The following is a 121,896-nucleotide window of genomic DNA, read 5'->3' as shown; positions in this document are numbered from 1 at the left end:
TTTCTTTACATTGAAGGCTATACATTTAACAAAACATGATTTGATTTATTGGGTCCATGAAAATAAATACATATGGAGCATCAAAAATATTAAGTTGAAATTATCTGAGGAGTCTACACTTACAAGGTAAGGACTTTACTCTCTGATTATTTAACAAATCATGGTTCTGTGTCAAAGATTAGCAGTTGAATGAAGTCAACAGGACACAGAATAATAATAGCAGTGGGGAAAAAGACTTTCGAAACATAACATTTTGAGAAAATCTAGTTTCAAATAATGACCCCACAAGAGTTAAGGAAATAAATGAAGTCAAAAAGAAGAGATAGCAATAGTTTAATTTTATTCACATATAGTTGCCATTAAAAGGTTAATTCATAAAAACATTTTCGCTATTCTAACATCCTTTGCCTCTCATCATCTCTTACAAATAAATCCCCACCGCAGAGCTGAAATATTAGAAGCTATACTGCAAACAGAGCACATTAAGTATTTTTTAAACCTTTAAAATATGGCTTATGAACAATTGCACATAGCAGGTTACCTATTAATATGTTACATATTAACAGATCTATGGTACCATTGTGGACAATCAGATTTCCTTGATATTAAAGAGGGAGTTGACATTTTTGTCAAGAAGACATTTTAAACTGTTAGGGGAGTTTCTATAGTGTGGAATTTCACTTCTTTGTAAAGTGGTATCTTAAGTCTATCAATCATTTTTAAATCAAACCAGAAACTAGATCCAGGTCTGAGAAAGCACTAATTTTTTTGTATGCATCATATAACTTTGTGCTATGAATGTCTATGCAGATACTCAATTAAAAAAAGAAAAACAGATTCTTGTTCTGGATATACATCAAAACCTAAATTACCTTTGTATAGTAGCATTTATATAAAAAATTTGACAAGAACATGTTAAATGTTGCAAAACTCAACTGGATTATACATCCTAGCTTACACAGAATTTACTTCTGAGCTCACTAGACTCAAGTTCTGAACATCAGGATTGTCTGTTTCATTCATCAGTGTATATCCAGCAATTGACACAGTCCATGGCACAGAGTGGGTGTTCAATAAATATGTCAATGATTGAACAAAAATTTTTAGCAAAAATTTTTTCTGAAAAAAGAACTTTGAAAAATGGCATAAGAATACCAATTGTCTCATGATGCAGCAATAGGTGCTTTTTGTGAAAATACTAGGATTACTTATATCAAGAATTAGATAAAATAGTTTCCTCCCAAAATAAAGGAACTCTCATAGTGGGAGAAAAAAAAGAAAAGCCATAACAGTTTATCCTCCAAAGCTAATGTGTGAAACTTGGAATATTAGCTAGGTGAAAACTACTATGATGTTAAAAATAAGACAATTCCAAAACTAATGTGTTTTGCATATTTATTAAAGAATCTATTTCCTTTCTGACAGTACTTCTACCACTAGGTGAAAATATTTCTTAAAAGTCTGACCAAAATCCTGGTAGAATATATCTAATCAGTTCATTCTTTTAGTCTTTGAATCCAAGTTAGTTTTAAATATGGAAGAAATCTATTAGACTCAAATCATTTTTAAAAAAATTGCCTATGACCTAAAATAGCTATTGGTAAGAGCATCATGATTTTGTCCAGATATATGTATTTCACCCAGCACTGTCAAAATTAACCTGAAAGTCAATTAAATGAAAACATCTATAAATAATTTCAAAAATGATTGAGCTTTTTAAATCAAAACAGAGGTGTAACAATATCACTGTGTTCTGAAATTAGAAACTTCTTAGCACATATAAAAACCTTTACCTACTTCAATTAGGTCAATGTCAGGATTTATCAAAATTCTCCATCATCATCAAAATGTTTTACAAATCTTGATTTTTAGGTACTATAAAAAAATATACACTAATCAAATGATATGTGTATGGTCAGACCAATTCCACAGAGTTAGGAGAAAAGGAAAAGAAAAAAAACTTGTACAGTTAAATTTCAAATCCTAAACATTTAATCCTTTATTTGAGCCTACCTCTCTCAATTTAAAAAGATATCAGCACTTTTGGATACCACTGGTAAGCAATATAGAAATTTCACCAGTATCAATTCTAATCAGTGTAGTCCATCCACTTTCTTACACAGTGAACATCTTTTCCATCAGAATCCAACCAAAGAATAATGCAAATCTCACTTGATTAGTCACCTTTGAGCCTAGGCAGACTAGTCTCAATAATAACCAAAAAATGCAGCTTTATGACAGGCAGTCTTTCTGCAGTCCAAGTAATTTTCTGGTAATCAGAATGTGTCATCTGAGGAAATCCTTCACTGGTCTAGAAGCACAGTCCGAAGCTCATCTTCTTTATTGATCATCATTGAAGCAATTGCTCCATCATTAAACTCAAAAGAAGTTCCTCCATCCACAACCATACAGGCATCCCAACAACGAGAACGAACACAAACCCTAGACAGAAAGAAATGTCTGCTTAAACGTGAACAGTTTTCTTAACCCTAAATAATAGTTTCTTTAAAACATTTATTTTTTATCTAAACTGGCAGATCATTTGGCCTTGATTTTAAAAATCAAGGTGCTCTTTGGTATAAGAGTGTTAGTAACTATGTAAATATGTGGGTACATTATCAAATCTCAAAATTTAAGTGTTCAGGATAGCCCCACTCACCCCAACATTTATGAGTGAACAAGTTCATACTTGATGGAACTCACAGGCTTTTTCCATGTGACTGAAAACTGTTGCATTATTACCATTGCAAGTATGTTAAGTATGGAGGAAGAATGTAATTATTTTCATGTAAAATTTTTACCTAAGTATAACACACAGCAGAAGCACAAAGTATTAGGGTACAGCTCGATGAATACACTTGTGTAACCATCACCCAAATCAGGAATGTTACCCAGCCTCCAGGAAGCTCTCTCATTGCCATCTCCCAGTCACCACTTCTGGCCCCTCTTTCCCAGCATATCCACTACCCTAATTTCAATCCCCAGAGTAGTAATAGCGTCATCTGTTCTTGAACTTTATATAAATGGAAGAATACAATATGATGCCTGTGTCTGGCTTCTTTTGCTCAATAGTAAGTTTGTGAAATTCATCCATGTTATTACATGTAATAGTAGTGTGTTCATTTTCATTGCTGTATGAAAACACTTCCACTGTATGAAAATACCAAAACTTACTTATCTATCGCCTCACGCATATTTGAGTTTTTACCTATTGGGAGTAGTGTTGCTATGAATATTCTTTCTTTTGGGGGTGGGGGACGGGTTTGTTTTTGTTTTTGTTTTGAGGAAGATTAGCCCTGAGTTAACATCTGCTACGAATCCTCCTGTTTGTGCTGAGGAAGACTGGCCCTGAGCTAACATCCATGCCCATCTTCTTCTACTTTATATGTGGGACATCTGCCACAGCATGGCTTGCTGAGCGGTGCCATCTCGACACCCGGGATCCAAACCGGTGAACCCCAGGCTGCCAAAGCAGAACATGAGCACTTCACCACTGTGCCACTGGGCCGGCCCCTGAATATTCTTGAGCATGTCTTTTGATGTACACGTTTCTGTTAGATATATACCTAGGAGTGGAATTATTGGGTCACTACGTATTCAGCTTTGGTAGATAAATGCCAAACAATTTTCCAAACTATTCCTAACAGTAGTGTATGAAAGTTCCAGGTGTTTCACCTTACCAACAACTGGTGTTTAGCCATTCTGGTGGGTGTGTATAGTATCATACTATGTAGTTTTAATTTGCATTTCCCAGATGAATAATAAGGTAAAGAACATTTCTTACATGTTTATCAGCCATTTGGACATCCTCTTTTGTGAAATGCCTGTCCATGACTTTGGCTATTTTTCTACAGGGTTGCCTATTGTTTTCTTACTGATTTGTACGAATTTTTATTGTCTGTATATTCTGGATATGAGTCCATTGCTAGATATAGGTACTGCAAATATCTCACTCTGTGGCTTGCCTTTTTATTTTCCTAATGGTGTCTTCAATAACAGAAGTTCTTAATTCTAATGTATTCAATTTATCAATCTTTCGTTGTTAAAGTGCTTGTTATGACATGTTTGAAATACTTTCCAACTGCCAAAGTCATGAAGCTATTCTATTTATATGAGCAAAAATTTAAATGAGTCTTTGTAGTCTCACCCAAAATGAGTACAGATGTGTTGATTAATCAAAATTAACTCTCAAATGAGTAAAGTGATTTTTAAGTAAGATGAGTTTCCTTTTTAGTGTCTTTCCTAGTGAAAAATCAATTGTGTATTCTCAAAAAGGAAAATATGCAAACTATAAGCAGGAATTTTGTTAAACTGTTCTTTGCTTGCCATGAGATAGATGACATTTTTTCAAAATTATAGTAGGTTTCCTTGTTAATTTGGAAAATTGGACAACTTTTACAAAATAAGAAATTACATTCAGTTATTTATATCCTTTTCTGCTCAAAAAAGAAAAAAAACTGAAGCAAATTCAATAGATGTGGGTGAGGGTTCAGTTTTAGGGAAAAGAAATGAATCCTACTCTAAAGGTTTACTGCTATACAACTTAGGTTTTATATGAATGTTTGTCCTGCTTTTATTTCACAGCCTATGGAAAAAAAAAGTGCTTTCTAGTCAATTTCTCTTAAAATGATAATTTAGTCTTACTGTGTCCTAATACATCAAAAAAACAAACAAATCCACATCACCCAATTAAATAACTATGCCCCTTCTATTCACTTAAATTTTAGTTTCTCTAAATTGCACATTAAGTTTGAAAGAAAATATCATTTTAGCCAGTTTAGCATGATACCTCATTAGTTCCATAGATTCTACTTTTCCCACTAGATAAAGTTTGAATAAGTGAATTTAATGAAATTGAATACTTTTAAAACCAAGTGTGCTTTTAATTACAAGGGATGAAAACATAGTCACCAGTCTGACGGTGGAAGCTTACTTTGAGGTAAAACAACGCTGACGACTGCTTGAGAAAATTCTGTTTGCTATTGGTTCTCGAATACTGAAAAGTATTTTTGGTTCTTCTGGACTGTAGAGCAGTGATTCATTATATTCGTTTGTTACTATGAAGAAAAAAAAAGTATTAGCACATTCAATAAAAGATGGTCACTTGAGAAGTACAAAATGAAAAAGAACGCTATCCTCAACTTAAAGGAATGCTGTTTGAAAGGTCTGTTTGGTAGCAAGTTTCTTGGAACTCAGAACAAATTCATTAAAAAACCAAAAAAACTTTATAAATGAGGATTAGGTTCCAATATTAGCCCACAGAAACCTACATCATCCACAATGTAGCAGAAATGAGTACACTTGGGAAAAAGAAAAAAAACCCACAAAGCTGGTAGTTAAACAAAAATAGAGGAACTAGTTTATGGCACTCAAAAATGGAAGTTGAGCTGCTATATTCTCCTGCCAAGTCCTTTCCCAAAATACCATATCAAACAGTTCATAAGTTAATAGTCTTGATATAAAATGCAATCTCTAACAATGACAGGCAATATGCTTTTTCCAATGAAAATGCCATTACTCAAGATATTTTTAGAAATCTTTGGGACCTGCTTTCTCTCTAACCAAGAGGCCCATGAGAGTTGGCATGCAAAGCACAACTGGTTAAAGACAACTGTACAAGGAAATCAAGCTTGAAAGAACAAACAGTTGAAAGCCACATTAAAAGACATTACAAGACTGTCAGATGATCCTACCTTATTTACCAAAATTTCATATGAATTATTTGGTTCTTTCAAAAAAATCTAATCCACTCTCAAAAAGAAAAATGTGCCTCTCTGGAAACTCACACACAAAACGTGCTAGCTCTAAAGGAAGTATTTCCAGAAGTGTCTGTAGCAGTGACGGCACCGCTGGCATTCACCACCGCTTCTGAGGACAGTCAAATCTTCAAAGGAGTAACGTTCACTCAGTAAAGTGAAGTGGTATGTTTATTAAGGGAAAAATCAATCACTGTATTTTATATATACTCAAATTAATTTGCATACCTGATAAATTTCAGTTGGTTTATATACGTTATGTTTTAAGTTAAATTATATAATGAAGAATCAATTATGATAAATGCCTACTTCTCCTTTCTTTGGTACAGATTTAATGCTAATGCTAGCTCATAAGCCGTGATTAAAATAATCTTTTAGGTCTCACATTGAGAGGAGGAGAACAGAGTCCATTTTAGAGAGCTGAAGGGGATTTTGAAGATTGAGTCCTGTTTTCAAACTATTTTAAAGGCCTATCTCCCCTACAAAGGAATTCTGATGTGGAAATCCAAAATATACAGATAAATGAACTGAAACTGTTAAAATACTTTATTATGTATTGCTAAATCATTTCAAAGGCAACCAATACAAATAAGGTTTTTGTGTTTATGGATTACAGTTGTGTCCATATCCACTTTATGTCTGTATTTTGTTTTGGTTGAATATGTTGAAAAATCCTTACATAGGTAGTAGATGCAACTATAAACAAGTTTGGATTTTTTGTTGTTTTTTAAAAATAATTCACCTGAAATCTTAGGATACTCTTAATTAAACAGAGACACCAAGAAAAGCTTTAGTCTGAGGTCTGTTCAAAAATGATCCTGATAGATGAGTGGACTTTAGTGTGTTAAAATTTCACATGCAAATCAAATGAATGTGTTTTTCAGTTTAAGAATTTAAATATTTTTAAAAAATAAAATTTAAAGAATAAATGTGAAGAATCCCTATGCAGCAGCGATCTACTTCCACACCCTCATTTTACAGCTGAGGAAAGCAGAGGAGTGGAGAGTCACAGTCTTGCTCACAGTAGTGACTGGTTGGTCTGGGATTGGAACTCGGGTCTTCAAATTCCCTGATCAGTATCCTTTCTCCAACAGTGCTAGTTCTCTTAAAGGAACCCTAAAGTAACTGGGCAGGAGTAGGTAGGAGAAGGGTAAAGCGAACATTTTAGTGAATGTGAAGATAAGCATTCACAGCTCAGTGAATTCCTTCTCATTCAGAGGATATTAATGACACACCGAGTTTAAGTATGCTTTTCCAGATGTGTATTTTTCTATCCCCCAACACATGTTTGCAGTTATACTGTTTTGACATAGAGGTTATATTTCATGGTTGACAAATCATAATATAAAATTGTCCAGCTTTAAAATTTTTATTGTTTAAATATATTTAAAGGGATATATTATTAAGAGCATGTTTGGGTCAAAAAAGTACTGTGATTTGCTAATTAGATAAGTACACTTCACAATAACATCCTCAAAATCAATATAGAACTTAAGTGAAACTGTTAGTAGTTATGACCATTTGTCACTGACCTTTCTCTACCAATTCTCTGCTCAATGGAAGACTTAAATTTCCTTGTCGTTTTGCTATTGAAAAAGGAAAGGGGGGAATATCTTGATTAAATAAAATATTTCGTGTCATATTACAGCTAACATATAATAAAATATATATATTATATAGCATATTATAAAATATAACAGCTATTTTGGTACTCACCAATATTTAAAACATCCTCCACAGCCTGAGTTGCAACCCTGTTAATATTGAATGACCTACAAACAAACACCACATAAATTCTTTGTTTTAATTCTAAAAACATACTAAAAATGAAAAGGGAATAATCTACTTAATATACAAAGAGCTCTTACAAATTATGAGGGAAAAAACAACCAAAAGACAATAGCCACCTCACCTAGTTTTAAAAAGTAGGCAAAGTACGTGGATAAACAGTTCACAGGCTTATCTGAAACAATGCTCAATCTTCCTCATACTTAAGGAAATACAAATTAAAACAAGATTTTTCTCAGATTTACGAGCATTAAAAACTGCTAAATAATGTATTGGCATGGGACTAGGAAAAGAAGTATTCTCATACACTGATGGAATTATAGAAGTTGCAGTTGGAGGATAATTCTGCACTATTAAAATTTGAAATGAACATTATTCTTCAATCCAGTAATTTATCCTAAAATATACTTGCACAAGTAATACACAAAGACACGTACAAGGATATTTACTGAAGCATTGTTTGTAATAGCAAAACAACTTAAATATATATCCCTAGGAAACTGGTTAAATACATTTTATTATAGCTACACAGCAAAGCACTCCGCAGACATTAAAAAGAGTAAAAGAGAACGACATATGCTGATATAGAAAGATAACTAATAAGTTAAAAAACCAAAGATATTATATAGTATATATATTACTTCCCTGTTTTATTTACATTTTAAAAAAACCCAATTATATATATATATATGGTGGTTGTGTCTGGAGATTAGTACTAGAGATATAAAATGAAAGAGATCAGCTTTCATTGTGTACCCTTTTGTACTATTTAACATACTTTTTAACACGTGTAAATATTTCTTTAAATCATAAAACAGTATCCTTAAAGGTGAGAAATATTTTACCAGTATGATGCCTCACTGAATCACTTAAAAACAAATGTTAACACAATATGAATACCTTTTAAAAGTAGCTCTGTCCTGGGGTCTATGAAGATGATTAAGGAAAGGTTTAAAACAAAAATCCTCCCAGGTAATTCAGAATTCCTCTACTGCCTGTAACTCTCCTCCCACAGCCTCAGTGGGTAATGCCAATGAATAGGAATAACATGAGGCACACAACTCTAAACCTCAATCAGTGGCTCTTAACTTTTTTTGAGGAGGAGGAGTAAGAGATGCTCCATATACCCTTCTAACCCTATAGCCTTCACATTTTGAGAAATGTGAAAACATTTTGGACATTCTTTTAAGAAAAATGCAGACACACAAATTTTTACATTAAAAATTTGGGGTCATTCACAGACCAAATCCCTATGCTGAAAAAATCTAAGATCTCGCCCTTACCTATTCTATTTTTCAGCATTATTTGCCTCCGATTTCACATTCCACAGCAAGCTCATGCTTTCCTATGTACCTTTGCTCATACTTACTATGTGGTATAAAGATTGTTTACTGAGGTTCACAATACCTATCCTCCTTAGTAGTACTGTCACACACTCCAAAACAAGGCGCTTAGGGCACTACATGGCTCATGGCAAGAACTCAACACTGAATGAAAATGTCAAATTGCAAGGGATATGTATAAGTTATATTCTAATTCCTCTGACTATCCACATTATGAGAAGATACCATTTTGAAATTCTATTTTAAGTCTAAAAGTCACATGAAAATGAGCTGTGTTTATTAGGGTTTCACTGAATTAAACATATAAAGGGTGAAAGATTTTAGTGACTAATATCACCTTATTGTAGTTAAGGTTCAATTTAAGAGGACGAAAGTCTTCTAAGACGCTCTAATATTCCTAGCACTGTGACATATTAGGGATACCACAAACCAACCCAAACTAAGTCCTCTGAATTGGGATTAAATTAAGACTAATTTCCTGTGATTGTAACCTGGATCTCAACCAATTCACTCTAACTTTAGGAGTGGTTTACATTCTACATCAAAGACAAACTATAAGCAGGTGTTAGCTAGCACCTGATGACATTTTTCTTAGGTCTACAAACCTTCACCATTCTAAGAATTCCCATTTGAAATCAGACATAACTTCTACTAAAGACAACGAAATTGAAAGATAAATTGAGTCTCATATCCTCATCAGCTAGTAAAACTTACTCTCTCACTTAAGAACACCTCCTCACCCTTCATTAAGTCTGCTAGGACAGAATGTATGGAGAAGGAGGATTGGGAATAGTTTTAAGAACTAATGGAAACATATATGATCCCTCTCTGTTGTACTTCTCCCAGTGTACATAGTAAATAATATTTCACGCTGGCAGGAGGACTGAGATAATAAAGCAATGATTCAGAAACACTTACTATGCAACTTAACCCCTACATCCTATGTCCTCTGGAAGAATTTTTGGAAATGCAAAGATGGGATACCTATTCCCTGAGCCCATTTTTTTTTTCCTGGGCACACAGGCTATATTTTCTTTCCCCTCTTGGCATACAGCCATGTGACCGAATTCCAGCTAAAGGAATGAGAGTGGGCATCATGGACAACACTTTTAAGCCTGTCTCAAACCTCCCACAGCTGACCCTCCATGCTTTCCCTCCTTCTGTGGCTTGATGTAAATGAGCGCAGTAACTTTCGCAGTTACGTTTAAAAGGTGGGAGGGCCACACGATGGTCGGAGACTGGCTCCCTGAATCACCGCTCAGCGGAGAGCCACCTGCCAATTAGGAACATCCACTTGGACTCCACAGGAACAAGAAATAAACTTCTATTGTGTTAAACCACTGAGATTGTAGGTTTATCTGTTAAAACAATTAGCTTACTCTAAGTTATAAACTTCCACATTTCATATTCAAACCAAGGAATATGAAAGGTCACATAGGAAAACAATCTCCGTATCAAAAATTAAAATAAGAAGAGTAAAAGAAATAGGCTACCCTATTTTTTTCTTTCCAGTAACTCTTCAGAGGTCTACCATTTACAGTTAAGTCCAGAATTTAGATTGTGCATTCACCATTTATTAGCCACATGGCTTTGGGCAAGTCAGTTAACTTCTGAGGCTTTTTATACTCTATTAATGAAAATAAAATCACCTACTTCTAGAGTATTTTTGAGAATTTAAAGAATATACTTAGCTTGGGACAGAGAAAATGCTCAGAAATGGTAGTGTGATAAAATAAAAATTGTCAACATATAGAAACACACAGCTTTTCCTCAGCTCCTAGAATTCTCTTCTCTCCCCTCATTTTCTGAAGAAGAAAAGGACAAGAGATGAATGGGGAATGCAATCATAGCAAACGAATTATCAGTAATGAGAAGGAAGAGGGTAGAACATGTTAGAAGCAAGCAAGCTGCACAGGCTGAGTAGAGAAGAAAAGAGTGAGTAACCAAGGTGGCAGGGACAGGATGCCGTCAGTGAGACAGAGTGCTACACCAGAGCACAGGAGACAGTAGGAGACTTTAATAAGCAACACAGAAAAGCGTGAAATTCTAATCTAAGCCATCCTTATCCACACGCAACATTAACTCAGGACTCAACTGTAAGGTGTGGGGGGGGGGGGCGGGGGGGTGTGGATATTTTTAAAAGCATAGTGCCTCTTATTCTTAATGTTCTTCTCACTACTAAAAGCTTGAAAACTGAAACTATCAAAATTACACAGACACACACACACACACACACACATACCCCACCAAGGCACAAGTCAAAGCCCACTGCCTTTCACATAAGAAACGTTTCATTAAGATTAGCAAGTTTACCTTGACAATTCTTCAATACAACCTAGCGACTCTTCTTTCAACCGTGTGACCTCTATAGATAACTCCCCCTCTCCATTTAAAAGCAGGCAGTGAAAAAGGCATTGGTTTTGAAGTCAAGCACACCTGTGCTTGTATCCAAGTTCTGACACTTACTGGTCATGTCACCTAAGCCTAATTATTTATCCTTGCTAAGCTTCAGCTTCTTCCTTTATAAAACAGGGATACCACTTTCGTGTAGGATTTCTTTAAATCAATGTATAAGAAGTACCTAGCATAGTATATTCAAAGTAACAGAGGCTAAAAAAGTAAAGCTGAAAAAACAGGAAATAAAACTCCATTTTAAACTACCAAATTTAAAGTCACAGCTTGATAAGCACTGTTTTAGCTGTATTTGTGAGCATATAGTCATTTACTCAAAAAATACTTGAGTGAATATGTATTAGGTACAGTGCTCTGCACACAAAAAATTAAGCAGGAAAAAAACCCCACTAGTCACCATCCCACATGCCTCAAGTTGTTCAAACTAGCTGGGTATTAGCTTATTAGCTAACTAATAATGTGTAAGTGCTATAATAGCGCTATGAGGAAAAAGAACTCAGGAAGGACAAAAAAAGAGATTAATTAATTATGCTTATAAAAGGAACTAGGTCCTAGTAAAGATTTCCTACAGAGAATGACATTTGACAACTGGATTTTTCAGCAGTGGATGGACAGTGGAGGCATTTAATGCAGGATGAAATTGCACTGAGCAAAAACAAAAAGGCCAGAGAGAACATGGCTTGTGCTGAGAATCGCAAGTAGCCCAGAGTCTCCAGTGTGCTGACGGGTGAGTGTAGGGCAGCAGTAGGCAGACAAGGTACCAGAGGTCACATTTAAAGGGCCTATATGACAGACTGAGTAATGTGAACATAGCCAGGAGTCAACGAAAGTTTTAAAGCACGGAAGGGATCTAGTCAGATTTTATCTCCGTCTTTGAAATATTACTCTGTTGGTAGTATGGATGACAGCCTGAGGAACAAAGGGTGAGGCACCAAGAATACTCACTAAAAGGAGGGGGCCTAGACCAAAGATATAGCAGTAGAAACTGAAAAACAAAAGCCAAGGACTTTCGAAGTGCAACTGATAGGATTTAGGGACCGGTATGTGTAGAGGGGAGAAGAGGGAGACTCAAAGGTAAGAGCAAGGTTTTGAGGAGCAATGTTTTTGCTCTAGAGCATGAGGTCAAGGTAAACAGCAATACTATAAGCAATACAAGGAACACAGGAGGAAAACTGAAGACAATAAATTCAGTTTTGAATGTGTTAAATTTGAGGTGCTATTAACATTCTATTTAGTAGGTAATTTTAGAATGTGAGTTTGTCATCAGGAGAGAAGACTGCTACAGATAGGCGTGGTAGGCACCTGCATGTGTGTACTCAACAGCAGAAGAGACTACCTAAAGGGAGGTTACAGAGTAAGCAAGACACAGGATGCCCCCCTTAGCTGTTTAGGCCTTTAATGCACAAACTTCCAGCATATTTTTTTGTGTTGTACTTTGTTTTCATTTCTTTACTATTATTTAAAATATTCCTTTAAAATAAATACATATAGGCCCCCAAACATTTCTCATTTTCTTTTTTCTCTACAAAACTAGGGCACTAGGCTAAATAATGACCGAGTCCAGGTTGCAGCAGTAATCTAAGACATCAAGGCACGACTCCTAGACCCAATTGATGAGTGGAGCAGAAACTGATCCAAACAATATAGAACCACCCTGCTACCTCTTGCATATTAGAGAGCTTGGAAACACCAATACGAGATATTAAGTAACTTAAAGAATTTCACATCACTTAAAGAATTTCACAAAAGTTGCTAAGCCCCATCCCGAGTTACTCACCAAGCCTTTGATCCTGTTCCAGTACACAAATTGAGCCCTGAGCTCTTCTGTTTTTCCCATGGACCATCATCAACTGAAATCTCATAGTAGGAAGCCCTATGAATTGAGAATATAAAACTGGATTTGCTGCTTATGGCTCACAGTAAATAAGACAGCCTTTTTCAGAACTGATGAAATCTAAATAGGCCAGCTTAACTTAGACATACCTGACTTAGCAGACACACACATCATGAGGCTAACTCCAATACTGATTATGTGAAAAAGTTAAAAACAAATTCTGCGTGTCTACATCCTTCTTTAATCTACATGCTCCTTTCTATCAATACTTTAACATTTCAAACAAGGGCACTGCTGCTCCTGCTTTAATGGAATCTAACATATACAGAGCCTTAATTCAGAACTCAAAAACAAAATACCTTTTTTTTTTTCTGAGGAAGATTAGCCCTGAGCTAACATCTGCCACCAATCCTCCTCTTTGTGCTGAGGAAGACTGGCCCTGAGCTCACATCCATGCCCATCTTCCTCCACTTTACATGTGGGACGCCTGCCACTGCATGGCTTGCCAAGCGGTGCCATGTCTGTACCTGGGATCCAAACTGGCAGACCCCAGGCCGCCAAAGCAGAACATGCGCACTTAACCGCTGTGCCACCAGGCCAGCCCCCAAAATACCATTCTTAGGCAAGGTTCACTCTTGGTGGCTAGTCCTTGATATCTCTAAGTCTGTATCTAATCCTTCAAGTTACCAATAATTTCTGCTAAATTCTTGTTTCTTAAGTTACAAGCTAATGTGCCTTTTGAATTGATAGTAAGTTAACAGAGATTATTAATAAAGTTCTAAAGAGAAGTCTCATACGATACTGGATTAGTGGACAAAACTAGGGCTAGAACTGTAATTTCTTAAGAGATAAATATTTCTCTGAGTACTTCATAAATATGAAATCAAGTGGTTTTCTGATACCAGCAAAAATAGCATTATTCTTTAACTGCATGAATGTATAAATGATTTGCAACTATTCAAAGAACTTTTGAAACATGTAAAAGCCTATTTTGTAAGCTCTATCTTGAAATAATGGTATCTGATCAACACTGGGTTACTTCACTCCAGCAAATAAAAAAGTTAAACTCAATAAAATATAGCTTTTCAAAATAATGACAATTATTAGACACATTTGCAAAAACTAACACTCTACAGATAATTTATCTCTTATTCTAAATCTTTCAGTGCCAACCTCCTAATCTGTGAAGGTTTTACATGATACAACTCCTTTCCACTTTTTCTTTGAAATCAACATCCTTCATAAAAATAAAAGACAGCAGGCCTAATATTCACATTTAATCCATTTTATAGCTTTGTTATGTCTTCCTAGAAAATTAGGAATTTTAGGTATATTAGGAGCCTGTTACATACAGACAAGCCACCAGCCAAATCCATAGAAATGGCTGCTATTATGCCAGAATCACACGGAAACAAGAGATTAGAGGTAAATGGGGATAGAAGAGCAGAGGTGGACAGGAAGAAAAGTATAGTCAGGTGAGAGATGTTGAGCCCAAAACAATGAGCAAATTTAGTGTCATTCTCACATGCAGGTTTATCAAGATTAGTCAACTCATAGAACTTCTGTTTCAGGGAAATTATTTTTTTTAAGGCAGCAATAAAACTCACAGTCCCTTTAGAGTGGGTATACTTCTTCTTAAATTGTCCACTGCTACAGCCCAAGAATAAGACATTCTAGGTTAGAACAAATAGGAGAAAAGAGAAAAAAAAATTGGGCTTTTAAAATGTTCTTAAATCTAAGAACATTATAAATGAGGCAGGAATAATATTGCTGCACTTCATATTTTCCAAGCAAAGCACTAAAGTTTTCAGGGCATAGTGAAGCCTCAATATAGGATGTAGAATCAGAAATACTGAGTTTATAATTACAGTTCTGATGCTATCTAATTATATGAACTTGGGCAAGTTATTTGAACTCTCCAAATCTCAATTTTTTCACTGATAAATATAACTACATTTTTTACAAGGTTGCTATGAGCACTAAAAATAATAACATACACAATACACACAGTGCCTGACACAAAGCAGGCGCCCAATAAATGTTCATTTCCTTTCTGCCTAAGGGTCTATGTCATGGAATCTTTACAGATAAGTGTTAATACCTCAAATAGTTAAACCTTTTTCAATAGTGTCAGAAGCCTACCCATTGCTGTCCTTATCTTAGTATAGATATAAGGTGAGGCATCAAAGAACACAAAAAAGCAGCAGCAGCAGACATTATTTAGGAGATAAACCAACCGAATCACTACTGCCACAAAAAATAAAAGCATTCAACCTAAATTCTCCAATGGGACTTCACTGAATTCCCAAGTCTATCAATTGATCCTAGTTTTTCTCCTTTTATAAGTTATTTTTTAGTAAGTACAAATTATAAAGCAACACTAGTAGAAGCCCTCAGAAGTTACAACCTTTAAAATACACTAACAGAATAAGTTCTCTTCTGTCTTATGTCTTTAGCAATGACTAGATTATATCACTAATTAAATTTTCTCCCTTCTCTATCACATAAATGTATCCATTATTTCCATATTGCTTCAAACTTGATATGCAGCAAAAGAAGAAATGCTTCATATATAGCATGTCTTACTATATGAAATAAAGTTTTATTCTTTACTATATTTTTAAGTTCTTTAAAGAATATATTTTTACCTGATTTCTTTGAAGAATAATTTTACTTTTAATACATTTTTAAATTATGTATTTTACCACTGTCCAAAAAATTAAAATACCACTACCTTTATCTTACTCATCTTTATACCCCCTCCTAACATATTACATATAGTAGGTGTACAATATACTTTTATTGAATAAATTTAAAATTACATTAATCAAAATAATTACAACTCAAAAAGACTGTTCAAATCATTCGACTGAATCAGGCTTTGTCTTTTTCAGTACTACCTAAGTCATTGGCTAAAACCTTTTTTAATTAAGACAAACTTTTCTCAACATAATTTCTTATCAAAGGATACGACTCAGAATAAACTGAATTTCACCAAAATATGGAACTCTGAGTAAGCAACGGAATCAACTACATGACCTTCAAAGGATCACATGGTTCTGGTAGGAGCAAAGTGGGACACAGATTCACCTCTCATCTTCCACCTCTAATTTACTTACATCCACAAAATGAGAAGTAAGGCAAGTGTTAAAGTACTGCCAAGAGTTAAATTAACTTTACATTACGGCAGTCATTTTATAACCGGTAATTAACGTCACGCAAAAAAAAGTTTTGCAAAAAAATTCTGCTGACAAGTTAAGCCTAAGTTATACTTAACACTCAAAAAACAGACTTCATCAGTAATAAAACACAGACTATATTTTTATACTCCTAATGAAGAACTTTATTAACTTTAATTTTTGGTAATAATGGTGACAAACTTTAAACTGTCAACACACTTGCCTTCTGATGTTGCAATAAAAAGGATCCAATATCACCTATGTAGTATTCCTGACAAAAATGTTTAGTCTGAATCTTACCATGCAGAGAAAGAAAAATCATCCAAATCTAAAATAAGGAATATTCTGCAAACCAATTGCCTTAGGCCATTCAGAAATATTAATATCATGAATGACAAAACAGGGGCAGGGCTAAGGAACTGTTTTTAACTAATTCTAAAGGGCCATGTTGGTCAAAGGCAATGTGTGATCCTTAACTGGATCCTAGATTAAAATAAGCAAACAAATAAATCAGCTTTAAAGGACCTTATTAAGACAATCAGTATGGAAATTTTAATATGGACTGACTATAAAGGTTTTATATCACTTGCGAATGTATGCCTAGTATATCATTCTTATAAATATTTATAAACCACCCATATGATAGATTAAAGGCTCTGGGAAATACAGGAGTAAAGAAATCTGAATATGTTTGTTTAACCTAGGGTTTCACAAACTTTTCTGGCCATCGAATCTTCTTTCCTCTTAACATATATTAACATGTATGAAGGTTGTGGAAATATTTTATTATACAATTCATTTCTATCACTTATATAGTATTAATTATTTACAAATCTTAGGTTGTAGAAATTGAATAAATATGTAAAAAAATACTAAAATATTAAATTCCAAACTCAAGATTACAGGCTTAAAAGTACCTGGATGATAGACTCTCCCCAATGAAGACTTCGTTTAGTGCTCTCACTGGCAAAAGCTGTGGTCCTGACGCCTCGGACCCTGTAGGTAATGAAAAAAAAATCCAAGATAGCTCCTTCAATTTTAAAAATGTATGATATAAATTTTATAAAACATTAAAATTTTCAGATTTTTGTCTTAATAGAATCATATACTTTAAGATTATTAACATATAAATCAAATAGCTCTTAAAGTGTTTGTAATATAAACCTCAAAGTCACCTAACATTATACTGCAATGACACCCCCATCTCTCCAAAATAAAGCTTAATTCTTCGTGAAACAATTTTTCAAGTGTGATGAAATATATTTCTCCATCTCATAAGATTCTTGTCGTCACACTTAACTTAGTTTTACTCTGGAAGCTTCAGAGGTGGAAATTATCAAGTCCTTCCAAAGGAGAGCCATTTTTGATTTAAGTGGCAAATTACATGCATAGCTCATACTGGAAACCAAATCAGTTATGTTAGAGATCAGATTTTTTTTTTTAAATAAAATCTCCAGAGTGTTTTTAGCAATGGCAGCATTGGAGGAATACTGCCACATCTCCTTTCATGATTCCTAAAAAATGTCATCTTTTCTTTTTTTACTCTATAAGGTTGTATGCACAGCTTAAGTAATCTTCCTTGAAAATTACTTAAACGTCACTCCATCACACAAAATCCTCCGAAGGCTTCTCACTACTTTCTGGATCAAACTTGCGATTGTCACCTTCAAATGGTTTCTTTTACATATTTTTATCTTTTAGCAGTCTCTAATTGGAAATGCCAACCCCATCTTCTCAAAGTCACTAAGAGCAGATTCACTGCAACCAAGTATCTCCCACTGGACAAGCACCAGGGGACAAGTTCCCTTTTTTGTTTCCTCCACACTTTCTCCTAAGTCAAGGCTTAAAAGTTCACCCCAATTGTGGTGGCTAGCCTCCAAGACGGCCCCCAGTGATTCCTGACTCCTGGTATTCACATTCTTGTGTAACTCTCCCTATCACATCATACCAGGATTAGTCTATGTGTCCAACATACGGCAGAAATGATGTTATGTCACTTCTGAGATTTGGGTAAGAAAGACACCCTGGCTTCCACCTTGGTCATGCTCTCTCTCAGATCACTTGGTCTGGGGGAAGATAGTTCATGAGCAGTCCAATGGAGAGGCCAACCTAGTGAAGAACTGAAGCCTCCTGCTAACAGCCACGTGATGAGCTGGGAAGCGGATCTTCCAGTCCCAGTCATGTCTTCAGATACTGCTGTCCAGCCGGCAGCTTGATTGTCACCTCCTGAGAAACCCTAAATCAGAACTAACAGGCCAAACTGCTCCTGGATTCCTGACCTTCACAATTTCTGTGAAATCATAAATATTTATGTTTTAACATACTAAATTTTGAGGTAATATGTTATACAGTGTCTAATACACATTAAACACTTAATACACTAATAAAACTTTCCACCATTGTCACCAACCACTGACTTGCTAGCCTGATTATTATATTCTCCGTTTATATGTTTATTGAACACTAATTACACAATCTCATTTCTTTTGGAGTATAACTGCCTAAAGAGGACCCAACTGTTCTTTCAAATATAACAAGTTGTTATTACAATGCCAAGGACCCTCTGAAAACTTTAACGTGATCAGCTCAATCTCATAATACAATACAAAGAATTTGACACAAAAAGCTATGTAAAAAAGATTTGATGTGTTTAATCAAATTAGATTGCACTTAGACTATAAAACCTGCTAACTTTTGAAAGTGTCTTAATTTGATACTAGATATATTCACATTCTCATACCTGACAGTTTTACAAATGGAAAAACCTAAAAGTTATTGTTTAAATGTTTTTCTTTACATAAGGTAATTACTAATGGAATTGTTTTACATCTCCCCACAGATTTTCAGCAAATGTTCAACTAACAGTATGTACGTGCTAAATATTACTAACTAATAAATCTGAATTCTCACCATCAAACTGTATCCATATGTTTTTCTTTCATATGGTCTTGACTGTCTACCTTTATTTCCATTTTTCCTCATCCTAATTTTCCTCTCCATATTGCACTTTTATTATGTATACTTGCTGAATTTCACCTGAAATCCTTTGTCAAAGGAGGAAAAGAATCAATAAAATTGCTTCCAAGTCTCATTAATCATCTTAATTCTGCTTATATTTTCTTTCATGCTAATTGACTACCAAACATTACCTAATCATGAAATTGTTCATTTATAACTTGCCTCAAATAGGACATGAAAAGATGGACTCGATACCAATTGACAATTTTTCTATCCAAGAAAATTGATTACAAAATTATAATTTATATTCTTAAATATAAAATTGTTATACTAGTCACAGGGACTGCTACTACACTGTGCAATTCTCTCACACTGTCATTTTGTGGGACAATGTTTCCAGGTCTACTTGCATTGGGTATACCTATGAGACTAGTAATAGCCAATAGGATATGAGCAAAAGTAGTGAGAAAGTCTGGCTCTTAAAGCTCCCCTTAATATCCTTCACATTCCCACTGTCTTACTTTCCCCACAAGCTAGAGAATCCAACAGAAGATTCAGAGCCTTAGAAGATGGTGAGAGCCACTGTTTGGAAGTTGCTTGAACACCCCTTGGACAGTGAGATGAGCTAGAAACAAATCCTCGTTACATTAAGCCACTGGAATTCTGGGATTATCAAATCAATTCACTTATCAAAATTAATACAACCAGCCATGCAAACAAGAAAGTTACAAGTTCATGTGAGTAAAGTTTTTAAAAGTAATAAATGAACCACCTCTACTTTCCCTCGAAGGTATATACGTAATAAAAATGAATTCTTCTTCATTAACTTGTACACAAATACAATCTAGTTGAGGACAGCTTACACTACATAAGATAGCAAATTCTGGGGGGCCGGTCCGGTGGCACAGCAGTTAAGTGCACAAGTTCTGCTTCGGTGGCCCGGGGTTTGCCAGTTGGGATCCTGCGTGCGGACATGGCATGCTTGGCAAGCCATGCTGTGGTAGGCGTCCCACATATAAAGTAGAGGAAGGCAGGGAGGGATGTTAGCTCAGGGCCAGTCTTCCTCAGCAAAAAGAGGAGGATTGGCAGCAGATGTTAGCTCAGGGCTAATCTTCCTCAAAAAAAAATTATAATAAGATAGAAAATTTTATTTGCTTGAAGATATATCTTCCCTTTTTTAAGGTGAAAGTAAAAAAGAAAACTAGGATTTTTTTTTTTCTTTGTAATCTTTTGTTCTAAATTAGAAAGCTAAATCAGGGATGAAACACAGTGGTATATTTATAATCGCAAATCTACTCCTATATTCAAAAATCCCAAATGGCAGGTTCCTAAGAAATGTTTCCTGCCAACTTGAAGAGAATTTAAATAGAATATATGAGATGTATCTTGAAATTTTCCTAAATTTTTCCTCAGAAAATAAAGCTATCAAAAAAACCCTTCTAATAAAAGAGAGCTCTAAGATAGTGCCTAGACATGGTAAATATAACTGTTAATAATAATAATTTAACAATTATAAGTATAGCAATTTCCAGTGTTACTACTGAGAAATCTGAAATTACTCTGATTCCAGATTCTTTGTATATATAAGTTTATATATATATATAGTCTTTAAATATAAAATAACGTGCTCTAACCACAATCACCACCACCACTTCCTCTCTGGAAGTTTGTAGGAGCTTTATTTTATCCCTAGCATTCTGACATACCTTGGTGTGGAAGCTTTTACCATTAATTCTGCTAAGTATTTTGTGGGTCCTTTCAATTCAAAGACTAGCGCCTAAGTTTTGAGAAATTTTCTTGTATTATTTTTATTTTGAACATTTTCTCTGTTCTTTTTTTAGAACTATCATTAATCAGATATGAACATCCTGGATGTCACTAAGTTTATATGTAATTTTGATTCTATATATGATATATTAACTTAGTTTATAAACTAAAAACACTGAATCTGAGATAGGAATCTGAGCAATGAATCTCTGAATACCAATCTACATCTTCCCTTTAAGACTGCTGGTAAAAAGAGCCAAATCATGAACATCTTTTAGTGGTAGCAACAAGTTCTTTTGGTGAGGAATAAGGTAAAATTTTTAGCTAAGATTTTAAAATCTTACTTAATAGTTATTGCAGTCTTTCAAAAAAATAATAGGAATTCATTGCATGTAATTACTTAAAAGATTTCTAAAATCAAATGATTTTTTTCAGAGGGAGAAGGAGCATCTTTAAAATATGACATGAACACACAGTTAAGGAACATCCTAACCTATAAAGCTATAAATCAGCATGAAAAACTCTTAGAAAATGAATATAAATAAACATCTGGTACCATGACAGGACAGAGACAGCAAGCAGATAGGTAAAGAGAGCTTTTCCTGATAAGTTTAATCAAGAAATGAAACATAGGAGAAAAAAATATATTTTTATGCAGTCCATAGATATTTAGGATATCTCTTGGGATCTTCTTGCGTCATGAAAGTCTTACAGTTACTGGAAAAAGTGAGAAAATATGGCTAACTTATAATGCACAAATTAGCTCAAAACTGAGAGTTCACCTTAATTCTTACAACAAAAAAGCTGCATATTACCTTTTGCTAATATTCTTGTAGCAGCTTATACAAATATTTGAAACACAAATCTTAAAGCTGGGATGCAAAATTTCCCAACAAAAAGGTTTTAATCAATAACTACAACTATAGTATATTTAAATGTGACTAGATAAATGTATAATTATGAAGAAATCTTCCACAGGTTAGCTCATTTTATTTCTCCTGCTCTCTTTTTCTTTTTTGACATTTCCAAGATTAAGGCCAAGAATCTTTCCTTAAATATCAACTATCCTCTTGGATTTTATAATCCTTCCCTAATCCACTTGTCCTTAAACCCATTCTAGAAAACATTTCTCCTAGAAATATACTGTATTCCTTACTTCAGAATCTAATCATAATAAATTTTACACCTCAAGTAGTTCACTGTACTTTCTTAAGTGTTCTTAGTGGCACTAAAATCCCCAAATAATTATAAGTTCACTTCTAGAAATTAGAGATCAAAGGAACTGTAAGTAAAATATTGCCCTAACACTTCTAATTCCCAATCCACCTACTTTCATCATGAACTCTTTCAATGTTGAAGGCTCTACTATGCTGATGTAAACTGAGCTGCTGTTCATGAAGGTCCACAGGAACAGGGTTTATGCCAGTGCCTTCAAGGTATAACCTGATTCGCTGCCTCCATAACCACCTTAGGAGAGTAAAGGAAGAACAAGTTGTGTTAAGACAGAATAAATTAAACTAAGAGTCAGACATTATAATTTCACCAAATTCAAAATTTCATGTTAAAAAACTATTTACTCCATGAACAAATTATACCTGAAACCCAGATTCCTGCTCAAAGGCAGATTTAGATGTGAATTTTCTCGTTTCAATTATAATGTAAATATCTAATGTATTTGTACAAAATCTCCCAAACACGTGAATTAAAGTCAAATCCTTTATCAAGTAGCCATTAAATCCAAGATACTGAGCTAGATATAGTTGTGTTTTGCTCATCCAAAAGTATTAACACATGCAGGGGCCAGCCTGGTGGTGTAGCAGTTAAGTTCTGCATGCTCTGCTTTGGCAGCCTGGGGTTCGCTGGTTAGGAGCCCTGGCGTGGACCTACACACCACTTATCAAGCCATACTATGGCAGGCATCCTACATATAGAGTGGAGAAAGATGGGCATGGATGTTGGCTCAGGGCCAATCTTCCTCAGCAAAAGGAGGAGGATTGGTGGCAGATGTTAGCTCAGGGCTAATCTTCCTCAAAAAACAAAAAAAGTATAACATATGCAAAAAAGAAAGCATTCCAAAATTAAAATAATATTGTGATAAGGTAGTTGGATTAGATAAAAATCTCTCCCCCAAATTTTGTGATGATTTTTTTTACAATGAAAGGAGAAAGAGTAATAACAAATATTATAACATTTAAGATTATACCTAAAAATTTAAATGACATTTTTGGTAAAAGTAAAAGAAAAAGAACCAGGTTTACTTAATTTCAAGACCAAAAATTGATGTATCAAAAGCCAATGGGACAGATTCTGCTAGGTAAGTATACAAAAATTTACTCCCACTTGATGGTTATAAATTATTCATTTCTAGAGGTGCCAAACTTCTGAAATTACTAGAAAATAAAATCATTATTAATAAAACAACTCTAGAAATCAAGAAGAATTAATACAATTTCACAAATACCCAGGGACAAAGCTCTAAATCCAATCTAAGCCAGGAGATAAAAAGAAGTCCAACTCGCTTTCTCCAATGTAATGAGCCAACTCCATCTCTGCTCCTCCTCCACCCGCCCTCTTTCAGGACAGTTTGACCACTGAATAAATTAAGTGAAAGGAATATGAAAACACATTCCCACTACTTATGAAACACTTAATATGTCAGACAGAGATTCTAAGCATCTCTGGGAGAGAATCTGGGGAGGGAGTAAATCCAACCCTCAGTCATTCTAGATGAGAGAAGATGAGGATAAAAAATATAAAATCTCTGAGAATTTGAACACTCAGTTTTAGCCAACAGTTTTAACTATCTTTCCACCAAACTGCTAAGAACATGTAACAAGGTTAAGAAAGTAGAGACATGGCCTCTATCTAACAGCACTTTTAACGACACACATTTATTAAGGTGTTTATATAATAGTAAGAAATTCCTACCTGAACTCGCCACGGTAGAACTTCTGTAAGGCTTCTGGGAAGGAATGTGTATATCGAACAGGAAGACATAAATGACCCTCAGACCTTTATTTTAAAAGGGTTTTGGGGTAGCATTAAGAGAAAAAGAAAAAAAAAAAAACAATTCAAAAGGTATCACTAAACTACAAAAATCAGATACGAAATTTTAAAAATTTTTACTCTATTCTTTTACCACAAAATTGTCTATATTTTCAACAACAAGAACAAAAAAAGGCCAAATAGAAATAGTTTACATCCAGCTTTAATGCCATAACACACAATACTACTTAAGTTTCCACATTCCAGTGAAACTAAAAATAACAGCAAATCTGCCACTGATTGATTATTCTGTAAAATTATCTAACGGTATAGTGGTGTTTGTATCTTACCTTTAAAGTATTTAACTATTAACTTTGGGCAAGTTGCGTTAGCATCAGCTTCCTCATCTCTAAAAGGGTGGTAAAACCACCAATCTCAAAAGGTTATTCTGAGGAATCAAACTGCCTATGTGAAAGTGTTTTGAACCATAAATCCCTTTTAAATGTCATTTAAGAAATTCCGAGTCACTAAAAGAGAACTCAGAAAGCTTAATCCAGCATAATCCTTCATTACTCAAAAAATATGAAGATGAACTCCTTCAAGGAGTTAACAGCTTGATGTGGAAGACAAAAATTAAAACAAACAACTGCAAACTACAAAGTGGTAAGATTGCCTATAGGTTGCTATAGATAGATGAGAGAATATGGCACCTAATGTGAGGAAAGGTGTCTAGAAAGCTCAAGCATCATCATTTCCATGATGCTTCAACCTTGAAGGAAAGTTTAAGAGTAGGCTTGACAAAACAAATTCTTGATAATAAATGTAAATTAACTTATAAGTGTGAAGAGCAGAGAAAAAAGTACTACAAAGTTGTAACTAGTCAGTAATGTCTTTATCTGAGAGGGTCAACACTGAGGTTAAGAAACTTAGGCAGGACCTAAGTTTTTTAATTTTTATATTCAGTGCAAGACTTTCCATTGTGCTAAGTATATAAAAGGTATCAACAATCATTTGATAAAATAATACCTACTGAGATCAACTGCAGTTCTGAAACACCCCAGAGGAAGATTCTCTCATGAAGTTATAGTGAGATATCACCTAGGGCTGCAAGCACATTCACATGGCTGTTGGCAAGAGGCCTCAATTCCTCTTCAGGTGAGCCTCTCCACAGGGCTGCTTGAGTGTCCTCACATCACAGTGGCTGACTTAGCCCAGAATGAGCCATCCACGGTACCAATACAGAAGCTGCAATACCATTTACGACCTAGCCTTGGAAACCACACACTGTCATACCATATTCCATTGGTCAAATAGGCCAGCCCTGATTGAACACAGAAGGGGATAGGGAACCACATAAAGGTGTAAATACTAGAAGACTACCTTGGAGACTGGCTACCACATGGCCTCTGTCCCATTTTAATTATTAAGCATTCAAATGTCACAATTATTTACCAGGCTCAGCAGAGTGAGTGCAGAATACAGAAGGGACAGAGAGAAATTATATATTTAATTTACATGAGTCCATGTGAGTGAGCTGTCTTGGAAGTGGATCCTCCAGCCTAAGTTAAGCCTTCAGATGCCTGCAGCCCCAGCTGACATCTGACCACAACCTCATGAGATCCCAAGTCTAAACTACCCAGCCAAGATGCTCTCGAATTCCTGACCCACAGAAACCATGAGAGATGACAAATGATTACTATTGTGTTAAGACCTCTAAGTTCTGGGCTTATTTGTTATGCTGTACTTGATAACTAATACAGAGGAGAATAAACAAGTTAAACATTAACTTCTGACATTTAGGATCTTAAGGACCACAATGCTTAAGAAAAAGAAGTCAGGCAACCTGAATTACAGAAAAGCTACGAGCCTTGATACATTTCTGCCTGGAAGCAAAAAGAGAGGAAAAAAGGACTTCCAAAACCTATTATTCTAGATAGAAATTAGAAAAGCAATACCATCTGCTTACCAGTTTCAAAATCCCCACTAGCTTCTGAGTATCAAGCCAGCTTTTTAAAGGAAAATATATTTCAGCTAACTGTATAAAATGTGATCACTAAAGTTAAGAACCTCTAAAGATATAAAAATATGCCATTAAGAAGTTCTAAAATACACATGCATCAACACTGAAGGCAATCAAAAAACAATTACTGAACCAATCATCTCAACTACTTATGCTCAGGGAACATTTACTGTTAGGTCGGGGTCCTAGCCCTGCTTTCTAAGATCATTTAATTAATCATTCATTTTTAAAATGTTTATTACCTACTGACTATGTATAAAACTATGCTAGTGACAGAGAAATTAAAACGCAAAGTCCTATACACAAGGAATTTACAGTCTAAGGGAAGGGACAAACAATCAAGCAGAAAATAATATGCAGAAGTAAGTGCTCTCTGTATAGGGAATTATAGTCAGATGCCTGGAGAGGCACCAGTCTTGAATAAGCAACAACTGTACAATTTAGTAAGTAGTATAAGGGCACTCTACGCAAAAGCACATACAAAGGCATGAAAAGAACATGGCCTTCTGGAGAACTCTTTCACTCATTCTTTCAAATCCTGCTATCTTAAATATCAACAAAGCTCCTCACCAGAGCAAAAGCCACCACACATGAGCCTCTATCGCATCAGCAGATGCTCATACAGCTACATTCTGCACTTAGGACCAGCCTTTTAGAAGGATCCTAGGCTGTCCCTAGGGGGCCTTCAATAATGTTTTTTTTAGCTGAAGAATGTATACTGCCTATAGGTAAATGAGGACAGGTGAAATGAAAAATAGGCAACAGATTATGAAATATCATATACATTATGCTAAGGAATTTGCCATGTATCTTGAAGGAATACACAGGGAAACCCTAAAAGATTTGAACAAGTTTTTAGGCTAAAAGGAATCATGTATGAAGAGAGAGATGGAAAAAAGAAGATGGGCAACAGAACAAGATTTTTTTTTAAAGCAAGAGAAAAGTTGAAGAAGTTCTAATCCAGTGACTTTCACTTATTCTGTGAGATAAGAGAAGGGTTTGTTGAAGGAAGAAGGATAAGGAAAGTAAGGAGCATACAGAAGCTGAACAGCCACTCTGGATGCGGCTACCACAAGGAATGGGGCCATACAGAAATAGAGATGACTGCAGCCATACAGAAAGTACTTTGAGCACCTCTCAGGGTCCAGTTCTAAGTGCTAGAAACTACCAAGTGGAAGTAAATTCAGGCCATCAAAGCCCAAAGTGAGCCACCAAGCCCAAGTTTCTAAGATTTTTTTCCCAGATGGCCTCAGCAGTGCTGATGTAGGAATAGAAAGGATGGCAGATTGATCTAGGACTGAGGAGAAAGATAATGGTACAAAATAATTAAGACATTTGTCAAGAAAGTGAATGAAGTGAGGAAGAATCAAGCGAGGAAAACAGAGAAGAATCAATACACTGAAAGTCAAAGATTTAGTAGGACCAAGGTGAGTAAGACTGCTGTTAAGGTAGGAGGTTGCAGTCAAAGTGGAATTAAGATTTGAGAGATGGGGAAAGTCTAGAAGATCATAAAGTCCAGGGATGGTCCTGGCTGTGGGTGGCTGGAACAGAATGTGGATAAATGTCAGTCAAGCTGAGGGGAAAAAAAGTGAAAATCGGTTTGGTTTATTCATTAAGTCAATGAAGTTACCCAGAAAATCAGTGGAGGCATAACCAAGAACGTAGATGAGAGCTATAAGGAAGAGTAGGAGATAGAATGTTATTAACTCACCCCTCTTCAGCAATACCAAAAGTCCCCAATACTCCTTGGGGAGACCTGGATCAAGGACTCAGGTCTATTCTGCCATAGATACTACTCCCAAACTACCTGGCAAGTCAATTGTGAGGACTTGTCTGTCCCATATCATAATTTTCTACCACCAATGCCAGCTAAATGCCTGAGCTAAAAACAAGAGCTATATCCTTGAAAGCAACTACATAGAAGAGAACTCTGCTAAAGGTACCTGCCAAACTTTCATCACTAAAATGTTTTTGGAACATGGTTCTAACATTCATGATAGCCAGAAGCAATGATGTTTCCACTTAAACCATGCACCACAGTAAATTCCCTGTAGCAACAGAGCCCAGTAATGTGACTGCTGTAGAGACAATAAAGAAGAGCTTCCAAATATTAAGATTTATCATAAATAGTCACTATGAAAAGGAAAGCATAAATGTTTTTATATCTAACACACACACACAAAAAAAGCCAAACAAACAAAAAATATGTTTTTCTTTACCGTTCTGGATCAGTGTTTACTCCAATAACTGGTTTAAGTCTGTCCAAGACTTTACTTGCTGCCAGAAGCATCGTGCCATCACCTAAAGGATATAAGACATAACTAGATTCGTTATAAAACTAGTTTATAACATCCTTTTGAACACTAGGACTTTGGGGGCTGTCTTGTGCACTGTAGGATGTTTAGCAGTATCCCTGGCCTCCTCCAGCTGGGAAGCACTGCTCTTATTCTACCACTTCTATTAACCAATCCTCTTTCCTTCTCTCACAACCACAGTCCAAATTCATAATTTTTTTTTAAAGATTGGCACCTGAGCTAACATCTGTTGCCAATCTTCTTTTTTCTTCTTCTTCTTCTTCTCCCCAAAGCCCCCCAAGTACATAGTTGTATATTCTAGTTGAGTGCCGCTGGTTGTGCTTTGAAGGACGCTGCCTCAGCGTGGCCTGATGAGCAGTGCCAAGTCTGCACCCAGGATCCCAACCAACAAAACCCCAGGCTGCCGAAGCAGAGCACATGAACTTACCGACTCGGCCACGGGGCTTGCCCCACCTAAATTATTTTAATGAGAATATAGCCAAGAAAATGTCCAACTTCAGATTTTTCTCTCCAACAAATGCTGTCAATTTAAAGCTTTACAAAGAATATTCACTAACTTAATAATAAAGCTTAGGAAAAAAATAAGTGTAAGTATATTGGGGCCAAAGGGAAAAAGAATTTATCTAATCTCAGTAAACTCTTAATGTAACTTCAACTTTTTTTTTAAGACTGGTATAACTAAACCAAAATACAGTTACAACTAATCCTTCGAATCATATTTGAAGTTAAATGCACACCTTAAATATATACACCAAAATATACACATGGAACCTCACAGTAACATAATTCACTAAAAGTGAAACCTTATATAAGGTAGATTTTTTTAAACTTGATCCTAAAAACCCCAAAATTTGTCTTATGGTGTAGGACTCTGAAGACTTTATTACAGCTAGACCACAGAGTATTTGGAAGTGAGTATTAAAGAGTATTTCTGTATTCCAACATCTTCACCTCTGTAAAACTATTACCTCCTGCAGCTATGACAGCATCTGCCCATCGAACAGTTTCTTCATCATATTCTCTCCTCTTTACTAATCGAACCTCAATTCCTTCATTCCTAAGACAAAAAAGTAAAGGTTATATAAAATTTCCACAAATAACATAAAGGAGTATGGATTCTGAAAGGCAGATTATTACAATGGAGATGTACAATAAATACATTTGTTTTATAAATAAACAAATTTGTGTTCAGCTTCACAAGGTTAGCTTCATTTTCATTTAATTACAAAAGCCAATAGACTATGACAAGCCAGGAAGCATATGAGTAACTTGAAAGTTAATGACTATCCCAAATCCCTATGTGCTTTAAAAATCTTTTATAGCCCGATACAGACCAATACTGATTGATAAGAATTTCATTTTATTTTCTGTACTCCTTATGATGCTAAAATACAGCAACACAAAAATGGCCCAGAAGACTAACACCTTGAAAGATAATTTTTTTCATTATAAAACTGAATAGCTGTTATTTTAAATCCAACGAATATTTACTGAGTGCCAGACACCAAAACAGTGACTAAAATACTTTCTAATTTGCATCTTCTCACAGTGATTCTCTTGTATACAAGTAAACTTATTCACTGACTGCATTTAGTCCCAATTAATTGAAGTTTCTACATTGATAATTTTTAGGCATTCAAAGATTACAATGAACACCCACATAATCCAGTATTCTGTTTAAGAAATAAAACATTACACATACAGATGAAGCTTGCTGTGTACAGAATTAACTCTTTGTAGAAAAGGCACTTTTCGGGCAGATCAAATAATAACTGAAAATCTGTGAAATTTTCAGAGCACAATAAAAATTTCTGTAGAAACACTGTAATAACAGGTTCATTAACCACGATATAATTTTCTGAAAACGATTTTTAAATGGCAATCTTTACTAAAAAATCTAAGGATTAGCTGCTAGTCAAAATAAAAATTCTAAGTCCTAAATACAAAAGCCCATGCAGGGCCTGATCCTACAGACTTACCGTAAACTATCTAGAATATGCTGTACATTTTTGGTGTGAATATGATGTCGTTCAAGTAGTCCACTGTAGCTAGAGCCTTTCAATGCAAGCTATATAAAATAAAACAAATTTGGTCTTATTATATGATTCATATTACATATTTCCTTAAAAAGCCCTGTATAAAAATAGAATGCATTTTTTAAGGTACATTTTAATGACTACCTGTGAAACCTACAAGTTTACATTAAACTAGAAAGTCTCATTTCAGAAAATCATAATTTGGTTTTAATACCAAACACACTATTAACCTTCCTGAATCACACAGTCAAGGGGATCTTAAAATCTGCATGTTTTACAGCTTGAGCATTTTATTTTTTAAACGGATTTTTAACATATCGCATATGGCTTGAAGAACAAGATAAACTAATATTTTAGAAGGTAGATGACCTCTGTTGCACTTGGATTTGCAGCTCTCGTGTTCAGATTTATGAACTCTACTTGGAATTTACCCTAGACAATCCAAACAAAAGGTTGGGTAGCTCCCTGAGAATAGATAACTTCAAGAATTGTCTTTCTTAGTCAACTGGAGTAATATTTTATAATGTCACTATCTTGCCATTAATATTCTCCTCTTAAAGCATATTTCTAAATAATCTATAAAGTAAAATGTTGAGAGAGAAGTTTAGAAATATCCTCAATGAACATCCATTTAATCATCAAGTAGGACATTTGTCCACTCGAGTGAATGCTAGAATTAAAAAGCATGTGATTTTCTTTCCTTCTCCAAATTTCCTTATACCTTGCCTCTTTACCATACAAAATCAATTTTTCAAGTACCCGTCCAAAACACAACCTTAAACATATTCTTTTATTTTAAATCATAGCTTACTAAATTATAAAGTAAAACCAATTTTTTAGATAGCATTTGTAATATGCATTTTGCTTTTTAAAAGTTTATAGAGGTAACATGGAAAACGCACATATAAAGAAAATTAAAATTACATATAATTTTATTACTTATAACAAAATAGTGTTAATATTTTGACACTTACCTTCCCAGTCTTTTGTTTATGAATATTGGGTTAAGAGTTTTAAAATAGTTTTGTGCTTATTCTATAATCTAAAGGGAAATGTATGGTCTCAAAAGAGGAACCGAGGACACATTTGGCTATTTGAAAATTAATACATAAACATTACCTCACAAAAAGATACATACTAGATTAGACAGCCTGTACAACAGTTTAACACATAGACATAAGCCTCATTATATTTAAATAGAGCAAACGAATGTCAAGAATTTTTTTTAAAAGGAAAGCAATGACTAAGGTAATAATTAGATAATCCTTCATTTACTTTAATCAACAAATCAACATAAACCAGTTTTGGAAAACTATTCTTAGAATTTCTGAATATGGATGAACATAGCATTAACATTCAGATTATTACTATCATTACCCAACTATGGATTAACTAAAACTGCACTAACCACTCTCAATGAATATGGATCATAAGGCTCCTCTTCTCTACTCTCTCCCTGGCAATCTCTAGTTTCAAGGCTTTAAAAGACATCTATATGTTGATGCTGATGACTCCAGTCTCTCTAACTCTGGCCCATCTTGAGGACTCCAAATGAATGTACCCAATGGTATATTTGACATCTTTCTCTGGATATCTAACAGGCATCTCAAACTAACATGCTCATTATCAAGCCCCTGATTTTCTAGCAGATTAGTTACCAGGGTATATTATGTTGTTACAATAATTACCTCTCATGAGCCCATTTCAAGAGTGAATTCGTTATACAGCTAGAAATTAAGCTCTAAAAAATTAAAAGTATTCACTCAAATATTTGAATGCCTACTACTGTGTTCATTTAAACATTAGTTGAGCTCAGTCAAATTATTAAATGGGGAACTGAAAACTGCTACGGACAATGAGAACTAATTCAAGTGTACAGTAAGTCTATTAAACCAGTTTCATCAAAGGTACTGTTTCTAACTTGCTATAAGAAAAACTTAAGGGTGGCTAGCCCTCAGACTTCAATTCCCTGTCCAGATTTTTATCTTATGTTCCAATTTTTGGTTTGGACAATATAGAACACGCACCCAGGAATAAAGGACATAAATCTATTGCACATGTACTGTAAATTCTAGTCTGGTGATTCAGAAGCTTTTGTACTTACTTCCTAGCTCTCAGCAAACTCCAGAAAATTAAGATTACTCTGCAGTTGCGTATTAGGAAATTCTGGTTTGAGATGGTAAAGGGGGTTTGAATTTGTGGGGAAAATAATTTCGGAAAACAAAAAACTTCAAGTTTTCCATGAGTTTAATAAGTTTTGCTAGCAACACTAAAATTCCAAATCTAAATACAAAGTTCATTTAGCATCAGAATACTTAACATTGGAACAGAAATGTAACTTCACAAATTCTTGTTCCTACTCAAATTTCTTCTTGTGAACCAATTCTCTAACAACTCACACTCAAGACATTTATTTAGAGAATACAAGTTTTTTGTTTGTTTGTTTTAAGATTTTATTTTTTTCCTTTTTCTCCCCAAAGCCCCCTGGTACATAGCTGTATATTCTTTGTTGTGGGTCCTTCTAGTCGTGGCATGTGGGATGCCGCCTCAGCGTGGTTTGATGAGCAGTGCCATGTCCGCACCCAGGATTCGAACCAATGAAACAACTGGGCCGCCTGCAGCGGAGCACGCGAACCTAACCACTCGGCCACAGGGCCAGCCCCAGAGAACACAAGTTTTTATATTATTTTCTTTAAAGATCTAGGTGGTTGGACTAGTAAGCTTCATTAACATGGACTGGCTAAATCAGGCACATAAGAGAGAAGGCATTTTTAAAAATAACAATAAAAAGCATCAATTAGGATATCTTAAATCACTGTTCAACTGGATCTTATATTTTCTCTAAGTTTTCTCATATTCAAAGGCTGGTAAGAATTCTACCTACCCCTCTGAAAATAACAAGACTTCAAAGATTTAAAAACATACTTTAATCAGACAAAAACAAGAATACATGAATTCTTTGTAAAATGTCTTACAATTAAGAGGTTAGAAAAATTACTGAAATTTAGAACATTCTTAATTCTGCAATGCTACATGATATTAGCAACAAAGTTAACATTTTCTTTCTTTCCCTTTTTTCCAAAAACTTCTGTTAATTATTATCTGCATTAAAAAAAAAAAATTTAAGGTTATTCACAAGGATACTTGGAAAAAGCAGTGTGACTCTAAAAGATCTATAGACAGACACATTTCGGCACGTATAAGCAGGAGTTTCTCCTACAAAATCTCCAAAAGCCAACATCACTTCTCCCCACATAGCTCTAACATTAAAACATAACAGAGGGCCAGCCTAGTGGTTAAGTCCAGCATGCTCTGCTTCTGCAGCCCAGGTTCAGTTCCTGGGGTCAGACCTACACTGCTGTTAGCAGCCATGCTGTGCTGGTGGCCCACATACTAAAAAACAGAGGAAGACTGGCATGGATGTCAGCTCAGGGCAAATCTTCATCAGCGGAAAAAAAAAAAAAAAAAAAAACCCCAGAGCACGAAAGGAGAAAAGGAGGACTCTGACTGGACACAAATTTAACCACCTTAGGGTCAGATGTAATATTTATGCTATTTTCTAAATGATCCAAACACTTTTATTAAAAAGGGTCACAGACATTTTTACTTGACCAAAATCGAATGTATTACAGATACAAATTCTTAACACTTGTTTTATTAGTCAGTTGAGTGTTACTATTTTGTACTCCATGTAATTTCTATGAAAGATCAGTAGGGAAGGAAATAGGACAATGACAGTCTGGTATGTAAACTCACTAGGCATAATTTAAGCACTCAAAAGCATACACACTTAACTAAACACTACACTAAGTGTGACTCAAAATTGCCTTTCAAGGATTAGCGGCACCTAATCAACAGCTAGAAAGTCAACTACTCAGCATGATCAGGCCTAGTGCACTGAAGCCTAAATATTTCTTTACATATATTTGGTATTTATTTGGGTTATTTCTATTCCACTTATCCTTTCTCCCAGGCTCTCACCTTTACTTTCCCCATTGTTCTCTTCCTACTTGAGCATTCCTCTTTTTAATTTTGGTTACCTACTCCCTTATGTTGGTATTGCTCAAATTTCCACCTGTGGCTTGATTATCTGCTCCCATTTCATTTTCCTTGAGTTATCACTCTACTCCAGGGACCTGATCTACCAAGTATACACCAGTAACTAGGAAATCTATCCTGTTACCTCAAGCTTTTCTCTTGGCTACAGGCTCAGATTTTCAAACGCCTACCTTTATATGCACCCGCAAGTAGATCAACTACCTCTCCCCAAACCATCTGATTATATATTCTTCCTTCAAAGTTGCTCTTCTGAGTCCCATATATCAGTTAGTAATAATTTCATTTACCTAAGCAAGAGATTAAACCCAGGTGTCACCTTTAATTCCCCCCCACACTCAATCTCCACAGTCAGTGTGAAGTCCAATAATTATACCTGTAAACTATTTCTCCAATCTGTCCTTTATGTTCGCACTGCCACTGCTTGAGTTCCGGACAATGTCAACTCTTATCTGGTTTCACCCAATAGCTTGCCTCTGGAATTTCTAAACTAGTTCCTTCTTTAATAATCTTTATTTCCCATTCCCCCAATCTAACCACCACCACCAGAAGCCTGCTTTTATACTAGTCCCAGAATGCCGAAGTCTTAGAAAAACTGACCCTGATCACTCCACTCCTAAAGGGAAAGAGAGTAGGGCTGAGCAAGGGTTGTATTCTGCTGCTGAAAGATTGAAAACCACTACCACACAAAAACCAACTCCTTCTCATAACATTTAACACCTTCATAAGATCCAGCCTACCGATTTAGCCTCAATATACTTACTCTTGAGCAATGATTTTCAAACTGCCCTTACAATGGTTGCCACTTCAACCTAATGATCACAACCAGCATTACCCTTAAAGAGAAAATGAACTATACTACAAGTAAAAAGGCCAAATTGTTTCACGTTATCTTTTATTTCAAAAATGAGTATATGTACCAAGTCATGATATAAAATTTTTCTGACTGTGGATTACAGTAAAAAGCATTTGAGTTCTGGGGCCAGCCCAGTGGCCGAGTAAAGTTCGCAAGCTCCGCTTCAGTGGCCCAGGGTTTCGCAAGTTCAATTCTAGGTGCAGACATGGCACTGCTCATCAGCTCATGTTGAGGCAGTGTCCCATGCAGCACAACCAGGGGCACTCACAACTAGAATATACAACCATGTACTGGGGGGACTTTGGGGAGAAGAAGGGAAAAAAAAAATAAGATTGGCAACAGATGTTAGTGCAGGTGCCAATCTTAAAAAAACAAAAAAAAAATCTGAGTTCTTTTTGTTGGCAAAACAATGAACTTTCCCACCATCTCGCTAGTATTGTTCTCTTCCCTTCAAATATAAATTCTTCCTTATTCTTCAATAATTCAAATACCCTAAAATTAAAAGATACCATTTCACTAACATTTTTGCCAATGTGATGAGAAAGTCTGCCAAATGCTGATGAGAAGTGGGGAATCAGGGAGTTGTTCAATTCTTATGGGAAAATTATTTGTACTTCTAATTGCAGCATTTTTTTAAATAGTGGGAAAACTGGAAATGACCTAACCATCTAAACAATAGAATACCATATAGCAATTAAAGTGAATTAACAGATATCAACATAGGTAAGTTTCAAAACCAACAGCGAATAAGAAAAGCAAATTTCTAAATACGCACATATTCTAAAGAATATGACTATATGATGTTAACTTTTAAAGATACAAAACCATAATATATTTTTAATGGACACAGTCATATTAATAAATATATAACATATGCATGTGAAAGATATACATATAACAACTTCAGACTAGTGGTTACCTCTAGGGAGGTAGGGAGGGGAAAAGTTGGAAGCATGGGACTTTAGTTATAACTAACAATTCCTTTCAAAATATCTGAAGCAATTATGGCAAAATAAATATCTGTTAAATCTAGAGAGGTGGATACACAGGTGTCTAGTTACTTTTTGAAACTTTTCTATATGGTAGAAATATTTTGTAACTGAAAATCTAAACTTTAAAAATATCACTAAAAAGTATGACCTAAAAGTTGAAAAAATATTCAAAGGTCTTCTTTTTCCCCTTTCATCCCCGCCCTTCCCCAAATTATTCTCTCCCTTCTCTGTATTCCCATGGACCATTTATAAATAGTTGTAATATGATTTAACATATTTTCTCCATACATTTGGAAACTCTTGTTTATTCACCTTTGATTCTCCAGAACCTAACAGGATGTCCAGCACTTATCAGGTGCTCAATGAATGGGTTGGTGAAAAAATATTTAAAAGTGACACTTTGAACAAATTAAGTCAATCAACAAACTTCCTGAATGTTGGCAACAGTAACACTATAAGCACATATTTTTAAAGCAGATAATAATTTTTATAATTATTTTCTCTACTACAAAAATACTTAATAGAAAGTAAAAAATTCAAAACTATAACTGCACAAGAACTGCACAAGAAATTAGCTCAAAAACGAAAAACACACAAAATACCACCGAAGCAAAGTTAAATTCAACAACTCTTCACTTACTTCAGGGGTCTATCTTAGTAAAAGAACCTACTCTGAAGTGATCAAGTCAGTGCCATTTTAGGTACATAATTTAATAAATATAACAGTGACATTCACATAATAATCATTATTGTGGCTGTAAACTTATAATTATTCTGCTTTAAATTAAATTACATAAATTATAGATTAATTTGATCTTCCTAAAAATTATGTACAAAAGGAAAAGCAGACATTATTATACCTATTTCAAAACCAAAGAGGCTAAGAGAGGGAGGGAGGGAGGGAGGGAGGTTGGGTTACTCACTCAAGTTTACAAAGACAACAGACTGTGGTGCCAGGATCAAAACTCAGATCTCCTACTCTTAATCCAGGACTTGTCCACTTACATTTTACTCCTGCATGAGAACTGTAAATACTCATCAGGCCACTAAGCCTTGATTATAATGATTAAGTTACACAGGTCAAGAACTATTCCGTTCCTTATCATGTCCTAATTCTACCAACTTTCAGTTAGGAAGAAGAGAGGCAACTGGTTGAACTCTCCTTGAAAGCAAATGTTTTACAGAGGTTGGTCTACTGATTCTTGCACAATCCACATCCAGCGGTTTATTGTAATATATATATGTAATAAATATTCCTAAGGCATGAAATAAATGACACACTCGCTGATATTTGAAATACACATTTCTGTTACATATTACAAAGGTCAATGATAGTGAAACAAACTCAACTTATACTAGCTGAGAAAATATTAATGTGCATTGATAAACACTTTTTTTTACACAGAGCTTAATTCATATAATTAAGAATATAGGAAAAGTAATCACAGTAAAAAACTGTTATTTACAATATCATGTCTGTCCACATACTTGTTTTTTTTAAAACCTCTCCCAGGTAATCCTGATACACAGTGAAGGCTGAAAATCAGGACTTTAAAGCACGTTGGTCAATGATGATTCTGTTAATGGTGGAATTTCAGCTACAGTGATATTCAATCCTTTTTTACATCTTTATGAGTCTTGTATTTAACTGTAAATAAAGCCTCTATTTTCCAAGTTGTGTTCCACAAAATTTAAAATGTTTTCTACCCCCAAAAAAGAAAAAGTCCATGGTCATATAAAAACCATCTTTTGTTTAGCCTCATGTTTCTCAAATATATTCACCCATGAAACCTCTTTCTGGGAATTCACACTGGTAACCTCCACCTTAAGCTTTCACCAGCTAACATCTTCTGGAAGAGTGACAGTTGGAAATAAAGCCCTGGACTGGAAGCCTCAGACAAAAAAACTAAAAATGATTTTTAAAAACATGAGAAAGATATCATCTTTTTTAGTGGGGATGGAGTGGCCAAGAAGATGATGACTAAGATGCAGTCCTTGCCATCAAATCTAGAGACGAAAATAATCCCAGATTATACTCTAAAGTGAAAAATTCAAAAACTTTAAGTATTATGAAGCTAAAGTGAAGAACACCTAACACAACCCTGGCAGCCAGAGAGAGGCACAGCAAGGTTATCAAGGATGGCTTCCTGTGAGAGTAATGTCTGAGCTTGACCTCAAAGGAAGAACAGGAATTGGCTAGAAGATAGAGGAGCATTCAAAGCAAAGGGGGCTGCAAAAGGAAAGACACTGACGGATGCAAAGCAAACCACCCTGAAAGACCACTTTTCCCCTACCAGGTTGGCAAAGACCCCAAAATGTGATAAAGTGCTTATGGAAAAACAATCACCTTCATACATTGCTGGGGATGGTATACATTGGGCCAGCCTCTAAGGGAAGCATTTGGCAACACCTATTAAAATTTCAAATGCACACACCTTTTTACTCAGCAATTCCACTTTTAGGTATTTATCTTAGAGCTTGATTTGTACATGTATAAATTAACATTCATTATTCATTACAGAATGTACTTTAAAAATTAAGGCATATGCACACAATGGAATATACATACCTTTAAAAAAAAAAAAGAACAAGGTGCACGATAGCTTAAATAGTATGTTACCATTGGATAAAAAGGGATGGACAAAGGACTATTTCACTGTGTTAATTTGTATGTATACATTATTTCTGGAAGGAAACACAAGAAATTGATAACACTGGTTACTTCCAGGAACAAAAACTGAGTGCCCAGTGACAAGAGAAAGACTTTGTTGTATACCCATCTGTATCTTTTACATTTTGAACCATTTTATTGCACTACTGATCCATAAATAGACAAAATAAAATCAGCACAACTTCTAATGCAAATTAAAGCAGGCTGAAATGAACAGAAAATGAAGTTCAAGGCAAGAATTGATCAGAAATAAAGCTCAAGAAGTAGACAGGAGCCAATTCATGAAGGGCCTTCTTTGGCGTATTAAGGATCATGACAGTTAGCCTATGGCAGTGTTTCTCAAAGTGTGATCTGAGGACCACTTGCAAACCTGGAGCTTGTTAAAAATGCAGAACTCTGGACAAAGAGCCAGCAACCTTAAGGATGTGGTTCAGAAAGGGAGAGTCTGGGAATTCTCCACCAACTGAATCAGAATCTGGGGGGCTAAGGTTCAGGCATTTGCATTTTGAATTTCCCAGGTGACTCTACAGGTTATGGGGATGCTTTTGAGGAATTTCAAGCAAAGGAATAAAGTGGCCAGCTGTTCACTTTAGATAGACCACTCTGGTGCCTGTGTCTATAAGATGTGAGAGGAGTGACATTCCGTTAGAAAACTCTGGCCGTACTCCAGATCATGTTCTTTAACTTGATAAAGACTCATATTGCATACACTACACTCATTGCACACCATGTGGCAATGCAATGCCCAAGAACTACAACCTAAGCTACACCACTGTTTTCAGAAACAGAGTCAGGGAAACAAAATCCAAGGTGCTACATTTCCCAAATCTGCTAAGACGACAATAACTAGGAATAATTTAATCCAACAATAGAGGAACTGAAATGAAATTATTCTATCCCATTATGAAAATAATTTTTTAAAAAAACTAAAAATGGGAACCAATAAAGGGAGCTGTCTCTGGGGTTGTAAGACTTGGCATGCGGGGAGAGAGGAATGGAAACTGCTCATTTCTTATCTGGTATATAATACAATATTCTTAAATAAAACCTTCTTTTTGGCCAATAGGCATTTTCACGATGACAAAATCCTTTCCAATCAGGTTCAATTCGTGCAAAGGTCTAATTTGTAAGTGTCAAAGACCCTGTTAAGAAAAGTTCCACATCTGCCAACAGCAACAGCTCTTATGATGCAAGTAAACTGTAATAATAGTTTAATTAGCCCTTGCAAGGGCAAGAGCTGGCAGAGTTGGTAGAGCTGGCAGAGAGGTAAAATCCTTGACTAGAATCCTCTAGTCACAAGAAAAGTCACCCATTACTTAGGGGAAGGGAAAAGCAGGATTTAAAAATAAAGCAATGTAACCAATATGAGAGAGTAACTGAAAGTCAAACTTTGACCCAGTCTGAAGGAAGTAAACCTATTTTGTACAGGCTTTATCACCTAGGTATTTCCTCTAATTGTTTAAGTTTCTACAGAGTTAGAAAACCATGAGGCTTCAAGGTATAAAATTATACCAGCACTCCATCCCTCATCTTCCATTTGCATTTTAACAAGTAACCTAATGGAGATCTATTTTGCAACAAAACCTCCACCACCACCACAAAAGGGAACCCTCTGATACAAAACTTCCGGTTACCACACATTATAGACATAGTAGCCATGGTGCCAGAAGACTCAAGTATGCACATAGCCACTTTCTTCTATACCTAATGCACATGATTCATATACCTTAGTACCGTCTATTGAGCAAAATAGCAAATAATATTAATCATCTCACCATTCCTATTACAGAACCCCATTTTAGAACAACTTCACACAGCCTAGTATTCTTTGGCTTGTTCCTGATTTTTGGTCTGGGCTCCACCTAACGCTATTCCATTCTGAATACTGGCTTTAACATAAATGATAAAACTCAAATCAGTAAGGAACTAACCCACAAAGTTTAACTGAAATGAGAACTATTTCAAAACTGTGTTCTATAGTCCAGAAGTTTTACTTCAAAGTTTTCTTATCCCAAACAGCACTACCTGGTGACAGACAAATATTTACCTATTAGAGATTTCCCTTCAGATATGCAGAGTGGGTGCGTTAGGTAGTTTGATTTTTAGACTTATTGATTTGCCTACATTTAAAAAGTTCTGACTAATAGCAATCTAGTTCAGAGGTCCAAGAATTAATCTGATTCAGAGGTCACCCATTTTCTTGAGACCTTGAAAAAGTTATCCAGAGATTCAAAATGCCAGTGCTGGAAAGGGCCTTGGAGGCGACTAGTCCAACTCTAGTTTTCACACGCTGAACTAGGTGAAATCACTCTGAAAACTGACAGTACTACACAAAAAGCATCATTTCACCCATAAAGCCCAGAGAGGTCAAAAAGACTCATAGAAACTTAACCACACAGAACTGAGGCTAGAACTCCAAGCTCCCAACCCCCAACCCCACACGCTGAACATGTCACTCACGTGTTCTACTTTAAATTGTTGTGGGAGGCTTCCAAAATATTGTATGAAGTGCATATTTATGGGCATATAGTATTTGACAATTTGTAAAAAGCAGATTTTGCAAAATTAGGAGTACAACACAAAGAGACACATCTCCTTCCCAAAATAGAAACACTTTTTTCTAACATTACTATTCCGTGTCACCCCAATTTCACTCCCTAACACAAACTCAACTACCCCAACCTCCTGCTCAAACTGTTGATTTACTCTTTAAATGATGCAAATGTTTTCTATAAACTGCCACCTTCAAACACTCAGGGAAAAGAGAAAAACAAATCTGCAGCCAGCACTTCCATCAGATACATCATTAAAGAATCAAGAAATTTAACGCTGAAAATAGATTTAGTACTTAAAAGATGATTTACAATTTCATTTTGATACCTCTACAAAATATTACAAAAAAATTTTGCTGAAGATTACAAACAAGAAGTTTAGGACAGGCTGTCTACTCTTGCACAGAATTCTACAAGATGATGGTTATAGGCAACTAATTCCAAAGCCTTTTGGTGCAGTGTCAACAATTAGAGATTTCCAACAGAGACTTTTCTGGACATACTGTGCATGCTAGCATCTCCACTCTGCTTATCCTAAAGTTGACGGGTGGGGGCATGGAATCAAAAGTTTCTAAAGGAGAGTGAAGGGAGAGAATATTCAGGGTTTTTTTTTTCTTGGATGGATTCATATATTTTGCAAAGATATTAATCAATATGTATTCCAAATATAACCTACCCTAGAGGTCTACATTATAGACGTAGGCTCTTTATTCCATAATTAGCAGGTTTACCTGCCCTTTGTCTTGACCTTTCTACTTAATAACATACACTATTCAAAGTCAGATTTTCTCCCTCGCTTTTCCTGACACCAAAGACACGTGGGCTTTTAAAACAAACTGCTAGGACCTCGTCTGACGACCACGTCCCAGCTCGGAGAAGGCTCACTCACTCAGACCGGCTTTGCGGAGCGCCCCAGGCCCCGCAGTCCAGCAGAGCAAGAGGGGGTGTGTCCGCGGTCCCCGGGCCCTCTTTGTCGCGGCCCGCAGCGGCGCCCCGGGGCCCCCTTTCTCTGCACGGCCTGGGGAGCTATTCCAGACCGTCCAGACGTCAGCCAGCCGCCCACCTTTCCTGGGGCTGCTGTCGCCATTCCCGACAAGGGGGTGGGGGTGCCGAGGGCACAAATGAACCCCCAAACTCCTCTCGCTGTGAAAGCCCCGCTTCCCCATCCAATGCTCCCTCCAGACGCCCCCGCCCAGGGAATCTCTGCCCTAACAGTGACCCCTCTCTCTGCCACACACACACACACAGAGGCAAGGGGGGCCCTACGAGCGAAGCCAGAGGGAGTGGGGACAGCGAGCAGGGCAGGCAGGGCATCTGGGGTGCCCTGGGAAGAAAGGTCGTCCCGAGAGGTCTCGCCCGAGAGGGCGCGGCCGCTCCCCAAAGCCGCGGCCGAGCCCAGACCCAACGGCGGGGCCGCCGGGACCCACCAGCTGCTTCAGGTCCTCCTCCGAGAGCTCCGCGTAACGGTACCGCTGCTGCTCGAACTCGTACCGGGTGGTTTTGGCCACTACCACCACCCGGGACGGGCGGAAGCCGCCTTCGGGGCGGCTGCCACAGCCCGCCAGCTCGCGCGGCTGACCCTGCCCCAGGTGCCGCCGGCCGCCGCCGTCACCGCCGAGCTGCGGCCGCGCGGCGGGGCCTCCTGCGCCCGGCCCCCTCAGCGCCGCCGCCCGGCCGCCCGCCACGCGACGACAGCTGCCCAGCAGAAAGCCCCGGTAGCAAGTCATCATCGGCGTGGCCGGGGCTGCAGGCCCAGGCTCCCGCCTCCGCTCCCCGCCGCCAGGAGTGCGCGTTGCCCGCGCCGCCCCGGCCTCTAAGTCGGCACCGGGCGGGCAGAGGTTAAGTGCACAGTGGCGCGTGGCCCGCGCTGCGAGGGGGACGTGCCCAGACGTTGACGGGGGCGGAGAAAGCCGGGCGATTGGAAGGCGGGAGATCCCACGCGGGGGAAAGGTGGGCGGGGAAGAGCTGGAGGCCTCAGAGTACCGGGTTTTGTTTGTTTGCGTTCCCGTTTCCATTCACGCCTGCGCAGTGGCCACTTCGCCGCCCGCCGGCCGACCTCTCCCTCCGCCTCCTTCCCCGAGGTCGCTCTAAGACCACCCCCGTCAACGCTCTCAGCCAATCAGAGCCCGCTGAGGTTTTGGAGCCAGAGGAGCTGCGGCGATTGGCTGCGGCCAAGCGAAGGGCTGGAATTCTATTTGGCGTTCGAGCTGCCTTTGGAATCCAGCTGGAACCGGTCTGAGGCGGCGCGGGAAGCGGCTGGGGTTTTGAGCGCCTGGCGGGAAGGCGGGTGCCGGGCATCTTGTTTGGGTTCCGGCCTTTTTCATTGTTGCGCGTAAGACTAGACCGCGTAAGTGTAGACCGTTTCGTTGTTTCAGTTAAGAGTAGGCCCCTTTGTTCGTTCATTCAACCAACTCGTGTTCAATGGCTGGTATTTCCAACGCTGGGCTAGGGGCTGAGGAGACTTACCAGGACCAACTGCATAATTTGAGAGGCCTCGTGCAAAATGAAAATATGAAGCCCCTTGTTCCGAAGTTAGGAAGAATTGCAAGACGGGCAGAGAGCAGAGACCCAAGCGCCGGGCCCATCTAAGAGCTGCACAGGTCGCAGCCCCTGCAGACCACCAAAAAACTCTTTAAGTGTAGAGGAAGAAAGAGGGGTAGACCTCGAGGAAATTACAGGATTATGGATAGAGGAGCCTGGCCAAGTGGAGCGTTTCTAGATGAGGAGATAAGGTTGAAAAGTTGAACAGGAAAGGAATGAAGGATTAAGAATGTTAATTTGGACTTTATCCAATAGGCAGTAGTTTTTTGAAGGCTTTTTACTAGAAAGAAGTGAGTCCTCAAAGCAATGTTTGATGACTGTTGATCTGGCTTGGAACGTTGGACAGATTGGGAGGCAAGAGGAGGAAGGGAGGATTGGGTGCAGTTGGAATAGTTACACATAGACCTGGGCTAGGGTAGTTGTAATGGAAATAGAAGAAAATGCTCCTGTTAGAAGGGGAGAGTCAGATGGCAGTGCACCTCCTAGTGTTTCTCTCTCCTGCTCCTTAGATCCACTTGCTTTGGCACCCTCTTTGCTGCTTTGTAGTCCTAGCACTATCAGTAACGAGCTTTTGAACTTTGGGCAGATTACTTCATCTTTCTGAGCCTCAGATTCCTCCTCTATAAAATGAGGGAGTTGAACTAGGGTGATGCCAAGGTTCTGTCAAGCCCAAGTTGATTCTGAATATGTGAATCGGCTAGGCACCACCACCGACGTTTATTCATTGGTTCATTGAATGTTATTTGAGTCCCTGCTATGTGCCAGGTAGTGTATTAGATTGGGAAATACACAATGGAGTCTGATAGATGTCTATTTTAAGTAGGTCACTGACCCCTTCTGGCCAGGAGCTTTGCCTCACAGCAGCTGCTAATATTGACTTGTAGTGGAAACTTAAGCACATTTCTTAACTTCTGTGGGACATGAGTTACTCATTTATAACTTGAACATCCTCAAAGTCCTTTCTACTCTTACTATTTCAACACTTCATAATTCATTAGATTTTAGGAAGGAAGAAAAGGGAGAAGTCACCATTGACACCAAGGTTTAAAGCTTGGGTAAACAGGAGAATGTCAGTTGATCCATTTGTTAGGAAAAAATGAATCTAGAAAGCCTGTTTTAGATCAAAATCTATGAGCTTTGTCATGCATGTGTTGTCTACCCATTTCAAAGATAAGAACTCAAAGTTTTGGATCTCCCCCATTTCCAGCTACAAACTCACCTACAGTGACATCTTCTCAGTTAAGAGAGCCCTTTGTCCATTGTTATTTTTGAATCCTATCTCCTTCCCAGTCCTCAAAAATGTTACTCCAAGTTATCCCCTTTAATATACTTTAGTTCTCCCTCTCTCCTGGACTTTCTTCTTCAATATTTAAATATGCTTATGTCTATGATATCTTAAACTTTAAAAAAAAAAAAAAAAAAAACTTTTAGGTGCTGGCCCCGGTGGCGCAGCGTTTAAGTGTGCTCGTTCTGCTTCCGCAGCCCAGGGTTTGCCGGTTCGGATCCTAGGTGAGGACATGGCACTGCGTGGCAAGCCATGCTGTGGCAGGCGTCCCACATATAAAGTAGAGGAAGATGGGCACAGATGTTAGCTCAGGGCCAGTCTTCATCAGCAAAAAGAGGAGGATTGGCAACAGCTAGCTCAGGGCTAATCTTCCTCAAAAAAAAAAAAAATACACAAACTTTTAAGCCCTAGCTCTTTACATATTGCCTACCTTCCCTTTATAGCTAAGATTCTTGGAAGAGTAGTCTGGTCATCATTGCCACATCCCTGCCTCCTGTTCATTCCTTAACCTATGGTAATCTAGTTTCTCCCCACCACTTGACTAATTAGTGCTCTTGCCAAGTTGACCAAAGATTCAATTGTAAACTCAGAAGACATTTTTCAGCCCTTAAAATGACTTGATCTTTCTGCAGCATTTGAAATGATTGTCATTTTCTCTTGAAATTTTTTACTCTGGCTCCTGATACACCAGTACCTAATGGAGTTTCTCCCATCTCTCTGTCCCCTTTCTGGGTTCTTCCCAAGCTCATCTTCAGGATTTATCCTTCCCTTCTCTTCCCTTCCCTTCCCCATCCTTTCTTTCCCTTCTCTCTCTCCACACTTCTTCATGAGTTCATCTAATATTGTGTAATGAAAAGAGCTTGGGTTTTGGATTTTAAAAAGACGTTGGTTCAAATCCCAGCTTAAACATTTAATACCTTTTTCAACCTTGGACTAGTTCCTTAACCTTTCTGAGCCTGCTTCTTCATTTATAAAATATAATAGCACCTTTGTAACATTGTAATAGCTGTGTGCCCATTACAAAGTATACAGTTGGCAAATATTAGCCTCTTTCCTCTTCCATGACTTCAACTACTACCACTATCTCTAGCCCAGACTGTCTCCTGAGCTTCAGATCCTTATTTCTAACTTCCTATTGGATAATACCTCTTGAGTCTTATACATACAACACATGTTAACGGAGACCAAATTATATTTGATTGGCCGCTATGGGCCAGGCACCCTGCTGCGTGCTAGAGATAAAATGATAAATAAAAAGGCAGTCTCCCTTTGGAGGAACATAAAGTCTGTGCAGTGGTAGAGTTATACACGGGATGCTATAGGAATTTGGAGGAACAGGTCTTAACTCAGCCTAAGAGGAATTAGGGAAAGTTTTCTGGAAATGTCATAAGTTAAGCCTTACAGAATGAGTAGGTATTAACCAGAATCAGCAAGAGTGAGAAAGGAATTCCACAGAGGAAACAGCCTGAACAAAGGCATGGAGCAATGAAATAGCAGTTCTGAATTCCTAGAGAATTTAGAGGGAGGCAGGCAACATTGGGAGGTGAGGCTAGACAGGTAGACAGGAGGAAAGACATGAAAAGTGATAGATCCATGCTTAGGAACTTGGCTTTTATCCTGTATTTGCTAGGAAGCCACTAAAAGGAGAAAATGGCTTGATTAGCTTCTCAAAGATTATGAATAGGAATTTCTTATCGGAAACACAAGTAATGAATAAATGAAAGATACTCGACCTTATTAGGAATCAGAAAAGCACAAATTAAGGTAATAGAGAAATGGTCTTTTGTATCCACCAGATTGGCAGAAAGTGTGAAGTTTTGGTAATCCTCTAATTTTTTGAGAACTATTATATCATCAAGTCTTTATTAGGCATTTGCTAGTTATTTCAATAACTCCTCCAATGCCATAGTTTCCAGACATCATCTTAGAAACTACGGGTGTGTTTATGTATTCCAGTTTGTCAGCTCCAGTACTGTGGGTATTATCTGGCTGTTGCAAAACAGACCAAAGGAAAGTACTGGCATTCATGGATTAAATATCAGTTTCAACTACCCTCAAGCAGCTAAAATAATCGGTAACGTTACTGAGTTTCAAACTTGAACCCCATCTATGGCAAGGCTGGTGTACTTTTCTAGTGAATGAGACTACCCAACCACCTGGTAGCCACATCTCAAGAAAGCTTAATTGTCAATATTTTATGGGAAAAATTACATATCATTGTGATATTCACAATTTGAAGATTTACAAAAGTTAAGATGTAGCTTTCCCATCCCCTAGAACTCCTTCCAGCTCACTTCATGTACATTCTGACTCCGTGAAAGATATACACTCCTCCTTTTTTTTGTGACATCCACATACTCCAAGACCTGTATAGGATATTAATCCCTGGGGACTAAATGTTCCTGTCTTTGGCAGTAATGGATATAAAATAATATTTTAAGAGAGAACATTTTGATGGTCCATAATTAAGCTGAATAACTTGGTAAAGTCCTGTTGAAAGAGGAGAATGTTTAGATTATCTTAATATAAGATATGTAATTAGCTATAATATTAAACATATATCTATTTGGGCAATAGTTATCTAAGTAAATTTTAATAAAAGCAGCTTCTGTGGAAATCTAAGAGGATGTGTGCTTTGAAATCACCTACCTAATAACTTGTGAAAATGAATATCATTGTGTGATTGATCTCTTCACATTAACGGGGGACAGAGGATATAGAAAAGCCAAAAAGGAGACAGCCAGGGGAAGATATAGGAAAAAGAGAAACTATAAAATATTTTTATTATCCTCCCAAAATATTACCAAATATTTGCATAAAGATTATAAGAAGGAATAGTAGAGTGGACAGGAAATGGGTTGAAAGTTGTAAGCTAAATATCATGTTTCTGCTGTTAGTAGCCATGTCATAATCTGGAAATTTTCACTCTTTCTCTCTCTGCCTTCCTGATATTCTATTTTGGTTCTGTTGCACTGGCATTTCTATATAGATCAGAAATTGAGGTGGTCTAATTTTTTTGCTTGGCATATGCAAAGAAGTACAAGGGAAATCACAGAAGGAAAGAATGAATTCAAATTATATTAAAATGTTTGAGGCATTGAAAAAATATTGCTTCATCTCCACCCTAAGGTAGGGGCAAGAATGAACAGGTCAGGAAGATAAAGATCTCTATTCTCTGCTTTACTTTAACAATTTAGGGCAATCACAATGTTCCCGTATCAGCTAAGTTCTGATAAGAAGAGAGAACCAATTCTTTATCATCTTCTCCAGATATCTCCCTGTTTATGCTGTGCTTCTAATGAAAATTTTTCACTGAGTGTGTTCTGCATCAGAGTCACTCTTTTGGATTAAAAAAAAAACCCAACTTTAAACTTCTGTTTTTCCATTCTTTTTATTCTTCCATTCATACTAAAGCTTTTCTTTTCTCTGTTTTTTTTCCTTCTCTCTATCTTTCCCCTCTTCCTCTCTCACATTAACTTTTATTCTATTTCCTGAGTCATTGCTTAGTTGAGAAATAAAAGATTTTATTTACTATGTTTCTTCCAGAGTCAGTGGAAGAATGACTGGGCTTCTCATAGGGGCTAACATTTAATAAGTTATAGTTGCTGCGTTATAGGGAAAGAGCAAAACTTTGAATAATTAACATACTAACTAAATTATAGTCTAAAAGAGTTAATTCAGTTTTCATAAGCTAAAGTAAACTTGCAAGCATTAGCTCAGGTTTGACAATAAATACATATATATAATTACTTTTAATACTAAAAATAAAGTGATGTAAGTTTAAAAAAATATGTATTCACATATATACATCCAAATGAATATTGTGGGCCTGGCCCTGTGGCTGAGTGGTTAAGTTCACGCACCCTGCTTTCGCAGCCCAGGGTTTCACAAGTTCAGATCCTGGGCTTGGACCTACCACTGCTAGTCAAACTGTGCTGAGGTGGCGTCCTACGCAGCAGAACCAGAAGGACCTGCAACTAGAATACACAACTGTGTACTGGGAGGCTTTGAGGAGAAGAAGGAAAAAAACCAAATGAATATTGTTCTTCGAAGTAAAATTTTGTGAAGTTGTAGTATTATTCCAAATATGTCGTCATTGTTCAAAACATTTTCAGAAATCATTTTGGAATTGTGAATCATCTCCTTGTTATGGACTGAATGTCTGTTCTCCCCGAATTCATACATTGAAGCCCTAGCCCCCCATGTGATGATATGGAACTTTAGGGGGTAATTAGGGTTAGATGAGATTATGAGAGTAGGGCCCTGGTCTACTGGGATTAATGCCCTCATAAAAAGAGACATCAGAGAACTTGTTCTCTCCTCTCCCTGTGCTCCCACAAAGAAGCTGTCATGTGAGCATAACAGTGAGATGCTGGCCCCCTACCAGCCAAGAGAAGAAGCCTCAGAATGAAACCTACTTTGCCAGCACCCTGATTTTGGTCTTCCCAGCCTCCAGGACTTCGAGAAATAAATGTCTGTTGTTGAAGCCACCCAGTCTGTGGTATTTTGTTATGGCAGCCTGAGCGGACTAAGATACCTCTAATAGGGGAATTGTTTAGGGGGTCACAATCAAAAGTCATTTTGAAGCCATGGAGTGATAAAACTGGATTGAAAAATGAAATATGGCTATAAGTACTGAGACTAATTTTCCTATATAACTCATGAAGTATCTCTGAAACAAATCTCAAAAGAGGGGCATCAAAACTCTTGCATGATTGTTGAAATTACTGTAGTCTACCATAATAACAGCATTTAAGAGAAAAGTTCACTAGGCAATATATGATATATCTGTTTTTAAAAAAGTCTCTATACAGCCACACCAACTAGAATATTAATCACAATTTAATTACATAAAGCAAAGAACAACTAAAGTTAACATGTCACTTTTTCTATACTTACTGTTTTGATACATAGGTAATATATTTTATTCATTCCTTCACCAACTATTGGATGCTGACTGTGCATCAGCATATACAAGGTACAATAGATACGAGTCCAAGAACAAATATTCTCTTTAAAGGAATTCATACCATGAATATATAATCTTACAGTATTAGAAAATCCAAAGGCTAAATGAAAATATACATTTCCCAGAAGGAAAGCATGATTTAATGAAATGTTATCATGTAGTTATAGTGTTTTTCAAAGAAATGACTCTGGAAATGTTGTAAAATATTTGTTTTATGGCCAATGCTTGACTGAAAAAATAAATATTTAGTTAGATATTTATCAAATCCAGCAATTTATAATTCTGTTGTATCCATCAATGTGATGCATAGTCCAAATTAGTTATCAAATCCTATTCTAAATTAACTTCTTCAAAAATGATAAATTTTGAACTTCCAAAGTCTATGTATTTCTTAAATTCTGTCATTTTCCCCACAATAATCAAAATGTAAAATCTCAGAATTATGAGACTACATAAGAGAAAAATTTTAATTGCAACAAATTATATTTCTTGAACTTTTCTATAAAAACTCTTCAAGGAATGAACAGGATCTTCCCATTTAGTTAGGATGGTTTAGTTTTCTCAGTAAGGTGATCTTTCTGTAGATGTCATGTTTATAACAGATAGCACTCATGAACAGGCAACCGACTGTCTGTGGGTCCATCTAGAAGAATCTGTGATATAAATTTAAAATAATTATTATATAATATATTCATATTAGATTTAATATTGAGGACAACTGAACATAAATACTCATGAATATGATTACTGGTGAGGAAATGAAATATATAGACTCTATATTTTTATAAGTGACATTTGGAAATGTTGCTAATTTTAAACATGACATTTTCAGAATAATTAAACCCTTAACTCATGGGCAACGAAGTTTAAAATATTAGACTTTTTATTGCTTCCATAACATTTATGCATTTGTATGCAACACCTCTTGGAGAAGGTACTAAGAGAAAAAGGGATAAAATAGCAAGGAAAGGAGGTTCATATGATTGACATTTACTTTGCATTATTTCCCTTGTTTCTCATTTTGTATGAAGATAGTTGCAAATCACTCCTTTCCAAAAATGGAATATAATAGAATATAGATTCTACTCATAAACATGTATCATTTGTTGATGAAAGAATTTTGCCATTTAATCCTTATTGCAAGTTAACATTTTTAATGGATACCAACTCATTTTCTAATAGACCCCATTTTATTGGTTACAAAATAAACAGTATAATAACAAAAGATAATTTTATTTATACATTTTATACATTTCCAAAAATAATAAACCATTTGTTTAATAGTAACAAGAAAAATCATATTCATTTAGTTCTCTGGCTCAGCGAGTCAAGCAGTCTATGATCCTGATCTGCATGGTGTGTGCATTTTTCCTCTTGATTACATTTTTAGTATTAAGCAAAGGAAGATATTTCTTCAAGTTCCGCACACATTCTTTGACAGATTCTTAAATTATGTATGTTTAAAATAGCCTTAAGATTTAAAATGATTAAAAGTTGGAAAATGGCTTGCTAACATACTATCTTTGTAAGCATATTGCTCAGTCCTCTGTAGAGCAGAATTTAAGGCTAAATGAAACTATTACTGAAAATACTTGGATGACTTTATTAGCTTTAATAGCTACATCTGTATAACAAACCTGGGCTTATTATTTCCTTGACAATGGTTTTCTTTAAAAATAATGATGAACTTTAATTTAAATGCCCTCATCAGGACAACCACTAAAACCTAAAAATCTGTTTACTACTGGTCCCACTTCAACCTTACTCAATTCATGGATCCTGACACAATAAAATAGTGCTTTCTGCCCCAGGCAAAGAAAGTTCTTGAAAATAAAGTAGTCAAATTCCAAAAAGGGAAGCTAGATTTTCCTGGTAGCTTCATTACAAGTATTAATACTTTTTCCTATTATAGCCAATAACAGGAGAATGAGAATAAGTGAAGAGAAATATAAATAAATTATTAGTTTCGGGGTTGCAATGTAATACTTTAAATTGTAAATATGTTTTTTTATGCAATTTATATGCAAATGATATGCAGGCATTACAATGAGGCTGACTCTTGGTAAAATCCTAATGAAGGCCACATGTAAAAGACAGTGATTTTCACACTCCCTCCTCAGATCCAAACAGATAGGGCTCTAATCCCTACACACTTGAAAACAGATCAGTTCCACTTTTTTAAAATCTATTTCATATATTAGGATTGTGCATAAGATTTCTTTCTCAAACCTCTGAACTTACAAAAGAAAAGTTATTTACCTGATCTATTTTTAGTGACCTGGATGAAATCATCCTCATCCTCATCACAGCTATCGAAGTTTAATTGTTGGAGGGCTGTTTCTGACTGGCTTTCAGGTTGATTTATATCTTTCTGCTTATCAAAGCTTCGAAGTGCAACAAGACGATGATGTATGGCTGCATACAGATATCCTGTATCTTTGGCACTGGCCTGCATGAGGAAAATTAGGTTGTTAAGAATATAACTAACTTAATAACAGCCACATTTTACAGATTCGTAATCTTTCACTATTAATAAGGAAGGAATTATATGTTATAAATCCAGAATGTAAATAGCCCTAAAAACTAAAGGGTAAAGAGCCAATTCCTCTTGAACCAAATTGAATCCTCAAGAGGATAATTTTATAAGAGGTCCTAATTTGTGCATTTGAAACTGAGAAAATGAAATTTTCTGATCAAATGAAATGTGATTTAAAATTTCTATGTGAATTTAAGACTATCCTTCCTCCAACATTTTACACTGTAGAAAATTGTAGGGCTAGAGGGAGAAAGAGACTTCCATTTCCTTTACATCACTTTACTTAGACATCCCCTGCAAGCTGCATAGCCCTGTGGAAAAGCAGAGCTCATTTGAGCAGTCATGGTATTGTACCATAAACACATCAGAAGTCCCTGCTTTCAATACTTTTCTATTTTTATTGTTGCTATAAAAACTGATGGTAACAATTACATTGGTATAACATTTACTGTTATTATATTCTTTTTTTAAATTTAGTCCTTACAATAAAACCATGGGTTAATTATTTATTGCATTTATGTTAGTAAAAGCACGTGGTACAGGTATTCAATATACACTTGTTTCCCTCTTCCCTTTCCACATGAGGAAATTATGGCTCAGAAAGGTACGACCTGTCTGAGTTTACACAGGAAGTTGGCAAATTGCCTGGAACCTGAATCCCAGGGTCTGTCATCAAAGTCAATGCTCTTTAAGGTAACATGGCAGTAGTTTACATTTTTCTATCTTTTCACAATTTCAAAGAAAATCTGGAAAATTTTTTCTTTTTGCTGATCCTCCAAAGAGCTATCAAATGTTTCAAAGCCAAGAACCAAGAGTTGAACCAACTGCAGGCCAACTTTTTGGGGGAAGGGTCTTAAATTATATTTTTTCATTTGCATGTTCTCAAGTTGCCTTAATTACTTTTGGGGGAAAAAAAACTAAGTTAAATAAAATATTTTTGTTTCTCACATTGTATTAGATATTACACAGAAGGTGTTGAGTAAATATTTGTTGTATATTATGTGCAAAGGTATAATTTTTCTTTAGTAAGTTAATAACAAATTTTGAAAGAATATTTGTAATTGAAATATAAATATTGTTCTGCTACCTTGACTTTCTTACCTTAAATTTTAAGCATACCATTCATTAGTCAATATATTTCCTTTTGACAAATTCACTCAGATGTTTTCATTCAAGAAATTCAGAACAACATCGCAGCATTATTTACAATAGCCAAGACGTGGAACCAGCCTACATGCCCAGAAACTGATGATTGGATAAAGAAGATGTGGTATATATACACAATGGAATACTACTCAGCCATAAAAAAAGACGAAATTGGCCCATTCACAACAACGTGGATGGACCTCGAGGGCATTATGTTAAGCGAAATAAGTCAGTCAGAGAAAGACGAACTCTATATGACTCCACTCATAGGTGGAAATTAGTATATTGAGAAGGAGATCTGATCGGTGGTTACCAGGGAAAAGGGGGGGTGGGGGGAGGGTACGGAGGGGGAAGTGGTGTACCCACAATATGACTAACAAAAATGTACAACTGAAATCTCAAAAGGTTGTAATCTATCATAACATTAATAAAAAAAAAAAAAAAAAACTCAAAAAAAAAACCAAAAAAAAAAAAAGAAATTCAGAACAAGAAGTTAAAAATAAAATCACAATGATATATTTTCTGGAAAACAAACTCACAATGCTTAAGAAAACTGTAATTCCCAGAAAGCATCATAAGAAAATACCAGTGAGAATGAAAATCAGTTCAGTCTATCTGGAGAGAAATTTGTCAAGACAAGTCAAAACGTTTTTCCAAGAAAATTAACATGTATGTACACAGGGAATTCCTTTCAGCTTCCTTACAAAATTTATAATAGTGAAACACAGGAAATTATCTAGGAATTTAACAAAGTGAGATTAATGGAATAAATTATGGTACTCAGAATAGAATATTTTCACCTATTAAAAGATTTTTTGAAGAATGAACTACTATCTAGTAACACAAGAACACTCATTTTCATTGATAAGTGAAAAGAAGGTTAGATATGTGTATTTCACAATCAAATATTGGCTATCTAGTCTTCTCAACCACTTTATAAAGCATATTATTTTCTTTTACTCGGCTTTGGCAGATGAGTAAAATTAGACTGGGGAAGGTTAAAATAACTTACCTGAAGGTCATACAGTGTATACAGTATGGTACATGTGTATAAACGTATACACACACACGTATATATACTAAAATATAGTAGGAGACCAAAATGTTAATAGTGACATTTGGGAGTGGAATTTGGGTGATTTTTTTTTTTTCTTACAGATTGGCACTTGAGCTAACAACTGTTGCTAATCTTTTTTTTTTCTTTTTCTCCCCAAATCCCCCCAGTACATAGCTGTATATTTTAGTGGTGAGTCCTTCTAGTTGTGGCATGGGGGACACTGCCTCAGCATGGCCTGATGAGCGGTGCCATGTCTGCGCCCAGGATCAGAACTGGCGAAACATTGGGCCGCCATAGCGGGAGCGAGAAAACTTAACCACTCGGCCACCGGCCGGCCCCTGAGTGTTGTTTATTGCATTTCATTTGCTAATCTCTAAAAAATACCCTATAATTTAAAAAGTCAGCATGGGTCAGATATTTTGCAGCAGAATCTTGTCACAGTTACAGTCTCAGTCTCAGGCAGGCTGCCTTACCCACTCAAAGCCAGGGGGATCTGGCCTGGCAGAGTATCAAGTATTATCTCCCTAAACGGTAAACAGGATTTGGGCATCATTTTACTCTAACATCGTAACACTCAACATTACTTACACCTAACAGTGCATTTACTGGTAGTTAATAAAACCTTTGGTTTTTTATCAGTGGACCCTTGCCAACTTTTCTTTCCATTACTGTATAAAAGCCAATTTACTTGTATTGTCACCTTCTGCCTGAGTCACGTGAGTATTCAGTCTCCTCCAGTCTTCTGAGTCTCAGCTCATAGGGGAAACCCAGCCTTTTTTCTGATCTGATTCCTGCCAGCTCACTCTCTTGTGCCTGGATCTTGAATTTGAGGTCAAGCATTCCTGCCGCCGGGAAACAGCTAAAGCTGTGCTCCCATCCTGTTACCTTGGAGACTGACTCATGTCCAGAATTGGAATTTGCCACTGGACTGGTTCTTTTAACTTGCTGGCCCTGTGTTTTTCCATTTCTCACTGGTTCCTTTGCAGTGATCTCAAGGCCTTCTTAATTTCAGCATGCAGTACAAGCACCGGGCTGTGGATTCTGCTGGCCTTCCAGAAACCAATCTTGACAACTCAGTAACTTGGTAACTCAGTAAGATTGTTGACATAATTTCAATAGTAAAGAAAAATGTAGAGATTTGACAGCATATATCAATACAAATGTCTTCGGACAGGTACCAATAATTACTATAGATTTTGGTGTTAATCTCTAAATTTCATATAAAATTTAGGTCTTATATTATACTGTAAACAACCATAATGAATAGCTGATTTTTTGCCAATGGTGTAGGTTATTATAATAAATTTTTTTTAAAAAACCAAATTAGTAATTGCAGAGATCTATAAATACATTAGGGTAATCCTCTATCACTGAAATTGTCACTTACCTGAATTAAAAACACTTTGATGCTACAGTCTTCTAAATCAGTAGCAGTTATTCGTAAATTTTTGTGGTTTGCTCTTTGAATCTCCATTTGAGCCCAGAGTTTGCTATTGAGGATCAGCCTCAGGCTGCCTTGATTGCGCATAACTAAAATAGGAAGATGAATATATCAGACTACAGAACAGTGGGTTCTTAGCCTTCCAGGGGAATTTACCATTTGTGAAAGCAAAGTAAATCTTGTAGTTGTTTTTCAGACTGTATTTTCACTATAAATTGTAATTTGACTAGGTTATAATTTGGCTTTCAAATTGGGCTTTATTATTTTAGAGGACTTTTTTTAACTTATATACTGGAATTACATATTTTTACTATATTATTAAAGAATGGTTGAAATTTTAGAACTCTTTTGAGGACCCAGTGGTCTGAAGAATATTTATCCAAGAATTGTTTACAATGGAGAAAACCGAAACAAAAACTTTAAGCATTCAAAAAATTGAGTTAAATAAATGATGGTTCAGCTATTCAAGATATTACAAACCCATTAAGATTACTGAAGAAAGATAATTATTGATGTAGAAAGGTGATCATGGTATACTATTAAACAAAACCAAGTTAAAAAGGAATATAACACCATGAATCACAAATTTTTCAATATATGGGTACATTTATATATACAGAGAATGAAGTCCAGAAGAATATATGCTGTTATCAGAGGCCCTCACAGGAAGATAGGCCTATGAGTGATTTTAATTTTTTTCTTTTTGTTGGTCCATATTTTCTGTCTTCTATAATGAGCATGTATTACCTGTATAATACAAAGAAAAGTTGTTTTGTACTTTATTTTGGCAGGCAGTGGAAGGAATGGAGTTAAACCAGAGCAGAAAACAACTAGCACCTGCCTTGGGAATAATACTTTATTGGGTTATTTAGATACCTGTTGCCAGTTACATTACTGTTCCTATTCGCTTAGTCTGAATTCTATTCCTTACCCGTTTCTTGAGTTTGATTGCTGAAACTCAACAAATATCCATATACCTGGATCCAACTTCTGTCTGGGGCCTCCTCCACGGCTTTAACCACCCAACATTGACCAGCAAACCCATCCACCCTGCCCAGATCTCCGCCTGCACCCACTTTCAGTTTGGACCTCTGAACAATACCCAGTGTGCCTTTCTAGATGCCAACAACCTCCTGAGTCTTTCAGTTTGACTGATTCCAGACTCTGACCATCTCTCTGCCTGCAGGATTCAGTAACCATGTACCTTCATTTCCTCAGAAACTGACCCTTCATCTCAACCCACACAGCATGTTTAGAATGCCAAAGATAAATTATAGGGCAAATATTCTCTTTTAGAAAAACTATTTTCACTTCAAACATAATTTCATCAAACTCCTACAAATAACGAGATTACTATTTAGGTGTGTGCTGGGCTCTGTCATAGGTGCTTGACATGGATTATCTCACTGAATTCTCACAATCACTCAATGTCATGGACTATTGTTATCTCCATTTTAAACTGATGCAACTAGGGCAGAAAGAGGTTAAGTAACCATCTGAGGTCACCAGTCAGTCAGTGGTAGAGCCAGAACTGGAACCCGTGTAGTCTGACATCAGAGCCTATTCTAAATGGAAGCTCCTACAGTACATTAGAAACAATATTGTTTTCAACACTCTGATTTATTGGCATATTTTATAACACATCTCTGGAAAATGATATGTACCTATATTGGAAATTTTACCCTGAGAAATAGTGTCTTGCTTTACAAAATGATTCCTTACTTAGTCTTGACTGGAATGTTCCACGGTCACTGCTTGCTGTGTCATTCAATCTCAAAGCTCCTCTGCCCCTTTCAATCCAGGACTGTGCTGTTTTGTTGAGAATAAAAAGCTTGCAGTTGATCTAAAGGATAATATTTTAAAACGTCAAATACATAGAAAATTTTTTTTCAAAGTAAATTCTTGACTCTTCTATAGCACTTTTATTTGATTGATCTTTTATCAGAATAGCCTATGTTAATGATTTATACACCAGATTTTAACATTTAATCTTCAAAACATACGATTTTTGAATAGTTCAAACATCAAAAAACAAAAAGCTGTACAAGTGAAAAGTCTGCCCCCAACCCTAGCTCCCCATCTGCCAATTTTCACCCCTGCAACAAGTAATCACCATTACTAATATTTTGTTTATCCTTCCAGAGATATTTGCGTGTATACACATGCCGATATATATATATGTTCCCCTATTTTTTACTATAAATGGTAGACTGCCATACATGCTTTCTGCATCTTGCTTTTTCACTTAACAATCTATCTAATATACCAACTTTCAAATTACACTTAATGTTATTTGAGCTATATAATTTATTCAAAAGTGAAGGAAATCATGGAACAAAAAATTTCAAAGAACACAGCATCAGAACTAGGATGTGATACCACAGAATACCCTATAATTTAATGCTTCCCAATGGTTCTCAAATATTACTATGTACAAGAATCACCTTGACAACTTGTTAAAAATATAGCATGCTAGGGTCTCACCCTTAGTGATTACTTCCGTAAATATGGGATTAATCCGATCAGAGTTAATGCTCTGAGTCACACCTGTGTAGTAAATGTATCAGTAGATCATGGGGGAGGAGAGGAGGAATGGAGGGAGTTTGGGGCATAAGCACACAGAGAGAGGCAAGGGGAAATCCACGCCTTGTTGAAATGATTCAGTTGTAGTTGTTACATTGTATATGCCCAGGCTGATAGCTATACCACTCAACATTCAAATCCTATGTATGATACTGTGCACTACATTTGCGAAATTCTTGATTTATATGAAATTCCAAAGTTATTTAAAAGAACTTTTAAAGGAAGATAAAATCTTTTTATTATCTTGAACTGAAATCAATAAATCTTATCAGCATTTTAAAACTTTCAGTGTAAATAGAATTTTAAATCAGATGATAATAGCACCACTTATAAAGGCAGGTATGAAAAGCATAAAACATAGACCTGAAGTTATTTTAAGACAAGGTTCTTGGCTAGCTTCTTGCTAAGGGACTAATGTGATTCGGTGTAAACCCAATAGCCTGTTTTCCTGCAAATTATACATACAAATGCGAGAATTCAACAAAATATTGGTTTAATCTTTGGAAGCCTCTAACATTTTTATTTAAGCAACTCAGTCTTCACGAAAACTATAATTCTGCCTTTATTTTTAAAGACATCCCTGCTGATGGTAATTATTCCATGTATGTAAGTGGTGCCAGAAAGAGCAATACATGATATACAGACCTTTAACACATTATGTTCTGATTCCTCCCCAGTAATAACATCAATTTTCTCCAGCAAGCATTTAGGTGATGGTTTAGAAGAGAAAGCAGCAGCTGATTCAATTAGGGATATACCTTTAATAGAGTCTGTTCCTAAGAGAAAATAGGAGGGGAAAAAAAACACATAAAAGGCCCCAATTTCTCTACTGCGAAGTTCTTTGTTACCCCTGATACCATACATATTTCCTTAGCATTTTATAATAATGAGTGTTTCCAAAAACTCAAACTGCTTGAGTTCAGGTAAATGTCTTTAATGATTCCCCATACCATTAAACATTTTAGAAAGCTTATATTTCATGTAACTATATTTATATGCTTGAATCTTTACCAAAAAATTATAAAACACTGTATTTTATAAATATTAAACAAATGACATGGAAAAACAGGAAATAAACTAGTTGAATTAAATGTCTTACAAATGAAATAATTCTTACTTGACATTGGAGAGTTGATAGGAAATTTTAGAGTGGATTTGAATGTTTTTTCCTTGGTGTATGAATCATTCTCAAGTTGAGCCTGGGTGAGCTTTTGAGTACCCTAGGTGGGGGAAAAAAGGTATTACTTAATTTTATGCCTAGATATTTGCAGTAAGCCAAAAGATACTTTTGTTCTTCTGTCTCAACACAGCAAACAAACCCAACTGCTTTGGTTTTGTTTGGGGCTCCCTATGTGCTGAATAAAGAACTCCTCCCTATTGTTAGATGACTTTTGTTCTAAGCTTCAGGAAGCGTAATCTAGTTACCACGAGCCTACTTCAGGTGGGATCTAGTTCCAGAGACAATGGGAGAAGGTTTAGAGGCCCATAAAGGAGGTAGCAGCTGTTGCACCAGACTGACCTGACACCTAGGAGGTGCAACTATTGTCACTGTTTCAAGGTATTTCAGTATTCCTAGCAATTGACCTTTTCTATCCACTTCATTACAAAAATTAAAAAGAGAACCCATTCGCTGTTTCAGAGAACATCTTTATAGAAAGAATACTAAATATTCCTCTAAGACATTTTTTTTGTCATCACTTTTAAGGCTGCATACCTGAGGCTTTGCACATATGTTGGAATCAAGGCCTGTGTAAAAAAAGACTGAGCAATTGCCTGGCCCTTTATGATACTGTATAGTCCCTCGCAGAACGGGGAGAACTGAAATGATACTTGAGAATTTAGGTTTATATCTTTTCCCTTATAATCAAGATTCTTTCACATTATTTAACTGGACATCAAGATATCCTGTTAAAATTGATAGAGATGGGTGTAATTATTTCCATTTTAAGAAAATAGAAACTAAGGCACAGAAAGTTTAGTGACTCACTCTAAAAGCACATGGTCAGCCAACAACTCGGGAGAGCATCCTGGCCCCCAAAATCGCTAGGCCACAAGATTACAGGATTAACTAGAGGACAAATACAAATTATCTCCAAAGACCCTGTTATCCCAGGATGTCACCAATTTAAAGACAGAGGGAGCTCAGTTTCCTTTGTAAACCAAATTAAAGTGCCCAGAGGAAATGTGCATAAGTACCTCCTCAAACCAAATCTGTAATCCTGAAGATAGTCATTTGTATATGTATCTCTCTGTCACCCTTTACTAGATTATAAATACCTGTAGAGCACAGTGTCTCCTTTAACTTTGCATAACCACTTGCCCAGGTGGTTTTCAATCGTGGCTGTAGGTTCAAATCACCTGACACCTGGCCTCACCACAGAGCTTCTGATCTAAGTGGTTTGGGGAGATGCCCAGACATAAGAAATCCTTTAAAGGCTCACCAGATGATTGTAATATGCAGACAAACTTGAGACCAACGCCAGTGCTTTATATATCATAACACAATACATGTTTGTTAAATTTAGTCGAATGTTAAAGTTAATACTAAGGTTTGGAAAGTATTTAATTTGTGCCTGTGACATCTTACAGAGGCTGTGACTGATCTAGTGCCAAATTTAGGAATAAATGACATGGAATAAATGTGCCTAAATATATTGCCTGGACCTTCACTCTGGAAGTTGGTCCGTTCTGGCTCAGATCCAAAGGTGTGGGTCAAGAGCTCTAGGATTGCTGGAGTTGACCTTCATCTGGGGAGAGACAAAAGGGTGCCCTCTAAGCTAAAAAGCTATGATACTGCTCTTCAAATTAGGGTTTAGCCTGAGGCAGGTGTAGAATAAGCTAGGTTTTAAAAGTGATTTGTGAAAGCCCTAAAAATCTTGGAATAAACAGGCCTCAAGAGTTGGTCCTTTTCTTATTCTGAGCCCTTACACAGGTTTTAAAATCTGTACAGTTTCTTTGGGATTCTTCATGTAACTAATAGGCCCAAGAGAAGCTAGCCACCTTGCCCCATCTCAGGCAAGATTCTGGTCTGGGTGAAAGTTGGAAGGGGTATGAACATGTGATGGACCAGATGAAACCATAGGAACACTTGCTCCACAGCTTTCACCTTGCTGTATAATTCACTGCTGTAGATTCTGCTCTGTTTTAGAAACATGTCCTATGGAGGGCAGAGCAGCAACTGCCTCATGCAGGATGATACTCAATATGAAATAAGGATGATAGTAAGAATAGTTAGTGGGCTCCACTTGGCAAGTATATTCCCCTAGGCAAATGAAATACTATGATTTTCCTCTTAAAGCTATTTAAAAAAGAAAAAAAAGAGTTATAATAATGCTTTCAATGTAAAAGCTTGAAGATAGGGTTGTAGTTAATAAGAAAATATTGGCAAATGATTTTAAATGTATCTTGTTAAGACAAATCCTATTGAAAAACTATATTAAAATATCATTACCAGTTGAGCTTATCTAACTGTTGCAGATAATTCTGAGACTTCCTTGGGTAAGTTTGGTTTAACACAAGTCAAAGAATTATTTAATATTTCTCATCAGCAATAATGTTATAATTATATAATTCCCTTCCTCTGTGGGTTGGATCATTCTAACAACTAGAACTTGCTTCCCAGGAGAATCTTTCCAGTTAAAGAAAGAAAATGTGGCTTTGACCCCAGGAGTTAAAAAGTGTTTTCCACTTTAACATTGTTTTAATTAATTTGCCTTCAGAAATTTGAAGTGACAGCTCTCTATATAATAATGGAAACATTTGCCAAAATCTTACCAAAACTCTTTCTACCATGTTTTCTCCAAAAACGAAATCAGAACTGTAGCTTTTAAAAGAATACTTATCTTCATTTGGTTGACATCTAAGGAAAAGAAATAAGCATTTACTATTTTAAATATATGGATAAAGTCATTTTAAACCATAGCACGTGAAATTATCAGATGATTTAACAGATTTATGTAAAGCATAAAAACATCTACTGCTAACTTTTGTTTACGTGGAGTTAATGAGACATGAAGGAAAATGGAGATGGGTACTTCCAGGCATTATGTTCAAAATATTTGACAGCTGTTGCAGCACTGGCTGAGACCAGTCCAAAAAGGTCTCCCGACCATCACTGTACTGGCTGAGTGATCAACCGGGGGGCTGCCCAGCTCTTACCATTTTACTTTTCCAGAACAGCCTCTCCATCTCTAATCTCCGCTCTCTTCTTCCCTGCGTGGCCAATGCTTTTAGCTATCAGAGGTCTGCTGGGCAAAGCCAAGCCAATCTATCTTGTCAGTTATACTTGAGTGTGCATTGGTTTACTTTGTTTTTTTTCCTCCTCAAAACTTTTCTTTTTAATGTTAAAAGTGTTTTGCATGATGAGAAACTGGAAGACATTCAACCCTCTCTGTGTAGGCAAATGTGCCCCAGGGTCCCCACTGCATCCCCAGTGTGCACAGAAGGTAAGTGCTGCGGTACCTGCATGGGGCCTAATCATATGAGTCCAGTTACATCCCGGGCTAGTTTTAATCTTCTCTCAGATCAAACATGCCTTCATCACTGGTGAGACTAGTAAACATTAATTTTCATTTTGCATATTTATACTGCTTTCTTTGTTGTCTATCCAACCTATGCCAGTAAATAATGAATAATGCTGAAAATAATTTTTAAAAGGGCAAAAAAGGATGCCAGAGAAAGCAGAAGAAAGGCTAATCTGTAGCCACATAATTAATGCCTAACTAAATAAAAGTTTAGCCATACCTTTTTGAAACATTCTAACCCAAGTCAACGAGAAAATGAAGACAATACAATAATAGTATGAGAATATTTAAACATTGGAGATATTTTGAAAAGCATTTTAAATGTGTTCTTTATAAAAATCTCCTTTCAAACAGAAATCTTGGCAATTTATCTCTACAATGTCGGAAAATTTTTTTCCATAAATGGTTATAATGATAGAAGAAGGCAAGAATGAAAGGACGGCACCTTTGTTTCCACATCATTAACGTACCCTACTGATGTAGCACCTAGAACATTCTGGTTAGGAGACAGCTGGACTGAAATTCTGGCACTTGGTAAATTTTCACTTAGCAAATAGGAGTTCCCTTCAGAAATCTGAAAGAAAAGAAATCCATCAAAAAAGTTCATTTAAATTGCTTACTATTGGAGCACCACAGGAGGAAACAATATTATAGTCAAATGTACTGAAAATTTACTATGTTCAAGAACTGTCCTAAGCATTTCATTTACATTATCTCATTTACTCCTCACAACAACTCTATACACTTTATGCACATTTTACAGATAAGTAAACTGACCTAACAGTTTAAATAATTTGGCTAGGCTTGGAACCAGGAAGAGCGCTGACATCTGAGCCTGGGTCTGTCTGACACCACACTATATACTTAGTCATAATATTCAGAAATCCCACCTCCTTTTGTTACTTTTACCTTTTTAGCCAAATTGAGTCAATTCTCATTTCTACGTGGTAAATCTATCTTTCAGGCCTAGTTAATCCCTGGAAACAGCCTAAGAGCTTCACCATCATGGCCACCCAATGTGAGAGGAAACGCCATTAATCTCTTCATCTAGAAACCTTTGACTGGTAACTTAATCAATTAATCACTCTGTCTGATGTGTATAGATATATGCACATTACCTGCATTAATGTATACATGAAGGAGTGAGCAATTTTAGAACTGGAAGGAACCCTATAAATTATCTGATGCAGTGTATCCAGTGTTTTGTGGACACCTCCCTTCCCCAACTAGGGATTTGCAAAGATGTTGCAGGCAGTTCTTGTCTTTAAAGGTAGATAGGGTCTGTTTCCACTTTAATTTTATATCAATCAATAAAAATAATTCTGAGTATTTTTCCCTTTATAATAGAATTGGCGAGCTGAGAAACATGTATCAAGAGAGTATGTGTCATTGGTTAGTAAAGATCAAAGTACATGGTCATGACTCAGTCACTCTGATTTCTCTCTCAGCCAAAATGGGAGTTTTTATTCTTACATTGCTTAAAATAGTTTCTATTAGGCATATACTGTTTAAATTATACACAATAAGTGAGCATTAATTAATGACAGGATGAGTAAAAATTGCTCTGATTTTGATATACAAGTTAATAAGGAACATAAAAATAATGGTCCTATAAAATTCACCTACAGATAATTTTCACTAATCTATAAATTACGTTTATTTTGTCAGAATTCTTACACAGCATCTTATATATAGCTTGTCTTTAGATCTTCAAAGGTCATTATTAAACAGAAAATTCAGTGATGGGCATATCCAATTAGGCTTTTCACTAATTAGGAATAAGTTCCATTCATACCCTTAATAAGTTATTCAAGAAGAAATGCTAGCAAACAATAGCTTGAAAATTTCTCTTATGCTTTATCATTTAGGAGGAAAGGGCAAGAAATATATTAATAGATTTTATTTTTAAAGTATGCAATGAAAGATTTCAAAATATTATGCTGAAGAAGAAATATTCATCTACTGTTGATATCAACATGTAATAAAAATTTTAATCTATAATATATGCTGTTCCAAAATCAAATACAATAACATTTTAGAAATTAGCCAACACATCTTACTTTTTCTTACATAATTTAAAACAAATTAAATAACATGTATCACTTCTTAAATAGATAAAAGTAAGAACTTATGTAATATGGTGATGATTATATTATGTTTAAATGAAAAATTTTAATAAAATACTGATTTTAAATTGAGAACGTTTTACTTAAAAATCACATCATATGCCATGCATAAACAATGAAATGATTTTTAAAATTGACAATGGGTCTCATGAAATCATATCTTAGAAAGAAAAAGATCTGGAAATATAAAAACGTTGGTAAATGCTGACCCAGTTCAACTTTCGTCCTTCACCGATGAAAAGAGAAGGTTGGCTGCTTTGTCCAAGAATGCAAACGTAGTTAGATAGTGGCAGAGGGAGACTTAGTACCAATCTGATTTTTTTCATTGAACTGATGAAACTACTGGGTTTTTGTGTTTTTTTTTTTTTTTTGAGGAAGATTAGCCCTGAGCTAACATCCATGCCCATCTTCCTCTACTTTATATGTGGGACACCTGCCACAGCATGGCCTGACAAACGGTGCATAGGTCCGCACCGGGATCCGAACCCATCAACCCCGGGCCCCGAAGTGGAATGTGCAAACCTAATCACTGCGCCACCAGGCCAGCCCCAACGACTGGTATTTTTAACACTTCCGTGTGTTGCTATCTTTGTTTGTATGGGAAAACAAAACAAAACTAGGTGACCAACCCACAATAGTTCAGCTGGAAACAAATGACTGATGGAATTAACTCTCAAATTCCAACCTACCGATCTTGTGTCCCATTCCTTTCAAGTGCCTGCTTCTGCAAGACACAGCTAGAACTATAGCAACAGAATATCTCCAACCCATATCTGCATGGCTGGAACCAAATGAATAGCCCCCTGAAAAGGCCCACGAGTGATTCAGTCACTACAACAGTTGGAAGAGAGAATTCTTATCTGTCTCCAGAAGCTTCCCAAGCTCTCCCAGTCACACTGGGTAGGTAGTTCCCTGGTCCTTTTCTCTTTGAAGATGGGTCCCTGGTGTGACCTAAGCTTCCAAAGCCACACCAGGCTGTCAACCAATTGGGGATGCAGAAAATCCCTGTCCCTTTTGACTTCTGACTCCTGGACTTTGTCACCTCATTGCTCCCAGGTTCTCACATGGGATCAAAGCACTGAAACAAGACCCGGAGGGTTCCCACTCCTCTGGACTCAGCTTTACACCTCCGTAAGACTTGTTCCTGGGAACAACCCTCCAATTAAGGGGACAAGTTTAAGAATGTTACCGAGGGCTTTTTGCCGTCTAGTCCCAGTGCTTCTTTAGCCGGGCAGCTGCTTCAGCAACAGAACAAAGCTCAGGCAGCCCCTAACTCTTGAGGGGGGTCCACAGCAATCTACTGAAAGAAGGTTTGGGGATTGAGGTCGGTCCTACCAGAGGAGGTTTTCTTACCTTATTTTTTGCTTTTTCTTTAGTCTTGCAGGATTCCAAGGCATTGTATCCAAATGTTTTTCTCACTTTTTCACACCTGTGAGCTTGAGGTGGCTGCAAGATAGCAGGTCTTAGAATATTTTCAGAATGTTTCGCGGGACCTTAAAAGAACGAAATTAAAGGGTCAATATATCTTTAGCGAAATACTACTTCCTCTCTATTTTTGACTAATTTAATGCTTATTTTCTAAAGTCATCATTCAATGAGGGGTTAATGTTAACTAATCAAAGTCAAAATAGCCAATGAATGTGTACTACTTACTTCCAGCCAGGCTTTTACCTAATTTGTACCCATGTTGACCATGGAACTTGGCTTACCAAATGTATTTCTTCATGTTTTGTCACTCAGCCCTACCTCCCCTACTCCCAAAGCACGCATTCAAGCAGATTAAAATATAGATGATAAAACGCCACATTTCTGAGGTTCTCGTAATAGAGAGAAGCTACATACCTTGTTCTGAACTGTTCATATCAACATCCCTTTGCACAAGAGTTGATGTCATAAACACATTGTTTTTCTTCACTGTAAGAAAAAAATATTAGAAAAACTTGAATCTATAAGGGTGTGTCAGTTTCTACGCGATTCGGGTTTTCACGGTCCTGTACTGAATTTACCAGTAGATGTCGCTGTTGGCACTAAGAGTAGTAGGCTGCGCATAGGAGAGCGCGGGCTGTGCTAAAGATGTGAGGGCAAGATGAGCTTTGCTACATAGTTCTGTTTACTCTCAGAAATATTAGTGCAAATCAGATCACTAACGGAATAGGCAGTCTTCTCTAGAATGATGAAATAGAGTACTGAGAGAAATTCTACAGATTATAAAATGTGAATTGATAATGAACCCGCTGTGTGTGTAAATATATGTTTCTTATAGAATGTCATAAAACTGTTAGCAACTTTTCTGCCCCTCTCCCCACTCTAATGATACCTGAAGAGAGAAGTAAAGATGACCATTATGCTGGGTTATTTTTCTGTGAGGTGTGTTGGTGGGGTAAGACTGTGGTGGTGGTTCCAAGTATGGAATTACTATGCATTTCAAAGAGATAACCTCTTGCTTGCCAATTGCAGAAACAGCAACCTTGGAGCATTCGATTAATGGAGATGAGAAAAGAATAAGAACTGCTTCTTCAAAGTATTATAACATATTGTAAATGTCGGGGTAGAATTGCTTCTCTAATTCAAAGTTCAATTAAATGTTTTATGATCGTTATTATTGACAACCAACAATGAAAGGGCCATCTCAAAATTGTACTATTTTTCTCCGTTCTAACACCACCAACATTTTGCACAACATAAAATGGAATGGTGCTTACTGATATCAACGTTCCTTTATTCATTCTCTCTTTTTGTGTGTATCTGATTTATAAAAAAATGAATTGAAGCAGTTATCCAGATAACTTAAAGCTATCGCTTTGCTTTTTGCACAAATTCAATAAAACAAATCCTCTAGGATCAGGACCTCTGTTCCTCATCTGTAATTTGCCAGTCAGGTTAAGATGGGGCCCAGTGAGGTAGAAAATATCTCTGCTGCATCTAAAAGATATCTGACATATTGTTGCTCAGTCATGCTTGGAATTGTTAATAAGACTAAAAATTTATTGATTTGAAAACTCTGTGGTTCCCAGGGAGAGAGGGATCAGTTAAAAGGAAGTGAATAGTTTGTATTTTTTATCTCTTAGTGGTAAGCTTAATTTAGAAAAGGCAGTTGGTTGTTCAGTAGAAACAAAAACACACAAGAAGTCAAATCATAATTTTAATGTGGCAAATGTTCCAATCATTTCAAATATTTTATGATAAAATAGTTTTACTTAGCAAAGCATTACAAATTTCAAATAAAAAGGAGTAATGTGGTAATTAGTGAAAAGTTCAAAAGAAATCATGTTCTAAATTTGAGAATATAAATCTAAAGTATAAACTTTAGAATAAGAATCGAAAGCATAGTTATATATTTTGAGTACTGTACATATTAAAAACTGCATAAATGGACCATAATAAGTAAAATAAAGCAAATTATTTTACAGGACTGCCTTATAAAACATATTGCTATCATAAACATGAAATCTGAAAAAACATCAAGTTCAAACTTTCTACCAAAATAAACAGATATACTGTCTGGATTTGTGGAATTGGAATTCATAAGGAATTCTTCTATGCATACGTTGCTAAGGCCTCTACTTTATTTGCCACTAAGTGTCAGCATTTTATAGTAGCTGAGAAAGAAAGCTCATCATTAATGAGAATGGATTCTGAAAAGTCAGAGCATTGGGCTTGAGGTTCTGTAAGCTCTTTATTACCTGGTCCAGAAGGGGGGAAGGCCGGGAGGTCGGTGAAGGATGATGATCTCATTCGCTTCTGGGACAAGGTTGATGCTAAAAGCAGATTGCAAACTGAAGTGAATAAGGAAGTGCTCTTTTGTGTTTCTTTTCATTTGGATTTTTGCTGTTTCAGAAAAATCTCTTTCTCACTAACTTAAAAAAGGTTTTGTATTTTTATCAGCAGAAAAAAGTGTGCCTCTGCTGAGAATTATAAATTAATTTCCATTCAATTCAATAAATATTTGAGTGCTCACCAGGTGTAAGACACTCTATCAGGCATGAAGATGACCTCAAGGAACTCACAGTGGAGGAGACAGACATTTACACAAATAGCTGTATTACAAGGCAGAAGGCAATACGATCCAGTATACAAGGAATCACCTTTTATAGTACTTGAGTGTAGAAGAGAGGCAAACTAGGTTACTGATTTACTTGGAATACAGTATATGATGGAGTTCTTAAAATAAAGTGTCTTTTGAAAAGGCAGATATCTATCTAAGTAGATATTTACTTAGGAGAATGTGTCAATTTCCCCTAATTACAAAACTAATATCCACTTAATGCAGAAAATTTGGAAACAGCAAAATACAAAGAGGGAGGGGAAAAAACCCAAATCGCTAGCAATCCCATTACCTAAGATAACCATTGCTAACATTGGGCTATGTCCTTTCCAGTGCTGATAAATCAAATTCTTAAGTAGTGACTCGTACCATCCATTTTATAGATTGTGTTTTCATATAAGAATATATGATAAGTACTGTCCAATAAGTAGACTTTCTTATCTATTTCAAAAGTTTCCTAGTAATTTCATATGCAGAGTGAACATAACAGTGAACAGCCAACAGACAAGGCTTTACCCACCTCCTTGGGACTGAGAATCTGCAGTCTGCAAAGTAAAAGATGAAGACCGTACGCGCTTTCTTGAAAAACCATTACATTCTGCAAGACATTCAATGTGAAGGGTAAAATTGCTTGCAATAACAAATTATCCTCAACCAATGATATGGGAGGATAAATACAATTTCCTTTTGTCTATATAGACCATTATTTGATAACATGTTAACTTCTGAAGCATAATTTTAAATATTGGGGTTGATAGCTTGGTGATTATAAACCGATAGGCATATCATTCTAATATGAAACAATTAAAAACAAGTGGCTTCTGCAAGAAATTGCATAAGAATTCTGAGATTTTGTAGAAAATGTTTTTGGTAGTTGAGACACAGGCAGTGGAGAATTGTGGGATTCTAGAGTTGCTAACATCAGCATTCTCAGGGTCCTGCATGTCACCTTTCAAAACAAAAGCCAGTCTACTTTCGTGTTTAAACACAAGAAAAACCATTAAGTTGTATATAGACTGTCCCACATGTCAAAATGCTTGTGCCTGCTAATTTTCTTTGTATAAAGATTGATTTTGAAATACAGGATACAAATCATTATTACCATGTTCTGCTGCTTCATACAGGGTGTCCTCTGCAGGTCTCTGGAAGGAAACAAAGCTGCCAATGAGAGCTGAGTGTTTGCTGGTTTTACGTCAGATTTCCACCCTGTCACTTTATAAGAGAATTCTCAGAAGCCAGGTCTATTTATCTAGGCCAGGACAAAGTGGCTCACCAGGCGTGTATTCAAGAAAAAGCAAAGTCTTAGCAGAGAGATTTTATAGTTCAGTGACTGCAGAATCCCTTGTGGGAGCGTGTTGAAAATGAAGATTTTGAAACACCAACTCTCAGGATTCTGAAGCACTTGGCTGGGGCGTTGGGGGAGCGGGGGGTGGAATCTGCTTTTTCAACAAGGGCTTGGGGTGGAGTTTTTCTTTAGTTTTGTGGGTAGTAGGGTAAATTATCTGCATAAGCAAGAACGAGAATAACGAGACAATACTAATTAAGCTGAAGTGAAAATGCTACTAATCTCATGGTTTGTCTTTCAAAGCAGGTGATTTTAGTAGGATGCTGAAAAAGCAGATAGGGTCCTTAAGATCCCTTTTAAATCAAATATCACCGTTTAGAACTTATTTTATACCCAGTTAGGCTAGGTCAGTGGTGGAGACTCATAAGGAGCATCAGCCCTCCTAATCTCTTTCAGTCCTTCCCCTTTCCAAATCACTCCCAAAAAATGTAATTTTGGTAAAAATGGCATGTTATCCATAGTTTCAAGACAAGGCCTCTGGCTTCCCATTTCAGCCAAATTGCTGTTGGTGAATCCCTACCCTATAAATATTCTATGTGCACTGCTCTGCTGCGTGAAGAACAGGGGGATGAACTTATGCAGCAGTGATAGCATTTAGCATAGCTAGCTTCTTGAAATATAAATTTCTCGGTCAAAGTAAAAAATCAAACAAAGTAGCTTGATCTTACCTTAAAAATTTTTTCTCTCTTTTCAAAAACAAATATTGGTTGAGCAATGACAGATTTTTCTGTAAAAGAAAAAGAGCAGGCAAGAAATGAGGTCTCATTTCTTATTTTGACATTTTGACATTTGACCATATTTTGACATTTCTAACACCAACTAAAAATATTGGAAGATTTTTGTTTTGTTTTGTCTTTTTCCCTGTCTTTGGGTGAAATCCAAACTGTTTTACATGGATACTATAAATTGCATAATTACAAATGATTTTAACGGTTAATTACAGAAATAAATACTTGGGGAAAGTGATAGTAAATATTTCCATAAATAGAGAGATCATCTCATTAAAAGAATATGTTTTAAGTGTTTAAGGAAAACAAAATATAATTCCCTGCCCTTGGAGTCTCATCAGGACGTACTGATTAACATCTTTACTTCTAGAGCAACAAGTTTCAAAGGGTGAAAAATCTCATCTGAGAATATTACTTCTACTTGGCTTGGATCTCAAGGTATAAATGCCATAGACATACTGCATTCCGTCCTTAAAATGATCCAGAAATAATTCATATTTCCTTGCCTAGAGTAGTCATATCCTAAGCCATGTTTTCACTATTTAGACTAAGAATCAGTCTTAGTGTTATAGAGTAGCTAAAATTTATCTTCAATCCTACCAATGTTATTGATCTTTTATATTTTCTGTCTTAGGTAAGAGAATAGAGAGAAACTCATTCACTCTAGGTAATATAAATGAATAATAACAGCTTTAAATATTAGCACTCCAGAATTCATAGGGAAAATTCTTAAGAGAATCTTCTTGTGTTCAAATAGAAGTTCCACCACTAATTGGCTATATACTTTGGGAAACTTATTATACCTGTACCTTAGTTTCCTCATCTGAAAAAAAAAAAAGCATAACAGTACTTACCTCACAGAGTTTATGTGAAGATTAAATGGATTTTTAAATATAATTACTTAGATTTTAACAAAACAAAAGCCTTAGTAAAGGATATTAAATATGTGCCATGCCATCAGTCCCGATTCCAAAACTCAACACTGACATTGCTAACCTGTGACCATACTTTCTCAAGGAGCCCAAATATGACCTCAGAACTTTTTTCATTATAGGTTTCCAGTAGCCATTACCAATATTTTGTCCTGACATACATGCTCAGATAATTTGCCCTCCCTAGGCTGAATAAATAAAACCCTGGCTTAGGAACTTCAAGGAACTACCAGAGAATTACATCTTTTATTTTCCAGAAGGGGTTTACTAGTTCCCTACAACCTTATCCCATAAGAGAGTGTCATGAACTCTGCCAGACCACCCTTTGCCAAGGTCCTGGGGCCATGGAAACTTGGGTACCTTCTTTCAGTCCAGTGAGATCAACTGGTTCACTTTTTGATGCAAGTGCTTACTGCACTGTCTGCCCTTGGAGCCAAGTGAGCCCCAGCAGAAAATGCTCAATAACATATTGGCATGCCCATCTATATTAAACTATGGCTCAATTCTTTGATCTTTCTCAAACAAGCTCCTTTTCCAGCAATTACATTAGACTTAAGAAATGAGATCTCTAGTGACTTTGAAAGGAAATAGTTTTTGTGAATGTGCAGGGAGATACGTATGAATCAGAATAATAAATGGGCCTCTTCTAAACTAGATTTGGAATAATCATCCTTAAAATAGCATGACTTGGCCTAATCCTAGACAAAAAAACATGTTAACTTTCCCTTTATCAAAATACACAGCTAAAAATGGGCAAAAGTGATCTTTAATGGCAGCATTAACGAGGAATCACAAAGAATTACTTGCAGCTTGAAGGCATATGGTAACGTAGGAAGGCCATTTTTATTCATTAATTCAACAAATATTTATTGAGCATCTTTTTTGTGCCAGCCACTGTGCTAGGATCTAGGTATACATTGTCTGAGTGAAGGCATATTAGCCTCAGTGCAACCACCTTCTTTCCATGACACTGCCCAGCACATTAGTTAGAAAACAGATAATCTCCATACTTTCTCTTCCATCCAGAGTCTCTCCTTCTCTCCCAAGAAGTTCTCTTGGCTCCAAAGACAAAGCAAAAATTAAGCATTTATCAAGCCATTGAGTTCATAGCAGTTTTCTTACCTGACCCAGTAGGAAAATTTGAAAATAAAAGCCAGCTCCTTAAAATTAAATGTTTTAAAATTTATTCTTCTTTCTAATATATTCATTAATCAATCCACTTGTTCAACAAACATGTATTGAGGGGTGACTACATCTGAGGCACTTTGCAAGATAAGGGAGAGGACTAGTGGTACAAGATGAGGCTGAAGATGAGGTTGGAGCTTTGTGAAGCCTTGTAGGTTGTGCCAAGGAGTTTTGTTTTTATTTTGAGAAATTTGGGGAGCCAATAAGAGATTTTAAGGAGTGGAGTGATTCACTCTGATATGCATTTTGTTTTTTAAGATCACTCGGCATGCTGTGTGGAAAACGGATTAGAAGGGGAGGGGACTGAGAGAGAGGAAATAAGGAACCTAATTAAGAGGCTAGTCTAAATTCTAGAAGAGAGCTGACTAGGCTGCTCTTTATTTGTTTGTTAATCTTGCATCCATGGTTTTTTTTGAGGCAAATGAAATAATGAAAAGTTTAACATACAGTCTTCTGTTAAAAAGAATGAAGAGGGAATGGGTAAGAGAAATTTAAAAACCTAAAGATAAATTTTGATGTTTTACCTGTTTTAAGGTTCACGTAGCATTTAATGGATCCCTATATTCATTGTTGTTTTCTGAAATACTTCATTAAAAAAAGACATTCGTTCATCCCACAAATGTTACTAAGTATCTGTTATATACGAGGAAGGGCACATCTATATAATGTACATGTATATCTATATATCTGTACATATACCTATATGTGCACTATCTATATAACTCTATCCATGTAATATCTATATAATTCTATAATTATAATTCTATCTGTATAATATCTACATAATTCAATCTTGGTTCACCTGTAATTCTGCTCCACAATGGAGTTATGCTGTCGGCCAAGGGCTTTTATCCAACATCTTGTCTAATTTAAGCCTTTTCATCACTTTGTGAGTTAAATATTGTTTCTACCATATTTACAGATGAGGAAACTAAGGCTCTGTTAAGTGACTTGCTCAAAGTCATGCCACTAATAAGTGGCAAAGCCTTTAATTAAACCCAGGATCCCTCCTACAAAACCATCGATCTTAACTCCCACGTGTCATACTGACATATGTCATATATAACTCTACTGGAACAATGTCATGTTCTAAAGGTATAATATACCATCCAGCACCATGTCAAGGAAAAAGCAGTATAAAATAATGACACTTATATTTTTGCAACTTTGTCAAAGTTGATTGACCATACACATGTTCTCTACTTCCTCCTGAAATCAGAAATCACAATAAGATCATAATAAATGGTTGAGCGTTTTTAGGGGTAGGTGGGGTGAGGTGGAGGGAGGGAAGCCGCCACAAAGACAATGAAAACTGAAGAGAAATAATAGTGACAAAATTTTGGAAACTAGAAAGTGGAAGGATGAGTGGTAACTCACTTAGCAGACCAGGAATCTGGACCTTAAGCCAGTAGTGGGGATGCTCAAAAGCAACCTGGTTTACTCCCCACAGAGCCACCAAAAGTCCAGGAATTGGTATCACTAAGTACTTCTGGAAGCAGAGATGAAGTATGGCTGAGAATAGGAAGAAATTTATCTATTAAGCAGCAAAGCAATGTGTCCCTCTCCTACCCTGACAGAAGACTGGAGGGTTATTCCCTGGAAAAGATAGAACATCAGGCACAGTTTATCGTGAAGGTTCTGTAATGAAAAGAGTGGTGAGTAGGTGAAAGCTTACATACTATCTTAGTTTCCTATTGTTATTATAGCAAATGACCACAAGTTTAGTGGTTTAAAACAACACAAATTTGGTATCTTACAATTCTGGGGTCAGAAGTCTACAGGGGGTTGTCAGGGCTGTGTTCCTTCTGGAGGCTCATGGAACAATCCATTTTCTTGCCTTTGCAGCTTCTAGAGGCTGCCCTCATTCTTGTGCTTGTGGCCTCACCTCACTCCAACCTCTGCTTCTGCTGCCACATCTCCTTCTCTGATTCTGACACTCCTGCTTCCCTCTTTGTCTTATAATGACCTTTGTGGTGGCATTGGGCCCACTGAGTAATCCAGGATAATCTCCCTGTCTCAAGATCCTTAATTTACTCACATCTGCAAGGTTTCTTTTGCCACATAAGTGTGCGTATTCACAGGTTCTGGGCATTAGGATATAGACAACTTTAGGGAGCCATTATTCTGCCTACCATGCATACAAAATGTTGAGGCCTTTAGCGCTCTCTTTCTACTCAGTACGTAGAATGCTGGCAGCCAGATTTATTTCCTCCAAGAAGGAAATTAGAAGATTTTTTTTCTGGAGAGTCTGACTAACCCAAAAGAAAGGATCTAAAGACATAGGAATTCCCCAATGAATGGTCAAGTCAAATGATGAGTCCCCAGTTCAGGTACACAGAGGTGCCAATCAGCTTTTTAGTGAGTGCCCCTTTCTTAAATACAAGCAGGCAGTCAAGGATCACCAGACAAAAAATACAGTGATCAAATGAACAAGTGGGAGAAAAGAACATTGGGTGAAAAAGACGAAACAGAGAGTTTTTAAAAATATATTTATACATATATAATTAATGTCCTCATAAAGATGAAACATGCATGAAGCAAAGAAAGATATTAAGAACAGCAAAGAACAAGAATAAGCTTTTAGAAATTAGACTTCAAAATATGATAGTAGAATCAAAAGAATCAATGTTGATCAAAAAATCAATAGAAGATTTAGAAAATCTTCTTATTCAATCTTCTATTGAATAAGTTTAGTAAGTAGCCAAGACAGCAGAGCAAAAGAACAGAAATTGAAAATATGAGAAAAATATAAGAAAACCCAGAAGATTAGTTCAAGAATCACTTGAACACCTGACTAATAGGAGCTCCAGAAAAAGAGAACTTAGAAAACAGAGAGGATGAAATTATCAACAAATAGACTATTAAAATTTCCCCAAATTGAAGGACATAAGTTTCCAGATTGAAAGAGTCTATCCAATGTTCAGGATTGTACCTGAAAATAGACTCACACCAGTGCACATCATGAAATCTTAGAATACTGCAGACAAAGAAAAGTTCCTAAAAGCAACAAGAAGAGAGCAAAAGAGTTCACGTACAACAGGTCAGGTATCAGAATGGATTTAGGTTTCTCAAAAACAACACCAGAAACTAGAATCAAAGGAGCAATGCTTTTAACACTCTGAGTAGAAATGATTTCCAGTCTAGAATTATTTATTAATATAAACCATTGACTAAGTGTGAAGATATGATAAAAGCCTTTCCAAACTGCAAGATCTCAAAATGCATATCCCACATGCACCCATTCTTAGGATGCTTCTGGAGGAGAGGCTCTACCAAAAGAGCTAGTAAACTAAGGATCCAAGACACAGAGGAGCCAACTCAAGAGACGTGAAAACAGTCTCAAGGATGATGGTGAGGGGATAGCCCAGAATGACAGCAGTATGCCAATCACAGACAGCAACCAGTCCACCAGGGGGTAAGTCTCTGTGGAGACTCCAGGAAAGATGTCTCCACAAAGATGTGACTAAAAGCATTTGCATATCTCAAGAGGTTGAATATTCTGAAAGGATATTTAGATGATTAGAGGAGAGCTTGGAGATTGGTAATAAATACATAGAGAACTAAGAAAACAAAACAAAGACCCCATGACACAATTATTAAATCCAAGGAAAACAAAAAGTTGGGCAAGAAAGGAAAAGGAAGCTTAAATCTTATTTGGATCAATTGTGATAGTTTCACACAATGATGTCAATACTAAATTTTGATCTAATCAAATTTATGATACAACAATTTTGGGATGACGGGGGAATAGAAAGTGTGCATGTATGTAGCAGTAGTAATTATAGAGTTGGGAGAAATCTGTGCAATGGATATAAATTCTTCCATAGTGGCAAATCAGTAATGCCTAAACATAAATAGAAAGAAATAGCACTAAATGCCTGATATTTGAAGATATGGAGGTTAATTCCAAAAGAAAGCTAGGAGAGTTAGATGCTGTTGCCTCTGGGGACCAAGGAAAGGGAGAGCAAAGGACAGGGCAAGGAGGAAACTGCTGTTTTTTCCACAAAAGTCTTGTAGAACAAGTTGATCCCTTAAACCACATGAATATGTATAACTTTGAAAAAATAAAAACTAAATTTAAAAATAATTCCTTTTCTACCATAGTGTCAGATGCCCATAATTAAAGGACAGATCTCATGCTCCTTGCCAAGAATAGACTTCTTATTGAGTTATACTGCGTAGCAATCATCCAATATCTTATTTCTTGGTCCTGAGTGTTCTTTACGTAGAAATATATGGAAACAAAAGCATAAGCAAGATGGATTCACTGAGTTCAGAATGCAATGGAAACTCCCCTGAATAACTGAAGATCTGCTCTTCATAATGCCATCGAAACTTCTGAGAGGCATTTATGTTCTTGTCCTTCATCTTTATTCAAAACACTCCTCTGAGTCTCCAGACAAGAATTCAGTTAGAAGATTATGAATATACATAAGAGCTTTGTTCTTTAGGATTCTTAAGTGCTATAATGGTCAGTATTATCAGTAGACATAAACTTTTTTTCCCCTATTCTATGTACCATAATTTTTCCCAAAAAATTTTGGGTGGATTGTCCAGACCCTTTATTTCCATGTGTTTAACTGGCACTCAGTGTCTTGACAAAGCAATCTGTTTCATCTAGGAAAGTAACTGGAGGCTTTTCTTGATGAATTATCTCAGAGGAGGAGGTTTGAAAGGATCTACTGAGCTGAAAGCAGAGGAGGAGGAAGAGACTGAGGATGGAGTACCTTGGACTCAGAGTCCCAGTGAGAATGGAGGCAGCCAGCTTCTAGGGGCTCCAAGTTTCTGCTACACAGCTTCTCCCACGTAGTCCTGCAGGCCACTTTCTTGCTGTTTTGGTGGTTTAGGGAAAGTGAAAACCAAGCTCTCCACACTGGATAGAACCAGGCTACTCTAGCCAGGGCTGAAAAGGTTGTGGAAACAGTGTCGGCAGGAAAGAGGGTGACAACAACCCCCCTGCAGAGGGGCAGCCGCTGCCAAATGGGTCACCTCTAATTGCTACCAGGACTAGAATTATCCACTTGAATTGCAGCCCTAGCAGGCCCTGCATTTTCCTCTTCCCTTCTTCCTGGACCAACCCATGTGTCTCTGCCACATCCTCTTCTCTAATTTCTTCTCCTCTGTACTATCTCACTCCAGGCTCCAACATTGTCCTTTAAGCCTGTCCTCCTCTCCCTCTTTCTCTTGTGTTCTGCTCTCTGACTGGTCGAAGCAAGGATTTTGGAGCAGTGAGGTCAAATGGTCCTAGAGATGTGTTTTTAAAAAAATTACTCCAGGCCTCAGCTTTATCACCTCTCTCTGTATATTTTAAAAGGGTTGTTATGAGGATTGAAGCAACGTATGCTTGTGAGAGCACCTAGTACAGCTTCCTCTTCAAACCTTTTTGGAACAAAGCAGAACATCTATCTATCTATGTATCTATCTATCCTTCATATATACATGCATTTATATATATATATATATATATACACACACACACATATATACATACACAAATGTATAGCAATATGTCGTAGTACAGGTTGCACAGCAGACTCTCAATAAAAGTGAGATTCCCTCCCCTCCTCCTCTCCAGTCCTATTAACATAGGATTTACAGTCGCCCCCCCCACCCCCACTCTCGTGGGCTCTGGAGGAAATACCTCATTGTTCCTCAAAGGTTTTTCTTTTTCCTTTCACTCATTATCTTATTCTTACCCCTAGTTTTCTTCTCACTTCTCCTTGTCGAGCTCCTATCTTCCTTATTCATTTTCTTTTGTACTATCAGGAAGTTTCTGAATTCAGGCCGTGGCCCATAAATAGTTTGAGAGATCCTTGCTCCTCAAAGTGTGGTCCAGACAGACCAGTAGCATTACCTGGGAGTTTGGTAGAAATGCAGACTCGCACGGCCCACCTCAGACCCACTGAATCAGAGTCTGCATTTTGCATGATCGCCAGGTGATTTGTGTACACATTTGAGAAGCAGTCCTCGACAGCACCTCCAGGTTTCTGTCAGCTGAGACCAAACTCGGGAAGATGGCATGGAGACTCCTAGAGTTAATAACCAAGCCTCCAGATGTTCTAAGTGACCTGACAATTAATGAGAAAATAATTACTACTCAAACCACATCCTGTGATTGTTATGGTTCAATGTAAGATGAAGTCAAGGGCTATTCTGAAGACTTAGAAAGAAATGTCTGTGGTAAGGCTATTGAAATGTCAATATTGATATTGAAATCAGTCATTCAGATACTCTGCTTGAAGCAATTAAGGATTTCCTCTCTGATGCAAGAGTTTGTTTTCTGTTTTAATAATATGTTTGAAATACGACTTTTTTTCTTGAAAAAAATTTCGTATAAAATGTTTCTGCTTGAGATTGCTAAATGTTAATTAAAATGTCCATTTCTTCAAAGCAAAAACTACATCAAAAAACATTTGTCATAGTACTAAGATTCTTCAACAAGAATTTGAAGCATCTGAAGTTTCAACTGTAAAAAGTGATATCTTCTGTAGAAAAAAATAGACAAATCATAGCAGGTGACCTTAATCTCTGTATTGAGCCCCAGGAAGAGGAGACACAGTGGGTCTGAATCACAATCTTGATTTTTTCAAAAAGAACAAACAAAAATTCAAAACTATATTAAGTATTCTAAAACAGTTTTAAGAAAGAGAAAATTGTAGCCCTGGAAGAAAAAGGAATCCGTGCCAATTCACAAGGGAACCATGAGTGTGAGACATTCTGTACTTATTTCTAGCCATATCGGGGGGACTCTGTAAAAATACAGAGGGAATGAAATAAACAACACATTTCCCACCAAATATAAGAAAGTATGTCTTTACAGAAGAGAGTGGTAGGGTCACAGAGTGACATTATTAACTGTGATGGGACACTCTTGATTCTATTTCATGAGACACTTTGTACTGACTTGAAGGTAAAATAACCAGGACCTCAGAGAGAAACACAGGCAGTTTATGCAGGAAGTTTCTGGGATGACTCATGAAGCACTGACTCATCTTGAGATACAAGATGAATGGACCCTGCTGGAGCAATTCCAGCCCTGGTCATCCCTGCTGAAGTTATGACCAAACGTGTGTACTATAAATACAAGCCTGTTGGAATAAATACAGTATATGAAGTAAAAGGGGAAAACACTCACCCTTTTCAATCCAAAGTTTTTTGAACTGCTTTAAGTTTTTGTTGGAAATGAACTTATAAACTGCCAACTCTAAGAAATCTAGCATTTCTAGTTTTGATTCATTATGAAAAGTACACACTAGAGACAAAAAGAATCAACATTAGAATACAACAATGAAAGTTATTTCTCTTCTCATCAATACCATGCTGATAAAGAAATCACTCATTTTCAGAGTGGGAATCATTTCAGGATAGGAAATTGGAAAAGAAGATGAGAAAACTATCTCAATCCACTGAATACAACCGTCGTCACCCAGAGCTTTATCTAATCCATCCTATTTTCTGAACTCATCTGCTTCTGATGCTGATAATCTTCAAGGGATCCACTCATTTTAAGTTCCAAAGACTCTAGACTCTTTCCTGCACTGGTCTGTACATGGTCTAGATCTGGACACCAACCAATTTTGAAAAACCAAGTTATGAAGATAATACAGCTCTCTGATGTGAGCAAGAAGATTCAGAGGTTGTCTCAAACAAAGACCTTGCTACACTTCTGGAAGTAGAACAAAGTCCTGAAAATTCTGTGTTGAATGCATGCTCAACCCAACCTCGACTCCAAACTGTGTCACTTAATTGATTATCCAGTCATATGTGGTAGTGGGCTATAGCCAGTGACTTAATTTCCTTTGTATTTTAGAATCTGGAGATTTACAGCAGCAATAATCCTGTTGAAGAAAAGTTCTTCTCATTTCTTAAAGTCATTTACTTCACTAATGTCTTTAGAAATAGAGATGTCCACAGATGTGGAAAAAAAAGAGAATTTTAGTTAAATCGTTTGGTATAGAACATCTGGCAAAATCACTCCATCAATCAAAATGCAGGGATGATGGAAGAAACTGGCTCTATATTTTTGAGAACGTTCTGTAATTGATCCCAAAAGATATGGTCATCATGTGCAGTGTACTTTATATTTGGGGATGATCAGTGACTTTTTCAGTAGACATCACAGCATACTCCATTGAATTTTACTATTGTTCCAGTGTCAAAACATTTCTCTTTGAATTATTTCTTTTTCTTTCTTCTTAAAGACAATAGCTACCATATGACATGCTTATGCGTGTCGTGGTTAGTCTTTACCCTTTTGCCCTTTGAAATGTTTAAATTAATGTGACCTTAAGAAGTAGTATGAAAAGTTAGACTTGGTGATTTCCCATGATTCTTCCTTTATTCACTGACATAACATAAAGACTTATATTTGCATCACACTTTACTTATTATAAAACATTCTTAAATATATTAGTCTTTGGCGACTGAAGGAATGATTGCAAGAAGACAGAATGCATGGTTTTAAAAATCTAAGCTTTCCAAGAGCTTAAAGACATGGATTGAAACTCCATCGCCTCAATTTACTCACTGAGTGAGCTAGGGCAGGTCATTTGATCCCCCTGAGCCTAAATGTCCTCATCTGTAAAATAGGGATAATGAGACAGACTTCAGAGAGTTGTTGCAAGGATTAAGCAAGGTAATGTAGGTAAAAGACAAGGCACAGCGCCTGGCACGTAGGAAATGCTCAGTAAGCTGCAGCTCTTAGTACATCACACGATCCTCCAGAGGTCAGTGATTGAAGTGACTAAGACTCTAACATTACAGGATGTGCCCAAGGCTACACAGCTAATACTTAGAGACCTGGGACTAACACACATGAGAGCTGACTCTAAATCTCATGCTTTTTCCTGTAAGAAAGGCTCCCTCCTGGCTTCCATTTTGAGTTGAACGACTGTTTTACAGCTGCTTCTCTTCTGAAGTTGTGATATGCCCAGGCCATGACAGCTCTCCTGCTTCCATGGTCTATACAAGCCAGGTTGAGATGTGATCCCAGACTGTGGGTCTTCCTGCACTTTTGTTTTGCCATCTGTAAACACTGCAAGATGCTTCACTTACTCTTACCATTTTCTGTTCATGTTCTGACTCTAAAGAGGTTTGTTTAAGAATGTCGGCAGGCTAATGGTGTGGTGAACCTAGCAATTTGAAATCTCCGTGTCAATATTTATTTTCAGCCACTGGCACAAATAACTCAGAAGAATTTATTACTTTTGACAGAGCATATCCATTTCTCCATAATTCGGAGGTGTTATTTTGTTTATCAATAAAACTATTGTGTGCTTTTGTGATAAGGTTACTTGCAGTCTTTGATGACTTGAACATGTTTAGCCGCAATGAACGTGGGACCTCTGGATTGATAATTCGAGAAGGAGCTGTTTGCTGTCCATTCATTTACGCCGATGGGGTAATAAAGGTGCAGAATGTGTCCTAAGATGTGCTTGGTCAACTTGGTACCATTTGGAAACACATATTTCATTTGATAGCATTTATAAATCACATATTTTCCCCTCAGAATAACTTGCAGTGTGAAAATGCTTCCATATGTTAGAAATGGGTCTCTCCATTTTGCTGAGGGAGTGGGGAAGGGAAATACAGTCTAGGTTTCACGGCAGGTTGAAGATAAATATTGTGCAGACACATGCACAGGTTTAAAACGCACAGGTCAAAGTTAATTTTAAGTAATTCTCTAGTGTATTCTGTACTGCTAAAATTAAAGAAGTGATTTTGACACAAAATAGCATATTAGTAAGAATTAAATCATTCCTCACAAAGACTATTAATAAGTCAATATGGCTGAAATACAGCTTTATATATTGAATTCAGATAAATTTAAGCTCTTCCTCTTCAGTAAAGAAGCACATTATTTTTAAATTCCTTCACGGATTCCAAGGACACAGGCCAGACGGAGAAGCTTGATTACAACTTCTTCCAATTCCAAGTTACTTTTCCTTAAACTTATTCCCCTTTGTCCTGAGCCTTTGAGCAAGCAGGAGAAAAGGCTCCTTGTTTTCCCGTTTCCACAGGAATAAATGGATGTTATTCCACTGAGAACAGGACCTCGGAGGCCTAGGCAGGAAGAAAGGAGCAGCATTGTCACTCAAGGCACTCACAAGCCCAGGAGGCCTGGACCTCATTCTCCTCTTGGGAACTCGCAGAAGCCCCGGCAAGCCAGCATTCACCCTTGCTGAAATGCCCTGCTGGCCCTCAGGGCACAGAAATGGCGCAGGAATACTGCGATGCCTGAGGCAGATGGTTCTGCACAGATCTTACTGCGTTGATTTAGAACTAGTCTGGGAGAAGTAAAGGCCAGGTAGCAATGTATAAACCTTACCAGAAACATTTTGTTCATTGTGCTAAAGAAAATTACAAGAGAAAAACTTTCACTCTTCAAACTTATACAACTTCAAAAATTCTCAAGAAAACTGAGAACAATCCTTTATATTTACCCATTTTCTTCCCTTCAAGCTTTCATGATCATTGAATTATTATGACAAGTCAAGATGAAAGGATTAGAGGAGATATTGTTACTATGTGATGTCTTTTTTTTAAAAAAAGATGTTTTTTATTCTAGGAAAATATACATAACAATACTTTTTTAATGTCCCATTCAGTGACATTAGGTATATTCACAGTGATGTGCAACTATCACCACCATCCATTGCGAGAACCTTTTCGTCAACCCAAACAGAAACTCTGTACCCATTAAATAGTAATCCCCATTCCCGTCTCTCCCAGCCCTTGGTAAGCACTGTTATTCTTTCTGACTCTGAATCTGACTATTCTAGGTACCTCATACAGGTGGAATCATACAATATTGGTCTTTTGCTGTCTGACATTTCACTTAGCATATTGTCTTCAAGGTTCATCTATGTTGTAGCACGTGTCAGAATTTCATTTCTTTTTAAGACTGAATAATATTCCATTGTATTTATATATCAAATTTTGGGCCTTCTTTTTTAAAATCAGCTTTTCCTCATTTGCCTTTTCCTCTTTTCTTCCATTTGGTTCCATATTTATCTCTAACACTCACCTTTTTTGCCTCCCCACACATTTTCCTCCCTCCACTCTTCCCATTTCTCTTTTCCCTGCTCCTTTGTACACTCATCATTTTCTCTACATGCTTAATATTAGGATTATTACACATCAAATAAATACTCTTTTTATGAATATTTAAAAAAATGAGATAAAACAAATTTATCCCATCTTAATTTTTTTATCCATTTTAGGTACTTTTAATAATGATGGCCCTTATATCATAAAATTCTTAGATAATGTAGATTGAAGTATAGCCTCAATTCTCTGCACTAACTACTAACTTTGAGTAGATTAATTCGCTCCTCTGGATTCAGTCTCCTAATATGTAAAATCAGTTGGACTACGTGATCTTTGAAGCCCTGTCAGTGATTTATTAATATCAATCACTTGGAGGAAATTTTGGGGAAAAAAGCATTGATTTATTTAATAAAAATTAATTGCCTGCTATGAGCAAGTAAATGGACAATAACCATATTGCAAGTTTCAGGTTTAAAATGTGAAAGAAATGTTCACAAAAATGGAAAGAATTTTGGCACATCTATTATGATGTTTTCTGAACACTTGTTTTCTGTATCTTTGTTTTTCTCATCTTAAAATTTGTAGGTAGAGTTGTTTCTACAACTCCCCCTAAATCTACTTTGCTTCATCTCACTATCAAAACAATTGCTTCTACTAGTTAACTTTAGCTTTTTCAGTTTTCAAAAAGAAAAACGGCAAATAGCACCAAACCTTTCATCCACACTTGAGAATGACACCCTTTATAACAAAGTTAGTCTTGTTGAACAAACAGAAGTAGCAATGGTGTGTTTTACCCATGCTCAGCAGACAACAGCACGCATACACACAAATCTTTATCTGCAACTTCATTTCTCTGCAGACAACTAAAGTTTAACACAGCTGACCCTAGACCAAAATTGTCCATTTCCAACATTTGAAGATTTTCTCCTTACTTTGCTCTCTTCTCTCTAGATGGCAACATCCCTCCTTATCACAAATTACCTTCTTTTATCAGAACAAGAAAGGATTTGGTGCCAATTACTTAAATCAGTCATTATATAGGTATGAAGTATGGCTTTTCCATCCAGATGGATCCCTCCTCCAGAGGGAGGACGAAGTTATTGAGCTGTAGTTTCTGGAGGTCTGGTAGTTTCAATCTGCTGAGGGGAAGGAATTTGTGTCCTGTTAGCCTTCTGTTCTTTTAGGACCTGAAGCCCATCCTGCAATGATACAGGCCATTTATAAAATCCCTTCCTTCTTTCTCCTGTTTGAGTATACAGGCCGTGTCCTATCTCCTCAGTTCCAATTTAACCCCTGTCCTCCTTCGGGCTCAACTCACAGATGCATGTTTTAGGCTCTTTTGGTGTTGCTTTAGTTAATATCAAAAGACATCTGCAGACTATCACACCTTCTTAGAAGTCTAGATCTGAGTCCTCTGACCTCTCGCTTGTTTACTGCCATCCATGGGGGATAAGATCGCTGATCGCTGGGTAGAAGAAATGCAGCTTCTTACTGAATATAGGTATTTACTGCATTTTGAAGCCCAGCTTTTGGATATTATGCTAGATGTGCCAACAGACTTCATTAAACAGCAACTGAGGGGCTGGCCCCATGGCCTAGTGGTTAAGTTTGGTGGGCTCTACTTTGGCAGCCTGGGTTCGGTTCTCAGGTGCAGACCGACACTACTCATTGGTGGCCATGCTGTGGTGGTGACCCACATACAAAAGAGGAAGACTGGCACAGATGTTAACTCAGGGACCATCTGCCTTAAAGAAAAAGAGGAAGATTGGCAACAGATGTTAGCTCAGGGCCAACCTTCCTCACCAAGAAAAAAAGAAAGCAACTCAGTTGTGAAACTTACCTTACCTAAAAGTTAAGATTTCAAGTCAAGTTAATGATTTAATATAATAGTTGAGTCAGCACTTTGAATAGAGTCCTCAGTTAAAATAAAAAGATGAATTATAATACTGACTATTATTTAGCCCCTTTTTAATTTAGAGTTTTAGATAGTGCTTTTTTATTTTGTCAAAACCCAAACTCTCTCTCCAAGGTCATATCAGCCCAGTTCCAAAAACGGTACATTGCCATCTTTCACCCTTCATGCAGCGTAAGAGATCTAGACTGTGCAGTTATTTAAGTTTAAAAGAAAACTGCTAGGCCAGGAAGCAGGCCACCTGTTCTGGGCTGATGTGTTTGCACTGATACAGCTGCATTTTCTCACCTGTTTCTTTTAGAGTCAAATACACCCTTTTGGAAGACAGTTGGATGTGGTTAGTAGTTTATATGGAAATTAACTAATGACTTCAATAACAACACATTTTAAACAACTGAACCACAAATTGAGTTCAAGGGTCAGCCACACTCAGGCCCTTCACAGGCGCTTAGCTGAGCATCTATTTTGTGCCCCCATAAGAGGAAGTGAGCGTAGCTGAAAGCATGGGCTCTGGAGTCAGGTTTCTTGGTTAGGGTCTTGGCTCAGGACCTCAGCTGTGAGGTCTTGACATTATCTATCTCATGGGGCTTTCATAAAGAAATGAGCTAACACATGAAAAGTGCTTAAAACAGTGTCTGACATACAACAAACACTCCATAAATGTGATTTGTTTATAAGTGACATATTAACACTGTGGTGTGGTCCAGGGTATAAACCCAGTTTGCAGCTCTCAAAGGACTTGTACAACACAATTGCGGAGACAACGTCAACCTGAATGAAATAATTATGGGCAAATCATAGAATCTTAGTTTTGAAAGGGATCTTATAGCCCCTAGTGGAACTTACCATCTAAAGTGTCTAGAACATCTTCAATACATGGCCTTCCATGACACAGCATATCAATAAGGGTTAAAATGTATGCTATTGCTGGAGCTCACTAGCCCACATGTGATGCACACTGGTATATGTGTTAAGCGTGTGCCAAGATCTTGGCCCTTCATCCCTCAAGGTCAGCCTCCTGTCTTTACTCCCAAAGTGTTGTGCACATTTGAGATTCATCTATGTGGTTACACATATCAGTAATTCATTCCTTTCTACTACTGAGTAGTATTCCAGTGCATGAATCTACTACAATTTGCTTATCCACTTACCTGCTTATGTACATTTGGGTTGTTCACATGTTGGAGCTCATAGGAATAAAATCTGCTGCAAACATTCTTGTGCAAGCTTTTTGTGAACAGATCATTTTCATAGCTCTTGGGAAAATACGTAAGAATGGAATCGCTAGATCATAGGATAGGTGTAGATTTAACTATATAAGAAACTGCCAAACTATTTTCTAAAGTGGTCACACTACTTCACAGCAATGAATGGCAGTTCTGGTTGCTCCACATTCTCCCCAACACATAGTTTCATCAATATTTTTAATTTGAGCCATTCTGGTGGATGAGCAGTGATATCTCACACTGGTTTTAATTTGCATTTCCCTGATGACTAATTATGTTGAGCATTTTTTGATGCACTTATTGGCCATTTGCATATTCTCTTTTTGAAATCTCTGACAGATCATTTGCTATTTTTTAATCAAATTGTTTATATTGAGTTCTTTACATATTCTAAGTCCTTTTTCGGATCTATGTATCACAAATATTTTCTCCCAGTCTTCTCTCTTCTTTTATTAATGTTATCTTTTAAACAACAGATATTTTTAATGTTGACAGTCTAATATATCTATTTTTTATGATTAGTACTTTTTGTGCCTGACTAAAAACTGCCTATTCCACTTTTTGTGAAGAGATTTTCCTATGTTTTCTTCAAGAAGCTTTATAGATTTAGCTTTTGTGTTTTAGTCATCTTCCATCTAAAATTAATTTTTGTGTAAGGTAGGTAATGAGGTTCATTTTTAGTAACCTGTCTATCCATTTGTGCCTGGACTATTACAGAAAAGACTGTCATTTCCCCCCTTGAATTATCTTGGTATCTTTGTCAAAAATCAATTCCTATATGAATGGATCAATTTCTGGGCTCCCTCTTCTGTTCCAACGAGCAACTTTTTATCCTTATACCAATATTATACCATCTTGATTGTTAGAGCTTGAAATCCAAAAGCGTAAGTTGTTAATTTTATTCTTCTCTTTCAAGATTGATTTAGCTATTCTACATCCTTTGCATTTTCTTATAAATTTTAAATTAGCTTGTCAATTGAAAAAAAATGCCTGCTGGAATTTTGATTGGGATGCCTTGACTCTCTAGATCAGTTTAGGGAGGATAGACATCGCAAAAATATTGAGCTTGCCAACTCATGGACTTAGTTCAATCTTCTTTAGCTTCTCTCTGTAACGCTTAGTTGTTTTAAGTGTACTCGCCTTCCACATATTCTGTTAAATTAATCCATAAGTATTTCCTTTTTTCTATCATAAAGATACTTTGAAGATTTCAATTTCTAATTAGTCTTTGCTAATATACAGAAATATAGTTGTTTTTTGTATATTGACTTTGTATGCTGTTATCCTGTGACCTTGGTAAACTCATTTGTTTGTTCAAGTGTTTCTTTTTTTAGTAGATCCCTAAGGATTTTTCTATACTGACTATCAATAATCTGTGAATAAAGATAGTTTTACTTTTTTCTTTCCAATATGTAAGGCTTTTTCTTCTTTCTCTTAACTCACTACATTGGCTCGAACCCCCAGTCCTATTCCATGATGTTGAATAGAAGTGATTATGGTGGACATCCTTGTTTTCTTCCCAATATTTGCAGGGAAGTGTTAGTCTTTCATGGATAGTAAAGTTACTTACTATGTTAGCTGTCAGTTTTTTGAAATGTTCTTTACCAGGTTGAGAAAGTTCCCTTCTATTCCAAATCCTTTTCAAGTTTCTTCTACATGAGTGGGTGTTGAATTTGTTTATATTATTTCTGGACCTTTCTGACAGTGTTATTGATAATAGTCCCTTATTATCTTTCTAATATCTATAGGACCTATAATCACACCCTCTAAATCATTCCTAATATTGATAATATGTTTTCAATCTTTTATTGATTAACCTAGTTAGGGGTTTATTAATTTTATTAATGTTTCAAGGAAATAGCTTTTGGGAATTAAGGATGAGCAGACTATTTCCTCCTAGTTTTGGTTTTAGGAATAGGAAAAATGAAAGGTTTTTTTGAAGTCCAACTTCAGAAATGTGATTAGAGATGGCTTTGGGCAGCCATGGCTTAAAAACAATTACAGTAAAATACACATACCATAAAATTTGCCATCTTAATCATTGTTAAGGTCCAGTTCAGTAGTGTTAACTGCATTTACATTGCTGCGCAGTCTCCAGAACTCTTTTCAACTTGCCAAACTAAAACTCTATACCATTAGACAATAACTTCCTATTCCCCCTCCCAGGCCTGGGCAACCCCCATTCTGCTTTCTGTCTCTATGAATGACTACTCCAGATATCTCATATTAATGGAAACATATAGTGTATATCTATTTGTGACTGGCCCATTTCACTTAGCATAATGCCTTCAAGATTCACCCATGTTGTAGCACATGCCAGCATTTCTTTTCTTTTTAAGGCTGAATAATATTCTATTGTATGTATACACCACATTTTGTTTATCCATTCACTTGTTGATGGACACATGGGTTGCTTCCGCCTTTTTGTTATTGTAATAATGCTGCTATGAGATTTGGTGTGCAAATATCTATTTGATTTCTTGCTTTCACTGCTGTTGGGTATATACCCAGAAGTACAATTGCTGGATCATACAGTAATTTTATTTTTAGTTTTTGAGGAACTGCTGTACTATTTTCCCCAGCAGATGCAGCATTTTACACTCTCACCAACAGTGAAAAGGATTCTAATTTCTCCGTATTCTTGATAACACTTGTTATATTCTGCTTTTTGGACAGTAGCCATCCTAATAAGTGTGTGGTGGGAAAATGAAATTCAAGCCATTGTATGTATTTTCCAAATCCTCACACATGAACCATCTATCAGGGAGACTTATTATGGAAAGGATTCCTTTACTGGCTGGGAGCCTCTACATGATTAAGTCTAACAGAATATGAGTTCTCTCCTCCTTAATTATTTTTAAATGGCCTATATTTTTTCTACCAATCTGTGCCTTTAAATGCCAGTGATGGTTCTGCAGATAGAACAAAATTCATTTGAGTCTCTTTGAGGCTCCTTTTTGGTGGAAGAAAAGCAGAAATAAGAAAATGTGTAGGTCTTCTGCCTTTAATCCTACTTCACTTAACTATGCACCATCAAAAGATTTCGTGTTGTCTATGTAGTATCACTGCTTTAGAATCACAAAAAAGGAAAGCTAATACAAATCTATGTCGAGAGGCAAACAATGTATATTTTTTCACGTTATCTTTTCATATGAAAAGCATTATTTAGTTGTATACCACTGGATTCCCTTTCTCATGGCCGTATGTTTATTTCCCAGCAGTTAAATTCTTTTGGTGTTCTAAATTAAGTACATTCATGAATGTTCACAGAATATATTTAGAGGAAATAGTGCTTTTGCAAGAATCTAAATGTAATTTGTGTTTTATGGTTTAGGTTCAGAGGAAATTTGATGGCACAGTAAATAGGCACAGTTTAGCTTTTATATTTATATTTACTAAGCTCTCAGGTGGATTCAGTGCCTTCTGAAACCCTCCAGAGGACTGTGGCTAAAATGCAAAGAATGATGTTGAATGCAGCCAAGTCAGAACATTATGGAATAGAACCACTTTTTCTTTCACCCAGAAAGTTGAAAAAGAATCATTAGCTTAGTTCTTGTTACTGAATTCCTCAGAAAACACACAACAGAAAACAACCTTGGGAGAAAATCATCTTTGCATTTCCAGTGTCTAATATAGCACCCAGTACTTGGTAGATATTCAGTAAAAATGCGTTGAATAAATAAATGGTTGAGGGCATTAATCTGTTTCTTGACTTGCAGGAAATTGTCTTGACATTAGGATCAGAACACATCCAGAAAATCATGGTCAAAGTGAGATATAATAAAGAATATATCTGGTTTTGTCCCTCATTCCTTGCACAGAACTTCCTGACTTGTAGTTGTGTATCTTTGTTATGCTAATGAGATGACTCATGGTGGGCCCTTAGATCATTTCAGGGAAGGGGTTGGCCTCAGCAAAGAGACCAAGCACCTATTTAGAGGGTTGGATCTTCCAGCCCTACTCCCTACCCCCAACCTCCAGGGAAGAGAGAGGGACTGGAGATCTAGTTCAATCATGGCCAATGATTTAATCAATCATGCGTATGTAATGAAATCCCATATAAAAACTCTGCACATCCAGCTCAGTGGAACTTCCTGGTTGTTGAACTTAGTGATACACTGGGAGAGTGGTATACCCTGGCTGCATGGGGACTGAAGCTCCTGTACTCAGGACCATCCTAGATCCTGCCCTGTGTATCTCTTCATCTGGCTGTTCATTTGCATCCTTTATAATAAAACGCTAATCATAAGTATAGTTTTTGAGTTCTGTGAGTTGTTCTAGCAAATTATCAAACCTGAGAGGGTTGTGGGCAGTTGAATTTGTAGTCATCCAGGCAGAAGTACAGGTGTCTTGGAGCCACCAGAAATCTGTAGCTGGCATCTGAAGTGAGGCAGTCTTGTGAGATTGAGCCCTTAACTTTTGGTGAAGTTAGTGAAGTTAGTCTTCACTAACTCTGGGTAGTGTCAGAATTAACTTGATTTTAGGACACCCAGTTCATGTCAAAGAATTGGTGTGAGAACACACAAAGAAAATCAGGAAGAATCCCAATTTATCTTGAGTATCTAGAGAGAAGTTTTCCTGATATATCATGATCAATAAAAAAATTAAACATCATAACACTAGGAATCATGGATTTTATGAGACAGCTGCACATAGCAGGAAGTGTAATGAATGTAGCCTTTAATAACTACATAACCTTGGAAAAATCACTTGACTTTGAGGATTCCCACTTTCCACATCTTTAAAAATAAGGATAATGACGCCTACCTGTAATGATTAATTTTATGTGTCAACTTGGCTGCACCACAGTGCCAGATATTTGGTCAAACATTATTCTGGATGTTTCTCTGAGGATGTTTTTGGATGAGATTTACGTTTAAATTGGTGGTCTTTGAGTAAAGTAGATTGCCTTCCATAATGTTGGTGGGCCTCCTCCAATCAGTAGAACAAAAACACTGACCTACCCTGAGCAAGAAGAAATTCTGCCAGCAGACCACCTTTGGACTTCAACTACAGCATTGGTCGGCCACCTTGGTCTCCAGCCTGCTGGCGCACACAGTAGATTTTGGACTTGCAAGCCTCCACAATCATGTGAGTCAATCCGCTAAAATAAATCTCTATCTTTATCTCTATCTCTACTTCTATGTCTATGTCTATCTTTATCTACCTATCTGCACACACACACACACACACACACACGCACACACACACACACAATATCCTGTTGATTCAGTTTCTCTGGAGAACCATGACTAATACATTATGTCACCTGGTTGTTGTGAAAATTAAATGAGATAATGTATTTGAAACCCCTTTGTAAATTTTAAGGCATTATGAAACATGGAGATGGGTAAGTCTGCCTAATGCATGTAATGTGTACGTACTAAACTTTGTTAAGGCATTGTAGACATATAAATTAATGTTTACAAATGTGGTCTCAGGTCAATATTATAGAAAAAAGGATTTGAAATATCACACAAGAAGCTGCAAGACAGCAACAAGTAAGGCGAGGACCCTAGCGGCTGTAGGCTCTAGACTAGTATAGCATCTGTTGCCGAAGAGCATAAACTCCACGTGGACAGGAAACCACAACTTAATTGGCTGAGTTCAACTTACATACCCAGCATCTGGCACAGTGCTTTGCAGTCATCGTCCACATAACTGCTGAAGAATAAGTGTCTTTTATCTATGTGATCACCCAAAAAGTTCATTTTTGTGAGTGACTGGGTAGAAAGAGTTAAATACCTCAGAGTTAACATAAAGCACTTTAGCATATAGCATGGAGGGTCAGAAAGTACGCATGTGTTGAATCTGGTCATTCCCTCAGAAGAGTCAAATGTCAATTAATCATGGTCTGTATGCTAGAAACTTAGTCTGGCTGGGGGTAGGCCAAAGCCACAAACTCAGAATGCCTTGGTGAATAAATCCACAGCTAGATCTCATTCTCTGAAACTAATGGCTTTGCTTCCCTGGACCTTTGCTGAACTTCGCATAATAACAAGGTGCAAATATAGCTTAGAAGAAAACTCAGGGCCACTGCGCTGAATGAATACTTTTACACCCCAGGACAGTAACTGGAATGCTATTTAGCAGCATAGCAAACACTGCCCAGTGTTATTTGTCAACCGAGATCTCCAGAGGACACTGCTTGTAGCAATCTGGATTGCACTAGCGTGCTTCGCAACTTTATGGATTGTGGTTTATGTGGGAAGATATTTTGAGACTGGGCTGTGGAAGAATATGGTTGCTTTCAAAACATTCTAGGCAAAAGCTTCAGCCTGAGAAGGGAGACCAGACTTCTAGTCTTGTTGGTATTTTGGGAAGTATGTCATCATAATGATATTTCCAGGCTGCTCTGGATATGGCCAGTAAGAAAGAGAACATTAAGACAGTCTGCCTTAAATTAAAACAACAATGGGATACTATTTTTCCATTTATAAAATTGGGAAAGAACTTTTAAACTAATATGCAATAATCCTGGGAATATACCCTACACTGCTCATTGGAATGGCATGTGGCAAGAAAAAAATCTTAAAAACATGCATATCATTTGACCCCACAATTCTACCTCTAAAAATGTATCCCAAGCAATTAATCTTATCTTTGCAATGATTTATCTATTAGCTTATGTTAAACACACTATTATTTAGTAACAGTAAAAAAATTAGAAATAAATGAAATGTCTTACAATAGGGAATTGTCTAAAGGAATTTTGCTACATCCATATACAGGAATAGCGTAGAACTATTAAAAATAAGTTGCAGAAGAATATATAATGACATGGAAATTTGTTCATAATCTATTATTAAGTTAAAAAGCAGTTTAAAAAATACTGTATACAAAATAAGTCTATTTTGTTAAAAATCAATCAAAAGAATAATCTGGACGTGTGCATAGGAGAAAAGGCTAGTAGACATTAATTGTCAACAGCAACTCTGTTTGGGTGGTAGGCTTACGGTGATTTTTACCATCTCCTTTATGCCCCCCCCCCACCAAATTTTCTATAATAAATATTACATCAGCAATTGGGGGGGAGGAAGCTTTAAATATTTCAAATAAAATGAGCAGCAAACAAAAAATCTATGGTGAATTATGATTGTCCACAAAGAGAGGAGCAAGAACATTTCACAGTGCTATGATCAAACCCTGACACATTCCAGGACTTTACGTTCTAAGGCAGTTAGTTCAAAATAATTTATATGAGCCCTGGTGGTACAGAATGGTCTTAAAAATTTATGCTGTTTTCACTTAATACGAAGTATTTTCTACCCATGCTATGCTAAGCCTTGAACAGCATGGAGTCACTTTGCATAGCTCCAGGAACTGATACAGAGAGATGGCCTGACACATTCACACGAATGTTAGCACATAGATGCCACCTTGCAAATGGAAGATTTCAGGCCATGCGCCAACACTCACCATGCCACTGAAATCTAAAACTGTGTCTATAGAAAAATAAATAAAGAGCTTGTAGCCGACATTCATACATGTACAGATCCATCACAGGTTATTAGGAGAAATTAGAAATGTCTGGGGTAAATCCTTGGCCTCTGGGGGGTGGTGATGTCATCTGTGACAGCCTTTTCTACAAGCGTCCTTTGCTGTCCCTGACAGAATGGATTGGCAGGATCATCTTGTCTATTCATGTCAACCATCTGCCACTAATTGATGCAGCTGGCTGAGTTGTGGATTTGAAATTTAAAAAAGACTGATGGTGAAAATGGCTGCAAGGTGGATAGTTTAGTCTGCATGAGTGCCCATCATGTGAAATGTGACACTTTTCCCTGTCTGTTCCAGCTTTTTCTGGACCATAAAAGGGAAAGAGCCAACGACATATTTATTTTGCTTACAAATGAATGAGCCAGCAATCCAGACAAAATTAGGCTTAAACTTTAAGTCCAAAAGTGAACCATTAGCGATAGGACAGGGGAGACAGTGCCAGACTAACTTAAAGCTACTCTCAGCAAATCCCCCCTGGAGCTGATTCAGCCTTGCTGGATGGGTGTTTTGAGTTACACAAAATCTAGCATACTCTAGAAAAATGAGAGCATCTAGAAGTTTAAGCACATAAGTTTCAGAATGACAACTCCAAGAAATATGCATTCTTCATAGTCTTTCATAATCCTTTAGAAACCAATAGTGAATCCAGGTTAACCCACCCTAAGCATCACTATCATGTCTATTCTCAGAGTTTAAAAATGAAAGATTGCAAAGCATGTCACAGCCAGACTTCCCCAGCCCACCACTCTTCTGGGAAAACAAATTGACAGGAAGTCACAGAATACACGACCCATTAGCCTGACTGACTCACCTTGCTGTGGCTGGTCCTCCAGAAGCTTCAGTTTATAGGTGTGCAGGCTGTTGAACAGGTGGCTGCTGGCTTTTCTTTGTATGGTAGACATGGTACTGGCAATATGACTGTGGCTCCAGTATCACTAGGGCATTTCCTTCCCTTTGCCGGTCACCTAAAATGGTCTTCACAAGACACCCAGAACCACAGATGTACATGCAGACCCTGTCCTTGCTTGTAAAATATGTACTTCTCTAAGAAACGTCTGAGTGTTTCCCAGTCATGATTCTTGACATAAATATTTACCAATATAACTTCCCCTACATATAAAGATGCCAATTCATTTGAATAAAAACACAACTTAATTCTTCTTTCATTTCAAAGCACACTGAAACTTTTCTCTTCTGGTGTAAAATCCTACCACGTAGCTCTTTCTAACAGTTTGCCGTTTTGGCAGTTTTTGACTCCTTCTGCTCACATGAATCTAATGCCCCAATTATTTAGAGAAGACTGCTAGAGTAATACACACACAGAAACGTGCTGCTGAGTTAAATCAAGTGATTTCTAAGTCTGGTCTGTTACCCTCCGTGACAGCTGAAAGTGAACAGTTCTTAAGGGAGGCAGGAAGGAGGAGGAGCCAAGTGGACTAGCTCGTTAGCATAAAGAGGCAGGCCAGAAATGGCATTGGAGTTGCTTTGAATAAAAGTGACCAAAGCAGAGATTCTAAAAAGATGCCCTGACATTACAGTAATTGCATATCTGACTTCTGCTACTTTGTTTGTAATTAAAACAAAAGCTCAAAGCAGAGGTTATACCCTGTGGATAATCATTTGTACTTGCAAAATCTAAAGGTTGTAAGTGGAACTGGTAATGAGCTCATGGAAATGTACTGCTGGAACTTTCAATTTCTGTAAACACCTCTGAGTCTTCAGGAGGGAGCACTTACAGAGCAGCCTGCCTGCCAAGGCAACTATTTGGTGTTCTGGAAGAAAAATAAACAAGCAAAACACTTTCTTTCCAGAGATCTATCTCTGTTTCTCCTTAGATTCTCTGTTGCTAACTCTAGAGCACAAGATAAAACTAATGCCAGCGTTTTCTTGTGCTGAAATAGCACATTTCATTGAAATATTGGACATAGTTCATATTTTATTGAAATACTCATTGAAATAATAGCATATTTTATTATTGTTTAAAAACAAACCAGAAACACCCTTCACTTCACTTGGGAGCCTGCTCCATCTGAAGTCATGATGAGTGCTGCAAGAGCCTGCCCTTCAAGATTCACAGCTCTTTGTAGATTCAGAAAGGTGATAGGCAAAGACGAAGAAGAAAGACAGAGCTGTTCAGCCTCAAAATCTGGATCCTGCAGCTTCCTGGGCGTGTTTGAAAATTGGTGCTAAACTCAACACGCTAGCCAGATCTGAGTGGGCATCCTCATTTTAGTTTGGGGCAATTAACAATTCTCCAAGCATATTCTGAGCTATGGAAACTCTAATGAAATGAGTGATTGCTCTTTTATAATTCCTCTGAGTTATTAAAGTGCCTTTATTATTTTAATAGTCTATCTATTGCAGATTTAGGTCCTTCACAGTGTAACAGGTTATGGAAGTGTTTAGCTGCTTGGAAAGAGATTCCTGTTATTAGAGAAACATAGTTTCTGCTTTAAATGGCTGGTATTTATCTCCTGCTTCATAATAGTCATGGTGGAAGGCTGAGGCATTTTCCAGAATGACATAAAGCTATCAACATTCTGTCAAGTTGTGGACCTCACTAATAAGCACATTATTACATCAGGAGATCAAATAACCTGCAAAACTGTAAGCAAGACCCTGAGAGAAATGGATTGTCTAAAAAATGTTTTATAGTGAGAAATTTAAAAAACTATATGAATAAGCAGAGAGAATAGCATAATACGCCCTATGCACCCTTCACTTGGATTCAATCCTTATCAACCCATGGACTAACTTGTTTTAAGTCTGTGTTTCATCACAGTCACTTTCCCCTCTCACTCCACCGCTGGATCCTAAATATCACTGACTTCATAAATATTTCAATATGTTTTTCTAAAATGCAAGGACTTTGAAAAATAGAACCATAATAAAATTGTCACCCTTTTGATGATTAAACATGATTCCTTAATGTAATTAAATATCCAGGTGGTTTTCTTATTTTCCTGATATCTCATAAGTTTTATTTTTTTTATTTTTTTTATTTTTTTATTTTTTTTTTAAAGATTTTATTTTTTCCTTTTTCTCCCCAAAGCCCCCCCGGTACATAGTTGTATATTCTTCGTTGTGGGTCCTTCTAGTTGTGGTATGTGGGACGCCGCCTCAGCGTGGTTTGATGAGCAGTGCCATGTCCGCGCCCAGGATTCGAACCAACGAAACACTGGGCCGCCTGCAGCGGAGCGCGCGAACTTAACCACTCGGCCACGGGGCCAGCCCCCGTGATATCTCATAAGTTTTTTTTAAATTTTTATATTTTATTCAAATTGGGACCCAAAGGCCCACACATTGTATTTGGCTCATATAGCTCTTAAGTCTTTTTCATTCTCTAGGTTCCTCTCTGAGAGAAAATGTTCCTTGGGGGTTAATATCTACATTTACCCTAATTTGTGTCTGATTTTTCAAGGAAGCCCCCTGGATGCCCTCATTTTTCTTACCCATGCATGGGTATAAAGCTTGGAAAAAGGAGAGGAAAAAGAATGGTCATCTGACTGTAGATGCTAAAATGGCCAGCTTTCTGGGACCAAGTGCTCCCATTGGTGTACTGTATAATCTTAAACCAGGTACTTAGCATCTCTGCGTTCGTGTCTTCATTTGTCAAATAAAACAAATATCTGGTAAGCAATGCGAGAAATTATTTGACACTCATTCTGTGATTATCAAGACCTGGGGAAGGATGGAACATCCTGCTTTGTCCTTGGCTAGAGGCTGAGAAGAAAGAAACAGATTTAAAATGAAAAACCTGAGTAGGATTTGGGAATGTATTTGAAAATCTACTTCCTTAATTCTCAAACCTGTAAGAATACTGTAATTACCTGGGGAATGTCACAAAGATAGACATTTCTGAGCCCCAACTGTGGAGTCTGAGGTCTGGAGTGGGGTCTGAAATATGTATATGTATTTTTTCTTTTTTTAATTTAACTGTTTTCCCCCAGTTTTATTGATATAGAATTGACACATGACATTGTGTAAGTTTAAGGTATACAGCGTGCTGATTCGATACATTTATATACTGCAAGATGATTACCACCCTAGCACTAGTTACCACCTCCATCCCATCACATAATTGCTCCTTCTTTTTGGTGGTGAGAACGATTACGATCTACTCTCTTAGCAACATTCAAGTATGTGATACAGTGTTATTAGCTATAATCACCATCTTGTACATTAGATCCCCAAACTTGTTAATCTTATAACTGGAAGATGGTATTCTTTGACCAATAATTCTCCATTTCCCCCATCCCACAGTTCCTGGTAACCACCACTCTACTCTCTCTCTGAGTTTGACTTTTTTAGATGGAATCTATATATTTTTAAAGTCCTCTTGGTAAAATAGACAAGCATAACCTGCTTAAACAGATCTAATTTACTCCACTATTTTGTTCATTATATCTTTCCTGAGGGCTGATGAACCCAAACAAGCACTCCCTAAACAGTAGTTTCCAGTGCCACAATGTAAGCAGATAGGGACGACACCAGAGAAGGTTGGCTGCCTGGTTCCTCTATGTCCCACAGTTGTGCATCGTTGAATCAGCCCTGGGCAGTGGCCCTGTGAGTGATGACTTGAGTCAAGGGGACTCCTGGGCTCTTAACTGCATGTTGAGTTACACTTCTGCTCTGGGAGGAGTCTCTGTTTTGGATCACCAGTTTCCACTGGAAATAAGTCAGTGTAGCTGAAAGCAGTATGTTACAGGAGTACATAAAATAACATCAGACGTATCAGCCACAGTAAGTACCAGCTGTAGTAAGCCATAGCTCTGACTTTTCAGAAACAACACCAAGATACTAGTTCACGATGGGGTACTGTACTCTGCTTTTTGCTTGTAAATAAAAGCAATAGGTCAGAATGCAGAAGGGGAAATCTGGTTGGGTCAAGAAATAGGTGAATAATATTTGGTATTTTTACTTGCAATTTGATTAAAAATGAATTAGAATCCTATGAACGTCAACCTTCTTCCCTTATCAACTCTCTGTGATGCCAAAAAGATGCCATTGGTTTTCTTGGTCTAGATTTTTCCTTCTCTCCCATATTCTCTTTGCTTAATCTGTGTCTTTGTATTCCCAAAGGAGTAGAGTGGAATGGCATGCCACAGAGAAACAATCAATTTTATCAACTGGTGCTTTCGGGGTGGATACTGGAAAAGTTGATGTTTTATGATTAGAATTCATAGCTCAGAAAACATAGTGCTTGGTTGAATAATATAAATGGTACTAAGTTTATAGGGGAGTTTTCATTTGAACCATGCTTAAAAAGCAGGAACAAACGCATTGTACATTAGTTCAAAACTGAGTTATTTGTTTAATTAATAACCTGCCTTGTTTCAAAAGTATTTATGACCTCTAGTCTACCAGTATCTCTACTCTTCGAGGGTCTTCAGACTGCTTTGAATGACAAGTATTCTATAAATAAAAAGCAGTAGTATTACATTTATCATTCTCATGCTCAAAGAATAGGATAAAAGGCCCTCAACTGAATGCAAACATGAAAGCTATGGGGCCTGAGCCTCACTGTGGTCCCTAAAGCACTGCAGGAGTGATTAAATGATCATTGTAGTTCAAGGCTGATGAACTAGAGCTAAGACTTCAGTTTAGAATTTCTGTTGATTTTAAATAACAGATACGCTGCTCCTTTATGTCAGCCACTGGTAGATTTTTTTCTAAATGACTCTTCCTTCCACCAACGACATTGTGGATGAGAGTGTTGAGTTTCAGGATCTCACAATGGCTTATGTAACGTGTATATCATAAAGCATCATCCAGGTTCACGGCTGTTCAGGGTTGTGTTACTCTAAGCTATTGTATGTTTTCAGTTCAAAGAGTTTCCCAGGTAGCACAGTTGGCTGGATTCCCATAATTGCTATTTATAAAAACATCGGAGATGAAAATGGTTGTATTACAGATTGTTTTGCTTGAATACTTGCGCCTGCCCATGGATACAGGAGGCTACACTGGCATAGCACCAAATTGCTTACTTATGAAAAGTGCTCACTATTCTGAAATTGCTACCGTTGATCTTTAACCCATTGACACCAACATTTGGGTCTTGATTATCAGAAATATTGACTCATTTCATAAACATTGCCTTGGCCGTTCAAACCAATTTTGGCCCTTTCACAGATGAACCTCAGGTTTGTTTAGCCCCAGGGCTCCCTCTGGAGGTCAGCAAAGTGCAAGTTCAGCCTTGGCCTCAACACAAGATAAACTTGTGTCTTTTCATGCAGAGCCCACAAGAATGGGGTCTTGTATTTGTGAGTTTAGAAGATAATTATCTGTATCTGAGATTGTAGGAAAGTTACCTGCGTGTTCTCCTATGGTGAAATTTAATCACTGCTGTGTGCTGGTATTTAATCTCCGTAGCTTTACGTTTTTCTATCTTAATTGAAGCCTTTTAGCCAAAGTAAATACAAGACAAAATAAAACCAAAGGTCGGAAAAATGCTGAGTTTTATTTTGTTTGTTTGTTTTAAGTGGCAAGGAAACTCAGAATAAGGTGGTTCTGGTTCCACTATGTCCACCATCTGGGTAGGATCAAATGATCCTACAGAGTCTGAATTCCAACTAAAAGTGTTTGAAGTACACAGGCTTTGGGGTCAATGGGTTCGCCTCAGAACCGAACTCTTTGAAGGTAGACCCTCATTAACTGGGCTCATTTCCAAAATAAAGCAAATTAACTTGCACCAGATCAAACTTTTATTACTTGAATTACTTTTATTACAGGAATAAGATAATAACCAAACTGTGTCCTTCCTTCCCTCCCTCTCAATCTCCCTCATACCTTCCTTCCCTCATTAGTTGGTTTGTTGGTTCCTTTCTTCCTTCTTTCCGTCTTTTTCTCTCTCCGTTTCTTCTTTCATTCATTTTCTTTAATGTTAATTAGGTGGAGTATAGTATAATTTTGATATATTAAAAATGAAATTATTCTATATCTGAATTTACTTCAAAATAATTTGGATGAGGAAGATATGGGGTTTTAGGTGAAGTAAGATTTACCATAAATTGGTAATTATTAAACCTGAATGATAAGTACTTGGGACTTATTATACTTTCGTGTGTACTTTTATATATTTTTTGAAATTTCTATGATAAAAAGTTTTAAAATAATTACTTTTAAGGAGTTTGATTGAAAGCCTATAAGGAATAGGCAATGTGCTAGATTTATTAGAATGTGGAGAGAAACTCTTCAAATTTCTTTTCTTACTTAACTTTTTACTCCATATCGTCTACAGTATATACAGGGGCTGGCCCCATGGTGTAGCAGTTAAGTTCAGCATGCTATGCTTCAGCAGCCTGCATTCACAGGTTAGGATGCCAGGCACGGACCTATACTACTTGTCAGCCATGCTGTGACAGTAACCCACATACAAAATAGAGGAAGATTGGCCACAGATGTTAGCTTAGGGGGTAATCTTCAGGGGGAAAAACAAGATATATATATATATATATATATATATACACACATACACAAAGATATATATAAACAAAGACAGGAAATGTTAACATTCCTAATGAAATTGTGGGGCAGTATATGAACACAATTTATAAACAAACAAAGCAACCCCACTCGAGTACATTCTCAAACATCTGCTGTTGGCAGGGGGTCATGATCATCAAGTTCAGAGACCTCCATGGCAGAGGAAGAAGGCTGGGCTTTACATAAGATAACAGAATTATTTCTAAAGGAACCAAGCAGTCATTTTACTCATTACTTATCAACTGTACAGATTTTCCCTCCTAAACCATTTTCCTAATTTTGTTTTTTTGGTTACTTTTATTTCTAGAAATACAATTAGGTTGTATCTTAGTTTGGGTGGCTATAACAAAGCACCATAGACCGATGACTTATAAACAACAGAAATTTATTTCTCACAGCTCTGTAGTCTGGAAGTCTGAGATGAAAATTTCAGCACTGTCAGGTTCTGATGAGGGTCTTCTTCTTGGTTGTAGGCTGCTGACTTCTCACTGTGTCCTCACACAGCAACAAACGGGGGAGAGAGCTCTCTAGGGTCCCTTTTATAAGAGCAGTAATTCCATTCATGATTCTGTCCTCGTGACCTAATCACCTCCCAAAGGCCCCATCTCCTAACATCATCACATTGGGGGGTTAGGATTTCAACATATGAATTGGGTGGGAGAGGACACCTTCTTTCAGTCCATAACAGGTTTCATTTTCAAGGATGGAGGAGAGTTTTTAATCCAGATTCAGCTCCTCAGTGGGATGTTGAAGGAAAAATATCTATGATCTCTTTGTGTTCCCACATATATAACTTCAGATGCCTTCCCACAAGATTCAATAAATATCAACTAACTTCTTATTGTAGAACTATAACCACTTTTTTGCTTATCACCCACAGATCTATGAGTGCATACACACACACACACACACGCCTTATCTCCATGGCGTTTGCAACTGGCATGTGAGGATCAGGTGTTGTAGCTCAGATATTGATCTTCATTTTCAGTTAACAACAGCACCTAATGAGCTGCAGATGGGAAATTCAAGAACAGTGTTTGGGGTCCCTGAACAGTTGCATCAGTACTAGGACCATTGAAGCCACTCTCTCATTGCTCAATGAGGACCCAGAGTGACTGGGCCTGAGGAAGATGGAAGAGTCAGAAGTTAGTATCCGGCTCATTGTCTCAGGGATTCAGTGGGATAACCATATGAGAGTGGTAGAGGGTGAAGCAAGAAAGAATCAGCCTTCCACTTCTGATCCTTTAAATTGTTTCTCAGTTAGTGGGAGCCTAAAGCTTTCCCAGGAACTCTGAAACCTAGATTTACATGTTACTGGCACAATTTGATAAAGCTACTGGTATGTTTTTCTGCTCCTTTTTTTGTGTCAGCTACATCAGCCAACATATACTTCTTCACTGTCAGCTCTTCAAAGTAAAGCTGAATAGACAGTCAATTGTAAACAGAAACTTGAAGAAGACAATGGAGAAAAGATGTTTTTATGTTACGTGTAGGGAAGGTTAATCAAAATAACAGGCTCAGCACACACAACAAAATCCATTCAAATGATATTAAAAGTTATACAAAGAGATAAATAGAAAATATAATGTACATTGGAAAGTTATCTTTATGTATCTGCCACCATTGGACAAGAAATTATGACGACTTACAAGAAGATAAAAAGAGATGGAAACTGAATAATAAAAATGGAATAAATCATAGTAAGAGAAGAAGTTTGGAGTCAATAAATATGGGTAACATGAGCAATCATCACATGTTAATGAAGAAACAGCATATGGAACAGCAGTGTTTATCCACAGGATAAATCCTGACAATTATCCTTTAAGAATGTGAGTTATCTTCAGCAACACAGTAATAGTAGGGAGCCTTAACACCCCACTTATGTCAATGGGTAGAGCATCCAGACAGAAAGTCAATAAGGAAATAGTGGAAATAAATGAAAAAGCAGACCCGTGGACTTAATAGATATATATAGAACACTCTATCCAAAAACAGCAGAATACATATTCTTCTCAAGTACACATGGAGCATTCTCAAAGGTAGACTATACACTGGGAAACAAGGCAAGTCTCAAAGCATTTAAGATGATTGAAATCACATCAAGTATCTTTTCTGAGCATAATGCTATGCAACTGGAAATCAACTATAAGAAAAAAGCTGGGAAAGTGACAAATATGTGGAGACTAAACAACACACTACTGACCAACAAATGGATCATTGAAGAGATTAAAGGAGAAATAAAAAAATACCTGGAGACAAATAAAAATGAAAATACGCCATATGAACTCATATGGGATGCAGTAAAAGTGATCCTAAGAGGGAAATTCATTACAATACTAGCCTGCCTTAACAAACAAGAAAAATCTCAAATAAGTAATCTTAAACTACACCTAACAGAACTAGAAAAAGAAGAAAAAACAAAGCCCAAAGTCAGCAAAAGGAGGGAAGTGATAAAAGTTAGAGCAGAAATAAATGAAGTTGAAACAAAAAAACAGTAGAAAGGATCAATGAAAGTAAGACCTGGTTCTTTGAGAAGATAAACAAAATTGACAAACCTATAGCCAGACTCACTAAGAAAAAAGAAAGAAGTCTCAAATAAATAAAATTAGAAATGAAAGAGGAGAAATTACAATGGATACCACAGAAATGCAAAGGATTATAAGAGAATACTATAAAAATCTACATGCCAACAAATTGGGCAGTCTAGACGAAATGGATAAATTATTAGACTCATACAACCTCCCAAAACTGAATCAAGAAGAAATAAAGAATCTGAATAGACAAATCACAAGTAAAGAGATTGAAAAAGTAATGTAAAAACTCCCAAAAAACAAAAGTCCAGGACCAGATGGCTTCTCTGGAGAATTCTACCAAACATTCAAAGAATATTTAATACCTATCCTTCTCAAACTATTCCAAAAAATTGAAGAATGTCCTAAAACATTCTATGAGGCCAACATCATGCTGATTCCAAAGCCAGACAAGGACAACACAAAGAAGGAAAATTATAGGCTGATATTGCTGATGAACATACATGCAAAAATCCTCAACAAAATATTGGCAAACCAAATACTGTAATACATCAAAAGGATCATACACCACGATCAAGTGGGATTTATGTTATGTCAGGGATGCAAGGATGGTTCAACATCCACAAATCAATCAATGTGATACACCACATTAACAAAATGAGGAATAAAAATTACATGATTATCTCAATAGATGCAAGGAAAGCATTTGACAAGATCCAACATCCATTTATGATAAAAACTCTGAATACAATGGCTATAGAAGGAAAGTACCTCAACACAATAAAGGCCATATATGGCAAACCCACAGCCAACATCATAGTCAATGGAGAAAAACTGAAAGCAATCCCTCTGAGAAGAGAAACAAGACAAGGGTGCCCGCTCTCGCTATTCTTATTCAACATAGTACTGGAGATTTTGGCCAGAGAAATTAGACAAGTAAAATATATCCAAATTGTCCAGAAAGAAGTGAAACTCTCGCTGTTTGCAGATGATGTGATTTTATATGTAGAAAACTCTAAAGAATCCATTGGAAAACTATTAGAAATAATCAACAACTACAGCAAAGTTTCCAGGTACAAAATCAGCTTACAAAAGTCAGTTGCATTTCTATATTCTAATAATAAACTAACAGAAAGAGAATTCAAGAATATGATCTCATTCACAATCACAACAAAAAGAATAAAATATCTAGGAAAAAATTTAGCCAGGGAGGTGAAAGACCTATACAATGAAAACTATAAGACATTAATGAAAGAAATCAGTGATGACATAAAGAAATGGAAAGATATTCCACGCACATGTATTGGAAGAATGAACATAGTTAAAATGTCCATACTACCTACAGCAATCTATAGATTCAATGCAATCCCAATCAGAATCCCAAAGACATGCTTCATGGAAATAGAAAAAAGAATCTTAAAATTCATATGAGGCAACAAAAGATCCCAAATATCTAAAGCAATCTGAGAAAAAAGAGCAAAGTTGGAGGCATCACAATCCCTGACTTCAAAATACACTACAAAGCTATAGTAATCAAAGCAGCATGAGACTAGTACAAAAACTGAGACACAGATCAATGGAACAGAATTGAAAGTCCAGAAATAAAACGACACGTCTACAGACCGCTAATTTCAACAAAAGAGCTAAGAACATATAATGGAGAAAGCAAAGTCTCCTTAACAAATGTTGTTGGGAAAACTGGACAGCCGCATGCAAAAGATTGAAAGTAGACCATTATCTTTCACCATATTCAAAATTAACTCAAAGTGGACGAAAGACTCGAAGGTAAGGTGTGAAACTGTAAAACTCTTACAAGAAAATACGGACAGTACATTCTTTGACCTCGGTCTTAGAAGGATATTTTCTAACACCATGTCTACTCAGACAAGGGAAACAAAAGGAAAAATAAACAAATGAGACTTCATCAGACTAAAAAGATTCTTCAAGGCAAAGGAAATCAGGAACAAAATGAAAAGGTAACTCACCAACTGGGAGAAAATATTTGCAAATCATATATCTGACAAGGGCTTAATCTCCAAAATATACAAAGAACTCATACAACTCAACAACAACAACAAAAACAACCTGATCAAAAAATGGGCAGAGGATGTGAACAGACATTTTTCCAAAGAAGATATACAGATGGCCAACAGACACATGAAAAGATGCTCAACATCACTAATGATCAGAGAAATGTAAATCAAAACTGCAATGAGATATCACCTTACACTGGTCAGAATGGCTATAATTACCAAGACAAAAACAACAAATGTTGGAGAGGGTGTGGAAAAAAGGAACCCTCATACACTGCTGATGGGAATGCAAACTGGTGCAGCCACTGTGGAAAACAGTATGAAGATTTCCCAAAAAAGTTAAAAATAGAAATGCCATACTGCCTAGCTGTCTCACTACTGGGAATTTATCCTAAGAACTTGAAGTCAACAATTCAAAGAGACTCATCTACCCCTATGCTCATGGCAGCATTATTCACAATAGGCAAGTTGTGGAAGCAACCCAAGTGCCCATCAACTGAAGAATGAATAAAGAAGATATAGTATATATGTATACAATGGAATACTACTCAACCATAAAAAGACAAAATTGTCCCATTTGCAACAATGTGGATGGACTTTGAGGGTATTATGTTAAGCGAAGTAAGCCAGACAAAGAAAGACAAGCACCATATGAATTCACTCATATGCAGAAGATAAACGAATACATGGATAAAAATAACAGATTAGTGGTTACCAGAGGGGAAGGGGGTTGGGGGTGGGCATAAGGGGTAGAGGGACACATATATATGGTGACTGACAAATAATAACATACAACTGAAATTTCACAATGTTATCAACTATTATGACCTCAACAAAATAAAAAAATACATAAAAAAGAATGTGAGTTATCTACCTGGAAAAGGCTTTTACACAAGGACCAGAAAGAGAAATAGAGTTGGAAGTGCCCTAGGACCCTTCCCCTCCCACCTCCCCAATGGGAAGCCATGTGGAGAAAGACTGGACAGGATAGTAGATCTGCTCAGGAAAGAATAGTGCTAAAGCCTTCCACAGGCAAAGTCAAGTCCTGCTTCGTGGTCATTGGAGGATGTCTTTAGGCTGCCTGTCTACTCTACATCCGCAAACCCCAAAGTGAAGTCTGTCAACACAACCAGTGCACTTACACAAAGCATGAAGTCAACCCTCAGGAGAAGCCTGCTGGGGAAAAAGACACACAGAGCTGCAGAGGAAAATCACACTAACTTCCTATTGGCTTAAATTTTTACTCATAAATATGAATGGTCAATGGGAGATCATTGCATATTTGAGGAAACCAATAGAAGAAAGGAAAAGGACCAGGATGAGCAAACAGAACAGATGACCCTCGAGAAAACCAAAATAATGCAGGAAACCAGAGAGAACTTTTAAAAAAACGACAGTTTTAGTCAATGTCCTCAGAGACAGAAAGGATATTGCATCTATAACACAAGAACAGGTTGCCATGAAAAACTGAGCTACCAGGACACTAAAAAAGTCTTGGAAGTTCAAAATATGATTGCTAAAATTTAAAAAAAATCATTAAAAAACTGCACTGAATAATGAACATGATTAAAGATAGAACTAGTTATATCAAAGGTAAAATCAAGGAAATTTCAAGAATACAAAGCAAAAAGGCAGACAAAAGTGTGTGAACAGAGCCAGCCCTGGTGGCCTGGTAGTTAAGTTCAGCACACTCAGCTTCGATGGCCTGGGTTTAGTTCCAGGGCGCAGACCTATACTACTCGTCTGTCAGTGGCCATGCTGTGGTGGCGGCTCACATACAAAAAGAGGAAGTTTGGCAGTGGATGTTAGCTCAGGGCAAATCTTCCTCAGGGGAAAAAAAAGGTGTGAACAAGTGGAAACTTAAAAGTTCTGTCTAGGAGGTCCATCTACTCCTCCACTTACTAGCTGTGTCCTTGGGCAGGTTGCATAATACTAATATCCAGCCTTAAGTGTGTGTTTACTGTTAGCCAGTATTGTTCTAAATCCTTACACATATTAACTCATCTAATCCACTCAGCAGTCCTCTGTCTGTAGGATATCTTTCCATCTGTCATGATCTACTACATTCTAGATTTGTGGAGATGGATTCTCTGTAGTACTTTCATCTGATAAATGGGTCTCTTTATAAAATACCAAATAAGTGACACAGAGAGTCCACAACCTACTTTTCATCTCACCTTTCAAATATTGGCCAGAGATCCTTTCTCTGCCTCCCTGCAAATATTGCTGTGTCTGCAGTGGAGGGAAAACATGAGGCATGAACATAGAAGCATCCAGTTACGAGCCAAGAAGTGTCAGAGACTAGCAGCAATGCCAAAGGGCAGTGGTAATGCATTGACATCTGGTTTTGGCCTAAATAGAGTTTGAAATGACTTGAATTAACAGTCAACCTTTTTTTTTTTTTTAAACAAAGCCTGTAGATGTTATTAAAAATTCTAGGGGCCAGCCCAGTGGTGTAGTGGTTGAGTTCACGTGCTCCACTTCATCAGCCCGGGGTTCACAGGTTTGGATCCTGGGTGCAGACCTACACACTCATCAAGCCACTCTGTGTGGCATCCACATACGAAACAGAGGAAGATTGGCACAGATGTTAGCTCAGGACTAATCTTCCTCACCAAAAAAAAAATTCTAATTTTCAGCTTCTCGTGACAAGATTCGAAGATTTGGCCCCCCTTCAAAAAAGGCAACAAGTCTGCTAGTTAGAATAGGCTGTTGTAATAAATAGACTCCAAAAGACAGTGCCTCAAAGAAGACAGAAATTTCTTGCTTCCTCGCATAATAGTCCAGAGATGAGCAAGTGGCCCAGACTGGGTACGTGGCTCTATCTGAGGTCATCCAGGAACTCTGGTGACTTCTACTTTGTTGTTCCAAAAGAAACATTTTTGTTTACCATTTTTGATTTAAAAAAAAAATGACTACCTTCACCAGAAAACAAATTCTTTGCATTCTGCAGGCATTCGGATATTGAATGAAATAGGGTGAATTGAAATCTCCTGTATCTTGCAGATGATGAATAAAAATTTAAAAGCACTAATATTCATAAAGCACTATTTTGAAGATTATAGATAAAGATATGGTAAAGCAAAACAAAGACTAATAAGAAGTTCTCTGCAAAGCATGCTATGTGACCTATGAGAATGTATATGGTACTAAAGAAGAGAGAAAATATGCAAGTCTCCTTCTTCATGGCTACATAGATTCCTCATTTGTACTAACCGCAAATGTCAATCAGACATACCCTTCATATTCTTATTCACTCTGTATCAGACATTGTGGAGTGCCATTTCCTCCTTCCTCGTTGCTGACAGAACTCTGATCTTGTGCAGCCATGTCCTTCAGGGTATGTGGGCTTTATCCCCATCATCAGGGGTTTATCTAACTCATCATGAAGACCCCATTCTCCTTGCACTAAATATTTGTGAGAAAATAAAGGCTCTGCGACACAGCCTTGCCCTAATTCATGTGATGTCAAGTGGCTTTTACAATAAACAGAATGGTTCTGATAAAATTAACCATTTAGTATCATAATTTCTAGGAGAGAAGTCGTTCCATCAGCAGGCACTGGCTTGCCGCCATCCCTGCAGCTGCCTTACCTTTCACTGTAACAGTGCTAAGAGCAGCAGGATACTTGTCCTTGGAAACAGCTCACACTTTGCCAATATCAATACCATACTTGTTTGGCTCTGACCTTCCCACATCTCCATTCCTCTTCTTAATATTGCATATAGTAGTCACCAGTATAGGAATCTGTAGCCAGCAAAGATGCCCCTGGGCTTTTCATTCTCTGTGCACCCTTCCATTTTTCAACACTTAGACCAAGCATCCCTTGTGTAGAAGATTCCCCAGCCCCACCTTCTTCAAGACAGAATTAATCACACCGTCTTCTGGGCTGGAACTAAATTTTGAATGTATTTCTACTATTGCACATATCATATTTTCTGATCCTTATCTGTACACGTATGTTTCTTCCCACTAAGATATGAGTACACTTGGTCTGTATGGTGCTTTCAACTAGAAATAAAGGGAAGAATGGGAAGCAGACAATAAGAAAGAAAGAAAAGAAGAAGGGAGGGAAGGAAGGAGGAAGGAAAGAGAGAAAAATGTCATGATTTCCTTCTTTTTTCTCAATGAGACCATAATGAAATAACCAACTTATGGTTTATTTAGATGCTAGAAGAATGTTCCACAAATTGGGAAAGTGTCTGCTCCATCCATGGTTAAGAAATGGAAAGAAACTGCAACCAAAGTTTTTTGAAAAATTGTTTGGGAAAGGTAGATTAGATGACCTTAAATAAATGGTTGACATCTGGAATAAACATAAAGAATAAAGTGTTACTGACCTAAGAGGCAAATTTTAATATCATTTAAATGAGATCAACTTCACTGAATTGGAAGAGCTGTGAAATAAGGCAGGCCTGCTGGAATCTCGGCTTCACCACTTGCTAGCTGTATGACCTTGAACAACTTACCATCTTCCAGCTTCTGTTTCTGCACCACACAAAATGAGTCCAATAATACCTATTCTATGAGATTAGTATGTAGTCTACATTGGATGAGATGAATGTACCTGGTCCAATGCTGGGCACAAGCCACTTAGATGTTTAGATGTTAGCTTCTTTTCATGTATAGAAAGTGCTGCCTTAGAATACACATATACATATATTCCTTCTCACTAATATATATATGCTTATACTTGCTGTGTATGTATACTTTGTGTACATCATATATACATGTATATACACACTTCTGTATATATACTTAGGTATACAAGTATACATATACTTACAACAAACATATACACATTTTATATTTTTGTATATGCACACATAGTGAGTTGGAGAGGACTCATGATGGAAGTGGGAATACTGGACCAGGATAAGAGGAATTGGATTGGGTATTGAGTAGGAAACAAGTAGTCAAGGATGCTGTGCCAGCTCAGACATTCTGATTTATACGCTATTGTGGTTTGTTTAGAATGAGGCAACTCTCCAGAGAGCGAACAGTCCTAGGCAAATTGGTAATGTCAAGTTCCTGATCCACTTAATTTGGGGCCTGTGAATTGCAGGGGCCTCCACAAGAGGGCAAGAAGAATCTCTGAGGACAGGGACCATGTCTAATTCAACTGTGGGTCCCAAGTGAGGAGCTCAGAGACTGGCACACCGTAGGTGGCAATGAGTTTCATTGGAAGAATGAATTCATGAAATCATACTCAAGGTCCTTTCTGAGCCAAACTGCTGAAATTTACATCAACAGCAGAGCCCAGAACTCCTTCCAGAATTTTTCTTTGGTGACATCTTTTTAAAAGCTACATAATATCTAGTAGGAAAGAAATAGGGCTTCATCCTTCCTTGACTTTTCTCACGTTCCCATTTTCTCGCAGTGCAAGGAAATTTTTTCAGATCTGTGGCTGAGAAACAGCCAGTGTTTCAGCTGTGGGAATTTTCCAGTTTCATGAGAGAGCTTCATTAGAAACCATCTCCACTCTCGCCCTCCAAAAAGAAAGAAGGAAAAAAAAGAAAGACGAGACTGTTAGAAATGATGGTGACTCCAAAAAACAGATATTTTTGCTTCCTCTTTTCCTGACTCTATTTTATGGGTTATTAACTGCATGTTTAAAATTATGTCGTTTTTAAGATTCATAAAGTTCTAAATAAAATACTGTTTACAACTGCATGAAGCACAAAAGATGTTAACTAAATACCATGGAAAGATGGAGATGCCACCCACTCTGAACTCAAGAGGAGAACCCCATTGGGAGCCGACTAACACAAGTTAGTTAGTCAGCATTTGGCAGCCCCAATAAATTACAAACACAGCAGGTACCAAGTGGAATTTTCTGCAATACATTTCAGAGAGGCAGCCATGCTTGGTATAAGAAATAACATTTTTATTTAAGGGAATTAGAATTATGAGATAGAGTTAAGTATGTGGGAACTGTCTAAAAACGATTAAGTAAAAATGTATGGTTTTCCCCCTTTGAAGCTCATTTGAAACAGACTTTATAAACATGATTTTGAGTTTAGAAGTAGGCAAGAGTTTGGTGGTTTAAAGAGACTTATTCACTTAAATTCCAAAACACTGACAGAAAATTAAGATACATGAATTGTCTAGCAGGACACGGCCAAGATTTGGTTTCGTAATTGCTTCAGGCGAGGTATTTCATTCTGAAAAAGTCTTTGTGTAGTTGGGGCGTTGACTCAAAGGCTTTGGAGTCAACCTGGTGTTATGCCCTAGGCCAAAAAAGAAGTCAGGAAAGTCGTGAAAGAGGTAGTGTCCCCGAATCCCCAGTGTGATATAAAGCTTGGTCCACCACAGCCAGCTGGTGAACAGTCCTTGGACGGTTTCATAATGGCATATGAGAGGCCTTGTACACCTCCAGTGGCAGAAAGAGCTCACCAAGCAAACAGTGCTGTGACAGAGCCTGTCCAAATTCTCAAAGGGATTCACGATTTGCTGAGTTAGATCACAGGCCACAGAGAAAAGCAGCAGGAGACATTCATTCATTCAGCATCATGTCTCACTTACTAGGTCAGAATTCCCAACCCTGGCTGCACATTAGAATTGCTTGGGGGAATTTTAAGGCATCCTGATGCTGGGCCCCACCTCCATAAATTTGAATATGCTGATTTGGGGTGGAGCTTGGGAACAAGAATTTTTAAAATGGTCCCCAAGATGCTTCTAATTAATAGCTAGGATTGAAAAACATTGCTCTAGACTGTAAACTCCTTGAGGGCATGCTTACTCACCACCACTCATTTCAGCATCTACTGTAATGCCTGGTCCAAGGCACTTGATAAATATTGCTGGGGTGAATGAGGTATAATGAAAACAAAGGATTATAATCTAAACCAGTATCGGCAATGTTGCTCCAGTCCTCCTTTGTGTTTATCTACCCACCTTGATGCACAACAAGGGGCACTTATTTAACTACATCCATGGTCCATGGCAATTAGCATAGTACCTCACTTAGACCAGGCCAGGTGGGGACCACTCTCTGGAGTGCCTTCCTTGAAGTTTTCTAAGTCTTTTCCAGTGCCTGTGATTGACTGGGGATGGCAATGCCCTCTGGGTGTGGCATCCTGTGCCCAGGGCAGAACCTCAGTTTCTGCTCTCTCTACTTTGCATGTGGGCTCAGTCAGACACTGCCAGGAGCCTCTAGTCTCAGGAGAGAAGGATTTGACACACAGCAACTCCTACAACCCTGATGTCCCCCCAGATATTGCGCAGATGTTGAGTTTGAAAAGTACAATTTCCCAACCTAGTGTTTCAAGAGCAGACATTAACTTCATGTCACAGGGATAAAAATTATATTCAGTTATTTTTGTCTTCACTCCTGCCAAATAGATGCTTGGGAAGAGAGAAGATTCTCAACTTTTGGCTTTCCTGAACAGAATTTGTATTTAAACGATGAATATTTAATATTAGGGCTTCTCTTCCAGTCCTGTTAGTTTCTAGATGTCTTCATTCATGGTAAATCCGGGCAAGATTCCTGTTAGTGGCAAGATTGCGAAATAGAGAATAGATTTTCCCAGGGTGTTTAAGGGACACTTTCACCTAAGCAAAGAGGGATGAAGAAGAATCATGTTTAAAAGCATCCTTCCAGGGATTTTGTGGAAGGGTGGCATTTTATTTGCTAATGTTAGAGGTATTCCTGATTGATTCAGACAGTTATCCAGCCAGTTGTAGTTCCCAAAGCTATTTTAGGAAGCTATTCATTTTCACTTCCCCTGATCTTCCCACCAAAGAGAGGTACTGGAGAAGTTGATAAGCTGTTTATCAAGTCTTACTTTCTTCCCCTTGCTACAAAGCCCTTCCTGGGTCAGAGAACAGACATAAATACAGAAATGCAAGCTTGATGAGGGCCAGCTGGGTGTGAGACAAAAACACTGGAGTGAATCAGATGCCTCACTCCACCCACTAGAGAATTGTCCATAAGGCAATTTGAGAGAAAGACTGGGGGGACTTCATAAAGAGATCTTGGAGTGTTAGAGTCGGAAACCTCATTCTTTTCACACCCTCAATCTCTTAAGGAAGGGGAGCACTTGCCATGGTTCCCTATAAAGAGGATACCCAGAGAATATCCTGTGACCTTCAGGGGTACATCTGAGCACAGGGACTGGCATCACCTTCTCTTTTGGAATGTGCTGACTGGCAGAACCCATTGGAACTTCTGGGGCTGCCAGGGCGCAAAGAAGAAGACATCAGAGGGCTTTAGACACAGGCAAAGGGCATCAGAAAGGGGGAAGAACAAGTCAGGAGAGGCTACAAATCACCTCCCAGTTTTCCTCAGAGCCGAGGTGGTTGTAATAGGGAGTCTAGTCTTCCCGGGGCCCCAGAGGTCCCATAAGATGGCTGGGAGCACAAGACAGCTTGCTAAGCAAACCCCCATTTCCCAGACACACAAGAAGCAAAGGGACCAGCCCTAGTCCCAGACAAGAGGGGCTCCTGTCCTGGACCCCATGTTTTAGAGGGCTCTGCGTATTGCCAACTAATGCATTTGCTAAAGGACACCAGTGCTGCTGCCACTCAGGATCTGAGGTCAGAGTTGACACAGACCAACCTACAACCCTGAACGTTTGCTCTCGGACTGATGCTTCAGGCCACGGGAGAGGTTTCTCTGCTCCCTTAGATCCTCTAAACAAAACGCCATTGTGTCCAAAGCCCTAAAGGTTTGTGGGCTGTGCTTCTGCAGGGGCTGCTTGCGAGTCGGGGGAGGATCTTAGCCCCGCATTCAAGGGGAACACTCTGGGGAGAAAAAAGACTAATGAACTTGTAAATCCTTCCTCTCAAATGGTGTGAATGCAGAAGATTCTTTTATAATGAAACCTCGGTTCCCTCATGGTGCCCACTGTCCATTTTCTTCTTTCTCATCATGATTTAGTTTGTCCTTCCAGAGGTGCTCATGAATTTGCCCACTATCTTCAACAGTCAACCTGACAACCGAGAAATAATTGTAGTGTTGTTCATATTACCCTTAAATGTGTACATACAAAGGTCTAGTTGTGACATGCGTGAAGCATGATTCCTTTCTTTTATACTGGCAATTTCATGGACATTAAATTCTAGAATTACGAATAATTTTATTTTTATAAAAATGTTTAATAAGATTTAATTAAAATTTTGAAAAATTGAATTTTCAGTTTTAATGAAATCATTTTGATTTAAAATTTGGTGAAAGAATGAATTGATAGTCATTATCATTTGTAGTTTGCTTTTTAATTTTAATAAATAATTTAAAATATTTTAGAAGAAGTCTTAAAAATGTAGGAAAAACAATTTTGTTTACATTTGCTTTAATTTAAATTTTCTTCAAAATTCATCCAAATTTTATACAGTTTGAATATAACTACATTTCAGGTTTTTTCTTCTTCTTTTTTTCCCCCCTATGGTATAAGTATTGATTCTTTCTTTTTCTTTTGAGGAAGATTAGCCCTGAGCTAACATCTGTGCCCTTCTTCTTCTGTTTTTTATATGTGGGACACATGCCACAAAATGGCTTGATAAGCGCTGCATAGGTCTGTGCCTCAGATCCGAACCCACGAACCCTGGGCCACCAAAGTGGAGTGTCCAAACTTAGCCACTATGCCACTGGGCTGACCTTGAATATAATTGCATTTTATTTTTTAATCCATTTGATTATTACTGACACAAGAATACAAGTTACATGTGAAAATTTTGATTATAGCAACATAATTAGTGACTTTACTTGAAATGACGGTCAAAAAATTTAGATTCTGATAAACAAATACATAATAATTTTTGATTATTACTCATCCAAACATTGCTAGCCCATCAAGAGAATGCCCAGGCATGTGGCATACAAATTAAATTCAATTGATATTTTGCTAACTCTCCGTTTTATATATATTTTTATAATTTGTCCTTATAAAGTATATTTTTCAAGTTCAGAGGATAGAACATATTTCTTTTAGCAATTTGTTAATTAATTTATAACTGTTAAATATATAGACTTAAGGTATGTGGACCTCCATTTGCTTCAGGTAAGTAAAGGTTGGGCGTGCATGAAGGAACACCACAAGCAGAGACTCAGGGTAACCACTGCTCTGGGGAGGAAGCAGAAGTGAATTTCAGGATGTCAGGAACACACAATGATTACTAAGTTAGCAGGAAGATGCTCACAACCAGATTGGGTGATGCCACTGGCAGCTAGAATCAGCAGAGAAGTGACTAACCAGCTATTCAGTTTCCTGCCCCACTGGCCTGTACCAGTCAGCTCACTCCCTGATCTTCCCATCTTCCTGCTGCCTTCAGGAAAGTCAGGCATGAGATTCCTTCCCTGGAAATTCGGTGAGAGTTGGGAGTGAAAGCAGTTTGGAGAAAGAATTTTGAACTGAATAGTGATTGAAATCATAACATCTGAACATGACTAGCGACGTACTAAATTAGATCCTTACTTGAATAAGCTAAATTTTATTTTCCTGCTGTAGAACAGAAATGGGGGCTTGTAAGAGGAAAATGGGCACTGTACCAAAATAAAGTGAGTTTCATATTTGTCAACATTTGATTTGCTTTTTCCAGTGCGTACCTCCTACTGGTAGCATACCTTCCTAGAGAATAGGACACCTTTTGAATGAAAGAGATCAGCAAAGGTGGAAGGATGGGGATTATTAATTTCTTGGCTTGACACAGTAATTTGTAACCCTATCTGTACAATAGAATTAATTACCTAAGAGTTTTAAAAATATTTCAATTTCCTTGCTCCACCTCAGACTAACTTAATCTGAATCTCTGGGTATCTATATGTTATAAAAGCAACTCAAGAGATTCTAATGAGCAGCCAGGATTGTAACCAACAGGGCAGGCATCTGCCCGATCAATTCTTTGCCAGTTTTGTGTCTGTGTTCCCAAATCTTGGCAGATTCACCAGATGATGCACCTTTCTTCTCCCTGTCTGTGTTATCGTGGTCCAAGGTCCTGCCAAGTGCTTAGGTCCTTTGCCTCAGGTCCTTTGCACAACAGCTTGTTTCCTGAGGGTGTATGACAGCCACATCAGTGACCTGGGGAAATTAGCCTGTGTCAAAGCTGATTAGTCTCACTGTTTCCACTTTAATGAAGCAGATCAATTAAGAAGAGGGCTGCACTGGAAAATTCCTGGGCCTCCCAGACCAGCAGTCCTCGATATTACATGGATGGGTACCAAATTCATTCATTCAACAAGGATGTACTGAGCACCAACTATGTACCGGACACTGGAGATAAAATGATTAATAAAGATGCTATCCCAATCTTCAAAGAGCTCGCAGTTTTTTATTTGTTACCTCAGAAATCAATTCTTTCACAGCCACCTGGATTTTGCCTGTTGTTAGCCCCCAAATTTTAACCACTCTTTTCCAGACTTTGGAAACCGATAGGCTTGTATTTTTTTTTTTTTCAGTTGGAAGAGTTACCAACCTTTAATTTTGCAAGGTGAAAAACAAAATCAAATGAAAGTCTTTTTAACACACAAAAAGTAGCAAGTATATCATCTCAGCATAAGGAACTTCCAGTTAAACGAAATGAAATTCAGCTTCATGAAAAACTCCACACTAGTTTTTTTTCTCACTTTGCTGCCTCCCATCAACCTCCTTCCACAACGTTTGTTGAAACCAAATGACTATCTTCTTTCTTTCTTTCTTTTCTTTCTGATATTGAATAGTATTCATTATCCTTCCCCAAATAAATATGTTAGGAACTGAGTCATACTTCCAGCCAAGATGGGGTAACAGGACCAGATTTACTCTCCCACCTTAATCAATACGTAAAGAAAAGAAACAAAACAATGGTTTTCAAGACACTGGATATCAGGCAATGAAGAGTAGTGACTTCTGAAGGAAAGGAGACAAATGAGGTGAGCCCTATGATTACCCCAGCTTGCTGTCTTAAGAGATTCCAGTCTGTAGTACGGAGAGGGGGAACCCAGGTGGAGCTTGGAAGATTCCCGAACTCGACATGGAGCTGAAAGTCTGGGATGAGCAAGATGGCTAGAGCTCACAGGAAAGAGTACTCGGCAAGAGAGAGCTGTACAGACTGAGAAACCTGAAGAGCTGCAGAGTTTCCTTTGAGTTTCAGCTGAGTGCTGAGTAGCACGTGAATGTGAGGAAACCGCCTGAGGCCAGGGACAGAATCGCCTGGAAGGGGTAGAGAGAGAGTGCTTGGCTCACACAGGGTCAGAATAGTGCTTATACCCAGAAATCACTCTGGAAAACCTCATGATTCACAGGACATTGGATTGAGTACTTAGAAGGGTGTTGTCCTGGCAGCGGGGAATAATTAGTCCAACACCAAGGACTCTTATGATCCCACCTAATAAACCATAAAAGCAAGACCTAAAAGGATCAGCCTATTTCCATATAACATAATTGTGTTCCAGGACAAAGTACAAGAATATTTATAGAAATATAAAACGCATAGCAAGGTAAAATTCACAGCGACTGGGATCCAATAATAAATTACCAGACATGCAAATTATTACTAGGGATAAGGAAAAATACAACCCATAATAAGGGAAATAATCAATCAAAATAAACTCAGAACTAAATAGATGTTGGAGTTAGCAGACAAGAATAGTAAACTAGTGATTATAACTGTATTCCATATGTTCAAAAAGTTAAATAGTGGGGCTGGCCCTGTGGCCTAGTGGTTAAGTTCTGTTCATTCTGCTTCAGCAGCCTGGGTTTGGTTCCTGAGCATGGACCTACACTACTCATTGGCAGCCATGCTGTGGCAGTGACCCACATACTAAATAGAGGAAGACTGGCACAGATGTTAGCTCAGGGGAAATCCTCCTCCAGCAAAAAGAGGAAGATTGGCAGCAGACGTTAGCCCAAGGTGAATCTTCCTCAGCAAAAAAAAAAAGAAAGAATAGAGACATGAAAGACATAAAAACTCAACCCAAATAGAACTTCAAGAGATCATAAATAAAATGCCTCAGATGAAAAATACACTGGATGGGATTAGCAGCAGGTTGAATACTGGAGACAGAAAAATTAGTGAACTTTCAGACAGAACGATAGACACTACCTAAAAGGTAATATAGAGAGAAAAGAGATTTCATAAAATGAACAGAGCATCAGTGAGCTGTTGGACAAATGAACTAATATACATGTAATTTGAGTCACCAGAAAAGATGAGAGAGTCAGGGGAAATCTAAAAAAATAATAGCCAACATTTTCCAAGTTTGATGAAAATTATAAATGCAAAAATCCAAGCGCAAGAAAGATAAACACCAAGGCACATCGTAGGCAAAATTGTTCAAACCGGTGACCATGGTCTTTGGGTTATAGATAGATAGAATTCTATTCCAAGCAAAAATATTTTTAAAACATAAAAGTAAAATAACTACTTCCACCTGAAGATATTATTTTTAAAAAAGAGAAAATGAAACCCTAAGTAAATAGAACAAAAGAATTATAAATCAATAAAAATGGAAAGCAAAACAAAAGAGAAAAATCAATGAAACCAAAAGCTGCTTGTTTGAGAAGATTAATAATATTTATAAACCTTCACAGACTGATCAGGAAAAAAGGAGAGAAAACACAAATTACCAATATCAGTAATGAGAGAACTGACATTACTCAGATTAAATAGATATTAAAAGGATAATAAGGAAATATGAACTTTATGTCAAAAAATTTGACAACTTATATGTAACTGACAAATTCCTTGAAAGACACAAACCGCCTAAGCCCACTTGGAAGAAATAGATGACTTGATTGGCCACAAAGAAAAATCTTAGATGGTTTCGCTGGTAAATTCTACCAAACATTCAAAGAAGAAATAATACCAATTCAACACAAACTCTTCCAGAAAATTGAATAGAAAGGCCTACTTCCCAACTCATCCAATGAAGCCAGCATTAACTTGATTTCAAAACCAGACAAAGGCATCATAAGAATAGAAAATGACCAATATTTCTCATGAAAATAGATGCAAAATTCTAAACCAAAAATTGCAAATCCAATCCAAAAAAAATGTAAAATCATGACCTCGTTGGATTTATCCCAGGGAAACAAGGATGGTTTATCACTTGAAAATCAATCAATATAATTCACCATATTAACCAAGTAATGAAGAAAAATCGTATGATCATCTCAATAGACCTATCAAAAGCATTTGATAAAATCCAAATTTCATTTAAATTGATTAAAAACTCTTAGTAAATTAGAAATAGAAGGAAATTCCTCAATCCTACAAAAGAT

General features: G+C 37.0%; 2 protein-coding genes across 8 annotated transcripts; both read right to left on the bottom strand.

The window, feature by feature from the left end:
- Positions 1 to 319: 319 nt before the first annotated feature.
- Positions 320 to 43,520, bottom strand: NADK2 (NAD kinase 2, mitochondrial). Of its 3 annotated transcripts, XM_044779416.2 has the most exons (13): positions 42,948 to 43,520; positions 30,337 to 30,425; positions 29,326 to 29,414; positions 28,262 to 28,343; positions 23,966 to 24,049; positions 22,368 to 22,504; positions 17,230 to 17,308; positions 14,741 to 14,806; positions 13,077 to 13,172; positions 7,473 to 7,528; positions 7,289 to 7,342; positions 4,934 to 5,057; positions 320 to 2,442 (listed from the first exon to the last, which is right to left on the bottom strand). In XM_044779416.2, the coding sequence occupies exons 1-13, from the start codon at positions 43,248 to 43,250 to the stop codon at positions 2,304 to 2,306; spliced, it is 1,398 nt and encodes a 465-aa protein (XP_044635351.1). In that variant the 5' UTR covers positions 43,251 to 43,520; the 3' UTR covers positions 320 to 2,303. The 3 variants fall into 3 exon arrangements, with proteins under 3 accessions (XP_044635351.1, XP_044635352.1, XP_070375857.1); XM_044779417.2 differs by lacking the exon at positions 14,741 to 14,806 and having other exon boundaries at positions 42,948 to 43,515; XM_070519756.1 differs by lacking the exons at positions 13,077 to 13,172; positions 14,741 to 14,806.
- Positions 43,521 to 50,170: 6,650 nt separating this feature from the next.
- On the bottom strand, positions 50,171 to 97,286 carry RANBP3L (RAN binding protein 3 like). 5 transcript variants are annotated; one of them, XM_070519757.1, is made up of 16 exons: positions 96,461 to 97,015; positions 79,817 to 80,030; positions 71,786 to 71,844; positions 70,875 to 70,914; positions 70,293 to 70,370; positions 69,411 to 69,485; positions 67,570 to 67,641; positions 67,081 to 67,220; positions 64,072 to 64,175; positions 62,853 to 62,937; positions 60,196 to 60,298; positions 59,724 to 59,854; positions 58,218 to 58,338; positions 56,442 to 56,584; positions 52,575 to 52,764; positions 50,171 to 50,968 (listed from the first exon to the last, which is right to left on the bottom strand). In XM_070519757.1, the coding sequence occupies exons 2-16, from the start codon at positions 79,887 to 79,889 to the stop codon at positions 50,925 to 50,927; spliced, it is 1,458 nt and encodes a 485-aa protein (XP_070375858.1). In that variant the 5' UTR covers positions 79,890 to 80,030; positions 96,461 to 97,015; the 3' UTR covers positions 50,171 to 50,924. The 5 variants fall into 5 exon arrangements, with proteins under 5 accessions (XP_070375858.1, XP_014686751.3, XP_070375860.1 ...); XM_014831265.3 differs by lacking the exon at positions 79,817 to 80,030 and having other exon boundaries at positions 96,461 to 97,286; XM_070519759.1 differs by lacking the exons at positions 79,817 to 80,030; positions 96,461 to 97,015 and adding an exon at positions 78,690 to 78,865.
- Between the last annotated feature and the right edge of the window lie 24,610 nt (positions 97,287 to 121,896).

This window comes from Equus asinus, chromosome 10 (genome assembly GCF_041296235.1).
Source record: "Equus asinus isolate D_3611 breed Donkey chromosome 10, EquAss-T2T_v2, whole genome shotgun sequence".
NCBI lineage: Eukaryota > Metazoa > Chordata > Mammalia > Perissodactyla > Equidae > Equus > Equus asinus.
Note: the sequence above shows the minus strand (reverse complement) of the source record. Positions and strands in the feature narration are given on the sequence as shown.

Bases quoted from the DNA above. Each gene is read 5' to 3' on its own strand.
- RANBP3L (XM_014831265.3), bottom strand. From the start codon at position 96,551: ATGTCTACCATACAAAGAAAAGCCAGCAGCCACCTGTTCAACAGCCTG. The intron at 70,915-71,785 runs GTAAGATCAAGC...GTTTCCTTCCAG, and splicing joins AGAGAGAAAAAATTTTTAAG to AGACCTGCAGAGGACACCCT. The intron at 58,339-59,723 runs GTCTGTATATCA...ATTATCCTTTAG, and splicing joins CAGAACATAATGTGTTAAAG to ATCAACTGCAAGCTTTTTAT.
- NADK2 (XM_044779416.2), bottom strand. From the start codon at position 43,250: ATGATGACTTGCTACCGGGGCTTTCTGCTGGGCAGCTGTCGTCGCGTG. The intron at 24,050-28,261 runs GTAAAGAAAAAC...TTTAAAATAAAG, and splicing joins GTAAACACTGATCCAGAACG to GTCTGAGGGTCATTTATGTC. The intron at 14,807-17,229 runs GTACTTTTAAGC...GTTCTAACCTAG, and splicing joins GGGGAGAGTCTATCATCCAG to AATGTCTTATTCTTGGGCTG.